Source organism: Myotis yumanensis, unplaced genomic scaffold (assembly GCF_028538775.1).
Source record: "Myotis yumanensis isolate MYYU_CA2020_CCGP unplaced genomic scaffold, mMyoYum1.0.hap1 SCAF_15, whole genome shotgun sequence".
NCBI lineage: Eukaryota > Metazoa > Chordata > Mammalia > Chiroptera > Vespertilionidae > Myotis > Myotis yumanensis.
In genome coordinates, this window is record NW_027223766.1 from 36,838,403 (window position 1) to 36,962,392 (window position 123,990).

Consider the following 123,990-nt stretch of genomic DNA (forward strand, 5'->3'; position numbering starts at 1 on the left):
GACCGAATGGTGAAACAACCGAACAACCAGTCGCTATGACATGCACTGACCACCAGGGGGCGAGCTGGAACATGGCGGGCATTGGTTGCAGCGGGATGGTGGAGCAGGTAAGCGGGGGCGCCAGGCCAAGGCAGGGTGCAGGTCGCTGTCATCAGGGTGAGCCTCTGGTGGTTACTGAAAATTCTTTGATCCCATGTACCACAGTCCCACCTGTCACTTGCACCTGCTGCCAGCGCCCAGCACCAGTCCAGATTGCTCAGCGCTGTCAGGGGTGTGAGCGGCAGCTGCCTGCCCTGATTGCCCCTGAGGGCTTCTCCATTTCCCCCTTTCTCCTGAGGGGCGATCGGGGCAGCAGCCACCACTCACACTCACTGCTGGTGCCAGACCCAATCGCTCCTTGCCCTCAACAGGTGCGAGCCGGGCCAGTGCCATCAGCATGTGGGAGCGGCAGCAGCGAGAGCAAGGCTGCCAGCAGACAGGGGACCATGGGGGGCCACGGCGGGCAGGGGCACAGAGGATAGTGCAAGACCTGCCCCTGTGCCCACTGTATCCTTGCAGCCCACAGTTCCTTTCAAGGTGCATGAATTTGTGTACTAGGTCCCTAGTAGAACTATAACTGAACTCTTGCTAGAAAAATGTTCAAAAAAGTATTTATCCACACAAAAACAAATTACATTATGGATAAGCTCATGCAAAAATATACATTTTTTATAATTACAAGTTATTATATTATAGATGTAATTTTCATTTTTCAGCAGTACTTGTCTTTGGTGGTTTGGTAGCATCACTCTAACCACAAGTGAGTAAGTTATTTACTCAGACCTATAGTTCTGAGGTATCTTACCCTTGCCATCAGACCATAGGGTATTCACTTCACTGATCATCTTTTTCTTTCCATGGTCATACTGACCACTCTTGGCCAAATTAGCTTAAACACATATAGACACATTGGGCATTAAGTGGCCAGCTCATCTTTCATAAATCCTGTGCTTTTTTGAACATAGGAAGGCTTATTTATTCAACTCTTTGGATTTATTTGGAAAAGGAGTGATTTCCTGGCAGGCTGTCTAAAAAAGCTGCCCACCTCCTAAATCCAATCCACCAACCCATCCATCACCACCTTGTTTCTAAGGACACAGCACAATTTCAAGTGTGTTTCTTGAACTTTATGTAACATAGTATTTTTAATTTACTTAAAATTCTTTACCGTAAAACTGAGGTGAGAAACAATATAGGTGTCCTCCAAAAGATTCCTCTCCGTTTAAATTGCTATCACCTCAACTAGAAATTCTTTCAACATTTTAATAACTTCCTTCTCATTGTGTTTTTATTATAGATTTTTTTTACATCTTTTAATAATGGATTTGAACATTTATCCTGTGGGTGGGGTGAACAGGGACAGGCAGAGGGGGAATAATTTAAGTTGATGTAATTTTTCTAGCAATAGCGAGATTATGGAACATTAAATATAACCTCAGTCTAGTCATGGGAAAACATCATACAAACCCAAATTAAGAGCAAAAATAACTGACCAGTACTCATCAGGGAGTGGTCATGGCATTATATATTGCTCTTCTAAGCTGTTAGACAAATGCTTAGTCTTTAGGACCCATTAACAGATTCCAATGTCATATACATGATGAAATTAAGAGCATCAGCTTGCAGTTATGAAAGAATCCTCAGAGTAGTTTGTATTAATTACAAATTGTAATCCCAATCACTTTAATAAATATTAAAAAATTACAAATTGTACATGCCACATCATAGAAGATATGGAGCTCCTTTATATTCTAGATAACAGAAATGGATTATTTGCCAAAATAATGTCCATTTCTCTCTTCTACAAAACTTTCTGGGTTTCAATCCCAGGTTACACATTCTAGTTATGTAAATTAAGTAATTTGAGCAAGTTATTTTAACTTCATGAAACCTTAGTTTCCTCATATGTAAAATGAGCATCATAATACTTGCCGATTATAACAAGGATTGTGAGTAATAGACACAGAATTCCTCAACAGAATCTGGCATATGGCATAATAGCACTCTTAGTGTTATACACTAGTTATTGAGTACCTACTGCATATCAGGCACTATATAAATTGCTCTTTGTAGATTATTTCATTTAATTCTTACAATAACCTCACTTTATAGATGTGGGAACAGTTGGGAGTGGTTAAATGACTTCCCCAAAACACTGTGGTATACTTCTTCACATAGTAGGTTCTCAATAAATAATGGTTTTGCCATTTTGGTCCTCTGGGAAGCAGATGTTAATGGAGTTAAGAATGCAAGAGGTTTGTTATAGGTCACGCTGTGTGAAAGATAAAAGGGGGAGGAAGCAGGATAGGGTTGGAAAAGCTTTCAGACCATGATTCACATTTGATATCTGTGAAAGAAAAGACAGTAGGAAGCAGAATTGGACAGAAATTGCCTCACACTATAATTTAGACCTGCCTGATGAAATATCAGCCAACTCAATGAGGAGAGCTCCAGAGCAAAGATTACCCATCAGAGGAGGCCTACATTGGGCAGAAATGGTCAAGCACCAGGACCCCCACATGTTCAGTCATTGGCCAGGGGCTACCCAGAAGGGCACAGCCTCAGCTTAAAGCGGAGGTAATCCTGAAGGCTGTCAGGTCTCTGCACTCCTTGCAGCAGAATAGCAAGTTCTTTCTTAAAAGGAGATTCTAGCGGTGCATCTCCATAGCTGTCACAGTAGCCATTATTATTATTTCATTCTGACTGTAATCTTTCATTTTTGATGAGGGTAGAGGTGTGTGTTCTGAAGTGCTAGCTAGATTCAGAAGCTATTTGACATATGGAAATTATATTTCAACTCCACAGAATGTCTTTTTCTGGTGTATGATTAATAGCTCAGCAATGGTTGCCTTCTGTTGAAGAAAAAACATGGTAGGATATATGTAGCCCACAGAGGCTCTACAATTTGCTTGTTTTTTATGAGACACAAATCAGTAATTATTCATTCTTTTCTTGGGTTGAGAATTAATGCTACTACCAGAGATAAATTACCTAGAACTTCATATTTCGTTCTTTTTCACTTGGATTCCAAATATATCCAAGTAATTTAAAATTTTCAAACATCTTTCCAAGAATAACAGTTTAACTCTGCATAATGGCAGCATTTCTAAAATTTTCAAGATCTCTATAAAGTACTAGAAAATTCCCAAAAAATGCACTCAGAATGCCTCTTGATAATTCAGTGGGTAACTGCCATGCTATCATTGATGATTGCTTATTAATAAACTTAAGCAAGGCAAAATTTTATCAATACTCCTCCCCCCCCCCAAAAGACCCTCATTGTCAACCTGCTCTTCACCTTTTTAAATGCCAAGGCAGCTCTAGTTAGCATTTGCTGTGCTAATTAGAAGGACATCACAAGTGGTCCATACTCCAGGCTGCCAGAAGGAATGATATCATGAAATTGATACCTAATAGGAGGAGGCAGAGTACATCCAAGTCTCACCTGAATAGCAAGGTTATTAAAGAATTATACATTTTTTAAAAGAGAGAAACAGAAGAGAAATGGTGAACAAATAAAACTTTGGTAGTTAATTTCAGGTAACATTTACATGAGCCATAGTAGCTGTAAATCTCAGTACATAAATTCAGGTATGCAACTGCAAGAACTAAATTTGCATTTATATAAAACTTAATTTCTAATTGAGGTACCATTCTTGGGGGAGGACAGAAATTTAATCTCAGATTGGAATTTGCTCCACACTGCTGCCTCCTCATTTTTCAAGGCTATTCTGACTCATGCATGAAAGTAATGTTCAAAATTTTTAACAACACATAGGGCAAGGTGACCGATTGTGATAGGAGCGGTGAAGATGGTCCCCAGTGATTTTCACCTCCTGGTTAATATACCCTGTGCAGACCCTCCCACATTGAATAGAATGACCTTTATTGTCAATAGGACATTTCAGAAATGATGGGATCTGACTTCCAATCTAAGTCATAAAAATATTGTAGCTTCAGCCTTGCTCTCTCTTAGATCACTCATTCTGAGGAAAGGTAACTGCCATATGATGAAGACACTCAAGCAGCTTCACAGAGTCCAGCCAGCATGGCTCAGTGGTTGAACATCAACCTATGTACCAAGAGGTCATGGGTTCAATTCCTGGCCAGGGCACATGCCCAGCTGAAGGCTCAATCCCCCGTTGGGAGAATGCAGGAGGCAGCTAATCAATGATTCTCTCTCATCATTGATGTTTCTCTCTCTCCCTCTCCCTTCCTCTCTGAAATCAATAAATATATATATATTTTTTAAAAAGCAGCTTCACAGAGAGGTCCATGTGGCGATGAACGTGCCATCTATGTGAATGAGACATTTGGGAACTGGTCTCCTCAACCCCAGTCAAGACTGCAGACCCATCTACCTTGATTGCAATCTCATGATAAACCTTTGAGCCAGAACTGCCCAGCTCAGCTGCTCCCAAATCCCTGGCACACTGGAACTGTGTGAGATAACAAATGTTTATTATTGCTTTAAGCTGCCAATTTTTTAAGTAAAGTGTAATACAGCAATAGATAACTGCTACACCAACCAATCAGAAAAGGTACAGAAACTGGCTTTTGTGGTTATGCAGGATCCTGGAGGCTCCTCTGCTATCCCAGGCGTTAATCCTTTAGTTTGGGGAGAGTGGGTGATTCTGTGTAAATGCTTATTTATCAACAATTACAAAATACTTTGATAATTTAGCAACCAGTACCGCTATACCAGTTACATATCAGTCACGCTTATGCCATCTGAAGGCATTGGGAAGCCCACCTGGTTGGTCTTCCAGCTTGGCAGTATAGCCCTTGTTTCTCTCCACAAGCACCTTCTATAACTCTCCTACTTTTCACATTGCAGTTTCAGGTTCCCTCTGTGGACATACCTTCCAGCCTTTTATTTTCCTGAGTGCTCTTACTTCCTTGAGACTGTGATTGTTAGGACATCTCTTCCTGGGAGCCACCAAACTCTACTTTTATTAGCTGCCCTTGACTCTTCCTCTCTGTCTCCCCCCCCCCCACCCCCCCCACCCCCGCATTACCCAGCCCTTCAACAGCAATATTCCAGTCTCAGGGGAGATTCCCTCACATCCTCAGTGCTTTATTCCCTAGGCATTGTTTTACTTGTGATTTACCCAGAAACACCTACATATATCCTATTTGATGGCGTTTTTGAAAACTGAAACCATAGGGAAAGGTTCCTGAACTGAATTGTGAGTTTTCTCCTTCTGAGACAATGATTCTGTCTGGAAGAGAGGCATATTTCAAAGAGAGAGAGAGAGAGAGAGAGAGAGAGAGAGAGAGAGAGAGAAAAGAATGAATATGAATGAATGACTTCTTACCTCCAAAATGCTATCCCACTACTCTATCTCTAGAGAAAATATCTGCTCTCTAAAGAACTGTTGTATTGGCTGGGACATGATTATTTCATCAAAGTTCAGCAGGCTCTAATTATAGCCATTAGCTTCAATTCCATGGTAATAAAGAAGCCCTTTGTTTTGCTTTTCCTAGTACCTAAATACCTTGAAAGAGATACTTTGCTCACAAGACCAATATACCCTACTCATATTTTTTATTGCTTTCCTAGAGAAATTCTTGCCTGACTTCCCCTAGATAGGGGTTAGGTTCCCTTCTCATATACTCCAGTATTCCCCAACTTTCCTCTCCCTAAAAGCATTTATCCCACTGCATTATTATCTACTAATTTGTGTCTATCACTAGATTCTAAACTCTATTCAACACTTGTTCATGATCTGTCCCCAGAGACTGAATAAATATCTGGAATGTCAGAAGTTCTATTAGATCACTGCTCACCAACTTGGGCCTTTATGATCCAGTAAAATTTCAGGGGACAAGGTGGAGGGATCAATATATGGTTGCCAACTTTTTTATCTTGCTAAGTAAGGACATTAAAAATAACAATTACAGCCCAGCTGGTATGACTCAGTGGTTGTGTTGACCTATGAATCAGGAGATCATGGTTCTATTCCTGGTCAGGGCACATGCCTGGGTTTCAGGCTTGATCCCAAGTAGGGGTGTGCAAGAGGCAGCCAACCAATGATTTTCTCTCACCATTGATACTTCTCTCTCTCCCCTTCTCCCTTCCTCTCTGAAATCAATAAAAATATATTTTAAAGTAACAACTACAGCACAATCTCCCTACAGGAGCACTCCCGAGCCTTTCCCCTCCCCTCTCCTTCCCCCACAGGCATACATCTCCTAAATTCTAAGGGACCCTAGGCTTGCAACCAGGGCAGCAATGGGCAGCAGTAGTTTGTCCTGGGCAAACCCCCTGAACCTGTCCCCAAGGCCCTCTCTTCTCTGACTCTCTTTTATTGCTTCGTCTATCCTAATCCCTTCCTTGTTTCACTGATCCCCAACTTTAATAAATGTGCTCTAAAATTCACCTGGACTCCTATTGTGAACTTTTTCCTTCATGAAGTCAAGAACCCTCATAATAGAGGCTGACCCTAGTCAGACCCACTAAGAGCCAGGTCCCCCTTCTGGTAACAATAGGAAAAGCAAATATTTACTAAATAGAGGTTTGCCCAGCTCTAAAGATAGGTCAAAAGAAGTTATCTCTGATAATCTCTTATGAGCTAGGTATTTAATTCAAAGTCTTCTAGGTAGTTTAGGGAGGAGCAGGGAAAAAAAGTAAAAACTACAATTTAACTTCACATCATTTCATCTTAAAACTGCTATTTTACACCAAAGGAGTTAAAGGATTTACTAAAGAACAGTCCCTGAAAGGAGTTTAAATTTAACTTCTTTACCAGAGAACAGTGGCAGCCTCTACCTGAATTGGTACCACATGGCAGACACATTTGAGAACTGCTGTTACTTCTTAAATCCCTTCCGACTCTCAAATAAGTTAAGGCAATTGGAAATAGCAATTCATCTATTTCCAAGGTGGCAACCTATAGATTTTTTTTTTTTAAGAAACACTCTCAAATAATTAAAACTTGTTTTCTATCTGTATTATCTATGTCTTTAAAGAAAAAAAAAGTCATTGTGTATCTTGGCACATGATTCTCAGCTGGCATCCATTATCCTCTTCAAGATTTTTTACTCCTTCCCAAATTTCTGAAGGAGTGAATGTACTAGAAAGTAAAAACCACTGTAATTTTGTTTTATTAAAAATAAAAAACATGTTTGGGGCAGGGTTGCTCCTGTATGATCTCAGAAGAAAAATAAAATTATAGTTGAAGTATCTCATGACGCCAAACACTTCTGGCAAATTTATTTTGGTTATAACTGATCTCATAAATTCAGCAAACTTCACTTTGGTCAAATTTTACACTAATGTAGAGTAAATGTATTATTCGTGTTTCATTTCACAAATCACAAAAGTTCTTGATTTCACCGACAAAATAGTGGAAATATAAAGTACAGTGGAATGGGAGCAGAATGTACTGTTATCTCTGCAGATAGGTTTGGTATCAACAAATGGCAAATACAATAAAGGAAACAGAAGCGGAGTTTCTGTTTTAAATTTTAGTTATTTTGAGGAACCGAGGTATAAATTACAGCAGCCTTTGGGAAAGCAGAGCCATTAAAATTAGAAGATGGAAAAGATGAAATCAATGATGATGTAATCTTTCCCTTGATGACACAGGAGACTCCCTTTAAGATCCTGCCTGCATGCTGTGTCTGTTGCAATGCTTCAGGCTAAGAGAAATTTCTGAATCTGACATATCTATGCTTTCTCCTTATTTTTATTTTACTTTGTATTGTAACTTCCTTGCTATTCTTAGAAAGAGAAAGAACAGAGGCCTTAATATTCTAGTTTCAGTCCATTTTTTTCTTACAATAGTAATGCTGAATGCAAAAGCATATTATTTTCTGTTATAAAACAGTTTGCAGGTAAATTTTACAGCTAAAGTCCAGCCTCTCAATAAAATTGTACATGAGCCCTAGCCAGTTTTGCTCAGTGGATAGAGTGTTGGCCTGTGGACTGAAGGGTCCCAGATTTGATTCTGGTCAAGGGCAAGTACCTCAGTTGCAGGCTCCTCTCCAGCCTGGGCCCTGGTCCGGGCGCATGCAGGAGGTAACCAATCAATGTGTTTCTCTCACGTCGATATTTCTCTTTCTTTCCCTTTCTCTTCCACTCTTTCTAAAAGTCAATGGAAAAATATCCTCAGGTGAGGATTAAAACAAATTATAAATCAAACAATATCCATATGCAGGAAGAAAAATTAGAAATCTCATAAATTATATATCTCATGAATTATAAGAATTTAGTACATTTAACTCTGGTTTGAGATATAGATCAGGCATAATCAATTTTGTGAAAAGTAATATATTTAATGCATCAGTTGCCCCAATAATAATATTACCTACTATATTAACTTAAGGAATAATTAATTTAGTAGCCAGAATAGTATTTATGATTATTATCATTAATCTCATCTGATTCAATTTGAATATATGGCATAAGAAGTTAGATTTGTACTATATATATTTTTAATGTAAACTAGTCTTGGAGATTTTCATGTAGTTCATAAATATCTAATAACATCTTTAACCATTAATTTTGAACAAAAGTTTCCCATTCTAAATATGCTGAGAAATGAAAAACAAAAAATGATTTTGATATCATTTTTTGAGAAGTGTTAATGATAACAGCTAAATATTTTTGAACTATCAAGAGCTAAATTTGGTTTATCACTTATGAAAATAGTTATAACTGGCAGCCTGATATCAATGCACAGATACTTTAGTGTCAACACAGACAGGATTATCAACCTGAGCTGCATGCTAAGCACAATTAACTGAAAAACAAAAGTTCAACCAGAGTACACTGGTCTGATTTTTAAAGTTCTCTAAAGTTTCAGATCACAGTCAATTAAGAGTGTTTACATGAAGCTAACTTAAATAGGCAGTTTTTTTAATTAGAAAAGATAAAGAATTTTTAAATCTGAGACGAAAAAGTATGTATTACTCAATAAAATGTAATTAAAACTTTTTTGTCAAAAGACCCAGGTAACTGAGCTTCTGAAATATATCTTTGAATTACCAGTGGATCAACCTATGAAGATACAGTTGTTTTTGAAAAAAAAAAATGCCACTCAGGAATAGAAACCCAATGAAATTATAAACACACAAATAATAATCTGAGTAAATATATGACAAATATAAGGATATGCTATTTCTCACAGTTACTGCCAAAAAAAACTTTATTGAATTAGTTGATTTTTTTTCAATTGCAGCTAATATTCTGAAACATTGATATTCCTTGGAATCCTAAAACTTTGCCTTGATTTCTGGATTTACCAGTTACTAATAATATGACCTTGTATCAGTTCTTGGCTGTATCATTTGCTAGAAGGTAATATTACCTAGCTCAGATAGTTATTAAGAAGACTAAATTTGAAAACGGCTGTGAAAAGCATAGCACAGTACCTGACACATGAATAAAATAAATTTTAAGTGGTTAAAAATTACTGTAATGAAATCATCATTTCTGTTTTGTTTCCCATTCATCATTCAGCGTTAGTACAGGATGATCTAGCAAACTATGTATGTACTATCTTCTTGGTGACAGTTAAATAGAAGTCTGATATGTAGATCTAAAAAGATATATTTTTGGAAGAAGCAAAGATAATTTCTACTTGTTAACATTTTTATCCACACTATTCTAATACATCTACCTTAAATCTGTAAAATCTGCAAGCAGTTGTCTTGAATTTCCTGCCAGATATCCAGGAAGCCCAAATGGTTTCTTAAATTTATTAAGTAAACAGCTACCTATTCTAAACTAACTTGTCTAAGAAGTGGAATGCAATGAGATTATAATCACACCTGTCTCACATCTCTTCCCACACCTAACCTAAAACTGAACCTTTTTACCCCATAGAAACACTGCTGATAAACTCTGCTAACACGGTTTTCCCCCATCTCACTTCTCTTTGGAATTTCCCCTTAATGTCCTTAAGATTCTACTGCATACATTTGAAAAAAAATTTATTCTAGAATGGAAATAGGGACATATATTCTTCTTTACACTTTTTACCATTTCATTTGGAATACCTGTCAATCACTACATTTTTACTAATTGTCCACTTGGATGAACTAGGCTATGGAAGGAAAGAAACCTTTTGAACCCTTGTCAAGAGAGCTGAAAAGGTAAAGCAAATGTGTTAGTCAAGGCACCTATTCCTCAACCTCTTCTCTCCTCCCACAATCCTTGCTGAGTGAGCATCAAGGCACATGACATCTCCCCCTCACCACCACCCCCCCACACACACACATAGCTCACAGCTGATTGGCTCAATTGTAAGACCTGACTCAAGATGAGCCAATCGGATTCTGTCTTCCAAGCTTTTGAAATTTGGACTTAGAAATTCTAGTCTGCAACTTGGAGTCATTTAGGGAGATCATGTAAAGCTGGGCCTGGAATGGCCATGTTTGACTTGTAAGTGAAACACAAAGATGTGCTCCATAGAGAAAGAAATTATTCAGGCAGGTAGAAAGATGAAGAGATGAGAGTTCTGGTGGCTCTGGAGAGAGAGAGGGAATAGAGGTAATGAAGTCAACAGCCTTGGATCTTGATGGCATTCTGTTTCCTTGTTCTAGTTTCTCACAAAACCTGTTCTTGAGTTTTTGAAATAGTTCTTTATCCTTTAAATAAATTCCCCATTATTACTTAGCTAGTTTGAGTGAGCCTCTGTTCCTTATAACCAGTGACTAAAGAAGGAAGTAAGCTGTTCCCTAGCCTCACTTTGAGAACAGTTTTGCAGAGATATACTGTTGTAGACTAACTAGAGGCCTGATGCACAAAATTTTATGCAAGGGTCTTGGCCCCAGTCACCGCCTGCCGCTGCCACAACCACTGCTGGGGCCTCTGCTGGGGCCCCCACCTGCTGGGGCTTTGTCTGGAAGGAAGGACGTCTGGTCTAATTAGCATATTATACTTTTATTATTATAGACTAACCTAGTAAAATCTTTGTATGACAATTTGGATCTTTTGTTCATGTTTTTTAAAAATGTAGTATATACTTTATGTAAATGTAAAGATGCCAAACAAAAAAGCATAAATTTAGTAAATATGGGCATTAATAAAATGTAAAAATAAGAGAAATATCATTTGATCATACTTAAAAAAACACACAAATTTGCAAATAGGCTCTATAACTGAGTGAAATTGCTATCTCTCTGATTCCATCTTGTCCAAGCCTGCAATCCCAAGGCCTTCAGGCTAATAGCTCCTGCTTTTCTTGCATATAAACTAGCTAATCATTACAGGAATTCTGCAGAGCTTTACAAAAACAGGCCCTCCCATTTTACTTTCACTTGACAAAAAAAGAAGCCTGAACTCTGTACTTTCTTAAAGTGCATGTGAGGAACTGCTAGGGCTCCCATCTTCTTGGTTGGCACCTTCTGGATCAATAAACCTTTCTTTATTCCAAACTGACTTTTTGAGTTTTGGCTTTTCTAAGCATTGGGCACATGGACTTTAGACTGGTAACAGGTCCAGTTTTAAATTTAAAATTATTTGTATAATATGTTAAGTATACATGAAATGTTTAAGTCTTGACTACTCATTTCTAGTCTCTCTTACCCTTTGTTAAAATATGGTTTTCCCTTTCGAATTAATTTTAATTAGATTTTTACTTTTATCAAATGTATGTACATGGTTTTAATTAAGGCAAATTTTACTAAAAGAATTATAAAACTGAGACTCCTCCTCTCCCAAACCAAATACTGAATTCTTCTAAATATGTGTTTCCCTCATATTTCCATATTTCTAAATAATTTACTTTGCTTTTGTCTCAGTATAACAGTGTTATCTCTCCCACTGCTTCCTTTCCTCTTTTTCCAACCTTTCCATATAGGGTTTACTTTATTCTACTATTACTAGATAAGGAACCTGGCCCTGAGTGGGTCTGCCGAGGGCCAGCCTTAGAGTGTGGGTTCTCGATTTCATGCAGGGAAGATTTCACAACACAAGTCCAGGTGATTTTTAGAGGACATTTATTAAAGCTGGGGACAGTGAAACAAGGAAAGGGCTAGGATGACAGGAGAAGGGCTAGGTGGAGAAATGAGCCTACTCTGAACTGCTTTGGCTCACTAAGAAGTCAGAGGAAAGGGGCCTTGGGTACAGATACAGGTCCAGGTTTGCCCTAGATCAGTGGTCGGCAAACTGCAGCTCACGAGCCACATGCGGCTCTTTGGCCCCTTGAGTGTGGCCACGAAGTTTCAATCGCACTGTATGTGCGTACCTGCACATGGTATTTTGTGGAAGAGCCACACTCAAGGGGCCGCAGTTTGCCGACCACTGCCCTAGATGAATTGCCATTGGCACAGTAGCTGCCTTGGTTGCAAGCCTCATGGGGTCTCTTAGAGTTTAGGAGATGCATGACTGTGGGGAAGGAATGGGGGTGGGTGAAGGTGCAGGCATGCTCCCAGGATGGAGAGCTGATGCTAGGACGTTGGCTTTGAGGGGTTTTAAAGGCTGGGAGCTTAGGGGGAGGCCTTAGAGGAGGATAGAATATTCATCAGTTTTATGCTGATGTGCCAAAATGAGATTTATTCCCTTAACTTCATCTGTCCTTGGGAGTGGTTGGCAAATGGCACTAATTGGCTTTCTGCTATCTCTGAGTAGAGTGATTTAAGCTGTTTACCCTCTGATTGGGGAGATGTGCAAACCATTTACTCTTAAGTATCCTTGGTTAAGAGAAGATAGGATTTTCTAGATGACTGCAAACTGCTTGTTCAGCTATCTGTCTCAGTTTTCCTATTCCACTCACTGGCTTACTAGCCTGTCTCACGGGCACCCAAATACATTTTGTCAATGTAAGTCATTTAAGACAAATAGGATAGTTTGCACACACAGGACACTACAATTACTCCTTCTTTCTCCCCCTGCCCCCGAAAAAAATACCTAAAGTGTTCATTTGATAGTTTTTATTAGTTTTTTTATTTGTGTAAATTTACTCTAATTTTCCTTATTTATTTATTTATTTTATTTTTTCCATCACCATTTATTCCATTACGCCCTCTTTTACCTCCACCCACTCCCCTCCCCCTGCAATCCCCACACTGTTGTCCATGTCCATGAGTTCTCTCTTTTTTCTTTTTCTTTGTTTTTTGTTTGTTTTTTGGGGGCGGGTGTTTCTCAATCCCTCCACCACCACTCCACACCCAGTTCCCCAAATCCACCCCTGACAGCTGTAAGCTTGCTTTCTATGAGTCTGTCTTTATTTTGCTTGGTTGTTTAGTTTGTTCATTAAATTCACATATGAGTGAAATCATATGGTATCTGCCTTTCTCTGACTAGCTTATTTCACTTAACATAATGTTTGCCAGATCCATTCATGCTGTCACAAAGGGTAACATTTTCTTCCTTTTTACAGCAGAGTGGTATTTCACAGCCTTATAAATGTACCACAGCCTTTTTATCCACTCATCTACTAATGGACACTTGCACTGCTTCCATATCTTGGCTATTGTAAACAATGCTGTAATGAAACATAGAGGTACATATATTCTTTTGAATTAGTGTTTGGAGATTCTTTGGATAAATTTCCGGAAGTGGAATTGCCAGGTCGGAAGGCAATTGTGTTTTTAATTTTTAGAGGTACCTCCATATTGCTTTCCACAGTGGCTGCACCAGTCTGCATTCCCACCAACAGTGCACGAGAGTTCCCTTTTCTCCACATCCTCACCAGCACTTATTTGTTTCTCTAATTTTTCAATACTGTTTTCCAAGTGCTCAATTACCAATTTCTTCTTCCTCTGTTTTTATTTATTTTTTCTTCTACCCCCCTGATCCAATCCAGACTGTTCTCTACACATCTCAATCCTGGGGACTTCGCTTGTGTAATTCTTTAGATTTAATTCCATCCATTTCCTTGTTTGAAAGTTGGATCTTTTCATTGGATCCTCTAAGTTCTTCACTTTTTCCCACTCTTGTCTCCCATCTCCTTGATCTTTTTGTTCTACTGTCTGGGAAACTTTATCAACATTATTTTCCAAATCTCCTCAATTATTCTTTATGGCTATCTTATTTTTATTTCCAAAAGCATTCCTCGTTCTCTGTTCTGTTTTTATAGTGTGCTCGTCTTGTTTTAGGCTTATAATAATCATCTATTATTTCTCTGAGAATATTTCTTAAAGTATGTTCTGCTCCTTTTAGTGTTGCTATTTCCCCTAGGTATTTTAGTTTCTCTTTATCTAGTCTAATATCTGTCTTTCATGTTGAAAACTTTCCTCAAATAACCTTTGATACTTAGTTACCTGTTATGTATCCTATATAATAAAAGGCTAATATGCAAATTGTCCCCTTGGGAGTTCAACCTACTGGAGTTCGACTGCTTGCTATGACATGCACTGACCACCAGGGGGTGGTGCGGAATGAAGGAAGGCCCCAGCCGGCACCCAGAAGGAAGGCCCCAGCTGGCAGCCAGAAGGCCCTGATCGCCAGCTAGGCCTAGGGGTCCTACCCGTGCACAAATTTTGTGCACTGGGCCTCTAGTTTAAACATGAAATGCCATATGGAAGCACTATGTGATTATGAAGAAGGTGTCTCAGCTGTATAATGAATGATAGGTAGTGACCCTGCTTTTGTAAAAAGAAAAAATTAGAATCTCTCAAAAGTGATTTTCAGTAGGCCTTTTCTTTGGAGTCATTTGGTTTTCCAGAAAAGTATTCTCTTATTCTCCCATCTGGGAGGGTTTATGCATCAATGCCTGTGTTCCAGGAGCAGGGTAGAGAAGGCTATTTCCCTCCCCATACCTCCCTGGTTAGTGTCTCTGGTTCAGAGCCTCCTAGATGTATTAATTCATCTAGAAGCTGAAACCTTGGTATTCCTGCAGGCTGGAAGGTGGAGAGTAAATAGGAAAGGAATTACTTTTCTTAGGGATGTGGAAAGTAGACAAAAATTTGATATTCTAGCCACTTTCAGTTACTCTCCTTGTTTTCAGCACTGAGCTTCACCACCAGCCTCCCCAGTACCTTGTACCTCCATGTCCTAAACCTTTCCAGGTTTCTGTAGGGCAAATTAGACTAAAACTAAAAAAAAAGAGAGAAGAAAGACACAAAAAGCATGTTTCTCATGGAGAGCCTATGTAGACTCCAGGTTATAGCTTTCTTTACTGAACACTATTCTCCATCTGCTTTCCATCTCCCAAAAAATTCTGTTGAAATATTTCATCATCGTTTTTTTTCATCATAGTTTTGTTCTTTTTTATTTCTTTACTTACTTTATTGGGGCTTCAGGCGAATGAGGAAATAGAGGCATGTTCAATCAGAAGTTTTTTCCTCACTTCATTTAGTGTGAATTCAGATTCCCTTCTAAAAGATGCTTCTGCTCATTGCTCTTGCCAAGTCCTGAGTTTATCCCCAGGGTATAATACTTGAGGGATTTCAACATGAAAAAATTACCATGAAGAATTTTCCTGAATTTACATAGAGAAACTTCAATTATAATGTCCTGTAGTTTTCCTTACCAAAAAGCATGGGATTAGCCAACAAGAAAAAGCACACCATAATAGTGGTAGCCACAGTTGGCAGAATCGTGAATTTTTAGGCAATGAACACACTGGCTCAATGAGTGGAACAATGATTCAGTTAATTTGATCAAGCTGAGTGATGGAGCTCTAGGGACATCTCCAGAGGTGGAGAATGCCATGTGTTTGCCACTGGCCCTATGAAATGTAGCTCTGCTCTTCCTACTGCAGCCCTAAAAAATACAGTATAGAGATTTAATTTACCATATTCACTCTCCACCACTTGGCGTCATCTGAACTTTTACACAATGGCCAAGGCTTTTAAATTATTTTATTAAAGTCTGAGGAAAGTCTAGTTGTAGACTATATGCTAATATAAGTTTTCATGTTAGGAAAATAGCTTAGTCCAGTTTACCAAATAAGCCTGTCCCTTTGTTCTTCATTTCACCCTGCTCTTGCTACTATATGATAGATGCAGGCAGCCATTTTTACAGTCCTTTATTTTATTTTATTTTATTTTATTTTATTTTATTTTATTTTATTTTTACTAAGTCCTTTAAAAAACATTGTGCAATCGTAGCCTTAGGCTTAAATCATTCTTCTAGAAACACCCTTACAACTTATGCTGACTTTTTGAGTCTTCCAAATTCTTATGCACATGCATTTCCATGTGCTGTTCTCTTTTCTAGATGTTGCATAGTGTAGTTAAATGGCCATTGAATGAAGAATAGAACATGAAGTGTGTTAGACCTAAGCTATTTTCTAAGTGTCTGTAAGTGCTAATTTCCCAGAGTTGTGTGACTCAAATAAGAACAAGTAACATGAAATGATAAAGAAATCTATATAATCCATTCCATCATTGTTAGTTTTTCAAAGAACAATGATTCTGTTGAAAATCATAAGGAATGAACATGTTAATCTTTGTAATAAAAAGAATATTAATGGATTAATTTGATGGATTTAACTTTTAATTAAGATATTATGGCTCCAATATACTAAAAAGTCACTTTTGAAATGGTTTTCCAGAAGGAGGATGGGGGGTTCAGGTTGCATGTCTTTATTATGTTAATAAAATGGGAGTTGAGGTCTTCAACTGAAAATAAGAGGGTAATAATAGGAAAAGACATTTAGAAGGAATGAAAAAGATTGAGAATAGTGAGTGTGAAAAGTAAGGTCCAGAATTCACTGAATTACTTTTGTTAAATGTATACAAATCATGCAAATCCTTTTTAGAGGAAAAATATATGAAAATAGTAACAGGAAATTACAACAGTTCTTTATATGAGAAATAAAAATATTTTAAAGATTTAAGGAAATGGTACATCTAAGTAACTTTGATAGTATTAAAATAGCTTTATATTTTTATTAGTAACTATCTTAAGATTTATAACATACTTTAGGTACCAAAAAATAAAGATGCTAAGCATTTAATCTTATAAAGTTTTTTATGTTTTGACTCTTATAGCTTTGGAAGGAATTGTACCTCCTGGGCCTTGGAAACAGTTATCGTTCCTTGAAATTCAATTAAAATTTCTCTTGTCTGAGTATTCCAAGAATCTGAAATTATGAAAATTTAGTTCTCTAGTATTTTAGTTATTTCGTTTGGTTATTATTTAACAAGCAGTTTTTGAGACTCTCCTGCCTGTTGCATACTGCCGGAAATTGTAGGGAATAAAAATATATAACTACTAGAGGCCCACTGCATGGATTCATGCACCGGTGGGGTCCCTCGGCCTGGCCTGAAGGGATCAAACCAAAAATGGCTCTCCGACATCCCCCAAGGGGTCCCAGACTGTGAGAGGGCAGTTCTTGGGGGATGCACTCCAGAATCAGCCTCCCTCTTCTCTGGTTCCAGGTGTGTCAACAGAGAACTGCAGCTGCCAAGTCACCGCAGCTCCCCGCAGCTCCTGTGTTGAGTGTCTACCCCCTGGTGGTTAGTGCGCGTCATAGTTACTGGTCGGAGCATCTGCCCCCTGGTGGTCATTGCACATCATAGCTACTGGTTGGACAGTCGCTTAGGTGTGTGTGTGTGTGTGTATTGTTTTATGTGTTGTGCTAGTAATTTGAGGATTCTTATCTGAAACTGTACATAAATGTTTTCTTTTTTATTTTTATTTTTTTTCATAAATGTTTTCTTAATAAGACCCAGAAAGAATCCCTGTTCAATCTCACTCTCAATGTTCACTCAGTTTTCAAATAATATCAAGTCTACTTCATAATATTTCTATCCTATGTCTTCTCTTTTTCATTTTCATTATCACTACCAAGCTTGCCCTAGTAATTTCCCACCTCAAATATCATAAGGGCCTCCTAACTGTTGTCTGTTTCAGTCTTACTTCTATAATTACCTTCACATTGCAATTTGGATTGCCTTCTAAAATCCAAATTTGATGTCATTCCCTGGATTAAAATCACAGACTCCATTTTCCAACAATACTGAACCACTTGAATTTTCTATCAAAGATCATATTATTTCATACATTTTACATGTTTGTTCCTCTTGCTGCATTGCTCCTCAATTCTCCTTCTTTGTGTTCTGTGCTTAGCTAAATTCAACCTGTCCTTCCATACTACAGGTAATACCAACAAACCCTTCCTTGAGCCATTCTATTCCTGGCCCTCTGAGTTAGAATTGTATGAGCCTTTTAAGTGCTTCCATATCACTATGAAAACACCTTTAACATTTCATTTATCAAGCTGAATTTTCAATAATAGTTGACTTGTCTATCTCCTACACTTATTTATGAGCAACCTGAACACCACAAATGTGTCTTTGAACTCAGCATTCTCCATAGCTCTTGTGGTAACTAATAAATAGTAGACATTCTTTAAATGCAAAACACTTTTTTTCTTGAGAACTATTCTATAGTGCTTCTCCAAGGGTTGTACTCAAATGTTATGTCTCTATTAGTGCAGAGCAAAATAAGGACTTCTATCTATAATAATAAAATCATAATATATGTTTATGCTAATTCGACCGGAGGTCCTTCCGCACGAAGCCAGGCTTGCGAGGGAAGCTCGGGTCCTGGGTGCCTGCCGGAGGCTGTGGTGAAGCCCGGGTTCAGGGTGTCAGAGGGAAGCCTGGGTCCTGGGTGCCAGAGGGAAGCCGGTGCTGGCAACTGGGGGAAGGAAGGCCTACTCTTGCACAAATTTCATGCATCGGGTCTCTAGTATGATGATAAAAGAAGTAGCAAAATATTTTCAGTAAAAATAATCTTAGAAAATTTTGAGTTAAAATATATATATATATATACATATTTAATCACTTTATTGCTCAGAAGCATGTTATTTATTTATTTTTATTTTTTGAATTGGTTTTACAGAGAAAGAGGAAGGAGAGAAAGAGAGAAACATGGATGTGAGAGAGAAACATTACCTGGGTTGCCTCCCCACACTGGAGATTGAACCCAAAATCTGGGTATGTGCCCTGACTGGGAATTAAACCCTTCAGTGCACTGGATGATGCTCCAAACAACTGAGACACACCAGCCAGGGAGTTAAAAATATTTAAACCAATTTCTTACTGAAGTATTTCTGACTTTTTTTTCTCAAGTTAGGTTAATTTAGGTTTAATTTCCCTGCAGTAAAATTTATCCTTTTTAAATGTATAGTTCTGTCAGCTTTGACAAATGCATGCAGTTGTGTAGCTGCCCCTATAGCCATGGTAGGAAATTTTCATAACTCCAAAAAGTTCCTTCTATCCCCTTTGCTGTCACTCCCCTATCCTTATCCCCAGCTCATGGCAAACACTGCCCTGATTTCTGTCCCTATAATTTTACTCTTTCCAAGTCATATAAACATACAGTTTGTAGCTTTTTGTGTCTGATTTCTCTCACTTAGTATAATGTTTTGAGATTCATCTTGATGTTTCATGTATTAGTAATTAATTTTTATTGCTAAATGGTATTAAATTATTACATGATTGTACCACAACTGTTTATCCTTACAGCCATTGATAGTTTTCTTACAGTTTATGGCATTCTGGATAAAGTTTTTATGGATAATTGTAAACAAGTCTTTGTGTGGACATATATTTTTATTCCTTGTTGGGAAATGCCTAGGAGTGACATTGTTTGGTCATATGGTAATTGTTTGAAAAGACTTGTAGTCTTTTCAATGGGTTGGAAACAATTAAAACTTCATTTTACCCATTGCATTTCCTTGACACTTATGTCAAAAATAAAAAATAGATACTCTATTCTGTTTAATTCATTTATATGTTTATACTTAGGCCAATGCCACATTGATTACTATAGCTTTATAGCTTTATTACCTTGAAATCAGTAGTGTGAGTCCTCCAATTTTGTTCTTTTTCAAAATGATTTTGGCTATTATGGATTCTTTGTGTTTCCATAAAATATATTTTTTAATCAGCTTGTTAATTTCTACAGAAAAGTTTGCTTGGATTTGATTGGAATTTTGTTGAATCTAGAGAAAAACTTGGTGAGAATTGACAATTTAAAAATATTAAGCTTCCAATCCATGAATTTGATATACCTCCATTTATTTAGGCATTCTTCAGTTTCTTTAATTAATTTTTTATAATTTTCAGCATATAAATGTTATACATTTCAAAAAGATATATCCCTAAGTATGTTATGTTTCTTATTCTGTTATAAAATTTTTAAATTCGAAATTGCAGTTGTTTGCTAGTATTTAGAAATATAATTGATTTTTACATAATTGATATTCTATTCTACAAGTTTACTACTTTCACTTATAAGTAGTGGCTTTTTTTGGTAGACTCTGTAGTATTTTCTATATTGATAGTCATGCTATTTGCAAAAAAAAATTTTATTTCTTCACTTATTATCTGAATTAATTATACTTGTTTTCCTTGCTTCATTTCACTGAATAGAATCTCCAGAACAGTGTTGGACAGAAATGGTGAGGGGGACATCCTTGCCTTATTACTGATTTTGGGGAGAAAGCATTTGGTCTTTCACCATTCAAAATGTAAGTAACTTTGTGGGGTTTTTTTGTAAATTCCTTTTATCAAGTTGAAGGAGTCCCCTTCTAGTCTTAGTTTGCTGAGAGGTTTCATCATGAATGGATGTGGAATTTTGTCAAATTATTTTTCTGTAGTTATTAAAAATACTACATTGTTTTCTTTTTCAGCCTTTTATATGGTTAATTTTCATATTCCTTATAGAATATATTTTAAATCTCTTCAAGAGGAACAATGATAACAGATTTTGACCAAAGGGCTCTCTTTTTCATTGGACTTTTTTTTTAAGATTTTTTTTTATTTTATTTTATTTATTTATTTTTTAAATATATTTTTAATTGATTTCAGAGAGAGGAAGGGAGAGGGTGAGATAGAAACATCAATGATGAAAGAGAATCATTCATCACCTGCCTCATGCACACTCCCTATTGGGGATTGAACCGCAACCAGGACATGTGTCCTGACTGGGAATCGAACCTTGATCTCCTGTTCATGGGTCAATGCTCAACCACTGAGCCACACCATCTAGGCTAATTGGGCATTTTTTAGAACTGATGATCTATAGAACATATGGGATGTGCTAATATGGAGAATAAATGTGTAAATTAGAGATAATCCCTTTTTAAACTCAGGATTACTAATGAGAGTAACTAAGATAATGTAGATAAAGTACTTAGCTTAATGCTTAGCACATAATAAATGTTCAAGAGATATTCAGACATTAAAAGCTAATTCATATATTAATTTGAACATAAATTTTACATTTATTATATGCTTACTCTTTCAATATCACTGTTAGTAAATTATTAACATGAAAATTGAAAAATGATTATTTAATATGTAACTAAGTTACTTTGGGTTTTGTTTTTTTACCCTATGAAGGAAATGGACATATATTCTGTCAGAATTATAAAGAACAGTTGTTTTCACAGCTCAGATTTACCAGATTTCAAATTTATTCTTCAAAGAGAGGCCTGACTAAAAGGTTCCTCAACACCAACATGCTTATTATTTTAACTTCTTTCACAGGTTGGAAATAACTTTTGTGAAATTCCTTCCACATAAATAAGAAAAGGGGAAAGCATGCCTGCTTTATGAGCTAGCTTGTTCCCGAGGAATAAGGAGACAGTTGACCTTTTCTTGTACTCACATGTCCCATCATACATGTAGGAAGGCTTCAACTATGTGGGAAATCTTGGAAATCATTATATGAGCTTTCACCAGCACTTGTACCAGAGGAAATGAAAACACATCTAGGCAGCCCTGGAAAGCAAGGATATACTTGTTGAACACACATACATACACACCACACCACACACACACATACACACACACACACACATACACACACACACACACACACGTAAATGCAGCTTTAATTTTATTTTCTTTTATAGTAGAGGCCCGATGCATGAAAAATCGTGCACGAGTAGGCCTTCCTTCCCCCAGCTTCTGGCACCGGCTTCCCGCCAGCACCCGGGACCCGGGCTTTCAGCACTGGCTTCTCTCTGACACCCAAGACCTGGGCTTCCCTCTTCCGGCTGCCAGAAGGCACCAGGGACCCTGGGCTGGCTTCCTCTGGCCCCGGCTTCGTCAGGAAGGACGTCCGGAATGACATCCAAAATACATCTGCTCTAATTAGCATATTATCCTTTATATTATTATTATAGAGTTTTACTTGGAGAGTCACAAATTTACTGTCTGTGCTAGTGTTATACAATCACAGATACTTTACTGATCAATCACAGACTGAGTTTTCATTAAGAATTCTCAGGAAAGGAGAAGAACCAGACAATTGCAAGTGACACACCAAATATCTCTTTCCTGTTACAAGTTTTGCTTTAAAACCAAGTAATTATGTGGGTCTGATGATTTGCTGTCCCGGGACAATAGTTCTCTGACAATTTCGAACAGCAGTTTATAATAACACTTACATATGGGTTTGATATTACATATTGTTAAAAGATTCAGCAGGTCTAGACTGCAGTTTATTTTTTAAGTGTATGGTAATGATCTGCTATATTCCAAACAGAAGGGTGTGTGTGCCTACCTCAAAGCAAGAATAATTGGGTAGTAGGAAGTACCCATATTGCCTATGTTATTTGAGGGGTGGGGTACAGAATAGGGGGCAGAAAAGATTCATTAGGCCTTCATATGCTAGCTCTGGGAATGCATAAAGGAAAAGTATCTGGATCAATCAACATGCTATGTACTTGGAATGATTCTGCCTCAAAGGAGTCATGAAGGCCAGGAGACTAGCTTTAAAAATCAAGAAAGCTAGGTTTAAGCCCCACCAGTACCACTTACCTTAAATGAATATATTAATTTTCTGATTTTTTTTTCACCTGTAAAATTCTCATCTTAATCTTAACTCATAGGTTTATGTTAAAACTATAAAAAGTGACATGCAAAATACTTTATAAACTACAAATCACTTTAATAATACTTTCTTTTACTCAAATGCAAAAACTTAGAAATTATCGTTTATGGTAGTTTTTCATAACATTCAAAGAAAATAAAAGTGCCAAATTGGCTTTTGTTTTGTTTTATTTATTTGTCATGGTCTAAATGACTGCAAATCTATATCTTGAAATATGTATTGGTGTTTTCTGAGTTATGTAGTTGATGTTGTGAATCTATAGCTTCTAACATTGTTATTTTCCCCTCCTAATAAGCACATATAACCTAGACCCGTGGTCAGCAAACCGTGGCTCGCGAGCCACATGCGGCTCTTTGGCCCCTTGAGTGTGGCTCTTCCACAAAATACCACGTGCGGGCGTACACGTACAGTGCGATTGAAACTGTGCAGAAGTCAGTATTTTGTGGAAGAGCCACACTCAAGGGGCCAAAGAGCCGCATGTGGCTTGTGAGCCGTGGTTTGCTGAGCCGCAGTTTGCCGACCACTGACCTAGACCATTGGCACATGGCCATTCTCCCCGTGTCTTGAAAAAAATTGTTAGTGGCTTGTGATGACTTCAGCTAATTCCTTAAGAAACCTAAGAGGGAAGAACTGAAACTTGCAAATTGAGAACTCAGTTTAGAAAAGTATCTATGTTCTCATATATTTTAGAGCATTCTTTCATCCATTTGTAGCCCCCTACACAAATCATATAACAATTGAGTTTTTCTCAGACAGAGATTGAAAGTAAATAATAACACTTCAATCTAATCACTAGGACAGTTGAGATATTCTTTTTGTTTTATTTCTCATACTTAATATAAAACATCTTTCCATTTCTTTTATTTTCTGCATAATTATACCTTATTTCTTTTGGCTTCTTATTTGAACTCTGCAAGAATATCCTAAGATACATTCAGTCGTGTTAAATACATTATTTCCTATGGATATTTTAGAGAAAGAGCTTTTTGAGTTGCTTTAAGTGTTAGCTTCCAAGTGCCATTATACTCTATGCCTGATTTCATTTATAAATATAAAATTTATAATTTTGTGTTCATCTGACTTCTAAGTAAATGTTTTTAAAGTGTTGCTATGTTTTTCAAAGTACTGCTATCAGAGCATTTCTTTTGACCTCATGAAGCAATGACCCTTTTCATTGAATTAAGAACTCTTTGAGTAGGATTCTTATAAATTTACAAAATATTATCTTAAGAAGATCCTTTACCAGTCTCTTAAAACACTGCTTTTTAAGTATGTTATTATATACTGGGCATACAAAATGCTATATTTTTATTGTATAGCCATGCGGATTTTAAAATTTAATTAGTGAAATTTAATAAAATGAGAGTGCCTGGCTTCTATTAATGTATTGGATAACTCATCTAATCAGTGAGATATTCTTAGGCAAATGTTTTTGTTTGGATTATGCCTTATTAAAATGGTTAATGGTTAACAATAAGACACATGCCAAAGGCTTTATTCACATTAATAACTCTGTCTCAAGTAATTTCATTTACTTTTATTAAAAGTGGAAACTCTTCTTTCACTCTATGCAAGCTTTTAATTTTTATTTACTATTTTATAAACATAATCATTATTGATTTCCATATTCTTACATTTCTTTTTTTCCATTCTTTCATTTTTCACATAGAAATTCCAATATAAAGGATTCTTAACTCTTAACTTTATCTTAATGAATACATTGGCATAAACATTGAATAATTTAATCAAAACAGCATGAAATAATATAAGAAATATTGCAGGTATTGCCCAAGCTTAGAAATTTTAAGTAAAAATCAATGTAGCCAGTAAATTGCAGAATCAGTACTCAAATCCAGGCCTTCAGACTTCTAGACCTATGCTTGAATTCCCTCCCTTCTTGACCCCTCAAAAAGGAATCCTTATTCCCTAATCACATATGTAATACCTGTTCATTTATAAACCTTAGAAATCATAAAGGCAAAAAGAAAAAAAGAAAAACCAGTGAATCAAAACATCATGGCATATATTCATTTTGATTCTCCCTGCCCAATATGATAGCCACTAGCCACATGTGGTATTAAAATTAAATTTAATTTAAAATGTAGATCCTCAGTTATACCAACCAAACTCCAAGTGCTCAACAGCCACAAGTGGCTACAATATTGGACAACACAGATATAGGACATTTCCTTCATCATGGAAAATTCACTAGTGCTCTAAGCGTAGAGTTTTTTCATGCATGAAGAAGGGCATAACCAGAAAGAGAGTTGTATAAATTTATATTTTAAAAATAAAATAGGGTCACACTATATATAATATTTTTACTATCACTTTTCATTAAACATATATAAATATTTCCAATGTTAATATATATAATCTGCATAATCATTTTAACGCATGAATTATTTATTGTAGCTATATGCCATAATATATTTAATCAAGCTCTTTTTGTAGTTTTAATTTTTTAAAATATATTTCTTATTGATTTGAGAGAGAGAGCAAAGGAGAGAAAGAGAGAAAAACATCGATGTGAGAGAAAAACATCGATCAGTTGCCTCCCACATGTACCCTGGCCAGAAACTGAACTGGCACCCTTTCAGTGCATAGGACCACACTCGGCCAACTGAGCCACCAGCCAGTGCTCTTCTTTTTGTACTTTTAGATGATTACCATTACTTTAATGTGATATTTTGCAGTGCTACAATGAACATTCCTGTATATGCAACTTTATATTTTTATCTAATTATTTTCTTAGGATGAATCTCCAGAAGGGAATATTTTTAGATGAAAAAGTATGCATAATTTTAACATATTTGCTGTAAAGACCAAATTGACTTTCAGAGAAAAGTGTATCAACATACATCTTCACCAGTAGTGAGAGAACTCACCTGTTATTCCTTATCCTTACTAACATAGGTGTTTGTTTGTTTGCTTTTTAAATTCATGAGTACCTCATTTACTTTATTCTTGGTCCATCAGTCACCTCAGAAGTTTTATATTTAAGAAATTGGATACTAGCTAAATAAATTACATGGAGAAAAGAGTATGAAATAAATCTGTAAAAAGTTAAAGTGAGTTTAAAATTATATATGCATATATAATAATATATAAATCATATGAATCATATATACCTATTTATGTAAACTTACATATAATTATATAAAATATGAATGTAAAAGTATATTATATTGATATAGGTATAAATCTCCACACATGTCAACATTTATACTTAGGACTAATTTTCACTTAATACTTTAATAGGCACATTATTATTTTCTGCAAAACATTATAATTATGACAAATTTGCCACTACACAGACCATTTTGAAACCACAATAATACATTCCAGGGTGTGTTATGCTGGGAAATTGCCATTCTGGAAAGTATGAAGTCACTTGGCCTTTAGGTTGGTACATCAGAATATGCTCAAGGAAAGTAATATCTAATCAAAAGTCATGTATTACAATCACTACTTAAGTATAATTTCATTAAATTTAGTTCTAATAACACCTACTTATTCCATGGAATATTTTAAATGCTGTGTTCTCTAAATGAAGATTTTTATTAGTCATTAAATTTGTTTGTCTTGAAGTACCAAAACTTAAAAAATATATAGTAAGCTATAAAACAAACCAGAAACAAAGTTTTTTCCTAATTGTGGTAGAATCCGAGTAGCTAGATCCAGTTCCCCTGTGGAGTGATTGATGATCTCTGCCCTCTGAGCTCATACATTCTCAGATTCTGTGTTTTCTGCTCATCCTATCACATGACCATAGGCAGTATTACCTCAGTACATTACATTAGCTCAAATTAGTTTCTCAGATGATCTAATCATCATGTGAAAGCCCTGAGGGAATGGAATGCAAGACAGGTAGAGGTTGATGAGAAAATAGAGGCTGAGGGCCATTCAAGGTCAGAGCTCTAGAATAGGAGTGGGATTATTGGGTTAGACAAAAAATATATATATATATTTACATTAAGCTGGATCACTTTGTTATATTTAGGTTGAAAATCATTATATTTTGTTGATATTTAGTTTGGGAAGTTTGGGAAAGAAGGTGAAATTTGAAGATTTGATGCAGAAAGAAAAGTATATCTGATAGAAAATAAGGTATGAAGAGAGAGGACATTCCAAGAGTAGAAATTAAATATGTTTACTGCTGCAACAAAGACACTTTGAAAGAAATGACTATATATATATATAAAAGGTAATATGCAAAATGTCCCCTCGGGAGTTCGACCGGGAGACCAGGAGTTCGATCTCTTGCTATAACATCTGCTGACCACCAGGGGGTGGCATGGAATAAAAGAAGGCCCCTGCCAGCAGCCAGCAGCCAGGGAAGGAAGGCCCCGGCTGGCAGCTGGAAGGCCCCTATCAGCCCTGATTGCCAGCCAGGCCTAGGGACCCTACCAGTGACATATTTCGTGCACCAGGCCTCTAGTATTTATATAAACAATGTATATTCCAACTGTAACATGAAGGTGGATGAGTGATAGAAGTTTTTCATAAAGAAAGGCAAAAGATCATAATTATATTAATGAAATTTTTTAGATCACTGATATTCTAACTGCTAGGACCAAAGATGAAATTCAGCACTACCAAAATAGAGTTGTTTGAAGATTTAAATTTCAGATCTAAATCACTTTTATTGATTATTAGAAATTCCAGACTCGTCATCTGATATACAGGGTGGGGCAAAAGTAGGTTTACAGTTGTTCATACAAAATATAATACAATAATTAATAAATAATAATATAAGAACACAATGTTTCATGTACTCACAACTGTAAACCTACTTTTGTCCCACCCTGTATATCAATACCAATTTGCTAGACAAATTATAAAGGATTCTAGAAATTGTAGCTATTGATTCAAATGTATTTTTTAAAAACCTCTTGATAATAAATGATTAGTAACAATCTTATAAGGTAAAAGATATAAAATAACTTTTAGGGCCCGGGTTTAGAATTTATCATTTCTTTGACTTAGTTTTATTTTATTGTCTTGCTCAACTTACACTAATCTATTATCTATAAAGTATTATCTCTAAAGCAACCCTGGAAAACTAAGTAATTTTTCCATGTCCATATAATTAGTATGACTTCTAGAAGTTCCCATAAGTCAATGTGATGTACTTTGAAGTAAAGCAATCTCTCAGTAGAGAAAGTCATGGCAACATGCAATTGAGAAAATTAGAATATGATTTTGTGTTCTTACAATAATGGTACCATAAGTATAAGATGAAAACATTAACATTAGATTCAGAATGTATGGAAGGTATACTGCCCCTCCCACTGATAAATCTCTTAGAGAAATTTTTAGTTTATAGAAGTTTAACATTTGAGAATGGCATATAAATTCTCTTCCTGAGCTCTTTTAAAAAAAGATCAAGTTAACAGTGTGTCTGATAAAATTCCTTTCAGAAAATAAACTTTACCTGTAATTTAAAATCCTACAATTCCACAATTTTATTTAAATATACTTCCAAGAAGCTATCATTATAGAAAACTTTTTTCCTTTAAAACAAATGGTCAGTAATTGAGCAAAATTTAACTCGCCCTTATGTAGTTTACTAATTGTGGATTGGCAGTAAATTTCTTCATGCCACTGAGTAATTCCAGTAGATAAAAGAACAGAAATCAAATACTTTATGTGTGTCTATGTTTAGGGAGGAAAATCAGAAAACGGATAGACTTAAAGAAAGTCTTCAGAGAGGAGATGAGGCCTAACTACAATTTTAAACAACAAACGAGAGGTTGTTAGGTAGATAGTAATAAAATTGAGCTCTTATTATGTATTCTAAGTGGTGTGTATGTATTAATTACTTTAATCCTTAAGATTCTCTGAGGTAGGAAATATTACCTTTATTTTACAGGTAAGACAACTAGACCATCTGGCTCAGGCTTTCTGCTAGTAGACAGAGTCTAAAAGTCAATCCCAGAGAGTACGACTCTGAGGCTCTATCAGAGGCAGGAGAAACGACCTTCAGTCTCTCCCACCCTTAAGTCCACCCTGCAGAGAAGGTCAAATTAATTAAAACTCCTTACCTCTACCTCGGTTCACCCTCTCATTTACACTTTTCCACAATTCTTTATTTTCTATTTTCTTATTTAAAATGTCATATATGCATAAACTGAAACTCCTTCAGACCTTTAGAAAAACACATTTCCCTCCTCAAAATCCCCCTTTTCCCTAAAAGCTTTTCTAAATCAAAAGGCTTTGTGTTTCATAACTGCTGTTGCTGAAATAGGCAGACTTCTGATTCCATCTTTTCCTCATATTCATGCTATAGCAACCCTAATCCTCCCTCAGACAATGGAGACTTCCAGCTGAAGAGAGAGCAGGGCACAACTACAAACGGTGGGAGAACAAAAGTGTTTATAGAATTCAAAATATTAAAAAATCAAGATAGTTTCAGACTGTCATTAGTGCTAAGAGGAAAAAAATCTCAGTGGGGAGGACAGCAAATGGGAAAAGAGATTTCAGGAAGGTGGTCAGGGAAAGCATAGTCTTTGTTTCTTGTCCCCCCGTTAGGATAACCAAGCATAGGGCAACAGGGGCAGCAAAAGCAGAGCCGTCCAGGAACAAGTGTAAAGGCCTGGAAAGAGTAAAGACTTTAGTTCCTCCAGGGAAGTGAAAGCAGGCCAGTTGTATTTTTAAAATACAACTCCGGAGAATATATTCTAAAGTGGACATGTGACATCCAAGTAGAAATGTAAAAGTGAAGTTTGGGTAGAGTTGTTGTGTTGAAGATGTTATGTAGAGCCCTGTAAGGGGGTAAGATTACCATGGATTCAGAGAAGAGAAGATCCAGGGCTAAATCCTGATGCTATCCAAACTGAAGAGCTTGTGGAGAGCAGGAGAGGCTCGTGAGGTCCAGGCAAAACTTTGACTCTCTCAGGCCAGCCAACACTTCGTTGTCATGAAGCATGGAGTGTTGATGCATATAACTTTTGAGCTGTATGCTCCTCTAATCTATTATTAAATGTGACTTTGCCAATGTGAGATTTTTATTATGACCTTATGTTTTTGTCTTGCAAAAAACTGAGCAAATATGGATTGGATTGAATTAATGGTATTAGCAAATCAATTTTTAGCCAGTGTATATTAGGGAATATAATTATTAAAGAGGTGGGGGTGCAGTATATATGTGCAATGCCTTTTAAATGTCCAAATCTTGAAGCTGATGATTCTGACATTAATGACATCTTTTCTATCAGGCTGAAGTTAATAATAGTAACAACTATTCTTGGCATTATGTAATAATATTTTATATTTTAGGAGAATATATACCCTAAACACAACATAACCATAGCCTTTCTAGAACGATACTGTGTACTGTGTCCGGTTGTCCTATTATCCCAATTCACCCAAACTTTAATGACAATTTTCCCCTCAAGCTAAATTTTATTACTTTTAAAAAGTTTATTGTTTTAAAGTTAGACTTAATGTGGGATAAACTGTATCATAGAAAACACAAGGACACAAACAGCAAAAGCAGTTTCATTTGACGCATAAATATCAGCATAGAAAAAGCAATGTATTTATCCTGTCTTGGTTTTTGAGTTTCAGTACCAAATTAAGCTGGATAAAAGTTCCAAGTTTTCTTCAGGCAAAATTTTTTGTTTTCTTAACCAGCAGTTTTCACTTAATTCAAAATAACTCTGTGGCAAATGCCCAGATTTTATATTAACACATGTAATTTCCAGAAGAAATGTCAAGTCCTATTGCTTGCCCTTTAATATGGATTGATTAGATGCAGTGTCAGAGTTCTATTAAGAACATCTGAAATAAAGAATGCCTAGAAAAGTGGGTGCATCAGTGGTAACATTAATATTTTGTTTCAAGAGAGGGACTGATTTTTGCTAAAGCTGCACATTTCTCTGGGCTTGAGTGGACTGGATAGAATTTCAGACTGAGCGATGAAGTACAAACACTTGCATTTAGATTCTTTGTTATTTTACACATGTATACATGGCTGTCAAGGGAGTTTCTGGTTCCTTGTGATATTCATTAGCTTTGGGGGTCTCTTAAATCATCCAGCTGTAACATATAGCAATAGATGTGTACATCCAATTCCAACACCTCCAGGTCATCCTACAATTCCCATGGGCCACATTTGTCAAACTTAAACTTAGTCTATGAGGCTTTTGACCCAGAGTCTTGTCTTCTTCAGTGCTGAATTAACAGCAATATTGTTTTTACTGTTCCTGATTACACTTTAATTTTATGCTGGAAGATTCTTTTTCCTTTACATGTAAAGTTTTCCAAGACTAGATCATATATGTAAAACAACCAATGGTATTTATCTTTTTAAGTCATAAACTAAGTACAATAACAACTCTTTTCACCTTAAATTGACCTTGAGTCTAATTGCTATATACTGTGGCCACAATTTAAAGTTTAATGTATACTCACCTACAACTTAGAATTAATCATTGTTTTATCTCTTCTCTTTTTCATCAGGGTCATAGATGGAAAAGTTGGTTTCCCATTTTTTTTAGACATGAAACATCAGGGCATTAAAAAAACAAAAACATGTCTGCCTATTTGTTGCACAGCCTCTCTTCCTTTTTTTCTCCCTATGAAATTTCTTATATTTACCTTATCTTCCACAAGAGTTGCTACAGTACTTTCTATGATGCTAGCTTCATTATTCATTTAATATTAAGTGTTCATTGATCCTCTATGCGCCAAACACTGCCAGACTCTGGAGATAGTAACAAGAATTTTAGACAAGTTAGACCTTCTTCCTCTTGTTGTGGAGCTTGTGAACTCATGGGGGAAACAACCAGATAGTTAATTACGTTCTAGGATGGTAAGTAAAACAATGGTGGAGGTGCAGGTTCTAGGTGAGGTTTAGGTGAATATATGAAGGGACTTTTTTCTTAAACAATCCCTTCTTCTCCTTACTTTACTCTTTAGGAACTTTCAATAGCTCTACTACAAAATTTTCTAAGTACCCACCATTTCTCTTCTATAATAACTTCTCTTTTATGCATAATTTTACTTTCATTATACCCCAAAGTAGCATATCAGTCCTTTAAAGTCCCTGCTCCTATAAGCATACTTGGTTTTTCTGAGTACAGATTCATTAATGTAGACCACTTTTTTTGCACCAACTGCCAACTTGATACTCTGTTATTCTTCAAATGTCTTTATAAGGGGCTGATGCTTATAATAGTTTCTGCCTAGACTCTGAAAGGCTTTTCTAAAATGCCATGAGTCACTAACATTCCAGAAGTGAACATAAAGATCAGGCTTACCAAAGACTCACTCCATGTTCTGAACCCTTGTGTCTGATGTTCCTTGTTATTTATCATTAGTATATGTCCGTTTGTGGCCCAGTACATACATAATATATACTCATTTATTCTCATGACTTCTTTATCTTAAAGCACTAAGGAAATGAACAGGTATTTCAGCTTTTATAATAGTCCTTCAAGGTAACAACTGATATAAACATCAAAGATGAGAGAGAATCATTGATTGGCTACCTCCTGCATGCCTCACACTGGGAATCGAGCCAGCAATCCAGGCATGTGCCCTGACCGTAATCGAACTGTGACCTCCTGGTTTATAGGTCTATGCTCAACCATTGAGCCACGCTGGCCCGGGCTCTTTTGCGTCATACCACAATCCTTCCCTCTTGTGAGCAGTCTTAGATCAGTGCAGGCCCTGAGACCACATGAACCAAGGCTTGCAATGGGTTAGGTACCACTTTTTCTCAAAGGTTGGTATATTTAATTAGTATTTTACTTACTTGAAGTTAAAATATCCAAAATGCAATCTTGGATACTTTTATTATGGCTAAGTTACTCCTTAACTTCCGTCATGGATTTTAATGAACAACCTAGCCTGCCAGTTCCCCTTCTTCTGGGTGCCTCCCCTTCATTCCCACAGCCTTTCGACCACTTGCCTGACTCTAACAACACTGACTAATGATTATATCAACATGCATACTAGTACGTGACACCAGACACTGTACCCCACCTTACATATTAGATTCACAGCATACAACTGAGTCATACCTCCACCCAAGTTGAATGTTCACTGTGATTTTTTATTCTTGTCACCTTCCCTTGGGACCTGTCCTACAGCTTGTCCTAGCTTCAGCTGCATTTATCTGGTTCTTGCTCTGTTTCTCCCTGGCCTGCTAATCAAAGAATAACACTGCCATTTCCAAGCTTATCAAAGGTTTTAAAAAGGAAATGTATATCTTACTTCATACTTTATTTTGTTGCTCTTTTCTTATTTAGTTTTTTACTTTCTTGTCCACTTTCAAATGGATCCTCCCATCACATATCCGCCAAATTCATGTTTCTGAAGCTTTAGTTCCATTATATCATGCATATGACATTTGCGGAGTTTCCTATTAACTAAATGTTCCTAAGTCTGATGTGCAAAGTCCATTATAATTTGATCAGAACTTAGTAACCTGAGTCAGATGGGTATGTACCCTATTTTTCCCCACCCCAGCCCACTTCAGAACCTTTTCTCATTTTTTGCACTTACTCTTGCTTTTTCTCTCCCAGGCTTGTCTAATTTCACCCAGATTTTTAAAGTCCCAGTTTTATAACCACTGAGAAGTACACCCCCAACCCCCGTCTCTGATCAGCACACACTAATCTCTCCATTTTGAATTTATTGCCTGTGTTACTTCTTAAAACATACGGCTTCTTAAAACATGAACCAAATTATTTTCTAAGCCAAGACTTTTCAATGGCTTTCCATTGCATTTAGCTAAAAATCCAATCTCCATGCCGTTGGTTTCAAGGGCAGATATAATCAGGCCCCTTGTCCACCTCCTCTTTGTCAAGCCCTAATTGATTGGTTCTTTCATTAACAAGTGAAATGGGGATTCAAACTCCAAGAGGAAGAAGTCAGCCAAGAGGTTTTCACCAAAATTCCCTTTATTATTTTTATCCAAGTTAATATTAAGTAATAACGAAACTTTACTCACACAGTTCCTCAGACCTCAACTGGTAAGATTTCATTATTTTAGAAATCTGGATAGTGGCAATTGCTATTCCTATCCTGCCCCTCCCCCATCTTAAGATGGAAAGATAAAATAAGATTCACTTATGGTTAAGGTCTGTGAATGTGGTTGGTGACTTCTTCCAAAGGTGGGGTGGAGTACTTATAGCCTTACCCATTCTTTTGTAACCCACATGAATATTAGTGTTGATATCCAATTACAATGTTTCTTATTTGGGACACTGAGAAGTGGGCTTTTGTCATTTTCTAACTTAACAAAAACACAAATCAGCAAGGCTATATGCTTCTCTTTATTTTCGGACAGAGAATGGGATATGAGAACTTTATAAAACAACACAATTTTTTCTCTTTATTAAAGTTTTTATGTAAAATTCTCTTGGAATGTCATAGTTAGATCTTGTACTACTCTTACTGCTATGTTTGAAGAGCCAAGGTCAGTTTTCTAATTCCATCACTTCAGTAGTTAAGAAAGAGATGTAATATAGCATATTCCACGCCTCCATCTGCCAGCAGACTATACCAAGGGTCTCTGGCTTTTTACTATATTTACCCACACTGGCTTCCTTTCTATTACTCAAGAGGGCCAAGCTGTTTCCCACCTCAGGTCTTTACATGTCTTCCCAGAACATATTTTCTTTCACCTTTGTCCTGACTGATTCTCCTCTCCTTTTAGGCGTGTCACCTTCTCAAACAGACCTGTGCTGATGGCCCAATCTAAAAGAGGTGTCCTCTTTAATTTCTGTTTTAGCAACCTGACAGTTGTTTTTACAAAACTTTTTTTTTAAATACATTTTTATTGATTTCAGAGAGGAAGGAAGAGGGAGAGATAGAAACGTCAATGATGAGAGAGTATCATTAATTGGCTGCCTCCTGCATGCCCCCTACTGGGGATCAAGCCTGCAACCCGAGCATGTGCCCTTGACCAGAATCGAACCTGGGACCTTCCAGTCCGCAGTCCAACGCTCTATCCGCTGAGCCAAATCAGCCAGGGCTACCGAACTTTTAATGATTCCACTTAATCACTTATTTACTTTTCTTTAAATTTTGGAGTATAGGCTCCATAAAGGCTGATCATATCTGCTTTATTAGTTATTGGATACTGAGTGCCTAGTGCAGTGCCTGGCACAGAGTTCACAATCCTATATAATAAAAGCCTAATATGCTAAGTGTCTGGTTGTCTGTTCAACCAATCAAAGCGTAATATACTAATGATATGCTAAGGCCGTTCAACCGCTTGCTATGATGTGCACTGACCACCAGGAGGAAGACACTCCGACTGGTAGGTTAGCTTGTTGCTGGGGTCCGGCAGATCAGTACTGAGTGAGATGGGCGAGACATGCCCTGGAGCCCTCCTGTGGTCCCTTCCTGGCTGGCCAACCTCCTGTGTTCCTCCCCGGCTCTGATCCTGCACTGGTGGGGTCCCTCAGCCTGGCCTGCACCCTCTCGAAATCCGGGACCCCTCGTGCTATGTCAGAGAGTGATTTTGGCCCAATCCCACAGGCCACGCCAAGGAACCCCACTGGTACACGAATTCTTGCACCAGGCTTCTAAATAAATATTTGTTAAATGACTACTTCTCATTTTTTCAGTTTTAATTGCAGTAGTTATTTTTAATGTGACTATGCCTTGATTCCTCAATTACATGGCAATATCTTTAAGACAGAATCGTAAACCTCTTAATCAGGGGTTATAAGTACTTATTAAATGATATGCTTTATTTATTTGTCAGAATTATAGTTCTTAATACTTTTTTTTAAAATCAGTATTTTATTACAATGTTAGTTGATATTTTGGGGAACCCCTTAAAAATTAAATATAGCCCAGCTGGTGTGGCTCACTGGTTGAGCATTGACCCATGCACTAACAGGTCACTGGTTTGATTCCTGGTCAAGGCACATGCCTGGGTTGTGGGCTCAGTCTTCAGTAGGGGGCGTGCAGGAGGTAGCTGACTGGTATCTCTCTCTCATCGATGTTTCTATATCTCTCTCCCTCTCCCTTCTTCTCTCTCTAAATCAATAAAAATCTATTTTTTTAAAAATTAAATATAACTGTCAGAGGAAGGTCTAGCGGTTTTAGAGCTAGTAGCTAATGCAATTTGCTTTTTATTTTCTTGTTGATTTGGAGGGAATCTTCATATATTCTGGATACTAAATCTTTGTTTGACAAATGGCTTTGGCTCATTTTTCACTTCTGGTATCTTTTATAAAGAGTATGTTTCCATTTTAATGTAAAAATTGTCAGTACATTCACCAGATTTGTACTTTTTGAGTCTTACATAAGATACCCTCATCTAATCCTAAGTCATAGATACTCTTATATAATTTCTCCTATACTATCTTCCAGAAGGTCACCAGTAGGATGGAGCCCTGGTTGCTCACAGTGGTAGTCATGCATGTCAATGACTTTCCCTCCTTTAGCATCTCACTTCCTCAGTCCTTCCTGGGATCTCACCAAATCATTGTCTTGAGGTCTGCTTTTGTGAGAACTCAACTAAGTCAGCAGCAGTCAACAGTGTCTGCCACTTATAGTTCAGGCACTTCTCATCTGTGATGCCTTCCATGATACTCAATAAAAAGTTACTTATTCCTTCGTGTGACCACTATCTACACTAATAAAAGAGAAACATGGTAATTAGCGTACAACCGCTACCCTTTTCATTGGCTAATCAGTAAGTATATGCAAATTAACTGTCAGCCAAGATGGCGGCCGGCAGCCAGGCACTGAAGCAAGCATGAGGCTTGCTTGCTGCGGATTCCAACGTTCCCCGCCTCACTTGCCGGCCTCTCTCACCTGCAACTCTAAGCAACTATGCACTATGTTGCAAATAAGAAGCTAAACAAAACACCAGAAACCAGCCGGACTGAAAGCCAGCGGACCGAAACTTTGTATCGATGTTTTCAGCAGCGAGGCCTCAGAGCTAAAGCTGGCCCAGAATAGAAAAAAAAAAAAAAAAGAAAGAAAACAAGGAGCAGTTGGAAGCTTCAGTCACTCGCTTCCGGAAAACAGCCATCAGCCCCTCACCCAGACTGGCCAGGCACCCCAGTGGGGACCCCCACCCTGATCCAGGACACCCTTCAGGGCAAACCAGCCAGCCCTTACCCATGCACCAGGCCTCTATCCTATATAGTAAAAGGGTAATATGCCTCCCGGCACCGGGATCAGCATGACAGGGGGCAGCGCCCAAACCCCCTGATCGCCCTGCGGCTCTCTGTGTGACAGGGGGCGGTGCCACAACCTCCCTATCCGCCCTGCTCTGTTCATGACAGGGGAAGGCGCCCCAACCCCCTGATCAGCCCTGCTCTGTGCCTGATAGGGGTGAGCTCCCCAATCCCCTGATTGCCCTGGGGCTCTGTGTTTGACAGGGTGCAGCACACCAACCCCCTGATCGGTCCTGCTCTGTGTGTGACAGGATGCGGCGCCCCAACCCCCCCGCCCCCCAACAGGCCCTGCTCTGTGAGTGACAGGGTAGAGCCATAACCTCCCCATTGGCCCTGCCCGGAGTGTGACAGGGTGCAGCGCCCCAACCCCCTGATCCGCCCTGCTCTGTGTGTGACGGGGCAGCACCCCAACCCCCTGATCAGCCCTGCTCTGTGCATGACAGGGGGTGGCGCCGCAACCTCCCCATCGACCCTGCCTTGAGTGTGACAGGGGGCGGTTCCCCAACCCCCCAATCGGCCCTACCCTGAGCGTGACTGAGGGTGTCATCGCAACCTCCCAATCCGCCCTGCTCTGTGCATGACGGGGCGATGCCCGGACTCCCCAATCAGCCCTGCTCTGAGCCTGACCAGGGGCTGCACCTAGGGATTGGGCCTGCCCTCTGCCACCCGGGAGCAGGCCTAAGCCAGCAGGTCGTTATCTCCCGAGTGGTCCCAGACTGCGAGAGGGCACAGGCCAGGCTGAGGGACCCCCTCTCCCCCCGAGTGCACAAATTTTTGTGCACCGGGCCTCTAGTCTATATATATAAAAGCCTAAGTGACCGTCCGACCATCCAACTGGTAGCTATGATGCACACTGACCACCAGGGGACAGAAGCTAAATGCAGGAGCTGCTGAGCTGTGGTGACTTGGCAGCTGCAGTTCTCGGGTGACGCACCAGGAACCAGAGAGAAGGGAGCCCAATTCCGGGGTGCATCACCCGAGAATCACCCTCTCACAATCTGGGACCCTTCAGGGGATATCGGAGAGTGGTTTTGGCCCTATCCTCACTGGCCAGGCTGAGGGACCCCACCAGTACATGAATTCATGCATGAGGCCTCTAGTATGGTATAAGCCACTAATATAGCACATTTTTTATGTGTGTTTTTTTCCTATCATACTGTATGTTCCTGTCTTAGTCATTACTACATTCCTATTGTCTAGCACTGTTTCTGGCATATAGTAGCTACTGACTAAATGTTGATTATATTAACAGCCCACTGTGTGATTTCTTACCTGGGGACTTCTCTCAGAAAACAATATATCACAATCCCATGAGCATCCCAGTCATCCCCTCCCTTCTCCCTTTTATTGTCATCACTTCCATTACTCTCTGCTTTAGCTGCTGCCTCAGAGGTTAAATCTCTGGATTGTTCTAGGCTAGCAAGGTATTTATATGGGACAAATATGCTCTCTGTAAGTGAATGTCCCTCACGACATTTATTTTCTTTACCCATGTTTCAGCATTCCCGGTCTCTGAGACAGATCTTTTAACCTAAACATTGCCTCATAGCTGGCAGATCGTGTCCAGACCCACTAACTCCAGCTTACTATAAAAGTCTGTTATTCACTGGCCTAACATATGGGCAGCAGGGCAGAGAGCTGCCCTTCTGATGCTGCAAGAAAATTTTATTTGAGAAACTAATTCTTAGTGACATATTTAGTATATTCTCTTTTTTTCCTTTAACTTTATTAAAGGAAAGAAACAGAAACTACCTTCATTGAAATGAAGTAGCTGGAAAAGAAAAGTCACATAGACAGTGCCGTGGCTGCTATGTATTTATCTTACCCTTCATCGTTAAAAATGCAAATCTTGCCCGCCCAGTGTGGCTCAGTGGTTGAGTGTCAACCGACCTATGAACCAGGAGGTCACAGTTCGATTCCTGATCAGGGCACATGCCTGGGTTGCGGGCTCTATTCCCAGTGGGGCAGCGTGCAGAAGGCAGCTGATCAATGAGTCTCTCTCATCATTGATGTTTATCTCTCTCTCCCTCTCCCTTCTTCTCTGAACCAATAAAAATATATTTTAAAAAATTCAAATCCTATGAGAAACAATAAACAGAAAAAATAGTTACTGTTATTAATAAAATAGATAGCCAATTCTTAATTTAGAATGACAGTTAAAAGAGCAAAAATAAAAAATTTAGGATTTTAGGCAAAATTTTACAAAGAGAGGAAAAACGAGAATTTCAGGTCAATGTGAAGGTAGAACAATGCCAATATAACCACTGACATCACTGGATTAGTATCAGTGTATTAACAGCTGTCCTGGTGAGGTTGGCTTCTCATACTGATATCCAGTTGACAATGAGTTGAATGTAGTAAACAGGAGTGATGTGAGTGGGAGAATGGGTGGGGCTGCATCAGTGGTCAGACAGAATAATCTGTGAGATGAATGTGGCTCAAATATTAAGTCGTGCAAATGGTGGCCAGAAGTGCAAGAAGAAACGTGTTGTAACCAAGATTTCAAACAACAACAACCAAGTAAATCTCAATAACTTGGAAGGCCAATAAATTTACAAAAAGAGGTTCACTCTCACTAGTAATCAAGAAAATGCAATTAAAACAATAACAAAACATAATTTACTTCCAGTAAATTATCAAAAAAGAAAAAGTAACAAGTATTAGCATGGAAAAAGAATATCAAGAACTCTAACATGCTGTTGATAGGAGGGTAAATTATATAAAATAATGTTGGAGAGAAATTTGGCAATATCTGAAAAACTGAGAATAAATATACCTCAAGGCCCAGCAATTTTGTGATAGGTATATCATAAAGATACTCTTGTACACATGCCCACATGTGCACAGGAATTTTCCAATCAACATTGTCTGTAATAGTGAAGAATTACAAAGGACACATTTTCAGCAATAGAAAAATAGATAAGTAAACTGACGTACAGTCACAAAATAGATTACAAAATAAATTTCAGCAGATTATAGATCTGTTTAAATGAATTAACTAGAGTTACATGTTTCAGCTTGGATAGATCTTAACAATGTAAATTTGAGTGGATGAGGCAAGGTGCAGGATACATATATAAAACTTTAAAAATTTGCAAAGAGTATAATTTTTAAAAATGCATAAATAGCTACATAATAGAAGTAAAAAAAGGATGCAGGAAAGTGATAAAGACTAAAGTCAGTAACTTATCTATGTAGTTGAAAAAAGATTTGAGACTTGGGATGGATCAACAGGGAAATTAAATTTATATAAAATGTTTTACTTCTTTATTTTTTATTTTTCTAAATATATTTTTATTGATTTTAGAGAGGAAGGGAAAGGGAGAGAGAGATAGAAACATCAATGATGAGAGAGAATCACTGATCGGCTGCCTCCTTGATGCTCCCTAGTGAAGATCCAGCCCACAACCCTGGCATGTGCCCTGACCAGAATAAAACTGTGACTTCCTGATTCATAGGTCAATGCTACACCAGCTAACGTTTTACTTCCTTAAAAACTCTTAAGCAAAAAAGGAAAGTTATTTAAGGTAATTAAGAGGTGGTTATGTTGTTTATAATATCATTCCTTATTGTTCTTTATTTTTGAAACCTGTATTTTAAAGACATATTTTATTTATAGTGGTTGCTAATTCAAGTGCCTACTAGTTTCAGGCAGGGAATGTAAATGCAGGAGGCCTTCCAGAGGGGACCCATGTCCTTTCCAAAGAGGGCAACTGCTTCCTGGCCCAGTCATCTGTTGCCAAGAGGGAACTCAGACTTCACGTTGCCAGATCTGATTTTTCCAGAGAACCAAATGAATTGGATTTTTTTTTTAAAAAAATGTGAAATGTCTTGACTTTTAAAAGTTGGCAACTAATTCAGATTAACTAAACAAAGGAAAATGAAACACTGTGAGGATACAAACAACAAATAAACATGCCTGTGCATTGGATTCAAACCACTAGCTGTACTATGGGGTCTTCTCTCATAATCTCTTTTCAAGGTAAATATAGGCAAAATATTCCAAAGTCTTTTATTGTGGAGGACCCTATTCAAGTGGAGAAAGTGAAAATGTTCCAGGGCTTTGCAGAAAAAGTGTACTAGACTCACTGGAGCCCTGCAGAGAAGAGCTTTGGCTGTGCTGAGGTCGATTCTTAGGTTTTTGTATACTTTACAGTCTGCAGATCCTTCACTATGAGGACCTCAAAAGAGAAGCCAGACTTTTCCATTGACTCCAAGACTGTGTCAGCAAATGCCAGGCCCAGCAGGCTCTTTCTATTGTATGTTAAGGCTCCAAACAGCTGTAAATAGTTTGTGCCAAGATCTCTACAAGTGTGACAAACTCACAGCATTCTATATACCCCAGGAGGCCAATTAAAGCTAGGAGACCACAGATCACAGTCTCTGAATATAGTCACCACACCTCTCAGGGCTGATGGCCATAATATTTTTTTTCTATTCTCTCATCAGAAATGAAGCCTTGGATTGAAAGGTATTTATCTGTGGGTTTTAGTTTAATTTTTTGCAGAGTGTTTTGAACTAAATATCTCCTGAAAAGAAACCATTACCTAATGTCTAACTCTGTACATTTTCTTATCAACATGTTCTCATGTGTGAATTACGTAGCTTCTTATAGGTTACCTAGTCCATAGAAGAGTGTGGTCAGTATATTATTTGGGCAGAAGCTACAGTTATTGTTTTCTCAAAAGTGCTGAAAATCCATATGTTACAGAAATCATTTGTGAAACCTTTTATGAGAATAAATTATGCATTTTAATTTATAAGCTGAGTCCCTCATAAAGGAACTTAATTCTGTTTCTGTATTAACACATCTCAAATATCTTTCAATTCTTTACCACAGTATTCTTGTGTTCTTGGACCAGTTTCATGTAGTAACATAATTGTATTATATAATATTAGCTACACGCGGCGGGAACAGCCAAATGGGGATAAAATGAATTAATGATCACATGATGTTCTCATGAATATTTGTATCACTGCCAGCTGCTATGATACCTTAGAAACCATTGGTGTAAAGGAATACTCACAACAAATTAGGAAATTTCTGGTGTGCATTATGCCAAAGGCAGCAGCGGGTAAAAGAAGAATACTAAGGTAGAACTCCTGCCTAGTGGAAAACAGACTAAAAATAAACTAAATACAAAACCTAAGGGCAAGCCTAGCAAATTATTTTTATTTTGTGAATAGACATTTTCATATTTGACTATATTCTCAATGAAAAGTAATCAAATTCCTTGAATTTTGAAAGAACGAAGGCCTTAAATCTACCGATTGCATTATTTACAAATGAGTATGGTTTTCCATTCTTTTGTTTTACATACAATTTTTTTCACATGCAATTTTACATACATGTCCATCTATTTAACATTCACTGCTGAGTAATTGTCTTGGAAATCAGCTATATGCAGAACTTTGAAAATGAGAGCATTATAAGGTATCTTACATAATCAGGAAAAATCTTTTTCCGCTCAGTTATATGGGGTATCCCAAAAAATGTATACACACTTTAACAGCTGATAGCTCAATTTTGAAAATGAAATGTATTTTAATAAACACTGTCTTTATAATTATTCAAAGTATGTGTATACGTTTTTTGGGACACCCTATATATGTAATTCATAATAGATAGGGATTATTTATTGTCCAATTTATTTTAAAAACAAAACAAACAAAAAATCTATTTGTACTTGTGTTGAGTGACTATGTATAAACAGATAGATAGAATATAGGAATGAAAGCATTAATCTGGATCGTTCAGGGAAAATAAACTACCACTGAGGAAAAAGGGAATATCAACATACACTAAATTTCCTTATACAATTGTGTAGACCTGTTCTTTATTTTCTTGTTCAGAAGCAAAAAACCAACCAAACAAAAACAAATAATAAGTCCTGGTCTCCTTTTGTTATTTATTGAAATAACAAGGAACTAACAGGCCAGTAATAATTCAGCTCTACGTGGTTAGTCAAGTTTTATCACAGGGGAGCTTTGGAACAAAACACTCAAGTGGCCCTATCATTTGTCTTCTATATGTTTCCACTCTTCTGCCTTGTAAACAAAACCACAATTTTATTTGGGTAGCAGTCCCCCAGCACCAAGCCTAGGGAATAAATTTCTACTAGCCTCTATCAATCTTCGGAATCTCATTCTTTCTTAGCCTACAGTTGAGCATGCAATCTTGTTGAAAAAATAAGACATAAAGAGAATCTTCTTTGAAAAAGAAGTCTTTTTTTTTTTGCCTGTCCCCTTCCTCCTTGCTATGAATACTCTCATATAATGCTGTAGCATCTTGTGATCATGAATAGGAGTTGGGGGCACAGAAACCAAAATAATGCCAGAAACATTGACTAATACCCTGACATTGCTGAGCCTCTGAGGAAACTGCCTATTTCCAAATTTCTTAAGTGAGAAAACAAACTTCTATGTGTTTAGAGCTTGGCCAAAAACTTACAGTTAAAAATATTTTTACTAATACTTTCAACATAAAAAATTATACTAAGTTAAAAACCAGAAACAATAAATAACAAATCTTGATTGAGTTGCTATGTGCCAAGTTCTATATTCACCATTCAGATGCTTATTTATGCCTCAAATAAACCTATGAGCTATATATACTCTCATTATCTTTATTTATCTACTAGAGGCCCGGTGCACAAAATTCATGCATGGCGGGGGGATCCCCTCAGCCTAGCCTGCACCCTCTCCAATCTGGGACCCCTTGGGGGATATCTGACTGCTGGGGATCGGGCCTAAACCAGCAGTCGGACATCCCTCTCACAATCCCGGACCACTGGCTCCTAATCGCTCACCTGCCTGCCTGGTCACTGCTAACTGCCCCTTCTCTGCCGACCTGATCACCCCTCACTGCCTCTGCATGCCAGCCTGATCACCCCCAACTGCCCCCCATGCCCGCCAAGTCACCCCCAACTGCCCCCCATGCCCACCAAGTCACCCCCAACTGCCCCCTCTCTGCTGTCCTGTCACTCCTCCACCGGCCTAGTCATCCCTTACTGCCCCCCCTGCTGGCCTGGTCACCCCCAACTGCCCCCCTCTGCCAACCTGGTTGCCCCTCATGGCCCCCCTGCCAGCCTGGTTGCCCCATGCAGCTTGTTGTTCAGTCATTTGGTCGTCCCTCACTAACCCCCCTGCTGGCCTGGTCGCCCCACGCAACCTCCTTGTTCAGTCGTTTGGTCATCCCTCACTAATCCCCCTGCCGGCCTGGTCGTAGGCAGCCATCTTGTGAGGGCATGAGGGTTAATTTGAATATTACCTCTTTATTATATAGGATAAGGATGGTAAGGTACACATAGCCTAGCAATATGAATGGTAAGTGGTAGAATAAATGGTTTAATCACTGTACCCCATCCATGTTGTCTGATGAAATAGCCATTTTCAAATATTTATAGATCAACTGAAAGATTCCTTTCATTTGAACTTGAGTAAAAATGATTATAGATGAAACTGTCAAAAAAATGTTTTCAGGTAATAAAATCTAAAGGAAGAAGTGTAGAGGGTTCTCCTATAGTTGCTGCTTACTCCAGTCTGTGTTTATTCTACATTGTTGCTAATATGATGCTCTGATTGTATAGGGTTTTGTATCCATTGTTTTATAATTTTTTGGCATGATCATTTTTTTCAGAACTGTACCTTGTATTCACAGGTACAGGAAAACTTCTCACAATTCCAACATGTAAGGAAAAAAAGCTATTAATTCAATATAAAATATCAGATTATCTCAAATAAAATTTAATGGGAAGGCTGACAAAACAGTAAGATTACCACCACCAGTGTTCAATCAATGGATTTTCATTTGTTTATGACTAAAAACCAGGAAGCAATGAAAAGTTGGCTTTTCCAACACCAGGCATATAAATAGTAACCACCACCAATAGGGGGAAAATTGCATACTTGGGAAATAGAAATTTGGTACCAAAACTGTGCTTCTAATAGGTGATTATAAGGAAACCAAAATTTAAAGACAATACAGAGATACATAGTGGGCACTCATTCATGCATAGACTTTTGAATGCATTAGCCCATATATTTTTATCATGAACATATAACTTATAAATTGTAGTTGTCTCTTCTCCTTAATGTTTCATTTCCTAAGTTTCATTTCTTTTGACTTTCCCCAGAATATTTGCTTTTAAATTGCATTAAATTCTTGCCTCATTTGTGATTAGACCCCATACTTCCATCAGTACTTTAATAATATGATGATATTTTTACAGCCTAGCATTTATTTCATTTTGGCTTACAGACTTCCTTTTATAGAACTAGGTTTATTAAAATAATCCACTTTTTTTCATTAAAATGTCACAGAAAAAGACAGAACCAATATGGAAGGGAATGTGTCTCATTGTAAAACTATTGATAAAATAATCATGCTGAAGTGTAACCTCTTTTAGAATATACATTAATTTGGGGCAAAATTTTTTTTAAAAAATCTGTGCATTTCCGAATTACACTCATTAGTAGCTTTAAATAGCAGCTGCAATAATACTAAGTATATAGTCAATTTTTAAGTTGATTTATCTGTTCAGGAGAGGTACAGGCAAAATTTGAAGTAGGTCAAATTTGTCTTCTCCCCTCCCTCCTGAGGCTTGGGGTTTTTCGAAAAGTAGTGGAAAGCCTGTACTCATTGTGGTCCTTTGACAAGTTCCTTAGCGTATCTGAGTCCAATTTTCTCATTAAAAATAAAAAACAGATTCTACAGCTTCAGAATTTTTATAATAATTGATTGAGCTGATGCTTGTGAAGCAATATATAAAACATTAAACATTTTAAACTTTTTAATCTCTTCTCCCGACATCATCAAAATTTACTTATTATGTGTCCCTGTTTATGGAACTGCTGCTGATAGCTATCATCTGTCATAGTTATTCAAGTTTCTAGTTATTTTAGCTGAAGGAAAAAAGAGTTGGTGATGTTAATAATGAGAAGCCCAAATTTGCCAGCCTTCTAGGGTAATCAAGCAAATGTGCTCAGCTCCCTATTCTGTAGACACTGGGAAAGTCAGGACCCTCCACAATTTCCCAGGTGTTTTTGGGGTGGTGGGGGCATGGGAGAGGCTTCCAGGATCCAGACACCTCTCACTGCCAGTCCCAATCTCCATTCACTGCCTTGCTTCTGTGACCTTTCTTTGTCTGTATCCTTAACCCCCTGTTTATTTCCCAAAGCTGCACTAACAAAAGACTGTTGGGTGAGTAGCCAACTTTTTATTAAAAAAAAGTTTGGGGAGGGGGGAATATGCCCAACATAGAAAAGGAAAAAGGGAAAGTAATCATTAGAAGATTGTTTTAAACTGTGCTCTCTCCCCATCTTAGGATATTTCTCACTGTCTTTTGTTTCTTAATACACTCTCTCCTCCCTGTCCAAGACTCCCAAACCTCCAGTCTGTATCCTCACACACAACAAATTAAAAGTTCCTGTTAATATATTATGTTCATATGTTATTAACATAATTATTATATCATTATTTTTTCTTTTTCCCCCTTCAGTTTGTTTTCTTTTAGACGATGCCTAAAGATCCTGCCATCACTTAAAAATATCGATATGTTTATTAAGGTGTTTTTCTAACGAGAAGAACAGTGCAGTGGTTCTCAACCTTCTGACCCTTTAAATACAGTTCTTTATGTTGTGACCCAACTATAAAATTATTTTCGTTGCTACTTCATAACTATAATGTTGCTACTGTTATGAATCATAATGTAAATATCTGATATGCAGGATGGTCTTAGGCGACCCCTGTGAAAGGGTCATTCGACCACCAAAGGGGTCGAGACCCACAGGTTGAGAACTGCTGGTATAGAGAGCTACGCCGAGCAGTAAAATTAGAGTTTATCTTTAAAATGGCTTGAAACACTATGCTGATTGCTTCCATGTGTCATCATTTCATTTAACCTTCACAACAGCCTTGTGGGATGGGTACTATTATTATCCTAATTTTACAAATGATGAACCTTATGCCAAATTTGTATCTACTCACTTGTTTCTGTTCTTTTTTTAAAAAATATTTTTATTGATTTCAGAGAGGAAGGGAGAGGGAAAGATAGAAACAACAATGATGACAGAGAATAATTGATCAGTGGCCTTCTGCACACCCCCTACTGGGTATTGAGCCTTCAACCCGGTCATGTGACTGGGAATCAAACTGTGACCTCCTGGTTCATAGGTCAACACTCAATCACCGAGCCACACCAGTCGGGCTGTTTCTGTTCTTTCAATAATTTTGTTAAAGAAAATGTTTTTCATATAAACTATATTTAAGTAATATTCTGATCTAAAAGAGTGAGCTAGTTTGGATTGATTCTTTCTAATAAAAAAACAGAAATAGTCACTCATCATTCCCACTGATAGAAAATAATTGGAATAAAGTTTTGATGTGTGTGTGTGTGTGTGTGTGTGTGTGTGCGCGTGCTTAGTTTTCTTTACTCTTCCTTAATTTCATAGATATAATTAGCCTTGGACCATAATTATTCACTGATTACATACTTGACCTTATCACTCATCCTGCTGTTCATAGTTATTCATGATGATCTTTATTGAGTTGTGAATCGCCACAGCTTTGGAGAAAAGTGACTTCTCTACTTTTATATCTAAAAGGAATTCATGAGTCCTTGTCAAATATGCACAATTAGTTTACAATAGTGCCAGCATTGTAGCTTCTTTTTTTCTTTTTCAGCATTCACAAATTATTTAGTTTGTTTGTTTATTATTTTTAAAGTATTTGTGAAAATTCAACATGATTTTGTGGAATGATGACAGAGAACTGGGAATGTTATGTTCTGATCTTGCTATTCTCCCAAAATTCCTGAGAGATCTTAGGCAATTTAAAAAATTTCTCTTATTTTCTGAAACTTTATTTCAAACGGGGGGAAATGCCTTGCCCCATAAAATTATAGTATACATTAAGTAAGAAATGATTTAAAATAATTTATAGCTTATTTAATGGAATTTTACAATACACAAAATTAAAAGACATTTTATATGCAATAACATAGTATGTGTTCTACTTATGAATTAAAGCATGTAAGGGCTCTTAATTAAACTCAGTGTAAAAGGAAAATTCTAAAACAACATGAAGGAATTTTTCTTTTTATCACTCTTTCATACATATAATTCAAAAAGCTAAATTGTTCTACAAGATCATAGAAACTTTATTATGAAAAATAGTACTTTAAAGACTATGTGATATTTATATTCATTTTTCTAAAAATACATGGTTTTTAAATTTTTTCACTATTAGGCTACTTTTGTTTTTTTCAATATTAGGCATCATTTACTGACATGTTATTGGGGCTGAGGATATGGTTCTCTTTCCTCTCTGCATCCCATCATACGGCACTTGTTTCCTATTCCTTATCCTTCCACTATAGCTAAAGCACAATTTTAGTTAGATCATTGCTTAGTGTTCACAGTCATATAACTTTGTATATGCCATTGAAAAGACTATGATTTCCATGCCTTTACATTTTCCCTGGAATTAATAATTGCCTCATTCATCTTCATTTTAATTTTTAATATATTTATTAATTCAAATCTTGAACTTTGTGCCAATTGTCTGAATCTCCACATAAGAGTTTATTCTTTTCTCCTTTACCTGCCAATTCTTTGTCTTTTTGCTATACCCTCTGGGAGATTTTCTAAAATGTAGCTTCCATCTAATATTGCTTAAATCTGCTTTTATATTTTTAACTAGAGGCCCAATGCACGAAAATTTGTGCAAGAGTAGGCCTTCCTTCCCCCAGCTGCTGTCACTGGCTTCCTTCCAGCACCCGGGACCCGGGCTTCCCTCCTCTGCCTGCTGGCAGGCACCCGGGACCTGGGCTGGCTTTCCCCCACCCCGGCTTCATCAGGAAGGACATCCAGAATGACATCGGAAGATGTCTGGTCTAATTAGCATATTACCCTTTTATTATTATAGATTCCCAAGAACTCTTATTTGTCTTATGTTTGCACTAATCCTCACCCCCTGAAGATATTAGTGATTGTCAAGTTTTCTTCTTGTTGCATAGCCTCTGTTTGCTACAAAGTGTTACCGGGTTTTTTTTCTCCTTTTTTATGTTCCGTGCTAATACCTTTCTTCAAATGTCCAGTAATCTTGATTATCTGCTCATATTTAAGGATAGAGGACTAAAACACCGATTGGAAGATCTGAGCATGAGGGATAATTATCCAATGTGGGCTACACAATAGGATAACTTGGCTAAAATATTTTGTTGATGAGTTCCCAGTGTCTTCACTAAAGAATCAACAGTTTTCCACTACTAAGAAATTCTAGAGGCATTTTATTTCTACTTCAATATTTTGCTCCTAGAAAAAAATATAGACTCTAAAAACAAAGAATAGTTACTGGGCATATCTAAAAGATACACATGAAGAAAGACCCTTTCCATGTCAACTTTTTTGCCCTTGTTCAAATCCCAGTGAATTTAATTTAGCAAATGGAATTTCTCAAGTTAAATTTTTCTAGAACTCTTTCATAAAATTTTGGTGCCTGTTTTTTCTTATATTCTTATAGATGTCAAAATAATTTCACATGAAATTATTAAATTCAAAATTATTACTCGGTAGGTAAGGCTCATCCTTCATATTAAATTGTGTAACTAGAGTAGATAATATTTATCCTCCTAAATATATGCTGTTGTTATAAATGTTATGCTGTATTATTTTTTGAGATTCAGAAACTCTTATTGCTACAACACAGTTCTAGTTTCTGATAATAAAATCGTTCCTAGTCATATAATGGCATAAATATGTAACTATTTGGGGATAGAAGAACAGAGTATCAAGGGTTATGGCTGCTTAGTCAACTGAACAAATTGAAAATCACTTTCTTGAAGGATCTGTCTGTTTTTAATTTATTAGAACTTGGCACTCAGCTGTAACCTAATAGCCACAGCACACATAACTGCCTATGCAGCACCATCTCAGACAACATCATTGCTTGTCTTATCTTTACCTTTCAACACTCAAAATATAGAATGTAACTTTGTCCTTTCTCACCTCTGTCACTTTTCTCTTCTTATGTTCCTGGTTGTTATGAAAGCATTCTGTTTATAATTGGTTACAAGATCCCCTAAACCTGGATCTTGATCATATATAGTTTCACAAAATTTAGTCATCTAAAAATGTTCATATGTTATTTATAATAGCAAGCTCAGGGAGGACTAAATCTTCACTAGATATTGAAATAAAATATTAAATATAAACAAAATCAACTTAATTCTTCCCTAAACGTGAGGAAATACACTTTCACAATGAGTGTAGATAAGAGCCACTTGTGTTCGCCTGGAAACATAGTGGAGTTAACTAGCTGGAGAACTCCTTGTCCTTCGGGCAATCATAACCTTGAATTTAGCCTCTGACATGCTTTACTTTCACCTTCTCATCTCTCTCTGCTTGTACTCCAGACCCAAGTGTTTAATACACAGGAAAAGGGCCATGATACACATAAGCACATCAGAGGGATTACTTTTTAACCTGTGTCCCCCCCTCCAAAAAAAATGTCCACAGTTTAAATCTGGATGTCCTTAGGTACTTTCACTGTAATGGTCAATGATTTAAGCAGTATTATTCCTATTCATGTCTTGTTTCTATAGCTATAGTTCCAATAGCATCTCAGCTAAGAAGCTTGGGTTGGTATTTTCAGGTGCAGTGAAGCTTGGCCTTCAGTTTCTCAAGTTGATCTTTAAAGGAGCCAGAACATCTGGAAGTCCATCAATGTTTTCAACTTCAAACTCCTAAAAGTTATCAACCTCATCACCAAATAGCGTTTAATAGGCACCGCTATGTCACTGACCCTACAGCTTCTGGAACAGGAGCAAAAGGAATAGGAGTGGCTATATGGCAACCTGTCCAGCAAAGCTGCTGCTGTATAAACATGATTTAACACATGCCCCAAAAAGAAAGAAATCCTTGGATTGTTAAGGTACATGTTTTTTCACTTTACACTGATTGTAACAACTGGCTTTTCTGGCTCTGAAAAGAAAAAAAAACTGGTAAAAACTTGTCAAATGCTATCATTTATTGTGCATGCCACTTGTAGAATGTGTTTGTGCAGGAGAATTTGCTCTTTCCATATGGTTTAAGTTATTGGTAAAGTAAAACTAAACAAGTGCATTTTGAAAGCATGGTGTGAATGCCTTCCATTTTGGTTATTTATAGCTGTCCACAGCTATCAATGTTTTTATTTTAAAATTATTAGAGCAATTATAGGGCAGGAGGTGTGTGCTGAGCTTGAAAATATGACCCAGAATGACTCATATGGTAAAGACTATATACAAAAGTAGCTTCCCTGAACAAAAAGAGTTATTCTTAGCATTTTATTTTATCCAAGGATATTGATAAAGTTTTGCCCTGGAGAAACTCCTCGTCTCTCCCTTTCCTATTACTTTGATGATTTTCTTATTTTTAAAAATGAAATTAGATAAGAAAATGAAATAGAAGATACAACTATTGTAAGAGAGGAGACAGTATTTCCAAGAGGTGTGGTTGTTTATCTAAAAGGTCCAATAAAAGCAAATTAAAATAATAGGAAACAATTAGAATTCCTTAAGCATACTAGTCTATATATATATAAAAAGCTAAGTTGACTCACGCATGTGTGATACATATAAAGCTTTTGCTGGTGCCAATTGCACATGTGTTTTGATCTATCATTGCTGATTGTGAATTTGGTTGACACTTCTATTATAGAGAAAGGGTGAATAGCGATATTAAAATATTTCTTCTAATTAATTTCCTTTCAATGTGCACAAATCTGTGCACTGGGCCACTAGTTAAAAAAAAAAACAAAGAAACAATGAACTTTCCTATACAAACCAAAAAGTTGGATGGAAATTATACAAAAAGAAAAGATCAAATTTACAATAGAAATCAAGGAATAAACTCATTAAAAAACAAAGAAAAAAATCAAAATTTTACTGAGATGTCAATATGTAGGAAAATATAACATTTTACTTTTCTTAACATTTCTTTTATAGAAAGACTTATTATTGTAATAGTATCAATTATTTTAATGTAATTTATTAATTTACTCTGATCCCAATTAGAAAACTGATTTTATGAAATGTGAAAAAATAATTAAAATTTTTTGTGCCAGATGATTGGATACATCAAATTATTGAGAAAAAATCTGAAATAAAAGAATAATAAAGAAACATTTTTAATAAAGTTAAAGTAATTAAAATACTATGGAGTGTATTTTAAGTGGCTCAGTTAGTTGGAGTGTCATCCTGTACACCAAAAGGTTGCAGGTTTGATTTCTGGCCAGGGAGGGATGCAGGAGGCAACCAATGATGTTTCTCACATTGATGTTTCTCGCTCTCTGTACTTCTCTCTCGCTCTTTCTCTTTCCCCTGACCCCTTCCTCTCTCTCTAAAAATATCAATAAAACCATAACCTTAGATGAGGATTAAAAAACAGACTATGATACTGGAATAGGAAAAAATAATTAATGGAACAGATCAGAAAATCTAAAAATGAATACAAGTAGATTTGAGAATTTAGTATTATCTATGGAGGAAAGACTTGATTAGCCAATAAATAGTGTTGGGACAACTGGATAGCCATTTGGAAAATAATTAAGCTAGATTCCTACCTTACTCATTACACTAAAATAAATTCCAGATGGATCAAAAAATTTAAACAAAAACCATAAACGTTGTTTTAAGAAAACTCAGATGACTGTTTTTAATAAAATTGGAATATGAAAGGCTTTTAAAAAGTGACATAAGACCCAGAATTCAAAAGGAAAAGACTGATAATTTTTACTACATAGAAATGAAAATTTTCTCTATATTTGAGTAAAACCAAAAGATACAAAAATACTGCAAAAAGTGAACATGACAAATATGGTAGATAAAGGGCTAATTTCTTTAATACATATTTTTAAAAGTTTTAATTTGAATATCCATAAAAGACATGAAAACCCAATAGCAGAATGGATAAATGACTCAAAGTAGCTGGCCTCAGGGGGGAAACATGCTAATCATATAAACCTATGAGAAGACAGTCAACCTCATTCAAAAATTTTTAAAAATGCAAAATAAAATAGAACAATGCAAATTTCTATAAACATATAATAAGCAAAGATTAAAACTTGATAATATTAAGTATTAAAACTTCTATGTGCATATGGGCAAAGATGAAAAAATAATATTGATGAAGTTTTGTTAATAGGAGAATAAATTAATACACTTTATTGAAAGGCATTTTGGCATTGTTTATCTAAATATAAATATAAATTTCCATTGATCTAGCAATTGTACTCTAGCCATTTAAGTGACAGATACACTCACATAAATGTTCAAAAATGTATAGTTATAGTTTTGGTGGTTGTTAAAACACAGAAAGCCTTTGGAAATGGTTGCTACACTGAGCTCCCTGCGTTACTCACCCAAAGCTCAGCTACCTTACCCCCTGCAGGGGGCCTCTCTATGACCCTGCAACAAAAGATTAATGCCTGGGCCAGCAGGGAGCCACAGAATCTCCCTCCAGAACTAAAATTGGGATCTTTATTTATTTATTTTGGTCAGTGCCCATGATATAGGGATTATTAAATATTCTCAACATCACCTCTGTGAATAGAATGTTCACTGCAATTTAAAAAAATCTAAATACCTGTTAACAGAAGACCAATTATGTGATTTGCAGTATGACAAAATCATGAAGTATTATGACACAATTTAAATAATAATGAGGTAAACTTTTATGTAACAATGTGGAGAAATATCCACAATATATTGTTAAATTTAAAAGCCATGTTGTAGAACATTGCATATGTTGTTGTAATTCTGTTTTTACATTTTAAAAGGTTCTATAATAAGAAATATTTTTAAAATACATATAAAATGTCAGGAAGGATACACACCAAAGAGTGAAATAGATAGTGGGAGTCTGTCGAATACAGTTATCAAAATATTAAAAAGAAAGCAAATTTGGGATATGGTAATAGAAGTGTTTTGTTTATTGACACATTGAATAACAATATCCTGGAGCAGGTCTAATAACTAAAGTTAATTTCAAAGAAATAATAAGCACACATGATAGTTTAAGATTTATGCAACAATTATAATGTGCTATGAAAATATATATTATTTCAAATATATATTATTTCTACTCATGACACAGCTCCAGATACTATGAACACTCCTGTGGTTTGTTATTTACATTCATAATTGGAGGAAATGCTAAATTTTAGTTGGCTGTTAATAAAAGTAAAGATATAATCTTTCCCATCTAAGAGTACAGATCTTCTGAATTCTAGCCATGGACTATTTGAGAGAAGATGGATTTCAGGAAACTCTGCCTATTGTATTTGTTTGAAAATATTAGTCCCTCATTTGAAGCAAGTTTCTTGTCATTCAGTGTAGCTATGAGGTCCCCTTGTTTAGAGAGAGCCAAATACACTTACAAAGAGGATAGAGTCCTCTAAAAGGAGCCCCAGATTACAGTCTTTTTAAACAGGACTTTAATGTAATAGTGTATATGAAGTTAGCTCAACTTTTCAAAGCACAGTGCATTTACAATATATTTTTTCTCTTTTCTCTCTCTACTTTCCTATTCCCTTTATCCTCCATCTGGACACAGGCTTTTTGTTCCGGAAAGGCTAAGAAATGCTAAGCTTTCATGCTAGCATTTCACATTTAGCTGCTCAGCTTCTAGTCTTTTTCACATTTTTAGATTGTCTTTTAGCTTGTTTTAATTCCAGCTCTTGATCTTGGTTTCAATGGTGGTTATAATTAACTCCTTATAAATCAAGATGTTAACCCTTACCCACTATAGGGCCTGCAATTTGAGGTAGTATTTCAGTAATAGAGTGGATTTGCATTGATCCGTTCACACTACAACAGGGTCCCCACTGTGACTAATGATACAAAGGGTCAAGGTGACTAGGATTAGTGGCTATAGCATCAATGGTTATAGAATAGATCAAATTTAATGACCCTGCATAGGACTCTTGGCTCAAACCAAGGTTGACATAATGCTTTCTAACCTAAGACTTTTAAAAATATTGATGTCAAAAATTACTCTTTTCTGAAATTATACCAAATTTTGTTAGTTCTACTTTTCTTTGCCAGTTTTTGAAAGTTTGAATGGTTAGGGTGTGTTCATGAGTGTGTGCATGTGTGTGTGTGTGTGTGTGTGTGTGAGAGAGAGAGAGAGAGAGAGAGAGAGAAGAGAGAACTACAAAGTAGCTATGACTGATCAAGGTGGAGAATATATATATATTCTAAAGTTTTACATATGTCTTCTTTTTCCCCAATTGAAACCCCTCCCTCCCCCAGCCATACCCACCTATAGATATATTTTGATTTCAGAAAATACATGTTCTAAAGTCAATGAAATTGGGAAACAGAAAATAGTTATAGGTAGTGTAGCTGAATCATATTAATAGTTAAATACTAGAATGTAGTGTAGCTGAGTTCCAAAGATAGTGTAGCTCTTAGTAATGATCTAAAATCTCTGGCTGATAAGATCTCCAATGATCTCATCCATTCAGAGACTTGGTTGTGTAGCTTCTTGTATATTATAAAACCTATCATTATAATTTATCACTCTTTACTTGAGCTAGCTTCTGTTACTTACAACTAAATATATTCTAAGTAAGGTGTTTGAGAAAATTACTAACTACAAGTTTGTTTTGTGATGATTACATTTGAGTATTCTTATTTAATTTGTTCAGTTTATTGGGGCACATATGTAGTCAGTATATAAGGGGCTATATGGTGAGATGTTCCCATGTGTTGGAAATAAAATTATCTTCTTTAAGTGAAAAAAGTCAGAGTCATACATAATCATTAAAATACTAGAGGCTCAGTGCACAACTTCATGCATGGATGGGGTTCCTCGGCCTGGCTGGTGATTGGGGCCAATTGGGAGGGCCGGTCAGCCAGGGGGAGGGACCGCAGGAGGTTGGCCTGCTGTGGGAGGTTGGCTGTGGGAGCACACTGACCTCCTGCATTAAGCATCTGCTCCCTGGTGGTCAGTGCACATCATAGCAACCGGTCGACCAGTGGGTCATTCGGTCATTTGGTCGCTTAGACTTTTATATAGATAGATAGAAGTGATCCACTCTAAAAAGGAAATTATAAATATGTGACTGAGGACATTTTGTAGCCCCTCCAATAAAGGTAAATCTATATATTTAATCCAGTTAATGGAAAGAATGGCTCCACAGAGAAAGTGATAATTAAGTGCAGAATAATACTTTGAATAAGAATTATGACAAATCTTTCCCACTATCCTGAGTGGTATGGAAGTGCCACAAAAGGCTTTTGTATCTATTATATCCTGACAGTGGTCATGGGTATATTGGCCATCATAGAGTATTTCCCTTCACTTTGATTTATATTTACAAAACAACCACCTTCTGATTATGATCATGTCTCTTATGTAGATTTTCCATTAGGGAAAAATGCAATGGCCAGATGATAAACAGTGTTCCAGAGCACTTGACCATTATATTTATTGAAAATTAGTGAAATGGACTTCTGGGTTGTAGATCATTTTCTTGTGAGCCTAGTTAACAGGAAATTTGCTGAGCAAAATCTTTCCTTCTTAATTTAATCTTGTTTTCTGGAAATTATCCTAGAGTAATTTCTTGGAAAAAGTCCATTAGAACTTTCTTATATTGCATATTTGAAAGTGTCTTTATTATGCACTCACACTAGATTGAGACATTGGTCAGTTACAGAATTCTTGATTAAAAATAACTTTTACTCAGAAAAAGAAAAGTCTATCAGCTGGTAAAACATACTTGTGAAAGCTAAGAAGGTAATAATACTAGCACAGTAGTCATTCATGTGTAAAGTAAATATAATTTCTACTGATGGGTTAGATTCACTGTAAAATGTGAAACAAGTATGCAGGGCAGAGCAAAAGTAGGTTTACAGTTGTGAGTATGCAAAACAGTTAATTCTTGTATTATTTCATAATTATTGTATTATTTTTCATACAAAAAAATGGTAAACCTACTTTTGCCCTATCTTGTAGTATAAATAGAATAAATTTGTTTTTTGAAATATACTGATAATAACTCTACATATAAGTCATCCATATATTATGACATTGTGGTTCATATTTTTATGAATTAATTCTACTTTTTTTTCAAGATTCCAAGTTAAAGAAGCCCAAATCTAACTAGAAAGGCTCCAAAGGATCAAAACATACCACTGACAAAATATATTAAAAAAAAACAACACACCTATAGTTGGTTGAATCTTCCAGGACACAGATAACAGTTATATGAATGATGTCCAAATAAGAACTAGCTCTAATTTAGATTGGGGGGTGGGGTATTTTTGTTCTTGTTTGTTTCTTTTTCTTTGATTTTATCAGAGACCTACTAATGTAATTATACACAGAAACTAGTCCAGAGTGGATAGTCCAAACAAATGAACCTTATTTTTACAATAAATCTTATTGCATAATTTTAAAAAATAAATAACTTTTACTGAGTATTTTGGAGGCCTATTACATTGTCTTTTAGCTAACAGTGTTGCTATTGAGAAGTCTGATGCCATTCTGATTCCCGATCTTTAGACAAGAACTGTTTTGTTTGATGTTCTTCTCAGTGGAACATTTTAGATCAATTCTAGTCACTGCATATTCATTCAATAGCTTTCAAAATAATTATTTTAAAGACCCATCTTATTGATTAGGAAACTGACACTCAGAAAAATAAATTTCTCAGTCATAAAACTAGAAAGTGCCAGAAGCAAGATTCAAGCACAATCTAACTTAAGAGTTCATGTGCTTTCCATCTACACTAATAAAAGAGAAACATGGTAATTAGCGTACGACCGCTACCCTTCCCATTGGCTAATCAGTGAATATATACAAAGTAACTGTCAGCCAAGATGGCGGCCGGCATCCAGGCAGCTGATGCGAACAGGGAGGCTTGCTTCCTTCAGTGACAGAGGACTCCAACGTTCCCCGCCAGCCTCTGAGCTTCAGTTGGAAACATAGTAACATTTACAGAAGATAAACAAAAGCCCAGAAACCTCCTGTCAGTCAGCCGGGATCTCAGAGCTGGAGTCGCAACATTGTTTCAAATACAGAAAACAAAGGCCAGAAACCTGCTTTCAGCCGAGCCTCAGAGAGAAAGCCGGCTCTCAGCTCCAGTGACAGCCATAGAAGGTAAATAAATGCCAGAATAAAAAAAAAAAGAAAAAAAGGAGAGGTTTGGAGCTCCAGTCGCCCGCCAGCCTGAAAACGGCCCTCAGCCCCTCACCCAGACTGGCCAGGCACCCCAGTGGGGACCCCCACCCTGAAGCAACAAGATGGCGGCTAATTTGCATACTGAAGGCAGGCGGCAGCAGGCAAGGCTGTCTGCGATCTGGGACCCGGATCTGTGACCCTGCCGGGCGGGATCAGCGGAGCCGCAAGGCCTCCCGGCACCGGGATCAGCGTGACAGGGGGCAGCGCCCAAACCCCCTGATCGCTCTGCAGCTCTGTGTGTGACAGGGGGCAGCACCCAAACCCCCTGATCGCTCTGCAGCTCTGTGTGTGACGGGGGGCAGCACCCCAACGCCCCCCCCCCCACGGGCCCTGCTCTATGTGAGACGGGGTAGAGCCATACCTCCCCATCGGCCCTGCCCTGAGTGTGACAGTGGCGGCGCCCCAACCTCCTGATCGGCCCTGCTCTGTGTGTGACAGGGTGTGGCGCCCCAACTCCCCCCCCCGCCACGGACCCTGCTCTGTGTGTGACAGGGTGTGGCGCCCCAACTCCCCCCCCCCCCACGGACCCTGCTCTGTGTGTGACAGGGGGTGGTGCCCCAACTCCCCTATTGGCCCTGCTCTGTGCGTGACAGGGGGGAGCTCCTCAACCCCCTGATCGGCCCTGCTCTGTGCGTGACAGGGGGGAGCTCCCCAAACCCCTGATGGGCCCTGCTCTGTGTGTGACAGGGTACAGAGCCCCAACCCCCCTGATGGTCCCTGCTCTGTGTGTGACAGGGGGCAGCGCCCCAACCCCCTGATTGGCCCTGCTCTGTGCGTGGCAGGGTGTGGCGCCACAACCTCCCCATCGACCCTGCCTTGAGTGTGACGGGGCAGTACCCCAACCCCCCAATCGGCCCTACCCTGAACGTGACTAGGGGTGGCATCGCAACCTCCCCATCCGCCCTGCTCTGTGCATGACAGGGGGTGGCGCCCCAACTCCCCAATCGGCCCTGCTCTGAGCCCGACCAGGCGCTGCACCTAGGGATTGGGCCTGCCCTCTGCCACCCGGGAGCAGGCCTAAGCCAGCATGTCGTTATCTCCTGAGGGGTCCCAGACTGCGAGAGGGCACAGGCCAGGCTGAGGGACCCCCTCTCGCCCCCCCTCCCCCGAGTGCACAAATTTTTGTGCACCGGGCCTCTAGTCCTATATAATAAAAGCCTAATATGCTAAGTGTGCAGTTGTCCTGTCAGCTATTCAACCAATCAAAGCATAATATGCTAATGATATGCTAAGGCTGCTCAACCACTTGCTATCACGTTCACTGACCACCAGGGGGCAGATGGTCTGATTGGTAGGTTAGCTTGCTGCTGGGGTCTGGATGATCAGGACAGAGTGAGATGGGCCAGACACGCCCTGGAGCCCACCGTAGTTCCTTTCTGGCTGGCCAACCTCCCACGTCCCTCCCCAGCCCCAATTGTGTACTGATGGGGTCCCTCAGCTTGGCCTGTGCCCTCTCGCAATCTGGGACCCCTTCAGGAGATGTCGGAGAGTCAGTTTTGACCCGATCCCACAGGTCAGGCCGAGGGACCCCACTGGTGCATGAATTCATGCACCGGGCCTCTAGTTACATTATGCAGCTAATACCTTAAGATATTAAAAGGCCTGAGAGTTCAGTTAATTTAACCACTTGGCCTATATGGCCTATACCAGTGATTTGCCTTGATTGTTATTTACTTTTTTTTCTAATCTAATTCTTTCTCTGAAGAATTATACTAATTCACAGTATGGATTAAAAAATACTACTTTTCTTTCTTAATGAAATTAATTTCAAATTATTATAAATAAGATAATTTTATAGTGGGGAGTCTCTGTCACACTGAAACTATCAAGGACTATGTATGCCAAGATAAGTAATCCAATTTCATATTTCTTACATATTTTACAATATTAGTTAAAATATGTTTAATACATCAGTCATTCTATCTATTCCAGTGTAATTTTCTTTAAAATGCAGTATTCAAGTTTCTTCTCATACAAAATAGTCTTCCCATTTCAATGTGCTTCATGCTAATTAACATCTTAAAATCAGTTGTCTATCTTCTAAAGCACTGTGAAATGTGACTTGTCTTTTATGAGGTGTGCTAAATGTGTCTTCTATTTCTTTGAGCTATTTAAGTTAAATCTGTGATACTTCTTCAAAGGCAACATTCTGAAAAACAACTAGTTCAGAGTGACAGCTACATTAACAAATAAAGAGGTTTTTATTTTAGCAAGGTATGTAGATTTGAATAACTGATCTCCAAAAAACACTGGATTTGTGGAGAAAAGATTATAAAACCAAACTAGGTAAAGTTTTTTGTATTTTTTTTAAATGCTTTTATTGATATTTTGGGGGGAGAGAGGAAGGGAAAGAGATAGAGATAGAAACATGGATGAGAGAGAAACATCATCCATCAACTGCCTCCTGCACACCCCTACTGGGGATCGAGCCTGCAACCCCTAGCATGTGCTCTGACCAGGAATTGGGCCAGCGACCTCTTAGTTCATGGGTTGACACTCAACTACTGAGCCACACCAGCTGGGGCCAAACTAGGTTTTATACAAAAGGTCCAGAAAAAAAAAAATGCTTCTCAACTGACCTGCTTTATAGCGAAAATTAACTTACTCCAAACTCTTTAAAGTTTCCTCTATGAATCAGTCCTTAATATACATTCTTTCTTTCCTCAAATGAGTTCTTACTATCTCATCACTACTGAACATCCCAATAGGAGACATAGATTTCCTGTTGAGATCATTTGAAGCTAATTCAATAATCAAACACTTATTTTTTCAGTTATTCAAGAAGCCCAGTGCATTTTAAGAAAAAAATTTTTTTAACTAGCCATTTATCTGTTAATAGGTTTATAGATGCTTAGGAGAAACTTCTGGCCAACCATAGGAAGGCCTAACAAGAAGTGGACCCTAATTACCTTATTTGTTCATTCAATTAACATTTATTGATTCTCTTTTGTGCTTATTACTGTGCTATATACTGGGTGAGTGTCAAAAGAGAATGAAAAGACAAGTCACATACTAGAAGAAAATCTTTGCAAAACATATATCCAATGAAGGACTGGTATACAAAATATATAATAAACACTCAGAACTCAACAATAAGACACCAAACAACCCAGTTAGAAGTAGACAAAAGATCTGAACAGGCATCTCACCAAAGAAGATATACAGATAACAAATAAGCATATGAAAAGATTCTCAACTTTGTACATCATTAAGGAATCTCAAATTAAAACAATGAGATACCATTATAAAATTATTGGAATTGTTAAAATCCAAAAACACTGACAGTACTAAATACTGGTGAGGTTGTGGAACAATAGAAATTCTCATTCATTTCTAGTAGAAATACAAAATGGTACAACCACTTTAGAAATTTGACAGCTTCTTGTAAAGCTACCCATAACCTTACTATAGATCCCAGCAATTGCACTCCTTGGTGTTTATCCAAAATGAGTTGAAAACTTATTTATACTTTCAAAAACTTGGAAGCAATCAAGATGCCCTTTAATAGGTGAATAGATAAGCAAATCATGGTACATATATTGAAGGGAGTACATTTCAACAATAAATATAAATGAGCTATCAAGTATTGAAAAGAAGTAGAAGAATCTTAAATGCATGTTGTTAAGAGAAAGAAGTCAATTTGAATAGGTTACTTGCTGTATGATCTCAACAATAAGACATTTTGGAAAAGGCAAAATTATAGGAACTGTAAAATGATCAGTGATCACCAAGGAGAGAGGGGGGGATAAATGGGTGGAAAACAGAGGATTTTTAGGTCAATGAAACTATCTATATATATATAAAACCCTAATATGCAAATAGACCAAACGGCAGAACAACCAAACAACCAGTTGCTATGACATGCGCTGACCACCAGGGGGTGTGCGCGGAACATGGCAGGCATCAGCCGCGGTGGGATGGTGGAGCAGGTGAGCAGGGGGTGGGGGGATGGCAGCAGACCAAGGTGGGGTGCTGGTAGCTGTCATAAGGGCGAGCCTCTGGTGGTTACTGAAAATTCTTTGCTCCCGCTTGCTGCAGCCTCACCATGTGCTCACACCCACTGCCAGAGCCGGGCGCTGGTCCCAATCGCTAGGCACTGTCAGTGGATGTGAGCGGCTGTCGGCCCTGATCGCCTCTCGGGGCTTCTCCACCTGCCCCTGCTCCTGAGGGGTGATCGAGGCAGCAGCCACCACTCGCACCTGCTGCTGGTGCCAGCCCCAATCACTCCATGCCATCAGTGAGTGCAAGCGGGACCAGCACTGTCAGCGTCAGTGCATGGGAGCGGCGGGGGTGGGGGTGGGGGGTGGAACGGGGCTTGGCAGATGGGTCCGGGGGCCGTGGTGGGAGGGGCTGGGTGGGGGCACGGAGAATGGGCCAAGACCTGCCCCTATGCCCACTGCAGCCTCATGGCCCACAGTTCCTTTCAAGGTGCATGAATTCATGCACTGGGACCCTAGTTATGTATAATACTGCAATGGTGGACACCTGACATTATGTATTTTTCAAAACCCATAGAACTATACAACACAAAGAATGAACTCTAATGTAAATTATAGACTTTAGTTAATAACAGCATGTCAATACTGGTTCATCAATTTTAGCAAATGCACCACTGTTACACAAGATGTTAATAATAGGAGAAACTGTCTACACAGTTAGGGCAGGGTGAGAAGGTATATGGAAACTCTACTTTTCTGTTTCAGTTTTCTGTAAATCAAAAACTGCTCTAAAAAGTAAAATAAATTAAAGTTCGAGGGTCCACTAACTTTTAGGATTACATTTTGGCAAGGACCAGTATTTCTGAGCCCTTTGTTAAAAAAAGGGGGGGGGGTGCCCTAACTGGTTTGGCTCAGTGGATAGAGCGTCAGCCTGCGGACTCAAGGGTCCCAGGTTCGATTCTGGTCAAGGGCATGTACCTTGGTTGCGGGCACATCCCCAGTAGGGGGTGTGCAGGAGGCAGCTGATTGATGTTTCTCTCTCATCGATGTTTCTAACTCTCTATCCCTCTCCCTTCCTCTCTGTAAAAAATCAATAAAATATATTTAAAAAAAGGGGGGGGGGGGAGCAGTCTGAGGTAAGGGCAATAACAATTGTGAGAGACAATAATAACTTATGTCACAGTATTGTTATAGTATAATATATTATTTATTTTCTGTACTATTTATTTTCTATACTGTTTATTTTCTAAACAGAAGACTGTTCTTGAATGGACCATGAATACAATTTTGATGCAGACCACTCTTTTAATACATACTATACAAATTTCGTTAAATTATCTTTTCTTCCCAGTTTCTTTTAAATGATTTCAAATCTAAAAATTATGGGAAATGCTTTCGGGGTTTTGGTAAGATTAATGCACCCTTTGCCCCCCTTTATGAGACTTTTGACTGGTACTTTAATTCTAAGGGAATGTACCCACCAGTTCTGGGATGTCTGCCCTGGGAGATTAGCTGGTGGTTGACTTCTTACTATACATGCTCAATCAGTCCATGATTGGCCAGAAAATTTCACATTACTTTGTACCACTTGAAAGCAAAAGGGGTGGGGAAAATCCCCAAAAGTACCCAAATTGCTATTTCCAAGTGTCCAAGTGCAATTTCAAATAACAATTGAGTTTGACCAGCTTAGTCCTACCCTGTTGCTCAAGCTGACTCAAAGCCTGTCTTTAATCAAGTTGACCACAACATACAGTCAGGGAGGAGGTAGGCATCTGCTATTATGTCCCTCCTTATCAATACAAAATGCTACTCAATTTCCTAACTCCCTACAGCACTCTTGGCAGCCCAACATCCTCTTTTGCATCTCTCAACTCATTGCCAATCTAAATTATGATGTATCTATATTTTTCAGGAGGATAAATCATAAAAATAGAATTTTTCAAACAGGACTTTTTACAGAATAACATGGATTGTTTTAAGGTGTGTGTTTTCAGCAGATAGTAAATGGGAACAAACCAGAAACTTAGCGAATTGTGTGCTAGTTCCAAGAATACTAGTCCTGAAGAATGTATTTATTATATGATATTATGTAGATGTTGACAGCATCTCTTAGTGACACAGATTTCTCTCAAATTCCTCTTTCCATGGGTTTGTAACTATTATACATAATGGTTTCATTGCCCTCAATACCTCTAGTGATATTGAGATTTGTGATACCAAACTTCTTTTAAACAAGAACTATCCTTTAAAAAACAATAAGCATGTGTACCTTTTTCATTTTAAAGAGAAAGTATGATCTTCCTTCCAGTAGGCCCACAGTGCTCATTCTCAGCCTGGATGCACATTAGAATCATCAAAGGAGATTTTAAAATAGATACCAATGTTTGGACTCCTCTTCTTAGAAATTGTTAATCACTTGATTTGGGATGGTTCTAATGTGCAAGCAGAGTAAGAACTACACCCCATTCCTTCAATTCCCTGTTATCTTATTTGTTGAGTTTTGCTAGAGGGAAAAAGAAAACCAAATAAAAACAAAAACCCTTTCTACAGACTGACGGCCTCCCGATGTGAACTGGTTGGGGCCATTTTATTTATGGTTTGCAAGGTATTATCTTTACTGGGTTACATCTGGAGAGGCTTCCTTAGTATCAAGAGGCTACTTCATGAAACATGTGAAGAGGTGTCCCAAACTTTCCTCTGGCAGTGTCATGGGAAGATCAGCAACTTAATGTTGAAATGAAACCATCTGGCCCTTAAGGAGTTCTCTCTCCATCTATAGGAAGGTGCAGATTTTAAGCCACTCTTCAAAATAAAGCTGTCTTTGGCTTAATGGATAATACTATTTAGAAAATGATTTGTTATGTGCTCCCCTCCTGCCTGGTAATGAGAGATGCACAGTTACCTGGGGATGAGAAGGGGAGAAATAATGGAAGTCAATATTGAAGGCCTCCATAAGAATATACATCACTGAATACTCCACATCTATTATAGGTGATTGGAGAGAAACCATTAAAATTCTTGATTCTGATATCTATTATAAAGTAACGTACTTCTTGAATGAAGAACAAAGGAGTCAGCTTCAAGGCTGAATAATGGGGTGGTGTGACTTTATGTGCCTGATACCTTCAAAACTAGGGATAGTTGATGTTCTTGTCAAAGGATCTACCCTTGAAAACTTTTAACTTGAAAAATTGGAAGCACACATTTCTTGATTAATCTTACTATTGGCTCCTGTCTGGTCTCTATCTGATGGGGTAAGAATTGGGGTAAAGAGATTGGGTGTCTTTCTCTATGACAAGGCAGAAAAGTGCTACTGAATTTAATCACCTCTTTTTACAAAGGCCAGTTATTTTCAGAAGAATTATTTTCATCTACAAATTCATTTTAATGAATTTCAACTATGTACATAGTGCATGGTAGGTGTGTGAGGAAAGCCAATGATGAATAACATTATTAAAACTTTCAAAGCCTTATAACCCAGAAGAATAAAGTACAAGTCCCTCAAAAATTAAACCATGTAGAATATGAAAAATTCCAAGAAAATGATATATAGTTATGTAAGATTTCAAATAACGAAGAGAATATGTTTAATGTTTTTCCAGCACAATCTCAAAGCTGAATTTCCCCCCACCATTTAAAAAGTGGTAGCAGCTTTCAAATGAATCTACAATCCCTTCAAATTCAATTGCAAGACTTTTTTATGTAACTAGAGGCCTGGTGCATGAAATTCATGTTGGGGGGGGGAGTTCCTCAGCCCGGCCTGCACCCTCTCACAATCTGGGACCACTGGCTCCTAACCACTTGCCTGCCTGCCTCATCGCCCCTAACCACTCGCCTGCCTGCTGATCGCCCCTAACTGCTCACTGCTTGCCTGATCACCCCTAACGACCTCTGCCTTGGCCCCTGCCACCATGGCTTCATCTGGAAGGACATCTGGAATGATGTCTGGAAGGTCGTTTGGCTGTCCGGTCTAATTAGCATATTACACTTTTATTATTATAGATACTTTGCTTTTATTGATGTACTTTTATTAATTTTATTTTAATATATTTTATTGATTTTTTACAGAGAGAAAGGGAGAGGAATAGAGAGTTAGAAACATCAATCAGCTGCCTCCTGGACACCCCCTTCTGGGAATGTGCCCGCAACCAAGGTACATGCCCTTGACCGGAATTGAACCTGGGACCCTTGAGTCCGCAGGCTGACACTCTATCCACTGAGCCAAACTGGTTAGGGCTTGATGTGCTTTTGTAAGCTATAATAGCCAATGAAAATTTCCATACAGGTAAGTGATTGTTTCATCTACCATATTGCTTGAGTTTATTCCCACCCTTGCCTCACTCTTTTAAAAATATCTCTTGTCAAGTTTGTGAATTATATCTCTACTAGAGGCCTGATGCTTGAAATTTGTGCAAGGGGCTTAGTCCCCGCTGCTGCTGCAGCTGCCTTGGCCTCAGTCCTGCCACCATGGCTTCATCTGGAAGGACATCCGGTCTAATTAGCATATTATGCTTCTATTATTATAGATTCTTCTAGTGGTTACTCTTAAAAGTAATATACCCTTAACCTAATAAGTTTTGAGGTGAATCAATAATCCTAGCCTTCTCTTGAAATAAGACAAGGACCTTAAAATGTTTTGTCCCATCCATTATCTATGTTTCTTTTTAGTTTATTTTAATGTACACACATACAGACAGTTTTACCAACTTGCTTTTGATTTTTTTTGTTCGTTTGTTCATCATTGGTTCTTTTACCACTTTATTTCTTTCTATAGTCAATTTCCTTTTTGCTGAAGTATAATTTTTGGTTATATTTCAGGAAGAATCTATAAATTTAACCTATCTTTATACATCTTATATTTTTTTAATTTTAAAATGTATCCTTGATGTTCTAAAGTTTCACAATGGTGTGTATATGTGGGTTTTCCCCATCAGTATTTATCCCCTCTATGCCCTCTTCCACTTCCATCCACAACCCACCCCCCAGCCATTGCCACATTGTTGTCCATGTCCGTGAGTTCTCTCTCTTTCTCTCTCTCTTGCTCAATTCCTCCCAACACTCTCAATACACACACACACACACACACACACACACACCCTAGAGCTGTCTGCCTGCTCTCTATGAGTCTGTCTCTATTTTGCTTGGTAGTTCAGTTTGTTCATTAAATTCCAAATATCAGTGAAATCATATGGGTCTAAGTGGATTTTTTAAAGTTACCCTATACTTCTCCTTGAGTCTGAAGATTCATGGTTTCTTTCATTTTCAGAGTGTTGCCTTTCTCCTAATCTCTCATTCTGGAGAGAATATTTATTAAATTTATTAGATATATGTCAGAGTCTCATTTCATCCTCCAATGAATTAATCATTAGTTAGTTAATTAATTGAGGAATAACAATATGTTAGGTACCATGTTACTTTACTGAATATATTTTATTTTAGGTGAATTTTTCAGATCTGTTTTCAGATTTACTAATTTCTTTATTTATGTTTACTATACTATATAGTTCACATATTGAAGTTACCCATTTAATTATTATGGTTTTCATTTCTAGGACTCCCATTTTGTTCATTTTCAAAACTACCTCTTCTTTTTTACGGGATGCTATTCTAATGATTTTTATTTCTTCTTTAATTATATCTTTGAAAATTTAAAGCAAAATTGTTTTCACATTGTTCTATTTTCTTTTTTTTTTCAGTTTATGATTTATTTTCCAGTTAGTTGTATATCTGAAAATATTACTTTTCTTTTCTTTTTTATGAATTTTTATTTATTTATTTATTTATTTATTTTTTATTTTTTTTAATTAAATCTTTATTGTTCAGATTATTACATTAGTTACTCTTTTTTTCCACCATAACTCCCCTCCACCCAGTTCCCACCCCACCCACCGCCCTCACTCCCCACCCAGTGTCCTAATCCATAGGTGCACGATTATTGTCCAATCTCTTCCCTCACCTCCCACATCCACCCCCCAAGAATAGTCAGTCCATTCCCATTCTATGTCCCTGATTCTATTACAATCACCAGTTCATACTGTTCATCAGATTATTTATTCATTTGATTTTTAGATTCACTTGTTGATAGATGTGTATTTGTTGTTCATAATTTGTATCTTTACCTTTTTCTTCTTCTTCCTCTTCTTAAAGGATACCTTTCAGCATTTCATATAATACTGGTTTGGTGGTGATGAACTCCTTTAGCTTTTTCTTATCTGTGAAGCTCTTTATCTGGCCTTCACTTCTGAATGATAGCTTTGCTAGATAAAGTAATCTTGGTTGTAGGTTCTTGGTATTCATCACTTTGAATATTTCTTGCCACTCCCTTCTGGCCTGCAAAGTTTCTGTTGAGAAATCAGCTGACAGTCGTATGGGTACTCCCTTGTAGGTAACTGATTTTCTTTCTCTTGCTGCTTTTAAGATTCTCTCTTTGTCTTTTGCTCTTGGCATTTTAATTATGATGTGTCTTGGTGTGGTCCTCTTTGGGTTCCTTTTGTTTGGGGTCCTATGCGCTTCTTGGACTTGGAAGTCTATTTCTTTCACCAGGTAGGGGAAGTTTTCTGTCATTATTTCTTCAAATAGGTTTTCAATATCTTGCTCTCTGTCTTCTTCTGGCACCCCTATAATTCGGATGTTGCTACGCTTGAAGCTGTCCCAGAGGCTCCTGACACTATCTTCGTATTTTTGGATTCTTTTTTCATTTTGCTTTTCCGGTTGGGTGTTTTTTGCTTTTTCGTATTTCAAATCTTTGACTTGATTTTTGTGATCCTCTGGTCTGCTGTTGGGAGTCTGTATAATATTCTTTATTTCAGTCAGTGTATGCTTAATTTCTAGTTGGTTCTTTATCACAACATCGAGGGTTTCACCAGTCTTCTTGAAGATCTCACTACATTTATCGGCGGCTTCTAGACAGTTCTTTAAAGACCTTAAAAGTGTGGTTTTGAACTCTATATCCAGCAGTTTGCTTTCCTCCAATTCTGTCGTTTGTGTTCTATTTCTTTGTCTCGGCATTTTTTATGCTTCGCTGTGTCGATAGAGTGCCTTTCTGTGCTAAGTGTCCCAATTACCTGAGGTAGACACTCTTGGTGCACCCCCTTGTGGGCTTTGTGCACAGTCTTGTTGTGGTTAAGCCTTGATTGTTGTAGTTATCACTGTGAGGAATTGACCTCCAGGCCAATTGGCTGTGGGAATCAGCTGTGTCTGCGGTGGGAGAACTTCTGTGCTGGAGACACCCCTCTGGGGCTAGACTTGCTTCGATGGGGCTTTTGTGCTCACTGAGTCTGCCCCCTGAGTGTGTCTTTTATGGTTCCACGGAGCTGCAAGCTGGATGGTCCCACTCTGACCTCTGGGCTTCCTGGCTCCTGGATCTCTAGGGAGGTGCTAATCTAGCCTTTGCCTGAGGCAATCCAGCAAAAGCCTCCCTGCAGGGCTTGGGCGGGGCGGGTCACATGGGATCAACAGGGCGGGATTAGCAATTATGGCTGCTCTCAGTCTTGTCCTCAGAGGCTCTGCTTCTCAGTGTCCCAGTAGTCGCTGCAAGCCCCACGGAGAGAAAGCTGCCCTAGGGTTCTGAGCGATGCCAGACAGTCCCGCTTCTCCCATATGAGTGTGGGTCCTTAGAGACTCGCCCGGAACTGGAGCTCAGAGCCTGAGACTCCCTCCTGATTGAAAACGACAACCGCGCCCTCAGCCTCCAGCCCGCTCCGCATGCACTCCGAACCTTAGTATTTTACTTCAGCACTGCGCCTCCTCTGAGCCTCGGTATGCTTTTCTCTTTCCTCCTAGTTGTAAAACTTCCACTCAGCCAGCTTTCTTGTGGTTCTGGATGATGTCCGTTCCGTCTTTTAGTTGTATTTTTGAAGTGGTTGTTCGAGGCAGCAAACTCCCGTGTTTACCTATGCCGCCATCTTGTCTTTATCCCTGTTCTATTTTCTATTGGTTTTCACATGTGAATTCTCCTGGTTATTGAAATTCCTGACTCTCATAGTTTCCTTGAGTGCTTCAAATGTTAGACTTTGACTCTATCTTCAGGTTGAATTGTTTTTGAAGGATGTGTCATGATTCAGGGTTAAGTCGTTAGTGTGGGCTGTTTTATGTCTATCTCTGCCGTTCCATGGGTCTCTCAACTAGTTTTTACAATAATTTCTTGATTTAAGATTATTTTATCAAGCTTAACATATGAATTCAACCCCCAAGTCCCACATAGTATCAGTTTAGATTTCTCCAAGATGAATTTTCAACCACGACCTAGGACGGGCAGCCCATTTTTCTTACCAAATTCCCAGCCCAGTGGAAAGAACCTGTCTAGTTCCTTCTGAGTTCTCAGTTTTACACGGGAATGCACCTATAGCTTCCCATGCTACCAGGCCTGCAAACTCTTTTTCCCCAACTCTCTACTCTCAGGTTAAAACCTCAGTAATTAGAATATCCAGGTTCAGTAGCCCCTGACCCATTTGGCTTTAGCGCCCATTCATTGCTCTGGCTTCAGATTAACTCTGTTCATTTCTGGCACCATGTGGTTTTTCCAGCTTAGATATAGATATGCATGTTTGTTTGTTTATAGTTGTTATATTCCATTCAACAATATATACATTTAGAGCAAGGGGGGGCACTAATCAGCCATAATGACAAGACCTCATCTTCATCTATATGATACCACCTTGCTAATTTAACTTCCTCGGTATCTTAAGTTTGCATGCCTCTTTTCACATTAAATAAGCCAATGGGTTACATGGGCTGTCTGAAATGCAGCCTAGAATACTGTTGCTCTGTCTTTACAGGTCATAGTTATCAGAGATGACAACTCCCAGGGGACAAGCACTGCACTACATGCAGACATGCATTAGCATCACTGGAAGATGAAAACAAACTTAAGAGTAGAGCACATGGTATTACAGATAATCCTCTTTGCAAGGAAAACGTATTTTTCTTTTTAAGTCAGCAGCTATCTTTTTGGCAACTCTATTTCATAGATTCAGACTCAAAGAGTAGCACTTTTTTTTGGTTTGGCAGTGATCATTGGTGTCTTTATATTATTTCTCATCTTCTTTAGAATAAACTAGAAGTTTTGCTCCCACTTTTGCTTGCTGTGACCAAATCTTCAGAAAGTGGAGGGTCCTTGGGCACTAGCCACAGCCATTAGCTGCAGTTGCGTGACTTAATACTTGGTCAAATGTCTTTCTCAAACCTGAAATATAATCATGAAATTTTTTTGGGGGGGCGGGAGGGGTAAAAATATAAACTATAAAACCAGAGTGACAGGAAGGTGCTAGGAGAAATGTTCAAAACATTGATGTGATTTATGAACATGTGGCAAACAGATGTGGTGGGCCAATAGGGACCCTCATCTCCTTTTATAAATTTGGATCACATTTGTGTCTCTCCTTCACACACCCCCAACCCCAGGTTCATAATTTGCTTTATTAAAATCCTCTGCAGGTCATATGGGTGATTAATAATTGTTGATGACAGAAGTTTGGTTTTGGTAAGCTGCATAGTGAAAGATAAATACAACTGGCTATTTTAACCTCTGTATATTAAACTTATTAGAGTGAGGCTTCTTTGTAAGATGGTCTTTGTTGAGATTATGTGTGATTTATGGAAATGTCACCAATGACCTTGTTTCTGGAAAAACTCTTAAAATCTCTTTTGTTGTAATCATCACTTTGAGTTTCAGTTGTCACTACAGAAAACCGTTTTTGGAAAAAAGCATAAACAAGAGCAATTAAAATATGCGTCAAGTAAAATAAATATAGGGTAGTTATCTGGGAATAAAATTAAAAAGCAAGCTCTGAGATGGATATTGGAATTACAAATTTATTTGTAACCAATTCTAAATGTGGTGTTTAAACAAAGCAAATGGATAAGGAATATTGGAATATTCTCTTCCAACTCTGACATGTCTAGAACCTTTAGATAAGTCTTTTAAATCATTCTACCTTTGTTAAGAGAGCAAATTTCTACAATTTGTGTTTGTAATATAGTTTGAAAATATTTTTTCTTTATTTTATTTTATATTTTTCCAATTTATTGAAAAATATTTTTTAATAAAACAAAGCAGCTTAACAAGAATTGCATCTATATGGCAAGGAATTCACAGTACAAATATTTTTATAATGAAGAATTTGTTTTCCTTTTACCCTTGTCAAATCCTCAATTTCACTTATGTAGAAGTAACTATTATTTAGTATGTAATTATTAAATAAAGGTTCTAATATTATAAGCCAATCTTTCATAAGAATATTGAAATGTACCTGTATATTGAAATGCATTAGTAACCTGTGCTATTTATTCACAGCGAGGTAATTGTCACTTGTAAGGCTGGTAATTATAGAAAGATCATATACCAGTAAATCCCACCTCACTCAAGTGATATATTGAGGAAATTTTGAAAAGGAAAAAATTTTAAATAATGAAAATAATGTTGTAGGCCTGATGATAATTGATTTGGTGAATTTCTGCTTTGGCTGGGACTTTGATAGGCAGAACTGAAAAATTACACACTCAAAACTCTTGAATTGTAATTTCTAAAACCCCTGCATTTATTCCATCCATTTATTCCTGGCAGTTGTCTGGAAGTCACAAAGAATGATTGCTAGATCAGGACCTCCTACTACGTGTTATAGGAGTCAGCACAGAGCAAGTCTGTGCCTAATGAGTGGGCTTAAAAGAGAAAAAGAATCGAGAACCCCCATACTTTACTTCATGCCCTCATTTTTCATTCAATTAGGGTAAATTATAAAAACAGTAACAAAACTGAAAACACACATGGTAACAATATCTAATGTGTTTGAGAAATAATGCAGAAGATGGACTTAACCACCTCAAAAAAAAAATTGGGAAACTATGCAGGGGTCTAAATGGAAGTCTGGTATTTTGATTACCTGGACAACTTTCCTTCAGCTCTGTTCACATCATCAGCTTCCCTCGCACTTCTATCAGTAATGACTAGTCACTCAGTTTTATACCTGAGAATGTATAAGAGAGCTCCCCTCAAAAAAAAAATAAAAAAGAGTGCTGTTGCCCTTTTTGTGTCTTTAGAATGTTTGATCGTCAGTCTGAAACTGGGTTAAGACATTTAGACTTGAATAACTGGAAAGTCTCTTGATTCTTTTCTAAATTGAAGTGCCTTGGTGGTTGACAATTGAAGAATGATTTACAATTCCTGGAGTACTTTGTGGGTTTGGTGTATAAACCCAGTTCTTAATATTCAAGCTACTTGGAAGTTGGAGCTTGAATAATAGCTAGTCATTTCTAAAATGTGGAATTTGTCCAATTTTGAGTAAGTACCCAAACTGATATGTTTTCAAAAATGTAAATTACCCCCATTCCATTGTCTTGGGAGCCAATGTAGAAGCAGTAGTGTTTTTTCTTTCAAATTTTAAAATAATATGATATTAGAAAATTAAAAACTCTGATATTCATATTTGAATATTATAGTCTGGATATAGTCCCCATTTAGTGTAGTGTGGCTCTGCAATGATACCATAAACCTGCATATTTTACCAGCTCAAATCTTGAGAATGTGGGAGGTAGCCGCATCACCTTGTATATCTTTTCATAACAAAAGCTCATGTTACATTAATCCAGACTTTCAAAAATAAATTCAAATATACTGGTTTCCCATCAGTATAGTAGTTTTGAATTACCCTAGCAATGGGACCAGTTCAACTCCTGGCTTCTCTTAGCCAACGTGAACAAAATAATGCTTGCATTTTTTATCTTTCTTGAAACTAGTCAAGAAGCCTTGAAGATAATATGTAAGCTCCATAGCATTTTAATTAATGAGAAGAGGCAACTAGATAACTAAGAACTTAAAAACTGTGTTTACATCTCACCTGATCTGTTATCACCTACAACATTGTAAGTAAAACCTTCAATCATTCTTTTGCTGGTTCCGCAAATAGTTACTCCCCTCTATATGTTAAGCATCTCATTAGGAGCTAGGTGTGTAAAGATTTAAACACAAACAAATAAAATGAAACAACAACAACAAAAAAGCACTATCCCTAACTTTTAGTAGCTCATATTGAGAAAAACAGAAATATAGCTACCTAATTAAAATCGTACACAATGTAACTGCTGTAATCGAGGTATGTCCAAAGTTCTATAGAAATACAGAGAAAGAAAGAAATTGCTACCACTAGAGCAGGGATCCTCAAACTTTTTAAACAGGGGGCCAGTTCACTGTCCCTCAGACCGTTGGAGGGCCGGACTATAGTTTAAAAAAATACTATGAACAAATTCCTATGCACACTGCACATATCTTATTTTGAAGTAAAAAAACAAAACGGGAACAAATACAATATTTGTATTTGCATGTGGCCCGCAGGCCGTAGTTTGAGGACCCCTGCTCTAGAGAAGCTAGATAAAGTCATATAAACTATGTTTCATGTGATATTTTCTAGGTGTGAGGCAAGGATAATTATTGTGAGTGGTTTGAGCAGGTATGCAGAACTGTAAACAGGGATATTTGGGAACAGATATTGTTAAGAATGCTTGGGTCCACATTACAGAGTGTCTTCTATATTATGTTAGGAAGTTTATTTATATTCACTATAGGCAATGAAGTGTCTTTCAAGGTTTAGAGATAGAGGGCTGACATGATCAGAACTATAAAAATGGATTCTGGGGAACAAGACTCTAGTGAGAAAGAATAAACAGGAGGCAACTGAAAAGATGAAAATCCAAACCAAGAAAACTGCCATGGGGATGAAGAGGAAGGGGATGGAAATTATGTTTCTTCGCTCCAAGACACAACTGTACATGTTCACCCCTATGTCCATCCACACCCCTTACCCAGTAGTCTCTCCTTCCAAACTGTCCCACATTCTACAGATTTCCCATTTACTGCCTTAAAAATTAGGTATATTTCATATATACAGAGAGTATAAGGACTAGTGTAATAAACACCTGTGAACCCACTATTCTGTTTAGGAAATAAAACATTAATACTGATGAAGGCTTCTGTGTGGTTCTCCATTTTAAAACATGAAGATTTCCTTCTTTGATTGTTATTGCTTAATAGTGTTCTATTGTTTAAAATAAGGACTAGTGCAATAAATACCTGTGAACCCACTATTCTGTTTAGGAAATAAAACATTAATACTGATGAAGGCTTCTGTGTGGTTCTCCATTTTAAAACATGAAGATTTCCTTCTTTGATTTTTATTGCTTAATAGTGTTCTATTGTTTAAACATACCAAGTTTTATTTATCCATCTCTCATTAATAGACATTCAGATTGTTTACATTTTTTGCTGCTATAAGCAATGCTGCTATAAAAATTATTGCACATGTCACTTTCTTTACATGTGTGAGTTTACGTAGGAACAGAATTCCTGTCAGAGTGTGCAGTTTCAGCTTCATTAAATATTGACACACTGTTCTCCAAAGTGATTATACCCATTATACTCTTACAAGCAAATTACTAAATTAAATTAAAAGAGAAATAAAATAAAAAGTCTTGGTGTTCTAAAGCTTCACGAATACTCAATATTGTCAGACTTTTAAATTGTTGCCAGATTGTGTAAAGCTTTTTAAGCCATTAAGGGCTCTTTGGCTTTTTCTCAAAGAGAGAAGGAAAGCCACTGGAGGATTTTAAGTAGAAGGATGAAATGATCTAAGCAGGAACATTTGGGCACTGGGTTGAGAATAGACGATAAGGAGGTAAATGAATAGAACCCGGTAGACCAGTTCAGTGGCTATTTCAATAACCTATTTAAAATATGATGGCAGATTAAGTCAGAGTGGTAGCAGTGGAGGAGGAGGGAGAACTGAAAATATATCCACCCTCTGGATATGTTTAGAAAGTGGTGACATTTTGAAAGTAAAGACAGCAGGTTTGCTGTTGGATTGCAGGCAAGGTGTGTGAGACTGCAAAGTCTTAGCATGAGTAACTGAAAAGAAGTCAGTTGCTGTTTACTAAGATTAGAAGGAATTCAGGGCAAGAGGTTTGGAGGAAATATCAGGAGTCAGCTTTGGGCTTGCAATGTTGGAGAAAACTTTTTTTTTAGAGAGAGAATGGAAGGGAGGGGGAGAGACAGAGAGAGAAAAACATCAATGTGAGAGAGACACATCAATTGGTTGTCTCCCATATCAGCCCCAACCAGGGCCAGGGATCAAGCCTGCAACCCAGACATGTACCCTTGATGGGGGGGTGGGGGCGGGGAGGGGAATCGAACCCGAGACCCTTCAGTCCTTGGGCCAATGCTCTACCCACTGAGCCAAACTGGCTAGGCCTGGAGAACACTTTTAGATACCCAATTTAAGATAGTTAAGTCTAGAATTAATATGATAGTTCAGAACCAGAGTATACATTTTAAAGCGTTTATAATATAGATAGTATTTAAAGCCCAGAGACTAGAAGAGGTCACTAAAAGAATAGTAGTCAGAGAAGAAAAAAAGGTCTGTGGAGAAACTGGCAGAGGAAATAGAAACAGAGAAGGAAAACCAAGACAGTGACTGAGCCAGAAGTCAAATAAAACGTGTCCTCTGCTGCTGACAGTTTAAGTAGGTTGAGAACCGACATTGATCATTAGATTTAGCAACGTGAAAGTAATTGCTCATTTCTCAACAGTAGTGTTGGTGGAATACAATGGGTGAAAATTCAACTAGAACATTTTAAGAGAGGACAGAGAACAGGAATTTATTCTTTGTATGATTTTTTTATGTAATGGGGAGTAAGGAAATAGAGCTGATGCTGGATGGTGAACTGGGGTTAAAAGAGTTTTTTAACATTGGAAAAGTATTAACATATTTATGGGAATAATTAAAATAAATAAAAAGGATGATGCAATAGAGAGCAGATATAAATTCTGGAGTGATGCCCTTGAGTAGTTGAGACTACTCAAGGTACTAATCAGTAAGCAAAGGGAGTGTGAACAGTTCATCAATTGTGGTCAAAGGGAAGGTAGAATAAATGGGCATGGATGCAGGTTGAGAAATGGAAGTTGTGGTGAAAGGGTGTAGAGTTGATGGTTTCTCAATGCAATAGGAAGAAGGATCAGCTTAAAGTATGAAAGAAGGAGTGGTGCTAGAACTTTCAGTATAGAGGATAAAGTATGAAATAGTCATCTAGGAGAAAGATACTGAAAATTATTCTTTCTGATTTTTAATCTGCTTGGACGATTTCACTAAACTGGTCTCCTAGTTTCTGTCCTTGTCCTGGATTGATTCCCTTTAAACAAGATCATGTCACTCTGCTCAGCGCCTCCCAACAGCCAACAATCTTGCTCAGAGTAAAAGTCCCTTATCTCTCCTACAAGGTTCCTATCTGTTCCCGCATTGCCTTTCAAAGCTCACCTGCAACTGCTTTTCCCCTCACTCACATCATCAAGGCAAGCAATTGTGTTTATTTTGTTCACTAATGTCTCCTCAGCACTTAGAACAGTATGAAATTGATTAATGGTGCCTATCAGACAGATTAATTTTATGTGAAAGAGTTATACAGTGGGGCCTTGACTTACAAGTTTAATTCGTTCCGTGACCAAGCTTGTAACTGAAATTACTCATATGTCAAATCAATTTTCACCATTACATACTATGAATTGAATGCTGGGCTGATGTTGTGGCCTTCACTGTGACGTTCACTGCGCCAGCTAGCAGTGGGGTATCTGAAACTGGCTCGTAACCCGAATTTTAGCTCGCAACTCAAAGCAAAAAATCGGCTGAGAGACGGCTCGTATCTTGAAAAACTCGTTGTTCGGGACACTCGTAAGTCAAGGTCCCACTGTAGTGGTGAAATAAGGATCACAGAAGAATGAAGAGTCTCAGAAAAAGAAAAGATGAAAGAATAGATTGTCACCCTGGTCATCTTAATGAAATGAGCATTGAAAATGGGGGAAAGGTAGATAGAATAACAAAGAAAAAGATAGACTAGAAAAAGGAACAAGAGAGAACAAAAGCCCAAAGAGGGTACAATAATTGCATTCCTTATCTTCTTTTAGAGTCAGAGGTGGGAAGCAACTATTCATCTATGTCACATATCACCGCACACCAGCCTTTCCCACCATATCAAGGGCAAAGCTATCAATGTCAGCAGAATTAAATAGCGTAAGAACACCAGTCTTTTTTCTGTAGTTTTTTATTCTGTTTTTTTTTTTTTTTCTAATTTTACCCAGAAAGATAAATCTTTTCTGTGTTATGTCACTAGGCTGCAGAATGTGGTTTCTTCTCTAGGGAGAATTGTCTCAATAAATCAGTATTTTAATAATATTCACCTTCCATTTCAAGATTTTTCTTAGGAACAAGGAATTGCCTACAGTAAGGTGTACTCTCCATAATGTGAGAGCTAAAACTAATTTTAGGAGAACTTTAAGGGTGAATATATTTATCAAAAGAATTAGTGCCTGCCTCTAGAAGAAGACTTAAATTGATCAAACATAGAGACTATAATAATAACAAAAACACAAATGTGACATTTACATGTGTCAGGTGCTACTCTCAACATTTTACATGTGTTACTTAGTTAATTCCTTACAACCATCCTGTAAGAAAGGTACCATTACTATCCCCACTGGAGCAATGAGGAAACTATGACATGCCCAAGATCCCACAACCTATAACTGGAATACCCAGAACTCACACCCAGGGAGTCTGGTTCTAGACCTTGGGCTTTTAAATTCTCCATGATACTAAAATAAACATTTGTTAGATGGATAAAAAGGTAAATTAAGGAATGAAATGATGGTTAAATTCATTCACTTTTTATATGTTTTTTGATATGTATTTTGCTTCATAATATGTATCTTATTGAACTAGCAGCATTTGTGCGTGTGAGTTTTATTAAATGCTAGAGAACCAGAAAAACACCAAAAAAAACCCCTCTATATCTTTGTGAGTTATTGTGTATGCGTGTGTTTGTGGTTGTTTAATATCAGAAAGTTTGCACACTAGTTTTTGAGGTAATTTGTTGTTCTTTTCCCAAAAGCAATACATGGCTTTTATTGCATCTTTAAAACATCACAAGTAACTCTGAGGAGTCAGCAGCACCTTGCTGTTTGTAGCTGTACCACTGAACTTTTCTTTTTCAGAAACATAGATACCACCTCCAAAATTTCCGATAGCCTTGTTTTTAACTATTGTGACTTGCTGAATCAAAGCAGCCGACTTTCATACAGTTCAATGTAGTTTCCTTTAAGAATTAACTCATCTTTCTTGTCTTGAGATATTGAACAAGCAATACCTGACCTTACCCGAACTCTGTGGATGTGTTTTTTGCCTAAGATGGTTCTGATTTCAACAAGAGGACCATTCTCCTGAATAACGATGTTGACGGGGAAGTAAGCGTACACAGACCTCAACTTGTATCGGAAGCCCAGTATAGCACCCTTAATCACGTTCTGTACATGACTGCACACAGTGCAAACTGTAGCCAGTGCCTTTCCATTTTGACACCATTTGTCAACCCAGAGCCTCTTCTTTTTCTTTCCAAGGAGACTGAGTTCTACATTGATGTGGTTGAAGTAACCTCCGCAGGACGCCTCTGGGGCTCTTCACAATAACTGTGCGTCCCTTCAGAGTGATGCCCACATTTTCTGGAATGTCAACAGTCTGATCGCTGAAAATGGTCTTCCTCCTCGCAGTAGATGTGGCAAAGAGAGCTGAGAGAATGTGTTTCTGATAAAATTAACAGTATTTTTCCAGGACTCTTCTAGAAAATTGGAACTAAAATTAGGCCTAGCAATCATATTGACAACTTAGGAGAAAAATTGGGGCTAGTAATTTAAGATCCTCCAGAAAGTAAACATCAAATGTGGATTGAGAACAAAATCTTTTATTTGATAACTGATAATTTTTTGAAATAAAACTCAGTAGCTCTTTTTTTTTTTAACTCAACAGTTCTTTCTCTCTTATCTTTCTTAGGTCTGCACAGAGAAAGAAGGATAATCTGTAGGCCTGAAAAGTATTGAATGGAAGATTGCATGTGATGCTAGTGAATTTGTGCCTTGTTAGAAGATTTTGTCTGTGGATAAGGCTGCTCTACCAGAGTTCATGGAATCATTCACAGAAGGAATCTGATAGTAGTACATAGCATTGAGCTCCTGAAGTTCTTTGGTCTCTACAAGGCAGCACCACCAATGAGACAGGTATGTTGACCAATAAAAGTGATGAATTTGATAGTTTGAAAAGCTGAGAAATCAATTGGGCTCCTTTCTTTCTAATTATGACACTTTCCAAGATGGGAGCAGGGAGAATGTTTGAAAAATATATGATGTGTGTGTTATCTAAAATCATTCAATTATTCATTAAATGAATATTTGATGATAAGTGCTCAGCATTATGTCAGCATTTGGTATAAAAGACACTTGGTAGTCAGACTGTCTGGATTTGAATTTTTACTATGTGATGTACCAGCTCTTTAACATTGGACGGTTTCTTAACCTCCTTATTCCTCTATCTCCTCATTTTAAATTGTGGTAATAATAACAACTACCTCACTAGGTAGAGAGAATTAAGGTTTCAGGGCAGTGCTTTATTCAGCAAAATGTTTAATGAGTACTTGTTGTGGTTGTTTTTTTCTCATATGAGACAGAACAGTAAAGAGGCAATTGCAACTAAGAGCAATGGGGGCACTGATAAGGCTGAGTACAGGATGCTGTGAAACCACAGGAGAGGCACCTAACGTAACCTTAGAGATCGGGACAGGTTTCCTGGGGGAAGTGATTTTTAGGACTAAAGGATGAGTGAAACAACTACAGTACTCAACTCTCTGTAAATCTCTTCAATTGCAAGACCAACTTAACATGTAACCACATTCTTTCATAAGTTTCCAAGGAATGTTTTCCATGGAATTGGACTTTGTGAACCCATTCCTTATCCATAGAACTGCACCCCCTCTGCCCCCATAAACACACATCCAGCACTCTTGGAAAAATATAAATCTAAGAGAGGTGCTTTTACCATGAAATTATAAATTTACAATGTGATTAAAATACAGAAATAAAATGTAACCTGTCAAGTCAGTAATTTTACATTGAAACTGAAATCTCTCTGATGGCTAAAACCCAATCTCATCAATGATTGATGGTCATAGTCTCTTCTAGGATCATTCTATTTTTATCAGAGCCTCAGTTATAGTTGTTAATCTCCGTGCTTCTCAGTGCCGACAGACAACTCTGTTATACAGTGTGTCCTCCACTGTATGCTCAACTACCCAAGTTATTTTAGAATCTGCTCATTACCACCTAATGAGGAAAAAGAAAGAAACTGCATTTCCATATCTTTGGCATATGCCACCTTAATTTTTTTTCTCTCATCTTTCTCTTGCTACAGTTGTTTCATGTATCTCAATCTGTTTCCAACCCTGCCTGCTTCCTCCCCTTACTTGGATGGATTATAAGGTAGCTGAGGATAGGGGCCATTGAAGGACTGCTATATCCCACCCCGTTGGCTGGATGTGCCCTACATAGTTCCAGGGGGCACCATCCTCACAGTGTACAGTGTGACTGTGCCCCTGCAGCTGAGCATCGTGGCAGCCCCGGGGCTCCTTTGTAAGGGTTCATTGTAATAGTTATCTTTGTACGTAGATACCTATTAAATCTAAGGTAGTCAATCAATAAACATTGGTTGTTTCATTGATTATTGATTGTTCAAAGGAACAAGCTCATGTTTTATGTTTCTACAGTCAATAAACATTTAAAATTTTCCATGAGCTTTTCATCTCTAGTATTAGAATATTTCTTTTCTAACAATTAATAATCTATTTTAAATAATCAAAATAAATGTTAGCCCAGTATTAAAACATTTAAACAAATCTATTTTTTGAGGACCTAGATATTCATGTCCATGTAAAATTTCTATTATTAAGTGATAAATGGATTTGTACCTATCTCAATAATAAATCCATTGGGTTAAATAAGACTTGGATATTAGAAGCACAACTTTACCAGATTTTTATTTTTACTCATAGCACCATACAAAATATTCGTTGGGTATTAATAAAACAGTGATTGAGGCAAAACCTCTTTCATTTAAAATTAAACAAGTTAATTTTGTGTGTCTTGTGCTAACACCAAAATGTATAATTCTGGAAATAACAGCTACATTATAAAATGTACTATTGCTTGGTAGTTTCTTTCTTTTGACTGATTTCATGATACAGAGTATTTTCTCCAAAACTGGCTAAAAGGAGGTTTCTCTCAGAGTTTTAAAGAGGAAGTGGAATGCAATAATCACATAAAATTCAGAAAACATTTTAAATAAGTGACCCCAGTTAGAGCTCACAGATCCACATTATAAAAGATGCTTGCTATAAATTATTATAGCATTTGCTTATAATGACCCTCCATTTGGAATCAATTGAAATGCACAAGTGCTTTTAGGTTGACTTTTGAACTCCTCTGATTTGTGGCAAAGATAAGAGTAAATGATGGACTAATTAATTTGTGCACACTTGGCAAGTTAACGAATATGGTAAAGTAAATAGTTGGCTATTTCAGGCAACCTTAAGTGCATTAAGCACTTTAAACTCTTTGTTCAAATCTGAGGGCCTGTCATTGGTACTTGAGGAATGTCTTCAGATCCTTAGTCTTCTTTGAGACTGGTGTCCCAAGTCAGGGCCTCTTTGATTGTCCATCTTGCTATAAACCTTGGCTCTTGTTTATGTCCCCTGACCTTGGCTATTTTCAGGGCGGTGGCCTGATCTTGATTACTGCTTCCTCCAAGTGAATTATAAGTTTCCTGTTCTGATCAAGAGATCAATTCGCTTTTCCTAGGGCTGCTGCAACCCAGGTTGACTGCTGAGAGTGCATGTGTACACATACACATGTAATTTTGTTTGTTATTGTTGTCATGAATAATAGAGAAAAGACTAGAGCTAAGATGCATAATTTGTTTCTTATATGTACTTCCTGTAAAATACTTTCTTTAAATGTCACAATTTATGAACAGAATGTATACTTGCCCAATTAAAGTATATATAAGGAATATACATACGAAACAAATAGGACAGAGAGGCCATATAATTATTTAAGGTTACACTTATGAAAAGGTGGAACAAAATGTATATGCAGGACTTCATACTCCTTTTCAAAGAGTGTTTCTCAAAGTCATCTACTTAGCAGAATCTTCTCAGGCACTTGTTTAAAATGCATGCATTCCCTGCCTCATGGAAACCTAGGGATAGGTCCCAGAAACACCACCCTTGTGTGTCCAGAAAGTTCAAGAAATAATAGACGTTAAATGATCAACAAATACTAGAATAAAGGATCTGAAAACCCAAATGACTTTTCCACTTGAAGCATAGTTTTATGGAAAGTGTCAGGCACCTGAAAATAAGGTTTTATAGTGACAAATGTATTTTCAGGAATGATTATGGCTTTATGCAAAGTCGATCCCAATAAATCTTTTCTACAAAGCTCAAGTCTCAGTCCAGGCTGGAAGTAAATCATTTTCCCTGGCACCACAGTTCCAAAAAGAAAGCCAGTGAGGACAATATTACGAATGTTGCTTTCCTGGCACTAGCTATCTAAAGAATAGTTGCATTGGCACAACTTTTCTCTCATGACCTGTTTTTAAACAAAGAATAAAAATTATGGGCATTTATCTATGCAGAAAATTATAAAGACTAGAAATGAGGAAGTGAACCAGAGTCTAATACACCCAAAAGGAAATCAGCATTCTATGCATTAAATGAATAGGCTTTTTTTTAATGAATAAAGTGAAGGTACACCGAATTAACATTCAACGAGACAATAAAAGAAAAGAATGTTAACTTGCAAAGAGGAACTTACTGACCTGCTAGTTAGCACTAATGTTGGTTATTGTTAAGAATTTCACCGTAAACCTGGTTTTAAAAATAGGCCTGCTATTATTTTAAGGAGCATACTATTTCCAGAATTCAATATATGTTAAGTTTCAGAACTAAAAATTCACCATTAAGGAAAAACAGCTCCTGCAAAGGCATTCAACTTTCAAAAAAAGAAAAAGTAAGTGTGAAAACAGCTGGTAGCAAAGAAAGGTGTCAGAATACCAAGTAAGAGCTGACCAGAAGAGCAGCAAATGTCAATAAGAAATGAAGGAAGGAAGGAAGCTGTCCGTTGATGATAGAAAAGAAAGCATAAGGTTGACTTCAAATGTTACTAAATTGAGGAGGAGTGGACAGTCTGATTGCTGGATTGAATCAGCTCATCTAAAAATAAGTCATGACGTGTGCATAATTATATCAGGTCTTGTGTGAGTCAGGCACATGGACCTATGAGGTAAACTAGATTTTCTGATTAATGTTAACTGGAGCCAGAGAATGAATGGTCTAATTTAGAGAGATATCGCTAATTCTCTGATTATGAATACATAAGAATGAGTGAAAATACCTTTTTTTTCACTTTCAACAAATAATCTTTCAAAATGTATATCAGGATAATGTCACCCCCCACTGACAAGTTGGGAGTATGAGAGGGAGAGGTACCCTTTCTTGGCTCGCCTTGGAGGTTCTCTGGCCGGGCTTATCCAGTCAGAATGGGAACAGCAGGCAACAAGCTACCAAGGGCAGAATACAATAGTCAATTTTGGTGAAAGGTTTTATTCATGAAAGAGGTGATAACAAGAATGGAAATGCTCCAAGAGCCGGGATGCCTGCCTGGTCTTACCATTTCTGCCATATAGTCACAGAGACAGCTATTGAGTCAAAGATGAAAACACAAGACAAGTCAAGCCTGTCAGCCTCCACTCATTTGCCTGGCCACCTTGAATATTGGTAATTATCTTCACTCCTTTGTATTTCTCTTTGGGGTAGCGTTCCCCTATTTCTGTTAATTGGATACTGCTTATCAGAGACACTCTGGGAAATAGGAAAAAAGCAATTCCTGTAACTTGTATTTTAAACTTATGAAAACGTTTGCCCCGGCCGGTGTGGCCCAGTTGGTTGGAGCATCGTTCTATACACCAACAGGTGGTGGGTTTGGTTACCCAGGTTTCAGATTTGATCCCCGTTCAGGGCATGTGTTGGAGGCAACCAACTGATGTTTCTCCCTCACATTGATATCTTTCTCTCTCTTTTTCTCTCTCACTAAAAGTTTAGAAAACTTTCTAAAGTAAGATTCTGTTTTAAAAATCTGTTTGTAACCCTCACTATCACCAGGGCAAAGCAGTGAGATTTTATTTCCCCATAAGGATCCATCAGCCCTTTTGTTACTTCGTTTCACCTCCAGCACCACTGGTGATGCTCCTTTTAACAAACTTTTCTCTGGAGAAGATGCTAGAGAAGTGGGACATGGGATCTTCCATAGGACCTGATGGTGTAGGGTTGGTGGTCTCTGGCCCTGCTTCTAGAAGTCAGAACTTAACACAGGAGCACCACATCCCCAGCAGGAAACCACACTTGTTCAAGGACCTGCCACTAATGATTAATCCAGATTTTCTCTTGGCACCACAAGATTCCTCTCTGGTCTTGTTTTGTGTGCAGGACAGCTCAGAGGAGCCTGACCTTTTCTGTGGAAAATCCACTGATGGCATTTTCTTCAAGCCTACTTGGTAATTGATTAATCTTCTTTCTTTCATTCAGGCAGTTGTTCTTCATCACTAAAAAGTTTCCTGCTGAATTAATGTGCCCACATTAATATTTTAATATTTAGACCAGTACCTGTTCACTAGGTTTCCCATCGTGAAAATTGTATTTTATAGTAGAATCCAAGCAAAACTGACAAAAAGTCTGTAATCAATTAAACCCATTTTTTGGAATGGCCCACACATTCAGGTTTTTAAAAAAATTTACTGATTTACCTGATTTTCAAAAATTAAGTTATCTAGTATATATTGTTGACATATCTTCCAGCTTACTCAGCAATATTTTAAGCATTTATTTTTATGACTATTCATTCTGGTAACAATTCATTCAATATAGTTGCCCTGATGCCATATCAATTCTTAAATTGGAACCAGTCATAATAAATCATGTTAAATATTGGTTATGATTGATTAATTGGAATATTTGCTTCTATTTTGTATAAAATTGAATAAAAATGTGCTCATAAAAGATAAAGGAAAATGACAAATGTTCATGAATATATGCATGAAAATGCAAAGGAAATATTCATAAAATATATATCTTTATGCCGTTAAGTATGGCCTTTAGAATTAAACTGGTTCTGGCCATTGAGGAATCTCTCAACAGAGACACAAGACCAGAACCGAGGTGGCCTGAGGGCTGAGTGTGCACAACGCTGTGCGGGCAGAGGAGCCACCTCTGCGATGGAGAAGTTTCAGGCTGCGATCCTGCTCCAGAGCGTGGGGGAGGCTCTCGCTTACAGAAATGCCCACAAGAACAGGCTTCAGGCACAAAGATCCCCGAGGAGCTGCAAAAACTCGGGGCCTGGACCACCTCGTGCTCTCACGGGAGAAATGACCTGTGGGCGACAACCCCATCATGTGGTGACAACACCATCATGTACATGACCACGGCTGAGGCCCTCACCACAGACACCTGCTGCTGGATGATCTGTACCTGAGATGGGGAAGCGCCCTGGGGAAGTGCTCCAGAATCTTCGGAACATGGAGCAGACCCAGCTACTGCTGAAGGCTGCGCACAACTGAAGCCGTATAGCTATCTCCTTGCTGGGCACGCCTTTAGCCTGAGGGTGGGAGAGGCTTGCTTCTCCCTCTAAAGTCCGTGCTGGAGAAGCGCCCTGGGGCACTACCCCTCTGTCCTCCCACTAAGCACCTGCCTTAGCGCGAGTTGAGAGGGATGTGCCCGGGCTCCTCTGGGGCAGTGCGCAGCCTGGAGGGCCAGTTCGCCCGTGTGGCTGTCTGTGTAGGGAGGACGCCAGCTTCCCGGCAGTGTTGTCACCGATACCCAGTTTGTTTTAAGAAATATTTTACACTGCTTTTTCTTTAAATTATTATTTTATTCATTTTATTACTATTATTTTCCCCAAACATCCAAGAAAACACACACTTTTGTATGATGATTTGATGTGTTTATGGGGTGATATATTCAGGTGGCCACAGTCTCTGCCTCCAGGGTCTCAGTTGCTGGGGCCCCTGACCTGCCCCTCTGGGTTTATACTGAAGGCTGGCATCCAAACAAATAAAGCCCATGGTGAAGAGGGAGGGAAAAAAGAATTAAACTGACCTAACTAGCTGTGCTAAGTACTAATAGTGTGTTCCCAGGCCCTTTTAAATCCTCGATGTTTCACACCCAGAAAAGAAGAGGAAATAATAGTACCATCTCTAGTGTTGTGGGGATTAGATAACATTTTCAAAGCACTTAGCATAGTACTCAATATATAATGATACCAATAATTCGTTGGTTATTGCACATTATATTGATACTTACATTTTTATTTTTCAAAGTAATCTCAAAAAAATTGTACTATTGAAAATTGTGAAAATTATTAGTTAAGAGCAAAATATAGATTGAGTTGAGGAATACTATATCCTGGAAACCAAGAGATAATCAAATAAATTTGCAGGAAAATAATTAAACTACTTAAGAGAATAGAATCAAACTTCAAACTTATCTTGCCCCCAAGAAAACTCCTTCTCTATACTCCGACCTCATACCTGCTCTGTTCATGGTTTTCCCCATTTCAGTTCATAGTAAATTCATCTTTCAGGCTGTTCAAACTAAAAACATCAGTTATCCTTGACTCCTCTTTATTCTTTCAAATGCCACATGCAATTCATCTAGAAATCCTAATGGCTCTCCCTTAAAAATATTTGACTTTTTATGTCCATATCCTCTCCTATTCCACTTGGTTTAATATGAAACATTTTTTAAAATCTCACTTTGATTTGCATTTCTATAAATAAGTATCAAAATATCCATTACTACTTTTTCTTTTTTCCACTCTATAATTTGATCATAATCTTCAAAAAATTCTCTATAGGTATTTTAAAATTTTTTAAATCAAAATAATACTAAGTATTTTGTGACATTGTCTCTGCTCTTCATGTTATGCAATTAGAACATCTGACAAAGCTTTTATCCTAATCATAGTGTAAAAAATGTAGTAATTGCAAACCTCTAAATTATCACTCAATGGTCAGAATTTAATCATCAGTACAAGTTGCAGTGCATTAAGCTAGCATTTCTTCCCTTATTAACTGTGGGGTGACTCTGTCCTTTCTTAGCATCATTTTTATATCTTTTTTGTTTTCTATATCCTTTTTTTCTATATCATTTCTACATTTTGTTTTCTTCTGTTGGGGAATTATTGGGACCATGAAAATGAAGAGCCAAAGTGAAAGGAGACATGTGTCACTTGGCCTTTCCCACTGAGCCTCACTAACCCATGTTTTCATGAGCACCAGATTTACCAAGTTTTCAAAGAGGAGTAGCAAGTGTTCGATGATGCAGGAAGTTTGGATTTAATTTTCACTTTGAGACACATGGATACTATTCCCTGAAAAAAAGTTGGCACACTGAAGATGTTCAAGTGTTCTTTCTCCAGAAGCTACCAACAGCCCCACTGGATGTGAGGCTCTGGCGGCTCTGAGGGGCTGTCAAAGCAAAGATATTAGAAGCCAGCTGCTTCCTTCACCCTTTGAGGTCAGACAAGGCTGTTGGTGGACTTTCCTGCCACCAAATCCTGAGAGCAGAAACTTGCATGTAGAGTTTGCTCTTATAGAAAATGATTGTAATGATATGGGGCAGAATGATAGCAGCAATAAGAAAAATAACTAGTCCTGCAGTTCATTGCACACTTTCCATGTACCCAGGACTATTTCAATCGTATCTCATATATTATTTCATTATCTCTAGAATATAAGCAAGCAGACAGTTGTGAGCCATCCTCAGAGGAATGGCTTCGAATAGAGTTATGAATACCCTCAATCTTCAGAGCAGTCAAAACCACATGGCAAATATGTGTATATATGTATATATATATTTTTAAGGGTTGATGTAGGAGCTTTATAAGTACAATGAATTCTACATAGAAATTCTTTATTGATAAATCATAGCAGCCCATTGAATAAACATTGAATCTAAGACACTCTATAGGAATGAGCAGGAAGTAATAATCTTATCCTCAGCATTGTTAAAATTGTTTCTTAACCATCCTTAAGTACTTATGCATTACACATTTCAATGTACTGGATTTTTTTCAGAATTTCTATATTATTTAACATGTATCCTTCATATATATACATATATATATTAATCAAGAAAAAAATTTCTGGGTAACTCTTCCCCCACTATCATCACCAACTTCTTATTGTGTGTGGGGTTGTTGTTTTTTTCACTAGAACTGGAATAATGATGCACCAGCAAATGCTTTGGAATTTGGAATATCTTCTATTCTTTTCAGGGAAGGAAAAAGTTTAAACTTAAGTAGCTGCTTTTTACCACTAGATCAAGTGGTAGAAGGAAAACATTACCTCTTACTAAGTATCGCTTCTTCCCCTTTCCTTCTTTATTATGATGTTTTCTCAGTTCAGTCTTTGAAATGGTGTCTACTAATAGAGAATTCAGATCATGGTTGTTGCCTGATCCTTCTTCCTAAGACCAAAGTAGAGTAAACAACAAGCTTCAACTGAAATAAGAAATCAAAATGTAAGCATAATGTTTTGTGTTGGACATCTGCTGACTCTGGCAGCCTTTTCTCACCTTCTTTTGGTTCTACCCCCAAATTGTATTTCAGGTAACCACCCATCACCCCTGCTAGCAGCTCATGTGCTTCAGGAAAATATCTCTGTGACTGACACATGTGGCTCAAGCCTAAACTAATTAGTATTAGCTAATTATGACTGTTTCTAATGTAGTGCAACTAGAATGCAGTCCAAGACTTAAATCAAAGGTTAAGAAATGAGACAAATGTGATATATTAGTGAGGAAACGTAGCTTTGAGAGCCACTGGCAGTACTTTTGGAACAACAGGGAGAATCTTCTGAGACTGGAGCAAATTTGGGGAGTTGTTAAACACAGCGTTATAACAATAAAAACTATCTAATACCCCAAAGATGGTTAACAGATCAGGTTTCAGAGACTTGATGTATTCCTTCTGACTTACTTTCATATTAGAATATTTTAGCAAAAGGTAAGATAAGCTATTCCAAAGCAAGATAATGACATTTTTAATCCTAGAAGAAACTTCTGCTAAAGTGGCTAAGCTTGAAAAAATTGAACCTGGTACCAGTGGCCATCTTCCCTGCCACAATAAGAAGCCTGTTGCAGAATGAAGCTAAACAGAGACAAATAGAGATGAGAGGCAGGTAGAGTCAGAGAGAGAGAAGGAGCAAAAATCAAAAAGGCAAAAGCAAAAGAGCGTGAGTACAAGAGAAAGCATGAGTAAGTGAGCAAATAGAAGAAAGAGAAATGAATTGAATCTGTTTCATATAGATAAAAATTTAATTTTTGCAGACTCATATTTTAGGTTATATTGACTGCTGGGGATGGCAATTTTTAAGTATAAAATAAAGGTATAGAAACTATATGTTTATTTATTCAGCAATTAATCAGTGCCAGACACTGTTAGATGCTCTAATTAAACATTTATAAGTCCACATATACTCTAAGATATTTTTAAAGTAATAAAAGCACAACATGTAAAAAAAATACAATGTCATGTGTAAGAGCTAGTATATATAGAGAGATAATATGTGCTTTCGGAATCCAGAGGAAAGATAAATTAACTTTATAAGTAAATGGAGGTGGGGAAGTATACAGAAAAAGAATTCACCTAAGATATAGCTAAAAACCAAAGGATAATTCTGGTAATTAAATTATTTACTTGGTAAATAAATTATGAATGAGGACAAGAAGAAGATTTGCATTGGTACCAGAGACTTTAAATTAATGTAAATTGGGCCAATTTACTAGCCTCTATTACCAACATTTTGTGTGCTTAAACAGGGAAATAAAAATCTGCATTCAAATATTAAATTATTACTATACCTTACTAGTTTTCTTTAGTCTTTTCTTTTTAGTTAAAGCTTTAAATTATATTAAACCTTTTTGAGGGAGGCTATGAGCAAGGCTGACTTGATATAAGGGTCAGTGATAGTATACCTGCTCTAAAAGAACACATCAGCCAAGAGATTCCATTACTAACTCTATGGAATGATTCAAATGACAACTGAATGACTCCCACTCCTTTTTCCTATTTCCAGATACTTCTAACCGTTTGTCTAAAGTGTTTTATTTCCTTTTGTCAACTTGCACAAAATCAATCCAATTGGAGATTCATTTGAATGAACAAATTCATTTTTCAAAGTGAAAAAGAAGAGAAAAGGTATGTGTGTGGTGGGGAGGGATTAAAGGGGTATGGGTTATAGTCATTCACACCTTAGCATTAAATAGTTTACTTCCCTCTTAACCATGCCTTGCAGTGTGTGAGAAACAAATCCAAGAGCAGACAGCAGTGTTGTGGAGTGGTCAGAACTATGAATTTTCTTACAGTCGAAAAGATCTGGTTTGAGTTTTGCTTCCTACCATTTTACTAGCGTTACGTGTTTGAGAAAATTATTTAATGTTTGAGGTGTCTCAGCATTCTCATCTGTAAGATGAGGGAAACATGTTTACCTACTTTTTTTTTAAGGGAGGGAAATACAGACAAAGAATGTAACTTACTTTTTTTCCTTTTTTAAAAAAATATATTTTTATTGATTTCAGAGAGGAAGGGAGAGAGAAATAGAAACATCAGTGATGAAAATCATTGATCAACTGCCTCCTACACGCCACACTGGCTGAGCTACATACTATTCTTATGTAATGTACACACATTGACTAGCACAGTGTCCAGAAGCTGAGTGAGCAACCAATAAATGGTAACTATTGATACTAGGGTAAAGAATAAGAGGTACTTTTAGCAAAAGCAATGAAATCCTGGGTGAGAGAAAGACACCAAAGGCATACTTTGCCTTTTCAGTATTTTTGCCTATGACAAAGTTCAGAGATGCAGAGTCAATAACAATGTGACAATCAGTGATGGGGTTGAGGTGCAAATGTATCATCATATGTCCAATGATTTTGATGATAAAAAGATCACATGTAGTGCATTAATATTGTCTCAACATTTGATCGCTCCTGATGATTCTGTCTAGATTTTTGCTTTTACTGACTATAACTTCTCTTTTTATGTCTGGTCCTTATAGAGATAGGCACCTCATAGAAGTGGTTAAGGGGAGTGAGAATAGTGTCTTAAACACAGGTGAATATTTAAAAATTCTGTATCCCCGCTTACTCTGAAAAGACATTTTTATCAAGTCCTGTTTTGAAAGCAGTTTATGGCTGACACTTAAAAGATTCCTCCTGTTAGAATACACATGCATTGAATACAAACTGAGCCAGAAGTGTTATTATTTTTTTTATGCTTGTCATCAGCATGTTAACAATTCCCAGCTGTCCATTTCAAAAGGACAGTGGGGCCTGCCCGTGATGCAAATGTGCTAGCTAGACTCTTCCACAGGGCAGTACACTGTGCTAAGAGACAAAATTGGCATGTTCTTCAGATTTGTGCACACCTGCCAGAGCAAACTCAAAGCCACACCCTTGAAAAGTGATAGAGTAAAATTGTATTTCAATTTCTTTTTTTTAGAAAAGTCTGGCTAATGTAGTTAATTGACAGAAGCGACTGTATTTTCTGATCAGATATATAAACTATAAACCTCAAGGCATTTTTTCTCTTGCCAGTGGTTGCCTCAATAGTAAAATAATTGCCACATTAACAGCATTCAACTCAATTTTCAACCCTGAGGATTCCTCCCACAAAGCATGCTGGAAGGGTATAAGTGCCAAACCACAATACAGTTTAATAAAACGATTCTGCCTTTCACCCTGACTGTCAAGTGTAAATGCCCACGCTCTCTGGAGTATTCCAACTCTGAAAGGCACAGGCTGTGTTTGTTTTCCTCCTCTTCTTTTTTAGTTTTCCGTGGGCAGCCGTATTCCTATCAGGAGATGTTTTAAAGGGACTTAAGACTCTAAAGCCACTATTTATCTTATGAATATAAAATTTTCTAACATTGTTTTGTGCATTTGATCAGGTTAGTCTCTGCACTGCAGCCATACTGAAATATTTTGGTTCCTCAAGCTCTCTCTTGCCCGCAGGCTTTGCTCATTTCAGTTGCCTCTTTACTTAGAGGAGTGGAGACTGGACTGAGTGTTCTGAGTTCAGAGACACTGTTTTCTTTATAGTATCTTTAGCAGCTGGAAGGAACACAGTTGCTTTTCAGTAATTATTTGTTGTATTATATTTTATTTTATTTGTACATAGTTACTCTTTTCCTTACTGTCCTATGGTTAACATTTGCTCCTCTCACCCATTAACTTTGGTTAACTGTCATGACCATGTGGTTTGCTTTCACCGGTAGGGTGTGAGCAGATATGCCATATAGCACATCTGGGCAAAAGTTTTAAATGCACTTGCATGGTTTGATACTCCTTCTCTTCTTCCTGCCTTCCACAGTCAGAAAAGCATGTTTCAAATAGTGGCTATGCCTCAGTCTTGGTTCAAAGAGAGAAGACACATAATGAAGCTGTGCCCAAAAGACACCAGCAGAGCCCCATAATATGAGTGACAAATGACTATTTGTTGTTGTAAATTGCAGAAATTTGAAGATTGTTTGTCATGACAATGAAAGTTGATTAATAAAGGGGGCATTAATGGAAACAAGGAAAGCAAAGAAACCAACAATGTTTTTGAGAGTTGTCACGCCAAAATTGCCACCAGCCTGAATTTAAAAGAGGCTGTGATTGTTTGAACAATAAAACTACCCTCAAGCCCTCAACTTTCTATGGGCAGGCTGAGGAAGCTGCTTAGCAGCCAAAGGGCAATTTCTCCCAAAGATGATTTTGGAAGAGGAAGGACCTCCTGGAAGGTAAAGTCAAGAGTCAGGAAAAACAATAGACTATGAAGTCACCTCCAGAAAACAAAACTAAAGATTAATTAAGCAAAGTTCCCTAAACTCCATTGAGTAAACCTTTCAACTGTTGATTAGTGGGATTTCAGAATTGCTGGAGACCAGTGAGTAATGGGTTCTTCCCGTTATCCAGTTTCTAAATGAGTGTTTATTGTGAGTTCCATGATTTTAAATGAGTGTGTGGGTGCAAATCACTAGTCTTTTAGTTCATAAGACTTAGGCTTACGACGAGCTACATTTGCAATTGATGTATACTCAAGAGCTTAAATTTCACTCAGCTGGAGTGGCTCAGTGGTTGAGCTTCGACCTATGAACTAGGAGGTTATGGTTCGGTTCGATTCACAGTCAGGGCATATGCCCGAGTTGCGGGCTCGATCTCCAGTGTGGGGTGTGCAGGAGGCAGCCAATCAATGACTCTCATCATTGATGTTTCTATCTCTCTCTCCCTCTCTCTCTGAAATCAATAAAAAAATATTTTTTAAAAAAAATAAAAAGACATTTTTTAAAAAGATCCTAAATTTCAAGGATCTTGAGACTTTGGAGTATCTTTAGGATACAGAAGGGAAGTGAACGTTTGTGAACAAGAGAGTAGGCTGTGGTAAATTGCATTATTTCACAAATATTCCTTCCACCCATATGTTTTGTCATGCTTCTCTTTGAGCACAGCCTACTTTCCTGTCCCCTGATTTTGGCCTAGGTTATATTACTTTCTTTGGCTAATAGAATATCTCAGTAGAAGTTTTAAGTGTGCTTGCATATTTTGCATGTTTTGGCATCCACTCTCTTTAATTTTTCTTCTGTAATAAGAACAGCATGTCCAAGATGCTGGCTTACTCCCTCAGCCTGAACTATGGAATAAAAAATTACTTGTGGAGCCAAAGTCTAGCTCAACCAAACTCAGCTAAACCCAGCAGAGCCACGACCCTCATGAACTTGAGCAAGTAATACATGTTATAACCAACAGAGATATTGGGATTTGTTATTACTACAACAAAAGCTGGCTAACACAAATTTTGAATAAATGTGTCATTGAAAATTTGTTGAAGGAAGAATTATATTGTTTATAAATACGTTTAGTTTATATAGGAACACCATGGAAGGGTTTGAATATACAAAACTAAATGAGCTCTTACTGAGATTTATTTGTAGTTTTGATGGACTGTTCAGACATTTTACTTTCTTTTAAAAAGAAAACTAATCAAGAAGTATCTATAGACCCAAAAATCTAAAAGTGATTCCAACAAATATTAGAAGATAAGTCAATGTTTCCAATGATGTTGGTATTTAAAGAAGACACTGGCAGATTTTAAAAAGGGAATGCCAACATTAAATGCTTGGGACATTGTTTAATGATGTAAATATATGGCAACTTGAGTAATCAGAATTTGTACCTGGAATGTAACTCAATTATATATATTTTTATTCTTGAATTTTCCTCATTCTCTAGTTAAAATTATGTTTTTAGAGGGGGAAAAAGACAAAGAGGTTTTACTTAGAAATATGGTTTTTGTTTTTTAAAAAATACATATTTTTTACTGATTTCAGAGAGGAAGGGAGTGGGAGAGAGAGATAGAAACATCAATGATGAGAAAGTTATATGAGGTTAAGGAAAATTTCTTTAGTCCAAAATTTAAAGTGGAAATGTCAATATGAACTCATATTACCTTTTTGAAAATGTACACTTTGTGTCTAACAAAAAATTCTAAAAACAATGAACCCAGTATCAGTGAGCACCCTTAAAACACAAATTGTGATCTCTAAATACCATTTCTCACTAAAAGGAACTCTGTAACACTACATGTACTGATGAGCCTTGAATATCATATCAACCAGAAAGCAAGGAAACTATCAAAGATTACTAAGGTCATATCTAAAAGGCTCAGATGTCAACTTGGCTTATTCACTTGGGCCTTCAAATATCAATAAGGATACTAACTGCAATGGATTAATACAAATCCAACATATTTAAATTTATAAATTCAAAATGATTTTTAGAAAAACTTCATTGATCATCATTATTTTGAAAATGAACTATACATTAGGGAAAGGAAATAATGTTGAGAAGGTTTACTTCCAGCTAATAAACAATAAATGAATGATGGAATTATAATATCACTATTTTGCAACCCCTACAATTTAAATGATGTAGGCAATAATCATTAATAACTGCTAACATCACTGAAAGTGAGACAAGCAGACATTATGTACTTTCTAAGAGAAGTAAAGAACATCTCCTGACAAGAACCAGCAGTAACTGCCAGCCATGTGAGTGAGACCATTTTATTTTTTTTATTATTACTATTTTTGGGGGGCGGGAGGGGTATATGGGGAGGGAACAGGAAAAGGGAAAGGCTCTAGCAGCTCCCAGGAGGGAGAACAAGCCTGAGTGAGACCATTTTAGACCCGTAGTCTTCCCAGTACCCATGACTCTTGTCAAAGATAAAAATCTATCTAGCCATTCCCTGCCTACATTCCTGACCCACAGAATCATGAACAATTAAAACTTGTTTTGAGAAATTAGGTTTGAGATAATATGTCACTTTTAAATCAGCAATGACTCGCTGATTTAAAAGTATAAAACTATCTTGCAAATAGCAATACTTCCTTAGGAGAGGAAAACAAAGAACTATAATATAGATGTGATCTTTAAGCAAATACAGAAAGATAAAGAAGAATTTCATTTAAACACCAAAAAATTAATTTCGTGACCCATCAAATTAAAAATCAAATACTTTCTGAAGTGATGCAAGCAGATAGATGGTCAATAAGTGGTCTAGCCCGGCTGGCATGGCTCAGTGATTGAGCGTCAACCTATGAACCAGGAGGTCATGGTTCAATTCTAGTCAGGGCACATGCTCGGGTTGCGGGCTCATTCACCAATGGGGAACATGCAGGAGGCAGCCAGACAATGATTCTCCCTCATCATTGATGTTTCTATCTTTCCTTCTCCCTTCCTCTTTGAAATCAATAAAAAAAATTTTTTTTTAAAGTGGTGTAGAGTTGGAAATAACCTCTACATTTTTTTAATAGTGAGGTTTATCCAGCAAGATAAATAGTAAAATAGAGACATTAACCTTAATGTCTCAGTTAATAGCTCAGATTTTATTCAGGAGGCAACAGAAAGTTGGCCAAAGATTCTGAGCAGGGCAGTGACATGATTACATCAGTGTTTTAACAAAAGTCACTGTTTTAGAATGGATTGGTATTGGAAAAACTTGACAAAGCAAGGCCAGTTGGGATGATTTCCAGATATGAGGTTATGAGAACTTGCACTAGGGAGATGACAGTACATACACATTCGAGAAACAATCTAATGAATAATTAAGAGAAGACTGAACCGATAAAGGAAATGAAGAAGAAAAATCCATGAGGAGGAAGGAATTCTCTTAGATTGTCTTCTGACTTCAAAGGCAACATGGCCACTTGCTGGAATTTCCAGTCTGCCTAACTCCCCTGTGGATTTCAGACTTTCCAGTGCCCACAACCTCTCTCTAAAATACACATCCTACAGTTTCTGTTTTTCAGGAGAATACTGACTCTCCAATATTGAGTCTCCCAATCCATGTTCAGGCTGGGGAGAGAGGCCAACTGTGAAAGGAGAAACTAGCACCTTTTATACCATTGTGCTGCCCACCGCCCCTCCCCACCCCCATACACACAGCACGGGCTCCACTACCACCAAGGGCCACTAGCACATCCTTGGATGGGCCAGCAGCCTATCTTGCTCATTTTTTTATGCCACAGATGTCTAACAGTTCCTGGAATATATTAGGTAATTGGTAAATACTAGTTCAGAATTTATAAGGTGTGCATTGGTCTAGGAGACAGAGTAGAAGTGTGGGACACAAATGACAGCAGTAAATACTTGATTATAGTAGAAGGGGAAGTCTAGGTTTGGGAATGGGAAAACTGGCCAAATTAATAAACATTTTTGAGTTGTGAAGTTGGACATTACCTTGATTCCTGTTTCCAGGAAATGTTCACTTACTAGTAATTGCCTAGCCTTAAGAAACAAATTCACCCCTCCCCCCCCCCCCAAAAGATGCATAATACCAAAGGAAGACTATATTTTATTTTATCATTTTGGTTTTTACCATTACCAAACATGGAGAGTATAAATATTATTGCAAGCTCCCCCCCCTCCCCCCACAGGTCGTTTTCATTTCCTATTAGTTGCTGCATCATCAATCTTTTTAAGTCATCATTACAATGGTATTTATCTCTCAGTTTCCACTTCCAATGCCTACTGCAGATACATCTGAAGTACCAGGCCAATGTGGGAATTATACATTTTAAAACACCTTATGAACATGAGATGAGGAAGAGAACTGAGGCATTTTGTTAGAACATTTCATTTGTGCCAATAGGTCTTAGTGTTTCTGACTTAAGAGGTTCTCCTTCCAGCGGTTCTCAACCTGTGGGTCGCGAACAATGAAAATACATCCTGCATATCAGATATTTACATTACTATTCATAACTAGCAAAATTACAGTTATGAAGTAGCAACGAAAATAATTTTATGGTTGGGGGTCACCACAACATGAGGAACTGTATTAAAGGGTTGAGGCATTAGGAAGGTTGAGAACCACTGCTAGGCTAACAAAGTGAAGCATGAGGGAAAAAGCATCAACTTAGGCTCATTGATCCAGTCTTGGTTTTGACATTGTCTAAAATTTTCAAAATCACCCTGAAATTGTAATGATCATCTTTATTGTATGGAATTGAATAATTTATGTAGAGTCAGAAGTGAGTTAATGGCTTTTGGATTCAAAACCATCCTTTGTGGTTACTTTAGGTCTCTGAGTTTGCAGGCCTCCCCTGCGCTTGTCAGGTCAGCATGTGGCCCCCTTTGTCCACGGATTTATTTTAAAAAGATGAAATTGGTAGAATACTTAATATTGGAAAGAGTTTTTAGGGGTAAAATAGGCAGGTTTAGGGAGCTTTAGGAATTAGTGGGTCCATGGGGGAGGAGGTATAGTTGGTTGGGGGCTTGAAGCTGCCAAAAGGCATATATTCACAGAGAACAAAAGGTACTACAGAATAAGGGGGAAAAAGACCTCCATTCACAGAAGATGGGATAAGCAACAGGGTATGGGGAGAACGAGGAAACAAACTTTCACAGAGAATAGAGAAATGCTGACAAATGGGAGAAAGAGGAAAACAGATTTTCATAGGAGATAGAGAATTCTACCACTGAAGGGGGAGAGAATGAGGGGGGCACCATGTGGGTTTTAAGCTTTGAAGTTAATATTCTACCAATTGGAAGGCAGCACCAAGAAACAAAGAACTGCAGCCTTTATAAACCTTAGGAAAAGGAGCTTAGTGGGCTACCCCCTTTGAGACCCCCTCCCTACGTGGGAGTCTGTACTTGTTTCCAATAAATTTCCACCTTTTCATATACCACCTTTTGTCTGTGGCTTCATTCTTCGAATCCACCTGGACAAGAACCTGTGAAATAAACCACCTTTGCATCCTGCTCAGAAAAAAACCACGCGACTCAATATGTTTGAATATATTTAGAGGGATATGAACAACTAAAAGTGGTTGAAATTAAATTATATATTTGATTATATATTATAATGTGATTTTTATATATACCAAAATATTATGTATAAAATCACTAATCAAAGGAAAAAATAAGACAATGAACTCTAATAAAAAGAAAGTAAAATTAATCTAAGTGTATTATGTGGCTCAGCAGGAAATGTTGTTTACCTAGTTATAAGAATGCAAACATTGAATGCTGATCTAACTAAACATGATTGTAACTACATTGGGAGGAAGAGAGTATAAGGAAATAGGTGGGAGATAGAGATGAGAGTTGGATACAATAGGGTGAATGGTTTCAAACAAAAACAAATGCTAAATCCTCATCTGGAGAGAGTTGACATGAGATAATAACTAAAATTTAAAAATCAAGATGTAGCAATAAAACCATGTAATTCAGAAATTTTCAGCAAAATTTCATATAGGAAAAAAACATAATGCTTGCTTCTGGGAATTAGGTAATAGAGAATGCATAAAGGAAAGGGCAGGTGTTGCTTTATAGAATTATTTACCTCTTTAAGTTAAGTCTGTGCATGCATATCTTGGATAAAAATCTATAATAATAAAAGTGTAATATGCTAATTAGACCAGACGTCCTTCTGGACATCCTTCCGGACAGCCTTCTGGATGAAGCCCAGGTCCCGGGTGCCTGCCGGCGGCCGCAGGGAAGCCCAGATCACGGCTGCCAGAGGGAAGCCGGCGCCGGCAGCCAGGGAAAGTGAGGCCTACTTTTGCACGATTTTCATGCATTGGGCCTCTAGTTTTTAAATAAAAATAAATTAAAGATTAGAAAAAGAAATGGCTAGGCAGCTAGCTTAAAATTCCTCATAGTAATAACTTTGATATTATTCTCTTCTTTGATGAAGAGCAAGAAGGCAGTGGCTTTCAAACAATGATGTAAGTGGTTTAAAGAATGAAAATATAGACTCTGAAATTGTCTACATCTGCGTGTAGAGAGGGAGGGCTATAGTCCCAGACACAGGGACTATCTAGCTAACAGTGTATTGTTACTATCAACAGTTTCTAATGAAGTAGATTGAAAAGATAGGGAAAAAGTGAGGTCATATTTAATCATCTGCAGAGTTCCTAGAATCATTGTTCAGTATTAATTTTTGAGTTTTCATGCTCACATATTTCTTTGCAAATTGGGTTGAATTGAATTTAATTCAGTGAAATGTCAAACAAAACATGTGAGTCCTGTTATTTTTTTTTGGTTATACATAGAAAGGACAGTTAGTATTTAGAAGCAAAACTCTTCAGGCTTGCACATTTTGTGAAGGTCTTATGATTTTCCTTTGAAGTCAAGCAATTTGTAAAAATAGGTTTATAGATGTTTATAATAGAGCTTCTGACTAAGGACAGCACTTGGCTTTTATGGCATATCTTTCAAAGCCTTAATGATTAAACCGTTCCCATTAAAATGAAACATTTCCTGCTTTATATCGTGATTTAAGGATACCAAATAAATAATCAGTTTAAGAAGCTATCAAACACCATTCACCTTTATCATTTGAAAAGGATGATAATTTTACCTGCTCTAGTCTAAAAAAATCCAGTGGTAAAATACAATTAATGTTTTTACATTCTAGCAATTATCTTATCAGAGTTGTTGCTTATATTTGGTGACATGATATATTGATTAATAAGATATAAAAACCTTTATCAATAAATTTTTTAGAGTAGTGTTTTTTTTGAAACTCAGAACCTGAAATAATGTATGTATGTATGTATGTATGTATGTAATATGTAATTAGAATTGTCTTTGGACACTATTTAGTCTATTCTTAACTTTTGTTCAAACAGTAAATTGAAGAACATATGGTTTAGTGATTCCCTAAGCCTAATATGACACAGCTGATTGGTGGGAAAGCAGTGGTAAAACCTGGGTCTCTTAATCCTCAATCCCATTCTATTTTCATAACACCAGTTGTAAAAGAAATCCAATTTTTGGTTATTATGAATATAAATGAAAACATTTAAATCATGGTGTAATTATGACAATAACAGAAAGGAGACTTGCAAATTATTTAGTCAGAGTTGGAAAGGAAGAAATTTGTTGAGGAAAATGGAAAAAGTTTGGGAAGATTAGGAATATATCTCCATCAAATTTCTTATACATCTATTTAACCCTATAAGTAGCCCTCCCCACACTTCAGCCTGTATAACATGGGATGATAGAAGAAAGCCACAGTATTATTGGCCTAAGAATTTAGATAACTGAGTTTAGGACTGCCCGAGCAGCTAAAAACCTAGGAGAACATCCCAAAAAGGAAGGGGCTACTGAGTAAGAAGCCCCAAAATCTGCATATAAACTCCCCTCAAAATGTTAGTTGACTGCCTTGACTGGTGACGGTGCCCGTGAGAATCTAAGGAGCCTCGCAGAAAATGAGCTCCAAGAGCTAAACAGATATGTTAGCTGCTGCCCACCACAGGTAACACACACTTTGGCGTTAAAATCCAACTAAGGTAGAAGAGCTTGGTAAATATCTTAGGCTTTCCATGAAGTTAGGAATAAAGACTACCTCACCAAAACATGGACCTACCCTAACAAAGAAAAAAACCAGGCTTCCCCAAGTTGAAAGTAATGTCTGTAATTTAACTGTCTGCTAAAACAAAACTCAACAGTTTCAGAAGATCCAGAGACTCTGCAATGAATTACCAACAGCATAACAATAAAAAATTACTAGAAATGGGAAAATGTGACTTATAGTCAATAGAAAGAGACTAACAAAGGAACTAGGTGTTAGAGTTGGCATAGAAAGACTTTAAAATAACTGATAAATATGTTTAAAAGTCTGCAAGAAAAGATGGATATAACATATAAAGAATTGGGTAATGGTGAATAAAGATTGGAAAAGCAGAAATGAAACTGCCTTTATTCACAAACAACATGAATCTATCTGATTTTCCAAAAATCTGTTAGCTCCAATAAGTGAATTCAGTCAGGTTATAGGATATAAAATCACTATTTTTATATTGTTTCAACAAACAATTGGAAAAATTACATTTAAAAATAAATACCTGTCAAAAATATTAATTACCTAAAAATAAATTTAAGAAAAGATATTAAAGATCTCTACTTTGAAAACCACAAACCTGCAGAAAGAAAGACATAAAGAAATATAGAAATGTACCATGCACATTGTTGCAAGACAATATTGTAAAAATGTCATTCCACCTGAAAGTGACCTGTAGCATCAATATACTCATGTGCTGGGGGATGGGAACAGCCAGGGAGAGGTCAATGGAGGAAAAGGGATACATATGTAATACTTTAAACAAAATAGACTTTAAATTTAAAAAAAAAGACACAATATACTTCCAACTCAGAATACTTTTACTCTTTGGTGGAAATTGACAGTCTAATATGAAATTTTATATGGAAATACATAAAGCACCTAGAATAGCCAAAATAATCTTGAAAAAGAAAACAAGTTAGACTGCCTAATTTTAAGACTTATTGCAAAGACTTATTATAAAACCACAGTTATTAAGACAGTGTGTTGGCATAAAAAAAAAGGCAAATAGGTGGATTGAACAGAATAGAGAATTTAGAAATATACCTTGCTATAATATTCAGCCAATTAACTGAGATGTCAGAAATTCAATGAGGAAAAGAAAATATTTTCAACAAATGGTGTTGGAACTGAATATCTATGTATTCTGACCTTTACATCACAACATATAAAAACTTTAACCTAAGGTAAAGTGAAAACCTAAAAATAAAAGCTGAAACTATATATCTTTGCTATCATGCAGTAGGCAAAGAGTTCTTGGTATGTAAAAACAATAATCATAAAAGAAAAAATGATACAATGGACTTCATCAAAATTAGAGACTCTTGTTCATCAAAAGCCCCTTTAAAAAATGAGAAAGGCAAGTCACATATTCGCTAGAGATCTAGTGGAATTGCAATACATAGCTTTTATGGAAGCAAAATATGTTTTGACCCAGATGTTTTTATTTCAAGCCCGTGAACAACAAAATATAAATATTATAAATCTTGGCACTACAAAAGTACAGAAGTTGAAACTTTAAGAATGGGCAGGATCAAGTGTCCATCAGTAGATGAATGGATAAAAAAGCTGTGGTACGTTTACACCATGGAATACTATGCAGCAATAAAAAAGAAGGATCTCTTTGCTTTGAGACAGGAGGGACCTGGAGAGCATTAGATTAAGTGAATAAGCCAGACAGAGAAAGACAAGTATCACATGATCTCACTCATATGTGGAACCTAATGAACAAAATAAACTTTTGAACAAAATAGATCCAGAGACATAGAAGCATAGATCAGATGGTTGACTCTCAGAGGAAAGGTGGGGGTAGGTGAGTGGGTGGGAAGTGCTCAACCAAAGAATTTGAATTCATATATGCATAACCCATAGACACAGACAATACAGTGGCGGAAGCTTGGGAAAGGGGGCAGGGGTGAGCTATATGGGGTCAATGGGATATATATAATACTTTCAACAATAAAGATTTAAAAATAATAAAAATGGGCAGGAGAGGTAAAGTTTAAATAGTGATGTTAGTATCATCTTACTAACATGAAAAGTGAAGAGATAGACTTGACAGTTGATGGAACAGACAATAGCAATTTCAGTATAATATTTAAAGTCAGTAACCAATAGAAATCAAAGTAATAATATGATTATTTTTAAAATTGGTAAGAAGGAAAAACAAGTAGAAAGTAACATGAGTGGACAAAATTCTTCCCTTTGTAGCTGGGAATCAACAGATCCAAAGTTGATAAATCAAAAAGAATAACAGAAAAGCATAGACATTTAACCTCTAAAAAACTGATTTAGGGATGGAAAAAAATGGAGGAGGGAATTTTGCTTTACATTTACAACCATTCTATATTTTATTTTTCCAGCCATGTGTATTTATTGTGTTGTTTATAGACAAAAAGAGAAATAAATGGGTAATAGGAAAGAAGGGAGGGTAGGAAACCTACATACCTAGAGGTTCTGACTGCATAGTGAGATTTTAGATGATTTCTTTCTTCATTACACTAGTCTGTATAGCTGACAATATTTATTTAACTATAAAAGGAAAATAAAACTGTTTTCTTTTTGAAAGGCAGAAAAAATCTCAAATTAAAATAATTAACTTTGTTGCAGTACTTTATTGCCTACTGGAAAATAACTTCTAATAGTATTGGAGCTATCTGGTGAGAAAACACTTTTCAGAATGTCAAAGTATTATTCATTTTTTGGTTTACATCACTATATTACACTGAATACAGACCACTTTTGTTTCAGTTGGTGAAGTCTGGAGAGTCCTTAGCCTCAAAGTGCCAGTTAGGAGTGAAGAACCAAGTTGCCTACTAGTCAAGCACAAAGTTCTCACAAATAGAATTATTGTCAAATGACATTGTTGTCTGCAATTACTGTGGGAGTAAAGAAATCCTAAAAATACCCCTATGGCAGTGTCTTTACAATTTGTACTGACATAAACTCTTTTGGGATTCTTCTCTAAGATTAAGTCTACACCCATAATTATGTCATCATGTATGCAGAAGTGTCATTTTTGCTCAGTTCTTGTAACTTGTTTATAAGACTGGAAGAGCAATAGCTAATGTTGATGTCCAGAGCCATCTGCTCCTTAGATACAAAACCTGTTGTAGTGTTTCCACTAGAGCTGTGATATTGATCCATCTAAGTCCTAAATTAGGTGTAGAGAAAAAATTACATGCCCACAAGAATGCATTTTATAGCAGTGTATTGTTCCTCAAAGTAGTCATCAGATTATCTTGGCCATTGTACATACAGCACATCTGGGAATTATTCTCAGGAAAACATTAGGTAAAAGCTCTTACTAATGGTTTGGACTTTGTTTGACTACTGCCAAGACTGGGCGCCGGGGGAGGGGGGGGGGGAGGGGGAGGGGGCCGGCGAGGAAATAAAGCACATATTTGGCTCCAGTGTATAATCTACTAAAGTTAATTCCCTGATATCTGATGGTGAAACTTTGATCAATAATTCTTATTGATTTTGTAAGATTGTATTAATAGGTTATAGTAGACTCCTTCACAAATGGCAACAAAATGTTCCCAATTTTTCTATTTCTTTATTTATAACTCTGGCTCAGATATTTGTAATACAACTTCTGATGTTTGTTTACAATTTTTAATTAAATTTAGATTTCTCTAATAACTTTGCTTCAATAAAAAAGCGAAATAGTTAAAAGCAGGGATTTTGAAGTCAGACCGACCTGGGTTTTAATCTTTTGCATGGAAATTGCTGGATGATGCTCATTAACTCAATGCGAGCCTTCGTTTTCTCTTTTTTATAAGGAATGAAAACACAACTCAGAGAGTAGTTGTAAAATTAAATGTGATAATTTGTATAAATCACCTAGGACAGTGGTTCCCAAGTTGTTTGCACACTGGTGAGAATATACATTCTCATGACCAAAAATATATCCTCCACCTTTAAGAACATTTAATATCTGGAGCATCAATTTGCTGAAGCTTTTGTTTGTCTTTTTCTCCTTTTTCCTCCAAAGGTAAATGGCACAGCAGATGCTTTAAAGACGAAATTGCATTTCAACAGGCTGGTTTGGGGATTTGTTCATGTTCTGTGCTTGCAGTTATTTATTGCTTTATAAAGGTTATAGGTAGGTAAATATGGCTAAAGGTTGATAAAATAGAACATTTTCAGAATACCTCATTGCTTTAACATAGTAAAACTTCTAGCATTTAAAATTATTTTAAAGAATGAATATCTTGGAATTGTTAGAAATGAAATATTCGTGGCGCAGCCAGATAGATAGAAATAGATGGTTTTTAGATGTGCACAGAGAAGTTTCCATAACTTGCTTTTGTAATTTATTATATGGTAACTTTAGCTTAAAGTAAGGACTAAAAGTAGAATAAATTCTTACTCAGAATTTTGATGAATGAGACATTAATAATTAACATAATACTCAAGTTAATAAGTTTTACCATATATAGAATACCTGGATTTCTAATTTTTTCAAAGAAATAAAGTATTATAAAAGACACTAAAATGAGGCCCTAGAATACCTAAAACAATCTTTAAAAGGAAGAAGGTATGAGGAATCACATTTCTCAATGTTAGGGCCCATTATATAGCTATAGTAATAAAAACAGTGCAGTATTAATAGAAAAAAAGATGGATAGGACAATGGAAAGAATAGAGAACCCAGAAATAGACCTTACATCCTATCAGTGTCAGTATCCTGGTTGTTATATTACACTGTGGTTTTGCAAGATGTTACCACTGGGAGGAACTGAAAAAAGATACAAGGGATTTATCTGTACTGTTTCTTTATTACTAATATTATTGATTTTTAGAAGGGAGAGGAATAGAGAGATAGAAATATTAATGAGAGGGAAACATCACTGATTGGCTGCCCTCTCCACGCCCCCACTGGGGATACAGCCTGCAACCCTGGCATATGCCCTGACACGGAATTGAACCAGTGACCTCCTGGTTCATGGGTCAACGCTCAACCACTGAGCAACACCGGCTGGCCTCTGTATTATTTCTAATATGTGTAAAGTCAATTATCTTAAAAAAAAAAAAAAGCTTAACTTAAAAAGACTAAAATTGTAGCAAATAAAATATAATTTATCTGGTTTATTTTTAAATGAAATACATTTTACAGTTCTTGGTGGTTTTTATTATAAAGATGAGTTTTCACATAAAAGGAGTGAAAAAATAACTTGTAAAAATTATAAATAAGTTGTAAAAATAACTTGTAAAAGTTTTTTAAAAAATGATCATCATCTTTGAGATAATAGAAAATATATATTGGTCTCTGCCCCCAGTTTCTGGAACAGAGCTTCTGAAATCCTTGTCTTTTTGTAAATGATAACATTTAGAGCATCTCTTGTTCTAATATTTGCCTTTGAACCCCTATATCAGGGAGGGGGTCAAAGGCAAATAAAAACCCTTGTAAATTCCTCAATGGTAAGAGCACTAAGAGCATCCTTTGTTCTATTAAAATGACTCTGGGTGGGCTCCTGAATGAGCAGATCACCAGAAGACCAAATCATGATTGGAAGCTTAGAATTTTCAGTCCACACCCCATCCTCCAAGGAGGAGAGAGGACCTGGAAATGGAGCTAATAATTGATCATGCCTATGTTAGGAAGCCTCCATAAAACCCCAGTAGAGCTTGCAGGGTGGTGAGCACATTGACTCCATAAGGGTGATGCACCCCAACTCCACAGGAAGCTCCTGTGTTCAGAACCCTCCCAGACCTTGCCCTATGTATCTCTTCATCTTGCTGTTCAGCTGTATCCTTTTTTATATCTTTTAATAAACTGGTGAATGTAAGTTTTGTAAGCCACTCTAGCAAATTAATTGAACTTGAGGAGGGAGTCATAGGAACCCCCTACTTACGGCCAAATCAGACAGAAGTTGTGGGTAACCTAGGGACCTATTACTTGAGATTGGCATCAAAAGTGGGGTGAGGTGGGGGTAGATGGGTGGCTGGGAAGAGATCAACCAAAGAACTTGTATGCATATAGGCATAACCCATGGACACAAACAATAGTGTGGTGAAGGCCTGGTGGGGAGGCTGTAAGGTTCAATGGGAGAAAAAGGACATATAATGCTTTCAACAATAGAGGCTTTTTTTTTAAGTGGGATGAGAACAGTTTTATGGAACTGAGCCCTTAACCTGTGGGATCTGACACTATCTGCAGGTAGATAGTGTTAGAATTGAGATAAATTATAGGACACCAGGCTGGTGTCATAGAGAATTGCTTGGTTTGGGGAAAACCCGCCATATATCTGGTGACCAGAAGTGTTGACATGAAGTGTTCTGTGTGAGTAGTAAAGGAGACACACAGAGAAGAACTGATTTTTCCCTGTGTAGGATGAAAAACAACAGGGTTTTTCCAATATACCATCATTTTTCTGCTGCTTCATCCCACTGGAACAATCTGATTCATGCTCTTACCTCACATGACTTGCCTGGACAACATAAATAAACTCACGATTTTTTTTTCTCTGACCTATTTCTAACCTCCCAACCCTAGGCCATCTTTCAAACTGTTCCCAGAGTGATCTTTTTAATAAGAAATCTGCTCATCCCTTCTCTGTTTGAAATCCAATCATTGCTTCTGATTTCCTAATAGATAGTCTAAACTTTGCTGGCCATTGAAATCTATTTCAAATCTAGGCCCAACCTACCTGCCACTCCTAAATAAACCTCCCACACTCTATAATATAGAGTCAATATCAACCACACTTACCCATCTTTTCAGAACACACCACTTTTTCTTAATGTGGGTCCTTCCATCTATAATGCCCATCTTGGTCTTTGCCTATTTAATGATCTCACTTCCCCTCCGAAGCTGTCCTCAATATCCTAAAACAGTTCATCACTCCTTCTTTTAGCTCTCACGGGATTTTTATATGGAATAATAGTTACTATTTATTGAGCGCTTACTAGGTACCAGGCACTGTGCCTAACTAAGCATTTTACAGACGTGATCTCATTTAATCTTCCCAGCAGCCCTATGAGGTAATGTGGCACTTTTCACAGTGTCTTCTCATTCATTGTTTTCATGCCTATATCCTCATTAGAAGAAACCAGTCTTATTCATTGTATCTGAACCACCTCCTCCTATAATGTCTGATTAAATCAGGTGCTCATTAAATATTTGTTGAGTGAGTGAAAGATGGAATGAATAAAGTGAAATAAATTAATATAATAGAGTGAGTGCTTTAAGAAACAGCTTGTTAGAAAGGACTGGCTTTACCATACTCTATGTGGACATAACACTAAATATGCTACCTAATTCAAATTTCTCTCTCCTTGCCCCAGGCATGCTGCCTGGAATCCCCAAGGTTCTCAGTGTTCTGTCTTTATATTTTATTCTTACCACCATTAGCCTAGATTAGATATGTCTTGCCTCTTATTTGATCTATTCATCTATTTTCAAATCTTCTCCTCTTTAATTATTACTAGACACTTTGAAAGAAATCAATTTTCCTGAAACATTAGTCTAATTATATATTTCCCTTGTCCAGAAGCCTTACATTTTCTAAAAGGAATATCTTTAGCCTGACTTTCAAATATCTCCACAGTCTGGTTTCAACTTTATCTCATTCTACATTTTAAATCCTGTGGTCCAATCAGTCTGATATAGTTGCCATTCTCACTTCCATGCCTTTGTTCCCTATAATCCCTCTGCCTATCTGTTTGGCCTCTTTCCCTACATTTTCTATAAAACTTCTATCCATTTCCATGATGTTCCTAGAGCACACCAGTCAGAGATGACCTCTTCTTTTTCATACGTGCTTGTTCCACTGACAGAAGGATTACGAGAGACTTTTGAATGTTAAACTTATCTCCCATATTCAAAAGTTTTCTCTTTGAGAGATCAAGTTGACCTTGTCAGTTAACTTTCCAACTCATGAATGACCCCCTTTTAAAAGAAGTATCCCCTTCCCCATGCAGGGGCGAGTCATCTGGAACTGTGCTTCTGCCATATTAGCCTGCTTTTTGGAACTTAGGTGTGTAGATCAGGGATGGGCTCCTGACCACGCTGGGCCAATAGCTTCTCTCTCCAGAGGCTATGTCCTTATAACAAAAACACTTCTTAGCCTGGATCTGTCTTTTATACAGAGGATCTGGGAACTAGAGAACTCTGAGTAGTGATGTGCCTGTGAGGCTGTGTCCCACCAGAGGGAACTTTTTGTTCACATAAGGGCAGCCCTCTAGATGATATAGCTTCAGGTACACAAATATATGTATATATGAGTACATGTATATAGTGACCTTGGGTTTCCATAGTATTTTCCGTCATAGCTGGGGATGTAGAGAGAGCTGGGCCACAGAAAGAGTAGAATGAACCAAACATCTGGGAGAGAAAAAGAATAAACCAAAAATCTGCAGAGAGTCTGAGAATCTATGTTCACCAGGGATATTGGCCTATAATTTTCTTTCTTTGTAGTGTCTTTATCTGGCTGATCTCACAAGGCGTATAGGAATGACCCTCCCATCTCCATGATATAGCCACACAACCCAGCACCCACCTGTCTGATTCTGGGACAAAGGCCTCCCCAGGAGATGAATTCTGAAAATCCCAGCTCTGTGAGGCACTCTGATCCCCCTGTGGGAATGAACTTAGCAGGGTGGAGACACAGGTAGTGGTATGGGAGGCCAAGTGATTCAACAAGTGGAGGTACGGGGAGCCAGCTATGTGCTCTAAGTGGGGAAGAATGGTCCCCTTTCCAAAACTGCACAATTTAATCACTGTTTGAGTTTCCACCAAGAACTTCTCCAGAAAAATAGCGTCCCAATAGTCCCTGCTGGGTGCAGCGAGCAGAACCCGAGCATGGCAGAGTGGTGTTGCCAGTAGTTGGAGGACTAGGAAGTGCACTCCCCAGGCTGGTGCTGTAATAATAGTACTTCCCCCCTGGAAAGGTGGCATCTGGGACTCTAATAGAATCTGTTCTCTCCCAGGTGGGCTGAATCCCCACCGATTTTCACTGCCAGATGCTATTCCAGTCTCTGTTGCTCTGGGTTGGGGATTCCTGGATGGGGTTGAGACCACATGCTCCTGGGAGAGGGAGTTTTGCAGCCAAGATAACCCTCCAGGCTTCTTAGCCACCAAAGGTGGGTGCAGTGGCCAAACCTTTCTGCGTCACCACCCTTCTTACCAGTCTCTCTTTAGCTTCTTTTGTTAATCTTTGGTTATAATATTTTAGTTTAAAAAAAATATTTCAGTTCAGCTAGCCTTCAGTAGGTCATTCAGGTTGATTGATTTATAATTTAGCTATAAATCTGGTTTGGCACCAAGAGCAGGTGAGTGTAGCTTCCACCTACTCAGCAGCCATCTTGACATCCACAGTTTGTGTTTTTTAAAGCTTTCCTGAAATAAGATTAGGATTTATCATCACTGGATTGGATGTTATAAAAATGCAAACACAAAGGAAGCTGGTAGGATATTAAGCCATTTTATTTGCTATCTCATCTATATTGAATCATCAGATTACAGTCTGAGAAAAGATTTGGACAGCAGGGTAGAGTAAGGATAGCAGCAGGAACAGTAGAAAAATTATATAAAGAGAGGGAGGATAGGCTCGGCTGGCATGGCTAAGTGGTTGAGTATCTATCTATGAGCCAGGAGGTCATGGTTTGATTCCCAGTCAGGGCAGAACTGGGTTGCAGGGTCAATCCCCAGTAAGGGGCATGCAACAGGCAGTCAACCAATGATTCTCATTATTGAAGTTTCTTTCTCTCTCTTTGCTTTCCTTTCTGAAATCAATTAAAAATAAATTTTAAAAAAGAAGAATGAGGATAAGCATTGAGTTTTATACATATTTTTTCAAACAGAAAATTATTAAAGAACTAGGAGCAATTACCTAAGCCAGAAGCTGATTATATGGGTTATAATCATTTTCATTCCAAAAAATATGGAATTCTCTTAATGGATTTTTCATAAAAATGATAATATTGCTAAAGTTTTAGTTTGATTATCAAGATAAAACAATATAACATCTTAGTGAGATGATGAGCGTAATCTCTAGAGCAAGCAGCATAATTAAGCAAGTGATCATAAGTTAATGTCCAATTATTAATTCTACATTAACAATTTAATTATTAATAATGTAATTATTAGAAGGCAGCAAAAACTTCTAAGGATACATACATATATTTATTTACTTAAGGCTCTATTATGCCTGATTTCCCTATATTTTTCCCTGAAATCAAGACTTTATTCTGCTTAAAATGTCATCGGTATTGTATGTCTTCTTAATCCATCCTACCTGGTATTGTGGCCCTTTTAGTGCTTGGTTTTTGCCTTCTATTTAATTAGAAGTTTCTTGAGAGAAGCAATCATGATATTCATCTTTATATCCCTCACAAGGAACTTTCTTCACTTAGAACACTTTAGTTTTATTTGTTGTATTAGGCAGAATTATTCTCTCTCTATATATAAGGCTAATATGCAAAGTGTCCCCTCAGGAGTTCGACCAGTAGTTCGATGGCTCACTATAATGTACACTGACCACCAGGGGGCAGCACGCAATGAAGGAAGGCCTGGGCCGGCAGCCGAAAGGCCCCAATCGACCCTGATTGCTGGCCAGGCCTAGGGACCCTACCCGTGCACGAATTTCATGCACCGGGCCTCTAGTTTAGGCATAAATTCTACTGCAGATAATGGTAAATCATACCACAGTGGCTTAAATCATGGGTTTATTTTTCTCATGTAGCAAAAAATCCAGGAATAGGCAGTGTAAGGTTAGCATATATCCTCAAGGAAACCATCAGGTATATATATTTTTTCCATCTCTCTTCTTCTGCTGTTCTTATTGTTTAGCTTGTTACCTCATGGTCACAAGATGGCTGCTGCACCTCTAGGCATTGCATTTTTTGCAGGCAAGATGGAATAGATTCAAAAGTTCCAAAGGCACAGTTCAGCCCAATCTATCATTTTAAAGCTTTCCTGGACTCTCAGTCAGTAACAGCTAATTGGTTAGAATGAGACATGTGGTTGCCCCAGGACCAATACTGGAAAATGATTAGGGAGAAAGAAATTCTGGATAGGGGTTGAGTCAGCCAGAAACATTATACCATACAGTTTGATTCTAATTAGAGTTGAAAGGAATATTATAGATTATTTGGCACCCTATACTGATACCTGACAGATGAGAAAACCATGGGCCAGAAATGTTTGAGATCCACAGCCAGCTAATGTCAGAACAGAGACTAGACTGTCACCATTTCTAGGTTGTTGAACATTCCATACATCTGCACATAGACTATTAGCAGGTCCTACTTTAGAAGCTATGAATCATTTCCAAAGACAGAGTTTAGAACATTGGAACTTTGTTTCAGCTTTCTCCCAAATAACCTTCCCCTTCCTTTAAACCGTCAGAGCAACAAATGGGAAAGCAGACCTTCCAGTCCTCCTTTGACTTAAAAGATGGCAAAATAAACTGTTCAAAATTTCCGTGGGACATGTCCTCCATAAGTTGTTCTCTTGCTCTGTGAAACTTAGAAGATTGTTTTTAAAAATCCCTAAATGAAAACAAAGTTCTTTAGATAATGAAAATCCAAAATTGTTCAAGTGCTTTTTCAATTATTGCTGTTTTCCCTTAGTATATATTACTATTGATTATTTTTGCTCGGGAATTTTTTAAAATTATTGTTGCTATTAAATGACCTTAATTCTCACCCTTGACCCCCCAAATAAAGTTTTGCTAAATGTATCCCACCTAAAGAATTATTATTCCACAATTTTTCTTTTTAAAAAAATTTTTTTTTATTGATTTCAGAGAGGAAGGGTGAGGGAGTTATAGAAACATCAATGATGAGAGAGAATCACTGATCGGCTGCCTCCTGCACTCCCCCATACCCCCCACTGGGGAACAAGACCCCAATATGTGCATGTGCCCTGATGGGGAATCAAGCCATGACCTTCTGGTTTATAGTCAACACTCCACCACTGAACCACACTGGCCAGGCCCACAATTTTTCAGTTTCTCCAAACAACCAATAGCTTCCCAGCTATGATAGTCACAATTCAGAAACACAAGTGTATCTCCATTTCAACCAAATAATGTTCTCTGCCAAGAGTGTTGATTATTACTTCTCCATACTTATGACTGGTGTTATTATGAATAAATGCTGAATAAGTGATAGCTATTGTTAAGTTTATTTTGATGTAAGTTCAACAACAAGATAGTAGACACAAATCTTTGAAACAGTAAATCATGTTTTAAAACAGAAATAAATTGATTTTTATTATGTTCAAGCACATTTGGGCCAGATTTCTGGGACTCATAGTTTTTCATAACTATATCATTACCTTATACATATATGCTTAGCATATACGTATTTAAGCCACTCATCTATCTGCTTTCAAGTGCAGTTCTTTTATACCGTTTTAAGGATTTATTCAGCAATAATCTTTCTACCACCAGAAACTATTAGAATAGTTTCTATGAAAATTCTACTTCATAAGCGGTCATTTAAAATAGAGGAAGGTATGGTAAAAAGATGTGTTAGCATACATTTTATAATAGCCCTATATAGTTTTTCTAAGTCAAATTTAATCTGATTATGTTGTGTAGTTTATCAGTTATATTTCAGTTGTCCTGGAAACAGATGCAATATTCACATATAGTAGTACATTCTGCCGCTGGGTAGACAGGCGGTCTCCTCTGAGACTTGACCTTGCAAATAAAGCAGCTTGTGAGTAAGAGGCAAGCATTCTCCTCCAGGAGACAAGTACACTACACTTCTAGGACACCAGTCTCAGGTGATAGCCAATGCAAGCTTCTAAATGCAACTCTTTCTCCAGGCCTCTCATGGAACGATTGAGACATCTTTATTCAAGGCATAAAGATACCTCCACTTCTGCTTTTAGAATTTGGGACTTAGGTAAAATAAAACACAATGGAAAACTGTACCCTAAGAACCTGGTTCTCATCCATTTCTTAAGACTTCCTGTGTTTCTGAAGTGGAAATTTATAAAAACACAGTTAAGCTGTTCTGAAAATAAAACTCAGATGATGTTGAAAAATAAAGTTGTAGAAGTCATTGTAAAAAAAAATAAAAGTAGGAACCAAAGACATTTCTGTAACAAAAATTCCCTAAGAGTCTTTCACTATGCCCTGAAACTGAGGTCGTCTATTCATTTGAACTACTTCATCTGAACAAGTGAATGTTTTATACATGGTTGACTCAGTTAAAGGACAGAGGCTTTAATTTTTTGTTATGGAATCAAAAATAGAAAATATAATGAACCTTTATGTACCCACCTCCCATATTCAGTTGTTATCAATATTTTGACACTTGTTTTATCTATAAACACAAACTTTGTTGGCCAGATTATATTAGATTAATCATGGCATTTCACTCATACATATCTACTATATCACTAATTGGTAGGGATTTTTAAAAAAAAATAACAATTATGCCACTATTTTCTATTAAAAATAAAACAATTATGTCATATATACTTAAAAATGAGCAACTTTCTTAGTATCAGAAATATTCTATTTTGAATTAATAATATAAAGAGAAATTGATGTTAAGAGGTGTTATACACTATTTAAAAGGCTTATAAATAAATCACTTCCATGAAAATGTATAACTGATTTATTTTTCCCCTGGAGAACAAAATACTTTTTAAAAATTGCTTTGTTGTGTGTTTTTTTTTGTCTTAAATTTTTCTCATTCTCTTTCTAGAGGAGTCATCAACTTCTAGTTCCTATCATTTCACAATAGTGAATACCCATTGAAAAAGTTAATTTTAATTTACTGAACTAACACTGGGGAATCTCTGATGCATTCTTCCTGAATTCTTCCACAGTTGACTCAGAGGTAAGTACTGAAGGGTTATCATCCCATCATTGCTTAAAACTAATATATTTATGAAATCTGTTTCATTAAAAGCCATTGATTAAGCTATTTCTCTATGAAAACGTCTCTTAGAATGAGTCATGTTTCATTTGTTGAATGCCCGTCTATTTTTGGCTTTCTATTTAACTTCTGTGAGAGGTTTGCTGATGTTTTTCTTGTCTCCCTGTTCTTAACTTGCCAATTTCTCTATCTCTGTGAATTTTTTTTCTTTTCTTCTTTTTCTTTTCCTTCATTTTCATTTTTTTTCATTTCTTCTCTAATATCTGTGTCATTAAATTTATTGACCACAAGGCAATATTCTCTATTCCTAATTTTAAAAATAGATGACAGAAACATTTTGGCTTCTCTAAAAGAAAAGTGTGTTTTTACTTGATTTTTCCCCCCTTCAAAGTAGTAATTCTCTTAGCATGTTTGTGTAGAATACGTATTTAGTCATTCTAATAAGTAAGCTGTATTTTGCATGCTCACTAAAGATGATTTCCAAAGGATTATAAGCAGTTTTGTAATTTTACTCATAGATGCTAATAGGATAAAGGAAATTGTATGATGCTCTGATTTTTTAGAAAGGATCATGCAGTTTAGAGAATTTCAAAATATCACTTAACAGATGACCGCAGACCCTCTTGTTTAGTGCTCGGTATTTTACTTAATAGATTTATAGTTATTCCAATTTATTTCTGTCACCAAATACAGATTTTGTGGGCCTTGTTAATATCTCAAATCTGGAAGGCATCTTAGAGAACTCTATAGCCTAAAAGTCCTTCATTTTGCTGGTTGGGAAACTAAGACCAAGAGAGGCTAACTGACTTCCAAGGGTAGCCTCAAGGCTAGAAACAAAGTTAGAACCAGAACCTCAGTTTAATGACACTCAGTCCAATATTTTCTCTACAATATTTGAAAATTAGGAATGACTATGTTACAATGTATGAGATGACAGTGCTCACTCATATTAGTATAGTATACTGTGAACTTTTTTGCAGAATGCCTGATCTTTTCACACTCTTTGACCCAGCCAATCTGGAACATTAGGACACATAGATGGATATCTGGCTAGAGCAAGAGGTAGGGTGGGAAAAGGTTCCATCTGCTTTCATTAGCATTATGCTGGAATGCAGCTAATGGGAACTTACTGAAGTCAGGATACCTTCTCAGAGGATTTCAAAATGAGAAACTCCTCCTTAATGAAGCAAGAAATATTGGAATAATTTCATAAAACCGCATTCAAGTTTGCAACTGAGAAAGGGAAAGGATGTCTATTTATCCTTCACCTTCAATAATCCAATGTATTTGTTGACTTAATACAGTCCCTGTCATTTTGTTCTGTTTCATTAATAAGTTCCCAAAGAGCATGTCACTGGCTTTGATTATATGGTGAAATGTAAATGGGTACTCATTTTTGTTATGAATGAAGTGTCTTGATAATAATGATGAGAAGGAGGTAATTACACATATGCCTAAAGACTAATTTAAGTGATTTGGTTTCAATGACTTTTCCTCTCCAAAAACAGTTTTAGAAACTGTGTTTTGGTATTTCATCTTCCAAATAGATGAGCTATATTTAGAGGCATTATTAGCTTTAATATTGGCTTTTTTATGTATTTTAAAAAATATTAGCTTTATTTATATTTATATTTAAAGTAACTCCCTTTTACAACACACAATTTCATTAAAAAGATACATAATCAACAACTCATATTTTTTCTTTCAGTAGATTGGAATTAGCACTGGTGCTGAAAAAATACAGTCCTTCATCCTGTGTTTCCAATGAGAAAAATAAGTAAATAAATATTAGAAATGTCACTTTGGTGAGGTTATTAACAACCTCAAATTAGAGGGAGGCTCCTCTAAAGGGGGAAAAAAAGGATGATAAAACACATCCACTTGAAATGGCTTCATAGTTTAAGCAAATAGCATGGCCAAAAAGTCCCACCCTGCAGGAAATGGTAAGAACAGCCTTAAAAATATTCCAGAGAAATAGGTTGTTTCAATAAAAAAGAAAGGGAAAAAAGTCAGCCCATGGCATCAATTGAATTTTGACTGAGTCTATTAAAAACTTGGGCTGGAAAAACACAATACTAGGGAATCTAAAATCCTTCAACAGCATTGAAAATCTAGTTCCTCACCCCCAAAATAATGGAGGTTAATGCATTAAAAATAAGGTATGGATACTGGTCTTATGTTGTAATTCAGTTTTTTTCTTCACATTAAGCTTTAAGTATAAAATCGAACAATATCACAATGTAGCTAACTAATTTATTCCAATATTATTAAACTGTACTCACTGAAAATGCATACTTCCAGATCTCTACACTTCATATCAAACTCATGCTATGAATTATTAAAATTATCTCTATAAAAATACCCCAATATCCTGAAAATTGTTCTTTACTTGTGGTAGCTTTTCCATGACTATATAGTATCAAATAACAACCAACTAAAATTAATAATCATAGGAGATGATATAATGGAAAGAATGGGGGACTTCAAAATTAGTTCAAATGTTTACATCCTAGTCAATGACTTTGGATGGATTATTTAACTTCTCTGAGCCTTTTTTTCTTATGCATAAAGTGGGAATGATGATATTTACCTTGTTGGGTGTCCTTTACCACTTAAGGAAGATTAAATCTTGGCTTAGTGCATGGTAGATGCTCAATTAATGTTTATTTCTTCCATTTTATGATAAGTATATAGCCTGAATTAAAACCTGGATATCTTAAAATGCAGGCCAGTGCTCTTTTCCTATAGACTATATAAATTGTTGTGTAATCTGTCAGGCCACTGAGAAGGTTGGGGAGTAAAGATTGTAAAAAAAAACACCCTAATAAATTTTTAAATGTTCAGATCAGTGATGGCGAATCTTTTGAGCTCGGCGTGTCAGCATTTTGAAAAACCCTAACTTAACTCTGGTGCCGTGTCACATATAGAAATTTTTTGATATTTGCAGCCATAGTAAAACAAAGAATTATATTTTTGATATTTATTTTATATATTTAAATGCCATTTAACAAAGAAAAATCAACCAAAAAAATGAGTTCGCGTGTCATAGGTTCGCCATCACTGGTTCAGATGGACAAGAAGAAAACCATGTATGAATTAAGTGTAGAAATGATGCCTCAGGCTTCTGTATCTTCAACATCTAGTGTATCATAGGAATCTTTGTGGAAACACAAGTATTCTAACACACTGGTTATGTTCTGCATTGTATTTTATTTATTTTTTTCTTCTTTGAATGTTTTTTTTAACTTAAATTCTTTATTGCGTAAAGTATTACATAAGTCTCCTTTTTCCCCCATTGACCTCTCCCTGACCACGCCCAACCCCCAGCACATGCCCTCACCCCCTTCTGCCTGTGTGCATCAGTTATACTCATATGCTCATATGCATGCATACAAGTCCTGTGGTTGATCTCTTACCCCCTCACCCGCCGCCTTCCCTCTGAGGTTGGACAGGCTGTTTGATGCTTCCATGTCTCTGATACTATTCTTGTTCATCAGTTTATGTTGTTCAATATATTCCACAAATGAGTGAGATCATGTGATATTTATCTTTCTTTGACTGGTTTATTTTGTTTAGCATAATGCTTTCCAGTTCCATCCATGCTGTTGCAAATGATAAGAATTCCTTCTTTTTTACAGCAGCGTAGTATTCCAGTGTGTAGATGTACCACAGTTTTCTAATCCATTCATCTGCTGATGGGCATTTAGGCTGTTTGCAAATCTTAGCTATTGTAAATTGTGCTGCTATGAACATAGGGGTGCATATATCCTTTCTGATTGGTGTTTCTGTTTTCGTAGGATATATTTCTAGAGGTGGGATTACTGGGTCAAATGAAAGTTCCATTTTTAATTTTTTGAGGTAACTCCATACTGTTTTCCATAGTGGCTGCACCAGTCTGCATTACCACCAGCAATGCAAGAGGGTTCCTTTTTCTTCACATCCTCACCAGTATTTGACATTTGTTGATTTATTCATGATAGCTGTTCTGACAGGTGCGAGATGGTACCTCATTGTTCATTAAGCATGAGTCACTTTAAAAAAAAAGTGAGTCACTAAGTCCAACCTACACTCAATGGGAGGGAATTACACAAGAATGAGATTATCAAGAGGCAGGGACCATTGGGGGCTGTTCTCGAGGCTGCATATTACACCCTTTCATGAGGTGACTTCTCAGTTCTTCATTTGAAGTTTGTTCGTGTATTTAACTCCTTACTGAAGTTGATTTATAATCTGTTTGCCTGTGAAGCTATATGGAGTTAATATTTTATACTTTAGTCTCAAAATAAGAGTTTCCTTTCTGCCTACTGACAGATTTTACCCTTTTGAAATATACTTATCTTTTTACCCAATATTATCTTCCACTGAAAACTGTAGGTCACCATATCAAACTCATGTTGATTTGTAAGTCTGTCAGGATAACAGCACAAAATATTCCTTAAACAATGTTGAGAAGCAAATGGGGAATTCTTTCTTCTCCTCACTGCCAACTAAAAATATTCATATCCAAATATTAGCCACTCAGCCAGCAAGCCAAACCCACTTCACTGTAAAAGTGAGCATTTGCCAAACCTTTTCCTCATTTACTTATATCAAATAAATAAAGGACTGTATTAGTGTGAGCATTGGTTTATTTCAGAAATAATTGAAATAATTCAGGGCTTGAGTCTTCAGTATTTAGAGGAAGCAAAAATTCAGCAACTAAAACATAACCTACTACTACTATGCTTTGACTCTGGGCAAGATTCTTAAAAACCAGGTATAAATTAGAAATTGAAATGCAAAGCCATGGCCTTTGCCATCAGGAGTTTACCGTTGATGAGCATGTTAGAACTTGCCTCCTGAAACCACCATACCTGCTGTCATTAAGGAAGCAAAGACCAGACTGATGCCCCTCTTTTTGTCTTCAAGAAAACAGCAGAGATTGTGTCCTTTCTTAAATACATGCCTGCTTTGACAGCACTGAGAAAAAAACTGTCTAAAGAAGGAATGATGCTAAAATACCCATGATGGCAGGTACACTCGTGCAGAGCTCTCTCACATTCATAGATTTGCACATAGACACTGCATCAAGTATATGAATAGAATGAAGACAAGACTGTATTCTATTTTCAGTTCCACCATAGCTGTGTTAATTTCAACCGCATCTCTGAGCTTAGTTTCCTTAAAAGTGAAATAAGAATAACAATTGCCTATACATGCAGATTTGTTTTAATAATTAAAGTGTGTTAAACTTAGTAAAAGAGCTGGCACATAGTAGACATTCTGAAAATGTCGGTTCTTCTTCTTCTTATATCCCATCAAAATGTACTGAAAATAACCCTGCCAGGGAGCTTGTTTTGTGCAGGTAGTAGTTGCCTCATCTTCTGGCTCCGCTGGCAAGCCTGGGTGTGGAGGGGAGCTTTTCTACCTTCTGCATAGAGGACATTATACTGTTAACTATATTCTGGATACTTAGGAGAAATTGAGCTGAATATTTGAGTACTCCCTGAAGTCAATGCATGATTTAGGAAATTATGAATATTAGAATGTTATGCTGCAACACGATACATTAAGTCCCAATGAAGCTGTGGTTTCTAATTCAAACTGTATTAAGTTTCTCTGCTTAAATTTTATTACAGTGTAGATCATCAATATCAAGTGAATCAAGCCAACTATAAAAGCATCACTAATAAGAGAAAAACATTTTACTGTATCAAGAAACCACTCTGAAATTTTATGCAAAATATACCACTTATTTCATAGGTATTTGCTGGAAAGTTGTTAATGTCAAGTTTTACATGAATTTTTGTTTACCAAATGCTTTGCAGTCACATTTATTTCCCATCTCTAGAGACTTCTGACAATGGATCAAATCAAACCACCAGCTTGGAGAAGCGGTTCTGCTGCGGTGGAAAGCACCATTACACCACACGCACAATTGAAAATTTAGGATCATTTGATCTGCGGTGTCCTGTAGTGCCCCTTCTACTGTCAAAACAGCCAAGCTACAGTATTGAACCGTTTCTCGAACCCTCTATCTCCCATGGATTGAAAACTATATTGTCTCCCAAACCCCCTTCACTTTGCCCGCAAAGCCAGGGAGAAGAGTCAGCACTCTCTACACCGTCTACTCCTTCCAAGCCATTTACTGTTCCACCACCTCTCAGCTGCTTTTCTTACTAGAACTGAATGTGATCCTCTTCTTGTCATAGGCTCTGAGTTTCCTTGTCACATCCGTGCTTGATATATGTTTAAACATTATCCCAACCATGCTCAGTCTTCTTCATCTCACACTACTCACATTTGCAAAGGACTGACATATATTAAACCATGGCCCAGTTTTTAAACTTACAATGATAAATGTGACTACCATATGTAGAAAATACAATTACTCAGGTTGAAAATGAGTCCATTTTATCGCTGTAGACTAATTTATGAGGAAGCCACAGTACAATCAGAAAGCTGCTTGATGAACCTGGAAGCAGAGAAGATAAAATTAGTTAGATGGTATTCTTAGTTAATGTTATAACCTATGATTGCCTGATGCCTTTCCTCACTAAAGACCACGTTGCTACACAGACTAAATAGTTGACCAATTCGTAGGAGACAATGTTTTGTATCCATACTGGAGGCATACACAAAGTTGCTATAGTACTTTTTGCCTTTCTCTAAATAGGCCCCATGCAGACTTGAAAACATGGGATATATTCTTTAGCTACAGGCTATTTTTTCTTTACTTAACACAACATGATTGATTAGACTTAGGCATTCTTACTTATAGTCACTTAGATAAATGTTGGGTATTCTTCTATCATCCTAACCATCCATTGATGATTATGCCATGGGATTTTCCCAAAATTCTTCATGAGGGAGTATTTAGACAGCTCTTGTGCCCTACCTCATGCTCTCTTAACATATTTCTAGCCCAGGTGTCATTATGACAACCAAGTGTACAAAAGTATTACATGACTGCACCTTGTCTCCACTGCAATTTCTTGTCTTCTGCATTCGGAAATTTTTTCTGTGTTGCCTGTGGGAACCTACTCAACTGAATTGTGACTCTCATAAAAACCTGTAAGTATGAGGGAATTAACACAATGAGGGATAAGAATCAGTAAAGAAATATTCCCCTCTCTCATCCTTTGAGTGGAGAAAGTCTGAGGTGTGGTCCCCATAACTCCTTAGACCAGCGGTTCTCAACCTGTGGGTCACGACCCCTTTGGGGGTCGAATGACCCTTTCACAGGAGTCGCCTAAGACCATCGGAAAACACACATATATAATTACATATTGTTTTTGTGATTAATCACTATGCTTTAATTGTGTTCAATTTGTAACAATGAAAATACATCCTGCATATCAGATATTTACATTACGATTCATAACAGTAGCAAAATTACAGTTATGAAGTAGCAACAAAAATAATTTTATGGTTGGGGGTCACCACAACATGAAGAACTGTATTAAAGGCTCACGGAATTAGAAAGGTTGAGAACCACTGCCTTAGACTGTCCCCGTATGATAAAATCACATCGGTTGATTTGCCCTATTTTTTAAAAGGAATGCATTTTTTTTTCTTAATTGAAAAATGTAGAACTTAGGGATATTTTAATTATGCCCATTTTTACATTGGCAAGTAGAAATGCCATCGTGACTTTCAGAAGTATTTTATCAGCTCCCAAATCAATATGCATACTTTTCAGAATATTTAAACCCAACAAAATATTTGGACAATTTTAAAAAATAAACATCATAAGAAAAAATTTAATTAGGAAAAATAAATAAATCAAATGTTAAATAGTTTGCATGATTCTCTTCTGTTCAATGTTGTAGCATAAAAAAAGTGAAAAACTGGAGATTTTCCCTTAGAAGTTAAATATTTTTTCTCTCTTTAACTAATGGAAACATGCTATGGAAACTAGTCACAAAATTGCTGTATTATAAGTACATAAAAAAAGTTAAAAGCCCTAGTACATGACACGGTCTTTGAATTTGCCTCAAGATGATATCCCATTTAATACTTTCCCTTAAATATTGATACAAAATCAGAAGTCAGCCAAACATCTTGGCAATTCTAAGGAATTATACTTTAAGTAAAGTATGCAAACTCTTATTTTTGTTTTCTAATCTTAGTTCAGAAAAAAATGGAAAGTACAAATATTCAGTCCCCAAAGAAATATTAACTCCTCAC

General features: G+C 37.1%; 1 long non-coding RNA gene and 1 pseudogene across 1 annotated transcript; one reads left to right on the top strand and one right to left on the bottom strand.

Moving 5' to 3' along the window:
- Window positions 1–20,353: 20,353 nt before the first annotated feature.
- Window positions 20,354–115,776, top strand: LOC138993213 (uncharacterized). The gene is made up of 3 exons (XR_011468247.1): window positions 20,354–20,420; window positions 79,976–80,199; window positions 115,648–115,776. It is a non-coding gene; the product is annotated as an uncharacterized lncRNA (long non-coding RNA).
- Window positions 79,073–79,800, bottom strand: LOC138993424 (large ribosomal subunit protein uL6 pseudogene; annotated as a pseudogene).
- Window positions 115,777–123,990: the final 8,214 nt, after the last annotated feature.